The sequence below is a fragment of the Mauremys reevesii genome, linkage group 14 (assembly GCF_016161935.1).
Source record: "Mauremys reevesii isolate NIE-2019 linkage group 14, ASM1616193v1, whole genome shotgun sequence".
Taxonomy (NCBI): Eukaryota; Metazoa; Chordata; order Testudines; family Geoemydidae; genus Mauremys; species Mauremys reevesii.
In genome coordinates this window covers 11,173,215-11,316,357 of record NC_052636.1, presented here as the reverse complement: position 1 = coordinate 11,316,357, position 143,143 = coordinate 11,173,215, and the positions used below count along the sequence as shown (strand labels likewise).

At 51.7% G+C, this 143,143-nt stretch overlaps 2 non-coding genes and 2 pseudogenes across 2 annotated transcripts; 2 read left to right on the top strand and 2 right to left on the bottom strand.

Annotated features, from left to right (window-relative positions):
- Nucleotides 1-8,375: 8,375 nt before the first annotated feature.
- LOC120381413 lies at nt 8,376-20,089 on the top strand (annotated as a pseudogene).
- Nucleotides 20,090-61,261: 41,172 nt separating this feature from the next.
- On the top strand, nt 61,262-128,293 carry LOC120381836 (annotated as a pseudogene).
- On the bottom strand, nt 71,294-71,366 carry TRNAV-AAC. Its single transcript has one exon. It is a non-coding gene; the product is annotated as a tRNA-Val (tRNA).
- A 14,269-nt stretch (nt 128,294-142,562) lies between the features above and the next one.
- Nucleotides 142,563-142,650, bottom strand: TRNAS-GCU. Its single transcript has one exon. It is a non-coding gene; the product is annotated as a tRNA-Ser (tRNA).
- Nucleotides 142,651-143,143: the final 493 nt, after the last annotated feature.

The following is a 143,143-nucleotide window of genomic DNA, read 5'->3' as shown; positions in this document are numbered from 1 at the left end:
TATTCTCGTCTCCTAAAGCAGGAATGCAGGTTAGGAGGGAGAAATACCCCGAAGGCAAACAAACAAGGTTGTCTAACAAGGTATTGTTAGGAGTTGTTTTTCAGCTGGGCTAAGCTGAAAAGAGCTATTCTCTTCTTCTAGAGCAGGAAAGCAACCTGAGAGAGGAGGGGGGGTTAGAAGTATTCGGTTTCTAACAAGGTTTTGTTAGGAGATTTTCAGTGAGGCTGGCTGAAGGGAATAAGGGTTTTCTAGCAAGGCTTTTGTTAGAAGAGACCCCTACTGAGAGATACTTAGAATTTGCAAGAGGCACTTGCTAGACCGGTTTGTTTAGTGCTGTGAAGAGGAGGGGGACATTTTTCCCCCCTCTTTCTCAGTCTAAAGCACAGTTGGTAGCTGTGAACCAGCTACATCAGCATAACACCAAATGCAAATACAGAGTTTTTGTTTCTTTTCTATTCAGTCTATCCGGGAATAGAAAGGGGTAGGAACTGGGGGAAACGCAGTTCACTGACTGCAGAGGGGTGTGGCCAGCACCAGAAGGCAGAAACATGAGTGGCAGTGACACAGTTGACAAACTGGAACTTGCTAGGTTGCAAATAGACCTAGTTAGAGCAGAATTGGCCAAGGAAGAAGCTGCCCACAAGAGGGAGATGGAGAAACAACTAGCCAAAGAGGCTAACCACAAAAGGGAGATGGAAGCCAAAGAGGCTGAGCACAGGAGACAAATGGAGTTAAACCAGACAGAACTGGAATTAGAAAAGGCTAAGCAGAATGATCCAACCAACCCAAACCCTCTTTCACCTACTGATCATCCTTCTCGGAAAAGATTTCCCGCCTACAGGACAGGTGAGGACGTTGAGGCCTTCTTAGAAAACTTTGGAAGGGCCTGCATTGGGTACAGCATCCCTGAAAACCAGTACATGGTAGAGCTGAGGTCACAGCTCTGCGGAGACTTATCCGAGGCGGCAGCTGAAATGCCTAAGGACAAAATGAACGACTATAAACTGTTCCTAACCAAGGCCAGATACAGAATGGGCATAACCCCTGATCACGCCCGTCAGCGTTTCAGAGCCCAGAAATGGAAACCAGAGGTGTCATTTCCAAAACACGCCCACCACCTTGAAAAGCAGTATTTTTCCTGGTTATCAGGAGCCAATGTTAAATCCATGGATGAACTAAACCTACTGATACTGATGGAGCAGTTCTTGGATGGGGTTCCTGAGGACATTACACGCTACATACAAGATGGAAAACCAAAAAAATCTCACTGAGGCAGGGGAGATTGGAGCCAAATGGATGGCTGTGGCAGAAAAGAAAAAAGCTACCACCCAGGGGAGCGAATCTAACAAGGGACAAACGGACAATAAGTCCTGCCACAGGGGGCCAATCAAGACCCCATCTGCAACCCAAGTAAAACCTCAAACCACCTACAGTCCCACCTCACCAGTCTCCAGCAACCCACCTCGGCCCAGTGACCCGTCAGATGGGCGATGTTGTAAATGTAATGAACTGGTACAAAGGCCAAATGCCCCAAGAACCCCCATCGAGTACAGTCCATTACACTATCACTACACAAAGGATCCCCAGGCCCGGATGTCTCTCAAATACCCCCGAAGTGCAGGGAAACCTTGAGAGTGGACGGGAAGAAGATTACGGCGTGGAGAGACACCGCAGCGAGCGTGTCAGTTATCCACCAGTCCTTAGTGGACCCGAAATTCATCAACCCAGAGGTCAAAATCACAATTTCTCCATTCATGTCAAAATCTGTAAGCTTACCCACAGCTGAATTGCCTGTCCAGTACAAGCGCTGGTCAGGACTGTGTACTTTTGCTGTCTATGACAATTATTCCATCCCCATGCTACTGGGTGAAGACTTGGCCAACCATGTGCAGCTGGCCAAGGGGGGGGGGTGGTCACCCGCAGCCAGGCCAAACGAGCAGGCACTCGCATCCCTGTTCCAGAGCCGTCCACCAGGACACCGTCTGTGTTACCAGAGACCCAGATAGAGGTGGTGGAACCAGATCCCATGCCAACAACTACAGCAGCCATAGTACATCCAGTCCCAGGATCGGAACTGGAAGAGCAACCAGCGGCAGAACCAGCGCCAGGGGGCGCCAACGGGCCTGAACTGGCAGAAGCAGCAGACAACCCTACCCAAGAGGCTCAGCCGGAGCCTGAAATAACACCCAGTGCACCAGCGGAGAGCGGTCCACAGTCAATGGAAACAACCTCATCACCTACATCGCTTCCAGAGGGATCAAGCCCAAGTCCACAGTCTACGGAGGAACTGGTGTCTCCAGCCTCAAGGGAACAGTTCCAGACTGAGCAGGAAGCCGATGACAGCCTTAAAAAAGCATGGGCGGCGACACGGAGCGACCCACCGCCTCTCAGCTCTACTAACCCATCCCGGTTCATTGTCGAACAAGGACTTTTATATAAAGAGCTTCTTTTTGGTGGACACCAGGAAGGCTGGCATCCTCAAAAACGGTTGGTGGTTCCAACTAAGTACCGGGAAAAGCTCTTACGCTTAGCCCATGATCATCCCAGTGGCCATTCTGGGGTGAACAGAAGCAAGGACAGGTTGGGAAGGTCCTTCGACTGGGAGGGGATGGGCAAGGCTGTTGCCAATTATGTCCGGTCTTGTGAGGTATGCCAAAAGGTAGGAAAACCCCAAGACCAGGTCAAGGCCCCTCTCCAGCCACTTCCCATAATTGAGGTCCCATTTCAGCGAGTAGCTGTGGATATTATGGGTCCTTTCCCAAGGACGACCCCCAGAGGAAAGCACTACATACTGACTTTTGTGGACTTTGCTACCAGATGGCCGGAAAGCAGTAGCTCTAGGCAACACCAGGGCTAAAACTGTGTGCCAGGCCTTAACTGACATTTTTGCCAGGGTAGGTTGGCCCTCCGACATTCTTAGAGATTCGGGAACAAATTTCCCGTCAGGGACCACGAAAGACGTGTGGGAAGCTCATGGGTTGCATCACTTGGTTGCCACCCCGTACCACCACCAAACTAATGGCCTGGTGGAGAGGTTTAATGGAACTTTGGGAGCCATGATCCGTAAATTTGGGATCTGGTGTTGCAGCAGTTGCTATATGCCTATAGGGCTGTACCACATCCCAGTTTAGGATTCTCACCATTCGAGCTTGTGTATGGTGATGAGGTTAAGGGGCCATTACAGTTGGTGAAGCAACAATGGGAGGGGTTTACGCCTTCTCCAGGAACTAACATTCTGGACTTTGTAAGCAACCTGAGCTGATACCCAAAACAAAACCAAGGAGAAAATACTGTAGGAAGAAGCGCTCCTTAAGGACGAGAACAACGAGGGGGAAGCTGGTGTTCATTAGCACATGCCTGCAGCACCGTTCCTCTGGGATGTCACAGCCACCCGCACTTACCCCCAGCTACTCCCCACAGGGGGAGCAACGAGACATTGTCTCAGCCCACACTGGAGACACAGGGCACCCCACCCTGCCAGGCCCTGGGGCTGGGCTACGCCCAGGCTCTCAGGGCTCCCCAGCCCTGGCCTGGGGGGCAGGATCCAGCAGCTCCAGCTCCCTGCTCAGAAAAAAAAAGGACCCAGGCATCCTGCACCCCCCACCGCCTCAGTCACTGGGGGGCGCACACAGAGCCCCAGCAGCACAGCGCGCGCACAGGCCGGGGAATGGCGCACCTCTCCCCCCCACCCAGTACTAACCATCCCCCAGCCCGGGCAGCATTCCCCGCAGGGACCTCCAGACCACAGAGAGGGCAGCTAGAGCGGCAAGCACCACCCGAGCCTCCGGACGCGTCAAGCGAGCCGCTCACTCTCCGGCACGCGCCCCGCCCATCGAGGTCACCCGCGATCGCACCAATCGCCGTCGCGTGGCCAAGCTCTGCCTCGTTGACCTGGCTGGCTCTGAGGACAACCGGCGCAGTGGCAACCGCGGCCTGCGGCTCAAGGAGAGCAGAGCCATCAATGCCTCCCTGCACGTGCTCAGGAAGGTCGTGGAGGCCCTCAACCAGGGGCTGCCCTACGTGCCGTACCGCGACAGCAAGCTCACCCGCCTGCTGCAGGTGTGCTGGGGTCCTCCCGAGGGCAGGGGAGGAACGGATGCTGGGGTCCAATCCTTGGGGGGGGGGGGGTGCAAACACCAGGACACTGCCCTGGCTCTGCTCCCACCTGCTGTTCTCTTGCAATGGAGCCGGGAGCTCTTGGGCATCAGAGGCTCAGCATCAAGCTCCCAGATGTGGGGCCTGGAGCAGAGAGAGCCAAGGGGACAAAAATCAGATACGGGGAAGGGGCAGCGCCAAATGCACAGTCCAATGCCCTGCCCAGCTCTGCCAGCGTGGGGGGACTGGTGCAGGACTCCTGGGTTCTCTCTCCACTCTGGAAGGGGAGTGGGGGCTGGTGGGTTAGAGCGGGGGCAGCAGGCAGGTGCTAATGAACATCTGCTGCCCCCACCCCGTGTTTCAGCTAGAGCCATGGCAGAAGGTCCCGCTCACCTGCTGGAGGTTTGCCATCAGAAACTCTCCAACTTCTTGAAGGAAGTCGAGGACGAGCACTTCGCCTGGCTGCGGGAAATTAAGGAGGAGGCCAGGAAGATGTTCGACAGGTAGGGCCATCTGGGTGGCAGAAGGGCTCGTTCACAGGCTGTTCTGTCTCTCTCAGCCGTCAGTACTATGGGTCCTTCTGACGTGTGCCACAGGCACCTCCTGAGTCTGGAGCCTATCTGTGCAAATGCGCCCCTGTGAAAAGCAGCCTTTGCTTGGTGTTTTCCTCCTACTGTTTTATAGGACTAGCCAGTGGGAACTTTTAACCATCGCAATGGAGAGTTCTTAGGGATTGGTTAATAAGGCCAGTCTCAGTGAGATTTAAAAGTAAAGGCTACTGGGGAGCCTGGCTTTTCCAGATGCTACTATAGTAAGCGGAGGCAAAAAGAAATGTTAGTGATTTATCTCTATGCTGGGCAGTTTGTTTTAGCCTCTAGTGTTCAGTGTCTGTGGTCTTGCTAGAATGTCCCCAAGCTGCTGATCAGAAAGATCTCATAGAATCATGGAAGATTAGGGTTGGAAGGGACCTCAGGAGGTCATCTAGTCCACCCCCCTGCTCAAAGCAGGACCAAACCCAACTAAATCATCCCAGCCAGGGCTTTGTCAAGCCTGACTTTAAAGATCTAAGGATGGAGATTCCACCACCTCCCTAGGTCTCTTGGCCTTATGGCATCACTTGGCCTTGTCCCCACTGTAATGAACAACATGCTGCTGCTGCTGCTAAGGGTTGAACTGCATCATGTTCAGGCAAGGAAATAAAGTCCTTCTCTTGTGTTCTGTTTTTTGAACGGCAACTGAAGTGCTGAACCTGAGCTGATGTCGAAAACACCGTCACATAAGAAATACCACAGGAAGAAGAAGGATGAGAACAATGAATTTACTGGAAAAAAGTGGGTGGTTGCCTTGGATCTCCTGTGCCAACAGACTACAGAACCAAACAAGCCAGAGGCAAAAGTAAACTACCCATTTCAAAACAAAACAAAACACCTGTGTCAATAAGTAAATACATGTGCTAACTTAAAAATTATTAATATGCTTACTGTGACACTACCAGGTCAGAGTTAGTAAAAAATCTCGGTTTTGTATAAACTTGCGGTTTACAGTAACGTAAGACAAATAGAAATATTCCTAGGTCTTTTTATCCTAATGAATTCTTTTTTAAAATACATTATTTCAACCGTTTGCAATCTGATCATTTGTGCTAATGCATGATAACTTGAAAGTGAAATTTTTAGAAACTATACATTAAAAATTAAACTGACTTTTCTATTTTAATTTCCCAACGTGAGAGAAATGCAAGAAATATTCAAAGGGCATGGATTTAAATTTAAAGTAGATTTTTAGGATCCACTTTTATAAGCTAAGTGTCTAACATAGCTGATCATGTTTGGCTTTTTAAATATCATTTTTAATTAGGGTGTGATTCCAAAAAAAATACGAAGAAGGTTTTTATGGGCCTATCCTTCAAGATGAAAAGTAGTTCCTAAGAAGAAAACTGTGGAGAAAGCTAACATCTCTTCGCTCCTAAATATTGTTCAATCTAGGGTACACTACCAACTTAACTGTCAATTTCTATTAGTCTTTACCCCAAGGCTCTCTCAGTTTGTTTACTTTGTGTATTTGACAGCCTTTGTGTATAGTGGGTTTCACTATTATCCTTGTATAATTTATCAGTTTCTGCTGTTGATTGCTCTGTGGACGGGAAAATAACCCACCCACAACAGAGGGAAGAAACTCTGTTTTCAAGAGTCAGAAGTCTTAGTATCTCAAATATTTGTCAAACCCTCTCTTTCTCTCTTTATGGCCCAGCAACCATTTTCAACTTGCTTTCTGATGCAAAAACTGAATTTGAGAGTTGTAAGTAGGATGTTTGCTGTCTCCTTGCTGTGCCCTCTAAATTCTCTTATTGACTCCTTTCTCTATCACTCCTTAGGCCTGGAACCTCTCCTATACCTTGTCTGCAAAGTACCCATCATTTCCGTTCAGCTCTATCCTTCCAATCCACTTCTATAAAGCTCAAAGTTGAATTCATCTAGGATAGGTGTGCTGTCTGATACCTGATGTTTGAGGGGTACGTGTTTTTAAAGATCTGTATATAATAGGAAAAAACTGCCTACTCCTCACAAGCTGTCTGCACTGTATGCAGCTGAACTGCTGCAAGCATAGGATACCTTGTGCTCAGTATTGTTTCAGTAACCACAGTTAAACCCATGGGGGAAGGAAGGGAGGGAGGAGAGATTTGAACTAAAAATGAGGCTGAAACTAGGTGGTTAAGGATGGACATGTTTTCCTCCCTCCCTAGAGCGGGGAGGAATTGTAAATGTCCAGATAGAAACTAGCTGCTTAATTACATTGTTAGCCCCCTCCCACCCTCCAAAAAAGAGTGGCGTCTTACAGAAATTCACACCTCCCTATGCTTAGTCACCTAGGCCAAGATTTTCAAAACTGACGTGATTTTTTTTGGTGCACATCTTGAGATCCCTTAAAGGGGGGAGAGAGAGCTCAGTGGTTTGAGCATTGGCCTGCTAAACCCAGAGTTGTGAGTTCAATCCTTGAGGGGGCCATTTGGGGATTGGTCCTGTTTTGAGCAGGGGGTTGGACTAGATGATCTCCTGAGGTCCCTTCCAACCCTAATAATCTATGATTCTCAGATAATAGATTCGGACAATGGAGGAGCATTTGTAGGGGAAATGTTTACTAGATTACAAGCCTTAGGTATTAAACAAAAATTTCACATCCCCTATCGCCCTCAATCATCAGGGCAAGTAGAGCACATGAACTGCACTATTAAAGAAGCCCTAAGGAAGGTGGTAAGTAATACTGGGAAGAATTGGCCAGAGAAGCTGCCTCTAATTCTGGCTGCCATCCGCAGTAGCAACCGGCTAAAAACAAAAATCCAGCCATTTCAAATTTTATTTGGACAGCCGTTGAAACTGATGATTGATCCCACACAGATGGGTTTAGGATCAGGGGAAATAGATGTGGTAACACCACAACATGATTATTTTCAGTGGCTCAAACAATTACAGGAGGACAAATTAACCTTGCAATACCGGATCAATGAGGCCATTGATAAAATGAACAACAGACTCCATAAGCAAAAAGCTGGTAACTCCCAGCTCTGGGAGCCCGGAGATCTGGTTATGTATTTAAAATTGGGTAGAAGGAAGCACAATTTGGAATCTAAATGGATAGGTCCATATTCTATTGTGGACCGGCTCAGCCCTTTGGTGTACCGGATAGATAAAGAGGGCAAGCTAAAATGGGCTCATATCTCCCAACTAAAATTGTTTTCTTAAGCTACAGATACCAACATCACTAACGAACCCAAACCAGCAGATGGCGCTCAAGGCATGGGGCATTTGGATTCCAGTAACTTTGATGATAATTCACGCATTGGAAACAGAACAACCACCGGACCCACAATGGAGAATTCAATGGTATAACTGGACCAGTTGGGACACGCCACAGGAAATACCAGTGACCAACACCACGCTGCAGGGGATCTTCGCACTCATATCGGTCCAAGTCTGGGTAAACATGACTCCTGGTGATTATGGATGCACCTATGCTGTGTCAGCCCCAGGGGACTCTAGGTGGGGCTCCAACCCCTCCTGTAAACCTGGCCTCCCTGGAACTCAAACCATCCCCCCCTTTTAAACCAGAGCCAACAGAAACAACAATAATGATCTGGGTAAATGAGACTATTCCTGTTGGAAATGTAACCTCTCTTATTATAAATGGTCCAGATCCAGAAACTGAACTTCCCCCACTTACTCCGAAGACAACCCTGTATTCGGGTGCAAGTGGCCCCCATGATTTATACCCTACAGGTCACCATGAACTGGAATAAGAACAACTTGGCTGAGGTGAAGCCCGAGTGTGCCCCATACAGTTCCACCATATTTGATGCATGGTACCAGGCATTATTACGAGAACATATTCCTGGAAGAAGGACTAGAAGTGTAGCTGATACCATACTGGTGGGAATAGTTACAGGAACTAGTGCCCTGAATTCCATAGACCTTGAAGCACTACGAAATAAAGTTAGTGCCATGGAAACCCTGCACTGCTCAATAACTAAGGGGCAGGAACACCAAATTCCTCAGCTAGTGCAAACAGATATAGATACTGTAGTTCTACAGTGGTATACATGGCAGCATATAAATCACACTTTCTGGGCAGAATATGCTACCATGAGAGAGACTGCAGATGAAACTGCCATTGCTCTGTGGTGCTCAGAACAACAAATCCTTTCCATAATGTTGATGGAGAGGGAAATGGACTGGGTAAGGGCCAAGGATATGATGGTCCTAGTCCCTTTATTGACACGCCATCAAAGTAATCTATTTACACCATATATTGCTGGATGGTACAAACCATTACATTCTTACCTTAATGTACAACAACTGAGCGGAAGTATTTCAGTCCAAGTGCTAAGAGCCCGAGATGCACAGGTAACTACAGTACTTTGGCCAGTCTCAGCACTGCCAGTAATCCAAGGACAACATATTTGGGTTCCCCGGCTAGCTAGAACTTACATGAACGTTAAAGGGGATATAGTAGACCATAGAGGGTGTGAGGAGTGGTCCCCACAACAATGGGTGTGCCACACACTTCCTGTCCTGGAGGAGCCATGCTCCCTCCAAAACAGAGAATTAGTTGCATGTTTCTGGGATGAAATGGATAATTCCTCCACCAAAGTGTATTTTAATGGAAAGAATTGTGTCTGTGTTGTAGGTCTGGAACCTGTAATATGGCAAAACAAATTTCATTCAGATCCCCCGGTGCAGAAATGTATGTGTAATGTCTCCATACTACATACCCCTAAACTAGTATTCTATTTTCCAACATACAAAGAAAAAAATAGATATGGGGACCTTGGACCTGGAAAACCTTGACCCTGATTTCTCCCTAGGCATTAATTGGACAGGCCTATATGGATGGATGTACAACAACAAACAAATTAGTGAACTAACAAAATCCACTCGAGAGAAAATCCAAACCAGAAGTTTGGCTATCCTCCATGAGGGAGGAGAAATACTGAGGGTGGCTGAACAGACAAAACAATTAAGTATCCACCAGTGGTACGATGTGTTTAAAGGTTGGTCACCAGTCCTAAATATAGTTTTCCATCCCATCATTGTTCTATTAGTAATCCTAACTGTTATGTTAGTTCTAACGCTCTGCATGTGCTGCTGGATAAAACAGATGTATTCCAAATTAAAACCACATTCTGAAATCATGACCCAATACATAGCTTTGAAACAGAGATTTTAAAATGGTGACCACTCAAGAATTGTTCTTGAGAGGTCAAAAGGGGGACAATGTAGAGAAATCTCTGTATTAACTATCTCTATGAATCTTTGGGCTTGGCTACACTTGCAAGTTGCAGCGCTGGTAGAGGCTTTCCAGCGCTGCAATTACACCCCGTCCACACCTGCAGGGCACAACCAGCGCTGCAACTCCCTGGCTGCAGCGCTGGCTGTACACCTGGCCAGGTTGGGGTGTAGCGATTGCAGCGCTGGTGATCCAGCGCTGCTCATCAAGTGTGGACACACACCAGCGCTTTTATTGGCCTCCGGGGAATAAGGAGATATCCCAGAATGCTTTTAACTAAAATTACTCCCTTTGTTTTGTTATGCAGCCTGTCTTTGTTTTGTTGTGAACCTCCGGAGCTCCGTTTGGAGCTCCGTTTCTACCGGAGCTGCTAATCAGCTCCTGTTTGCTGTGATCAATCTGTGAACAATCAAATGAGATCCTCCTCCCTGTTGTGAACAGCTCTGTGGAGCTCCTCCGTTGCCGCTGCTGCTATCTAAAAAACAAACATAGCTCCTGTTTGCTGTGATCATCTGTACCTGGCTGTAAACAATCAAATGAGAGGCAGGCAGGGAAACAGCGGGGAGTCGTGCAGGCTGTTTGCAATTAAGAGTTAAGACTAAGGGGTCAGAAAAATGTTCTGATTTTTCAAGTCAGGAAGCTAAACACACAGTGTTGGCTCCAAAAATCCCCTCTCTCTTTCCCCCCGCTCCCTGTCACACTAGACCCCACTCCACCCCCCTCTTTTGAAAAGCACGTTGTGGCCACTTGAATGCTGGGATAGCTGCCCATAATGCATCACTCCCAACAGCGCTGGAAATGCTGCAAATGTGGCCACACACCAGCGCTGGTAGCTGTGAGTGTGGCCACACACCAGCGCTGCTCCTACACAGCTGGATGACCAGCGCTGCAAACTACCAGCGCTGCAAACCGTAAGTGTAGCCAAGCCCTAAATGACGTTGCATTGTGTTATTTTGTATTAAGTATCTTTCTGTATTAAGTATCTTTATGACATTGCATCTTGCATGATGTTATTTTGTATTTCATATGACTTGGCATTGGGCCTCTCTATTTTCATACAACTTTGTATTAGATCCCTATATAGAAAATTGGTAGGAAACTTTGTATCAAATGTTATAGCCCCTAAGGATAGTATAGTTAAAGTAAAAGAAACATGTGCCTTTTTGCTAGAAGTAGAATAAGATCTCCCCCCACCCCACTCTAATCAATTGCCCTCTTGACTGAATGAGGTGTGAATGAGTGAGGCTTGGAAGACACCCACCTCCAGACAGCGACAACAGTTGCAGAGGGAATGGGAGCCAGAGCAAAGGACAATACAACTTGTCAAGTGGGCCCAACAAAGAAGCGCAGACATATTGACGGCCTCAGGGATTAGAAGCCAGCACCTCCTTTAGAAAACACCCTCTGTGAGCAGCACTGGGACAACACCCAAAGAAAAGCAGCACAAAGACCAACGGACACAGACCCAGATTTTGAATCTGGTCTAGATTTGCATAAGAGGGAAGCTGCTATAAACATGAGGTGTCTTGCAGGAGGACCCCGGGTCTCGTCTTGTCACCATCAGAGCATCGATCCGGATCGGTAGAAGCCTGGCTCCAGCCCTCCCCCATCTAACTCACCTGGCCAGTGCAGTTAAGGGGAGCAACTAGTTGGTAACAACAGCAAGACGGAGTGTGTTTGTGTCTGTGTGTGTGTGTGAATGCATGACTGTGAGATATCTCATATGCATAGCATACAGTATTAACTGATACCTGTATTACTAATAAATGTGGCGTTTTGCCTTAATCCCCCTGAACAGACCCTGTATAGTACTTTAAGTACAACGGCCTTATGGCATCACTTGGCCTTGTCCCCACTGTAATGAATAACATGCTGCTGCTAAGGGTTGAACAGCATCATGTTCAGGCAAGGAAATAAAGTCCTTCTCTTGTGTTGTTTTTTGAACAGCAACTTAAGTGCTGAACCTGAGCTGAAGCCCAAAACACCAAGGAGAAAATACCGTAGGAAGAAGCGCTCCTTATCTCCGGAGGACAAGGACAGTGAGGAGGGAGCAGGTGTTCATTAGCACCTGCCTGCAGCACCCTTCCCCTGGGATGTCACAGCCACCCGCACTTACCCCCAGCTACTCCCCACAGGGGGGGCAACGAGACATTGTCTCAGCCCACACTGGAGGCACAGGGCACCCCCCCCCCCGTGCCAGGCCCAGGCTCTCAGGGCTCCCCAGCCCTGGCCTGGGGGGCAGGATCCAGCAGCTCCAGCTCCCTGCTCAGAAAAAAAAGGACCCAGGCATCCTGCACCCCCCACCGCCTCAGTCACTGGGGGGGGGGGTGCAGAGCCCCAGCAGCACAGCGTGTGCACAGGCCGGGGAATGGCACCCCTCCCCCGCAAGTACTAACAGTCCCCCAGCCCGGGCAGCATTCCCCGCAGAGACCCTCCAGCCCACCGAGAGGGCGGCTAGAGCGGCAAGCACCACCCGAGCCTCTGGACGTGTCAAGCGAGCCGTTCACTCTCCGGCACACGCCGCGACCCCCGCCCATCGAGGTCATCCGAGGGAGCAGCTGGAGGGGCACTGGGAGGGGCAGGGCATCGGGAAGGGGAGGGAGAGGGAGCGGTAGAGGGAGGGGAGGAGCCCAAAAGTAGTGTGGGGGGCCATGGGGGGCAGAGAGCAGCAGGTTCACCCCATAGCTCAGCTTGGGGAGTGGAGTGGGGGGAAGCCCATGTAGCAGTCTTCTAACTCCCCTCCCCCCAGCAGCGAGCTCTCCCCCAGCCCCTGGGGTGGGCACCATGCTGTCCCAGCAGAAAGCCAGCCTGGCCGAGCCCCGCTGTGCCAGCGCCTCAGCCCACGTGCGAGTGTGCGTCCGCCTGCGCCCCTGCAGCCAGGGGGACCCCTGCATCCGCGGCCTGGATTCCCACTCCGTGGAGATCATCCATTGGAGGAACAAGATGGAGACTGTACAGTACGAGTAAGTGGGGTGGGGTGTCCCCGGGTGGGGTGTCTCCAGCTGGGGGTGCCCCTGGGCTGAGCTCCTCCCTTGCCATCACAGCATGCCCTACCCTGGTCTCCAGGTTCGACACCGTCTATGGTGATCAAGCCACCCAGAATGACATCTACACCGGCTCCGTGCGGCCTGTCCTGTGCCACCTGCTGGAGGGGCAGAACGCCAGTGTGCTGCCTATGGACGCACCGGTGCTGGTGAGTGAGGGGGAGGCTGAGCCCAGAGGCGGGGCAGGGGGCTGTGGAAGTTGAGGAAGTCATTTCTTGCCTCCCACCCCAGGTAAGACGCACACCATGCTGGGCAGCACAGAACAGCCAGGTGTGATCCCACGGGCGCTGCGGGATGTCCTGCTAATGACACGGGAGGCGAGCCGCTCACCCGGGGCTGAGGAGTTGGACTTCTCCGTCTCCATGTCCTACCTGGAGATCTACCAGGAGAAGGCAAGTATGGGAGTGGGGAGGACAGGACTAGGGGTGGGGGAAGAATTGTCCAGCCAGCTGCTGGACCCACTGTTGCAGATCCCCAGGATGGGTACTAAGACCCCAGCTTTGGAGCAGTCTCTGGGAGGGCCCCCTTCATTGAGCCAGACTCCCAAGGGGTCCAAATCTTCTTCTAGGGGAAGCCACAGGCCCCGCCACCTCCTTAGGCTGGAGGAGCCTGCCGCCCCCTGAGTCCCGCTGAGACCCCAGAGGAGACTTGTACCATCTCCGGCAGCATTTGCAGAGCCATGCAGCCAGCGCTGGTAACAAGGGGTTCGTTAGCCGGCTGGACAGTGGGGCAAATCCTTGGTTAGCCAGAGAGAGAAGTTACAGCCCAGCCCATCCTGGTCAGCCCAGCTCTGCTCTGACCTCCTGTAATCGGTTGAGCCGGGGCTCAACCCTCCTCTCAGCCGGAGGGGAGCCACACCAACTCACTCCTCGTCTCCTGTTGAACCAGCTGAACGACAGTCAACAGGGTTAGAAAGCTCAGGCCCTCTGGTGCAGGGGCTGAGCAACGATCAGTACAATAAGGTCAGGCCCTCGGTGGCAGGGGCTGAGCAGCAGTCAGTTCAATGAGCTCAGGCCCTCGGTGGCAGGGCTGGGCAGTAAACAGTACAATAGGCTCAGGCACTTGGTTGCAGGGGCTGGGCAGTAAACAGTACAAGGAGCTCAGGCCCGTTGGAGCAGGGGTGAGCAGCCAAGAGTCACTAAGCTCAGGCCCTTCTGGTGCAGGGGCTGAGCAGTGAACTAACAGTAGGCGTATAGACCCAGGTCCCTACAGCTGGGTGAGGGGGAAAACTGCCACCCGCGAGTAGGGGGGACACAGGCCCACCCACTCCATTGTGTCCCAGCCCAGGGCCCTAGCAGCGGCTATCACTGCCGCTGGTCAGTGGGGTCCTGACCGCAACACACTGACATCAGGACCTCTGCCTCTGTAGCCTGACAGGGGTCGGCTACCCCTAGGCTACTTTCCATTTCCCCCTCAGGGCCTACCTCATCGGTTGCACCGGATCCAGGCCAGTCAAGCTGCATAGGCTCCTCGGGACCAGGGCTTGGTGGCAGGTCCGGTAGTTCCTCCGGGAAGTCCAGCCAGGTGTGCTCAGGCGGCTCCTCTGGGTAGCAGCAGGGACAGGGACGCTCCAGCAGCCCCTCTTTGTAGTGGGCGCCAGGGAGTTCCAGCGGCTCCTCCGGGTACCGGTAACGGGGAGGCTCCGGTGGCTCCTTGTCAAAAACAGGCGCGAGGAAGCTCCAGCCAGTCAGGGCAGCTGCCTCAGGCCCTGGAGGGTTCCCAGTCAGGAACTCCCACCAGCACATCTGTTCCCAGCAGTGGCTGGGCTCCAAGTGAGCTCTGGCGGCCGGCTTTTATACTTCCTGTCCCGCCCCTTGACTTCCAGGGGGCGGGGACAGGTGGTGGTGGCTCCGCCCACTTGGGTGTCTGCGAGGGCACTCCCTCTGCTGGGCAGGAGGGGAGCCACACCCACTCACTACACCTCCCCTTGGCCCGGTTCAGGTGTGTCCTCAAAGCCCTCAGCAGCTGACCTTTAACCAGCTGCACCTCCCTGGCCCTGCTTCTCCAGCTAGGTAAACGCTGCCGAGAGGTGGGCCGGCCATGGTCTGCCCAGGTGACTGGAGTTGCCGTTGTCTTCCCAGAAACACCACTGATGGGGCCTAAGGCTCCATACAGCTTGGAGCCATTCATACCTGTGGGCCGACAGACCTTCTCCCCACTGCGTTGATGGTGCAGCATAGAGGGGAAACCGAGGCACACAGGCTTCATCAAAATATGACCCAATTCCCACCCACCAGTCCGGGTGGGGCTGGCAGGTGTATGTGGGGGGTGAACCAGGAGGGAGATGCACTGGTAGGTGTCCCCGTTTGGGGGAGACAAGGCCCTGCACCCATTTCCTGCGATTGACCATGACTCTCAGCCAGCCAGTAACAGAACGTTTATGAGATGAGAGGATCACAGTTCAAAACAGAGCTTGTAGGTACAGACAACAGGAGCTGCCTCAGTTAGGTCCATCTTGGGGGGGGGCAAGGAGGCCAAGAGCCCTATCTGGGCTCCCCTCCATTTTCCCAGCTAGCTCCAAACAGACTCTCAGCCCCTCCTCTCTGGCCTTTGGGGTGTGGGGGTGCTGGGAGCCCTGACGGTCCAAGATAGGGGTGGGGGGGTTGGGAGCCCTGGTGGCCTGGGTGTAGGGGGGTGGGGTGGGGGGAGCCTGGGTGGGGGGCAGTGGGAGTCTTCCCCTGATGTTCCCCCAACTCAGGTGCTGGATCCGTCCCAGCAGGACCTGTCGATCCGGGAGGACCGGGACCAGAACATCCTGATCCCGGGGCTGACTGAGCGGGAGCTGAGAAGCTTCATGGACTTTGAGCGGCACTTCCTGCCGGCCAGCCGCAACTGCACGGGAGCCTCCACTCAGCTCAAGGACCGCTTGAACCGCAGCCACGCCGTGCTGCTGGTGCGGGTGGCACAGAGCCAGCGGGCATCCCCCCACTGCCGCCACGTGGCTAAGCTCTGCCTCGTTGACTTGGCTGGCTCCGAGGACAACTGGTGCACTGGCAACCGCGGCCTGCGGCTCAAGGAGAGCGGAGCCATCAATGCCTCCCTGCACGTGCTCAGCAAGGTTGTGGAGACCCTCAACCAGGGGCTGCCCTAGGTGCCTGTACTATTGGGTGGACCCTGCTCCTGCCCTGAGGGGTTTAAAAGCAGCCTGGCAGGGCTTGAGAGCTGCTGCTCTTGGCTGGGCTGATTGAGGGAGTGGCTGCAGGTGAGGCCATGCCCCAAACTGAGCAACAGCTGGCCCCTATAAAAGGCCAGGGAAGCTAGAAGCCAAGACAGTCTCTCTCTGCATTCAGAGGTACAAGGGCCTGACTGCAGGGAGCTCAGATAAGGTACCTAGGGTGAAGCAGGGCTGGGGAGCTCCAGCCTAGAAAGCCCCAGGCTGCGGCCTAGCGAAGGACCAACTGGTACTAGGGGTTGCAGAGGACAGCCCAGGGGTAGGCTAAGGGAGTAGGTCCAAACCCCTTTGCCTGTGAGGAGTAGGCTGATACTGCAGTCTGCCCCAGAGCGTGGGGCTAGACAATGACTGGCAGTAGCTGCTACTGAGGCAAGGTGGGGCTAGAGGGTGGGGGTTCCCCAAGGAGGGGAGACCCTGAAAGAAAGGGGTTACTGCCAGGGGCAGCACCCCATGTGAAAGGGCACCAGGTCCAGGGAGGGACATGGGGGCCAGAAGACAGGCAGATCACCGGCCTGCAGAGGGCGCTCCAGCACTGGACAGAGCTAATTCCCAGAGTCACCAGCAGGAGGCGCCGCAGGGGTGAGTCCAACCCATCTACAGTGCCGTACCGTGAGAGCAAGCTCACCCGCCTGCTGCAGGTGTGCCGGGGTCCTCCCAAGGGTGGGGGAGGAGTGGATGCTGGGGTCCAATCCTGGAGGGGGGTGGTGCAAACAGCAGGATGCTGTCCTGGCTCTGCTCCCACCTGCTGTTCTCCTGCAATGGAGCCGGGAGCTCTTGGGCGTCAGAGGCTCAGCATCAAACTCTCAGATGTGGGGCCTGGAGCAGAGAGAGCCAAGGGGACAAAAACCAGATACGGGGAAGGGGCAGCACCAGATGCACAGTCCAATGCCCTGCTCAGCTCTGCTAGCATGGGGGGACTGGTGCAGAACTCCTGGGTTCTCTCTCCACACCGGAAGGGGAGTGGGGGCTGGTGGGCAGAGCAGGGTGGGCTGGGAGCCAGGACTCCTGGGTTCTCTCCCGGCTCTGGAAGGGGAGTGGGGGCTGGTGGGTTAGAGCGGGGGCAGCAGGCAGGTGCTAATGAACATCTGCTCCCCCCCTGTGTTTCAGCCAGAGCCATGGCAGAAGGTCCCACTCACCTGCTGGAGGTTTGCCATCAGAAACTATCCAACTTCTTGAATGAAGTGGAGCATGAGCACTTGGCCTGGCTGCGGGAAATTGAGTTGGAGGCCAGGAAGATGTTCGATAGGTAGGACCATCTGGGTGGCAGAAGGGCTCGTTCGCAGGCTGTTCTGTCTATCTCAGTGGTCAGTACTATGGATCCTTCTGACTTGTGCCACAGGCATCTCCTGAGTCTTGAGCCTATCTGTGCAAATGCGCCCCTGTGAAAAGCAGCCTTTGCTTGGTGTTTTCCTCCTACTGTTTTATAGGACTAGCCAGTGGGAACTTTTAACCATCGCAAGGGAGAGTTCTTAGGGATTGGTTTATAAGGCCAGTCTCAGTGAGATTTAAAACTACTGGGGAGCCTGGCTTTTCCAGATGCTAGTATAGTAAGCGGAGACAAAAAGAAATGTTAGTGATTTACCTTATCTCTATGCTGGGCAGTTTGTTTTAGCCTCTAGTGTTCAGTGTCTGTGGTCTTGCTAGAATGTCCCCTAGCTGCTGATCACAAAGACTTAATAGAATCATAGAATCTCAGGGTTGGAAGAGACCTCTGGAGGTATCTAGTCCACCCCCCTGCTCAAAGCAGGACCAAACCCAACTAAATCATCCCAGCCAGGGCTTTGTCAAGCCTGACCTTAAAGACCTCTAAAGATGGAGATTCCACCACCTCCCTAGGTATCTTGGCCTTATGACATCACTTGGCCTTGTCCCCACTGTAATGAATAACACGCTGCTGCTGCTAAGGGTTGAACAGCATCATGTTCAGGCAAGGAAATAAAGTCCTTCTCTTGTGTTCTGTTTTTTGAACGGCAACTGAAGTGCTGAACCTGAGCTGAAGCCCAAAACAACACCAAGGAGAAAATACCTTAGGAAGAAGCGCTCCTTATCTCCGAAGGACAAGAACAATGAGGGGGGAGCAGGTGTTCATTAGCACCTGCCTGCAGCACCGTTCACCTGGGATGTTACAGCCACCCGCACTTGCCCCCCTGTGGGGAGTAGCTGGGGGTAATGAGACATTGTCTCAGCCCACACTGGAGGCACAGGGCACCCCCCCCCCGCTGCCAGGCCCTGGGGCTGGGCTAGGCCCAGGCTCTCAGGGCTCCCCAGCCCTGGCCTGTGAGGCAGGATCCAGCAGCTCCTGCTCAGAAAAAAAAAAAAGGACCCAGGCATCCTGCCCCCACCCACCGCCTCAGTCACTGGGGGTGGGGTGCAGAGCCCCAGCAGCACAGCGCGCGCACAGGCTGGGGAATGGCGCCCCTCCCCCGCAAGTACTAACCGTCCCCCAGCCCGGGCAGCATTCCCCGCACAGACCCTCCAGACCACAGAGAGGGCGGCTAGAGCGGCAAGCACCACCCGAGCCTCCGGACACGTCAAGCGAGCTGCTCACTCTCCGGCACGTGCCGCGCCCCCCCAGCCCATCGAGGTCATCCGAGGGAGCAGCTGGGGGGTGTGAGGTGGGGAGAAGATGGGGCACCAGGAGGGGACACAGGGAGGGGCGGGGAAGGGCACCGGGAGGGAGGAGGAGGGGAACGGATGGGGGCACTGGGGTGGGGCACTGGGAGGGGCAGGGCATTGGGAAAGGGAGGGGGAGGGAGCAGTAGAGGGAGGGGAGGCGCCTGAAAGCTATGTGGGGGGGCCATGGGGGGCAGAGAGCAGCAGGTTCACCCCATAGCTCAACTTGGGGAGTGGGGGAAGCCCATCTAGCAGTCTAACTCCCCTCCCCCCAGCAGCGAGCTCGCCCCCCCCCCACCACCCCCCCAGCCCCTGTGGTGGGCACCATGCTGTCCCAGCAGAAAGCCAGCCTGGCCGAGCCCCGCTGTGCCAGCGCCTCAGCCCACGTGCGAGTGTGCGTCCGCCTGCACCCCTGCAGCCAGGGGGACCCCTGCATCCGCGGCCTGGATTCCCACTCCGTGGAGATCATCCATTGGAGGAACAAGATGGAGACTATACAGTACGAGTAAGTGGGGTGGGGTGTCCCCGGGTGGGGTGTCTCCAGCTGGGGGTGCCCCTGGGCTGAGCTCCTCCCTTGCCATCACAGCATGCCCTACCCTGGTCTCCAGGTTCGACACCTTCTATGGTGATCGAGGCACCCAGAATGACATCTACACCGGCTCCGTGCGGCCTGTCCTGTGCCATCCGTTGGAGGGGCAGAACGCCAGTGTGCTGCCTATGGACGCACCGGTGCTGGTGAGTGAGGGGGAGGCTGAGCCCAGAGGCGGGGCAGGGGTCTGTGGAAGTTGAGGAAGTCATTTCTTGCCCCCCACCCCTGCTCTGGAAGGGGAGTGGGTTAGAGTGGGGGCAGGTGCAGGACTCCTGGGTTCTCTCTCTCTCCAGGACTCCCTGGGGGGCTTGGCTCACAGCGTGATCATAGCAAATGTCGCCCCGGAGCTACACTTTTACTTTGACACGCTGAGCACGCTGAACTTTGCTGCCAAGACCAAGCAGGGGGTGAACCGGCCCTTCACCCAGGAGACGCTGCAGGCCCCAGGTAAGGCATGGCCAGGCTGGGCTCCATGGGGCTGAGGGATCAATGAGGGGAGACCCCAGCCTGGCCTCACCCTTCTCTTCCCACAGCTGCACCTCCCGAGGACCCTGGAGCTGGCAGTGAGGGTGCTGGCCCCGGAGCCAACAGCCCTCCCGAGGAGGAGCCCCCCGAGGCCGAGACCCTCAGATGAGGGGTGGGAGCCCTGGGGAGGGGCTGTGGGGGGGAGCATGGGGGGAGTTGCTGGGCTAATGGTCTCTTGTCTCCCCAGCTCCCTGCTGCCCCTGGAGCAGCTGGATCCAAGCCTGGTGCAGCGGCTGCTGGCGCTGGAGCAGCTAGAGAAGCAGCGGGGGGGAGGGGGGGAGAGATGGAGGCTGCCACTGCTCAGCATCCCCAGGCAGGAGCGGGTGGCCCTGCAGCCCCAGCTGGAGGAGATGCGCCGTGAGGTGCAGGTGGGTGAGCCCCACATCCCTGAGGACTCTAGAGCCCCACCCCATAGCCTGTTCCCATAGACAGCCCCACAATGCTTCCCTGGTTCCCTCCAGCCTCCAACCCCCTTGTGCCTCCCCACTGACATGGCCTCCCCTGCAGAAGCTGGAGGAGAGGCAGAAGGAGCGGGAGGCCGTGGCTCTGCTGGACAAGGCCTGTCAGCCCCAGCCTCTGCACCACAGTGAGGCCCCTGCCAGGGCCCAGAAACAGGATGTGGTCCTCCCGCTGCAGCAAGGTAAGGGGGCTCAGGGCCCCAATCCTGGCCTGCTCTAACCACTAGACAGCACTCCCTGTAGAGAGAACCCAGTAGTCCTGGCTCCCAGCCCTACCTCTAACCACCAGATCCCACTCCTCACAGAGCTGGGATAGAAACCACTGTGACAAACTGGGAATGTTCTTAATCTTATCTCTGAATATGATGGTGTCTCAGTGTCCCCTATGTAGTTCTTACTACCTAGGTGGTGGGATAAGGGTGTGGGATTGCTGCAGAGCAAGGGGCCAGTGCACCTAAATGCCTGGTACTCTGTCTCCTAGCAACTGATGGCCTGTGCCCCTCCTCTGCAAAGGTGCCAACTGAAGGTGTGGGAGACAGAGGTCAGGTGACCTGGCCCGGGCTAAGGAGCTGAGCAGAGGAGGGAGGGACTGGAGGGGGTTGTTAGTCTGGAGCTGGCTGGGGACGAGGAGTGAGGGCAGACGTGGGGGTCTGGCTCACAGCCCCCCAGAATGGACCCGGCCGAGGGGTCCGAGTCGCTGTATCTACAAGCTCTGTTTTAGACCCCGTTCCTGTCACCACATAAGCCTCTGTTTTACTGGCTGGCTGAGAGTCTGACTGCAAAGTGGGGGGGGCAGGACCCTGTGGCCCGCCCAGGACCCCGCCGGGGCGGGCTCGCTGTGGGAAGCTCACGGAGGGGCAGAGGATGCTGAATGCTCCAAGGTCAGAGCCAGGAGGTGAAGCCGTGTGAGTTTCCTGCCCTGCAGACAGTCTGCTCCATGGGGGAGGAGGCTCCCCAAAGTTCTGACTGGCTTGGTGGGGAGCAGTTCCAGAGCATCGCCCGGTGACTCCGTGACAACCAGGCATCCTGGTTCCCAGCCCCCCGCCCTCCCCACTCTAACTACTAGACCCCACTCCCCTCCCAGAGCCAGGACGGAACCCAGGAGTCCTAGCTCCTACCCAGCTAACCCTGCCCCCTGCTCCGCAGGGCAGACCCCCGTTGGGCAGCAGGCCATGCCCAGTGGAGCCGAAGAGATCCTGGCCATACAGAGGAAGCAGGTGAGAGGGGCTGGGCACAGGGTGCTGGGGGGGCAGTAGGGGTGGAAATGCATCAGGGGGCAGAGTTGGGGGGTTGATCGGCGGGGGGGGCAGCAGGGGTGGAAATGTGCCGGGGGAAAAAATTGGTCCTGCTAGTGAAGGCAGGGGGCTGGACTTGATGACCTTTCAAGGTCCCTTCCAGTTCTAGGAGATTGGTATATCTCCAATTATTACCTATTACCTTTATTACCGTGGCCTTATGGCATCACTTGGCCTTGTCCCCACTGTAATGAATAACATGCTGCTGCTAAGGGTTGAACAGCATCATGTTCAGGCAAGGTAATAAAGTCCTTCTCTTGTGTTCTGTTTTTTGAACAGCAACTTCAGTGCTGAACCTGAGCTGAAGCCCAAAACAGCACCAAGGAGAAAATCCCCTAGGAAGAAGCGCTCCGTAAGAGAGAAGGACGAGAACAACAAGGGGGAAGCTGGTGTTCATTAGCGCCTGCCTGCAGCACCGTTCACCTGGGATGTCACAGCCACCTGCACTTCCCCCCCAGCTACTCCCCACAGGGGGGCAACGAGACATTGCCTCAGCCCACACTGGAGGCACAGGGCACCCCCCCCCCACCAGGCCCTGGGGCTGGGCTAGGCCCAGGCTCTCAGGGCTCCCCAGCCCTGGCCTGTGAGGCAGGATCCAGCAGCTCCAGCTCCCTGCTCAGGAAAAAAAGGACCCAGGCATCCTGCCCCCCCACCGCCTCAGTCACTGGGGGTGGGCGCAGAGCCCCAGCAGCACAGCGCGCGCACAGGCCAGGGAATGGCGCCCCTCCCCCGCAAGTACTAACCGTCCCCCAGCCCGGGCAGCATTCCCCGCAGAGACCCTCCAGCCCACAGAGAGGGCGGCTAGAGCGGCAAGCACCACCCGAGCCTCCGGAGGCGTCAAGCGAGCCGCTCACTCTCCGGCACGCGCTGCGCGCCGCGCCCCCCCCCCCGCCCATCGAGGTCATCCGAGATGGCACCAATCACAAAGCGCCCTGCCCGAGCGCCATGTTCATTGGCTTCCACCTCTGTCCGTCACGGCTGGGAGGGGGCGATTACCCTAGGATCCCGCCCCCCGCTACTGACCAGCGGGCTCCGCACCATAGACTCTAGTGGCTAGAGAGGCCTGTGCTGGTCTCTCGGAGGCGGGCTGCGTACCTCGTGGGACGCTCTGTGATTGGGCAGGGGGGGTGTGACGACACACGTTTCGGCTGACCGTTCGATTTGAACATGGAGGCGGGGAGCGGCGCGCGCCGCGCCCCAGGACAAGGAGGGTTCCTGCCACGGGCCTGGCCTGGGAGTGTACCGGCGGCGCGCCGGCGGGCGGACAGAGCCGTGGAGGCGGTGTCAGGCCCCGCGCACCTGCCCACGGCCTGTAACCGCCAACTGGCCGAGTGCCTGCGGCAGGCGGACGCCATCGACCTGCTCTGGCTGCGCGAGACCCGTGAGGTAGGAGCCAGCTGGGGGAGGGGGGAGCCGGCCCGGCGCTAGGCGGGTTGATCTAGAACCGGGGGTAGGTCGGAGTGTGCTGGGGTGGGGGGGTGAGGAGACAGGCGAACGGGGGCAGACAGCAGGGGCCGAGCAGGTGGGCGGGTGCGCAGCCGGGAGAGCAGTGTCAGGGGGGCGGGAGAGGGAGGAGGGGGCAGGCGAGCGAAGGGCGAGGATGAGCGGGGGGAGGGGTGTCGGACGGATGGTGAGGAGACTGAGCAGGGAGGTGAGCAACGGGGATGAATATGGGGGGGGGGTGAGGAGGCTGATTTGTCCTGGGCCCTGCACCCCCCCCCAGGGACAGCCTGGCCAGTGGCCTCTAGTTCCCTCATCCTGGCAGCACGTTCCGCCTGGGTCGCGTGGGATGTGTGCTAGGGGAACTGAGTGCTCTGCGTTGATTTATTCATGTGCTGTAGGGGGCTCACTGCTGTAATTGGGAGCCCGTTCTAGTCTGCCTCAACAAGAAGCAGGGAGGCCACAATTCAAACTTTTGGGAGAACCTTTGGGTGGAAAGTAGGGGCCATGGGGGATCTTGGGGTGTGATGTGGGCAGAGGATTACCTAGGACGTCACCTGTTCCCTTATCTCATGCTGAAGTCTAGCACTGCTGCTGGCTAGTGACAGTCGAACTTCTGTGGTGAATGCAGCATAGAAATCACAGACAGTGTTGCTTGCCCAAATGCACCCTATGCAATAACATACTCATCTTGGGGTAATGCTTCTGACACACAAGAAGTGCCCCACAGTTCCTCTCCTGCTCCTAGAAAATGGGGTGGCTGAATCAGCACTGCTGCTTTGTCTCTCCCATTGCAGCGGGGCTGACCACCTTGCTGAGCCACTGTTTTACTGGGGCCCTTTGTGCCCTCTTCCAGGGAGGTTTGTATTGGCTCTGGTTGCAAGTGCCCTGGTGTGTTGTTTCTGGCTGCCTATGGCCACCCAGACTGCACCAGAAAGGAGCCCCAGCAGATGGGTATAATCTGAGCTTCCCATCCATTGCAGGAGAAGGAGCGGCAGCGGCTGGAGAGCCTGAGGAGGAAACAGGAGGCCAAGCAACAGCGAAAACAAAAGCAATTTTTACACCTATAAGATTACGTATTGGGGTACAGCTTGCCCTTGTACCTGGCTACTCAAAGTTAATTGAGAAGATGAAATTTGGTGAAACACACAAACTTGATTAAATACAGACAGTTATAACTGAAATCATAGGCAAGGATCAAGCCACATAACAGTTAGACTAAGAAGTATAGTAAAGAGGGGCTTGCACGGTGCGGACTTACAAGTTATGACACCAATGGAAACAAAGATTGAGGCGCAAGGGAGCCCGTCAGAAGGGAGGCCCTGCTTCAGTTTACACTGTCTCGGGGACCTGACAAAATGAAAAAATGGTCACTAGGAGAGGTAATTTATCCACTTCCTTATGGTAATAGGATGGCGATATACCACATCTGCTGCTTTGCTCTGATTACAATGTCAATAGCTGCCCCAACCCATATGTGACCTGAAGTAGGAGTGTTGAAGCCAGAGGCTCAGTCTCAGGTGTTGAAGCTACATGGCCTGTCCTTGTGGAAGAGTGGGACCCCTTGGGGGTCTAGTGCACTCAAGGGGCACCTCCCAAGGACAGTTTAAAAGCCAGGGCATTGCACAGATCCTATGGATCCATGACAGTGCCAGAGGTTCAGCCTTATGGGGAAAAGATACAAAACAAGAAAAGGATCTAAATGCATATTTACCATTGCTCCCTGTCAGTCCTCATGGGAATCCCTGATCCATTCCAGTGTGTATTAAAACCGTCCTCTAAGGCTCACCTCTTGGGTATCAGGTCATGTCAGTTTTGTTAGAGGTTTTGCCTTCACCCTCCCACTTCCCTGGTTCTTGTCACGCAGACAGGAAGCAGCAACAGACCAGAAGTCCAAAGCGCAGACAATGCCATGTTTATTGGGGTTAATTTCCAAGCAACCATATTCTGAAGCCCTTCACACCAGTTGGGCTTATCTCGATCTACTGATACAGTCTGTTCTCCAGTGTTCCCTTCCCAGCTCTGATGCCGTAGAGCGTTTATCCCATGTCCCCCTTCCCAGCTCTGATGCAGCTGAGCCTGGCCTGTGTTCCTGTTTCCCCCCACACACCTTAACAAACATGATTCCAATTTCCCTTCCCCCTCCTTTTTGACCCCATTTATATAGTAATATTCTCAGCTAGACCTTAACCAGTCATTTTACTGAAATGTAACTAACCAATTCTAACATATTGTAACATACTTCTCTAACCAATTATATCCCACCACCCTAATTAACTTACATCTAGCAAAATTAATTATACAGCAGAGAGAAACAATTAGAGAACCAGACAGATTTACAATAGAAAAGTGTGGGACATAAATATAAAGCAATACAGAAATGAGAGTTTCACAACCATTGATAAGTGATTTCTTGCCAAACAGGCTGCTAGAAAACTTAGTTTGACCTAACCATCTTAAGATCTGTTTCTTTATCTGGTGGTGATGGGCACTATCAGGACAGGATTTACTTCCTAACAGCCCAATAGCACCTTATTTCAGTGTGACTGGTTTGGGATGTGAGGATGTGACCCTTCACTTCCCAGCTTATGGCTGCCCCTGCTGCTTAGCCAAAGGCCTTAGCCTAAGAACAAGGCCTCAGACGATCCCAGTGAGAGAAGGCCCAGCCACAGGCAGACTGAGATTTTGATTCTTTGTTTTATGCCCCTGTAAGTAGCTAAGTGATAAAAATACCCCTAAGTTCTTAAACTATAGGCTTTACAGGCAGGCCTGGATATCTCTATTCTAACAGTGGGGTCTACCCCTTCCCCCATTCTGTGTCTGGCTTGTCTATTTAGATTGTAAATTCTTCAGGGCATGGCCCAGCTACTATTCTGGGTTTGTATTGTGCCTAGCACAATGGAGACCCACTGTTAGTTGGTCCTTAGGCACTAACGTAATGAATATGATTTATAATAACTCTCCTCCCACTTGGAGCCAAGGAAGCTGGTCTTGGGATGTTACTGCTTAAAAATGAGCTGGGGAGTAAAATCATACAATATACCTTGTGACAAGTATCCCACAAATTCCACTGACCTCCCTTGTTTTCTTTGCCTTGAGTAGGGTTTCCAGTTTCCAAACCTGGTGTGATTTCGCAGCTGGAACGAGGGGAAGAGCCCTGGGTGCCAGACCTCCAGGGCTCTGAGAAAAAAGTGCTCCTGAGAGCTGCCTGCACAGGTAGGGAATTGGTTAAACCAACTCAAAAATTGTCAGTGAATGCAAGACACATTTGGGATGCCCTACAAAGACCCTGTGAGCTCTCCAAGTTCAGGATTGTTCCCTGCAGATGTGGAATCATTATGGCAGATGTCACTCATGGCTTCCCTCCTATTCTGACTGACAACTGGCAGCAGGTCCCTCCCTGATCTCGCTTTCCCCTGGGTGTTCTGGTGAGATGCAGACCAAAACTGATCCCTTCCTCTCTCCTCTGGGGAAGGGTTTGGGGAAAATCAGCCCCTGATAGGATTGATCTCTCCTGCACATATTTTGGTTTGTTCCCCCGTTTTTCCATTCCTCTCACTGATATTTCCTTTCTCTCAGGTGCGGGGAGTGACCTGTGTCTGGATTCTCTCTGTCTCCCATCAGGTGATGGGCTGGTGAGTGAGACTGGAGAGGAGAAATCCCATCAGGAAGATGCTGAGCAAGTAGAACCACATTGGATGTTATCAGGAAGAACCAAAGGGAATGATTCCAGGAGTTGTGCACTCCCAGAAAAAGCAAAAGCCTGTGAGACTGTGCACAGGCCAGAGGAGAACTTCAGTAGCCAATCAGACTTTATTACCCGTGAGAGAATCAACTTGGAAGACACACGCTACACCTGCCATGAGTGTGGGAAAAGCTTCAATCGAAGCTCAAGTCTTATCACACATCAGAGAATCCACACACAGGAGAGACGCCCTACACGTGCTCTGAGTGCAGGAAAAGCTTCAGTTACAGCTCAGTCCTTATTAGACATCAGAAAATCCACAAACGCCTTGACTAGGGCTGGCCAAAGATTATTTTTTTTAATCACATTGGTTAATTCCGTCATAGTGATCTTTGCACCATCTTCACCGTGGTGTCTCAGTTCCCCCAGATGAGTTGCCTGCTTCTCCCTTGTGCAGCTCACCCTTCTTTGGGGTCAGTCCTGTGATCTTCTCTATCAACTCCTGTCCCTTTGAATTGAAGGAGTGTGTGTCCCTCCAGCCAGGAATATTCATCAGCTCCAGGTGACGTTATTGATATAATCTGGGACCATATAGAACATGGTCGTAACCAAGGTCCTGTAGTGGCACCAAATCTTATGTAAAGGGGGTCATATAAGGTGTCTAAGACCAGGTTATGGGTTGCTTACAGACAGCATAATTATAACCAGCATGTGTCATTTTTTAGTTGAAATTATGAATATTGGCTCTATCCTGTCTGTATTTCAAACTTGTGCTATGCTTGTGGGTTACATCCCAGACACGTTGGTGTTAGCTCTGCCTAGCCTGCTTGATGTCCCATTAAGGACCATCAGCTACACAATTGACCCATGGAGAGAAGGCAGATACGCCTTGTGACTCAGCAAAGTATGCAGGGACTTGCCCGTGTGACTCCAGACTCCATTTTGCTGTAGTTTTCCACAGTAAGCACAAAGAGGTTCTTACACCTGGAAAAGAGACTATAAAAGACTGATGCCTCATCTCCATCTTGTCTTCAATCCTGTTTCTTACCTCTGGAGGGACTTTGCTACAAACTGAAGCTCTGCACAAAGGACTAACTGACCCATCCCAGCGGGGGATGTTCTCCAGAGACTTGATTTGAACCTGCAGTTTACTCCATCACTGCTACAAGCCTGAACTAAGAACTTTGCCATTACTGCATGTAAGTGATTCCATTTAACCAATTCTAGCTCTCATCTCTATCTTTTTCCTTTTATGAATAAACCTTTAGATTTTAGATTCTAAAGGATTGGCAACACCCACAAATCATGCTAAGATCTGATTTGTTTTTGACCTGGGTCTGGGGCTTGATTCTTTGGGATCGAGAGAACCTTTTTCTTTTATTGGGGTGTTGGTTTTCATAACCATTCATCCCCAGGACGAGTGGCACTGGTGGGGATACCGGGAGGCTGGAGTGTCTAAGGGAATTGCTTGTGTGACTCGTGGTTAGCCAGTGGGGTGAAACCAAAGTCCTCTTTGGCTGGCTGGTTTTCTTTGCCTTACAGGTGGAAAACCCCCAGCCTAGGGCTGTAACTGCCCTGTTTAAGCAATTGGTCCTGAACTGGCACTCTCAGTTGGGTCCCGCCAGGACCGCATCCTCACACCCAACAAGCTACACTGAGGCAAAAACTACCTGAGCCTTCCATCCACTAGAGCTATACATGGGGTTGGCTGCTCAGGTTAGTGATCTTGGTGTAAAAAGACAATTAGAGTTGTAGAGCAGATGCAGCCCGGGTGCAGGGGTTGGCATTAGCTTCCCCCGTGACCTGACCTAAACTCCATCACTTTCCCTGGTCTAAACAAACCCTGAGCATCACAGTTATACTGTTCCCCCATTTCACAGCAATTGTTAGTCAGCGAGTTCCCCCTTTAGGAACCAATTGTTTCATTCCCAGTTGCTCTGATGTTGGTTCAGGTTATGCTGGGGAGCAGATATTTTTACTACCATTTTTCTCACTAAAAATATATTGAACTATAACAAAGTGCAGGAACAACGCAGGGATAGGGGAAAACATCATTTCTCCTCTATAATAGCAGAAGAAGATAGGGAATCCCTCTGATTTACCCTGATTCCTCATCACCATCCCAATCTCCCTTTTGTTCAGCTTCTTAGGCCTATATTTTTTCTAAAGGGCTGGGAAGAGGATTCACTCGTAAATAACTTATAACTAAGCAAAGTGCCCATGCATTTGGCTACCAAAGCCATTGTGGCCCAGGCCCTGCAGGAGGTCGCTCCTGAAGAGATCTCCTTCCTAATCAGCTGCATGTTGCCTATTATTTGGGAAATGCAATCCCTATCTAGGTAGAGATGGGAAAAATGGAAGTGACATTTCTCTTCAGCTCACCCCTGGGAGATGCTGCAAATGCGTAGAAAATGAAATCCGTGTTGAATGTGATATAGCTGCAGAAAGATACCTATTTTTAATAGAGACCTGACATTTGTTGTCTTACAGGGATTCTAAGCCGCACCTGAATTTAGTCCCTAATTTAATTCTGTGCCAGTAGATTAAAGAAATAAAAAGGCATAGTAGGGGGAGTTAAACCTCACTATCGCTACTGATCTGTTGTGCGGTTGGTGAAGAATTCTATGCCAGAGAAGTATAAAATTATTCCAAGGAAGGTTAAAGATTTCACAAGAGCTCAGGTAGAAATTGCAGGTACTAGTGGTTGATTGTCACCCCCCGAGATGGAAGCTGTGGCCCAGGTAAACTATTTTTAGAACGCTGCTCCCTAGTTAAGTGGCATTGGTCACACTCCTGAAGGACTCCATGATTAAATTGGGCACAACTGTCTTTTACCATTTGGATCCAAAGTTAGATGAAGCGCACAGAGAAACAGCTGATTCCTTCAGAGCCATTCCGCACCTACGGGTCCCAATCTGGCTGCCTTGTTGGACAAGGATCACTTCCTTGCTGGCCAAACAATGGTAGCCAATGAGGGAATGTATCAGATGCGAAGCTCAGACTGCAGGATACTTGAATGCTGAGTCCCGAGGCTGTGGTTTAGTCTAGGCCTGCACAACTCGTAAAGCGGCAAGGGCAATATTACTCCAAAGAAAACACCTGAGGGCTGAAAATCCCACCGAACCCCCCCCCCAGCACCGCCCAGCCCCTCCAAAACAATTCCCCCCCCCCCCCAAAGTGCCGCCCGCTCTGTGGAAACAAACCCTCCTTCCCCAGCACCGCCCTGACAAAACAGCGGTAATGAACCTTGCTAATATGTTATAGGGGGCCCCTAAGGTAGTATAATTAAGGTAAAAGGAAAATGTCTTTTTGTTAGAAGTAGAATAAGATCTTCCCACCCCTTGGTAATCAGTTGCCCTGTGGAGTGAATGAGGTGGGACTGAGGAGGGCGTGGAAGGCAGCACCTCCAGACAGCTGCAACCCGTGGAGAGGGGCTGGGAGCCAGACCAGATCAGTAGAACAGGTCAGCCACTGACACACCATTCACCTCCTCAGCCCCCTACCCCCCCACTCACCTCCTCAACCCCCCTCCCCTGCTGCCTGCTCACCCGCCCACTCGCCTCAGCCCCCCATGGCTCACCTGCCTGCCTGCCCACTCGCCTCCTCACCTCACCTCACCTCACCTCTCCTCCCCACCGCCAGCTCACCTGCCCCCCTGCCAATGCCCACCCGCTTGCCTCCTCAGACCCCCACCCCCCAGCTCACCTGCCCTCCCCACTCACCTCCATTTCCCCCCTCCCCGGCTCGCATACTCACCCCCCACCACTGCCCGCCCGCTTGCCTCCTCAGCCTCCCACCCCTGGCCAGTGATGAGCTGCCAAAATCTTAACAACTTTCCCTCCTCACCCCACATGGGGTTGTGGCCCACCCCTGCCCCTGGGACTCCTGCTCCATCCAACCCCACGTCCCTCGACCCCCACCCCCGGCACCCCATCCCTCTACCCTCCTTCCCTGTCCCCTGACTGCCCCCTGCCACCCCCTCCTCTCATTCCTGATGGCCCCCCTGGGACCCTTGCCCCATCGAACCACCCCTTCTTCCTGTCCCCTGATGGCCCCTGGAACCCCTGCCCCTGACGGTGCCCGCCCCTTCGCGTCCGCAGCCCCCCCACCCTCACCTGCTATTGTGTCATACAGGAGGCCTGTGATATGCAGGGGGTCAGATTAGATGCTCTAATGGTCTCTTCTGGCCATAAAGTCGACTCATTTCTGAAAAACTGAGTGTAGCATTCGGAGCAGCGTCTGATGTTTCCCTGTCTAGCCGGCTTGCTGCCTAGAACGAACGCTCCTTGAGTGGGGTGATCCCCAGGGAGTAGCTCAAACCTGCAAAGTGCCTGGCCAGGGGCAGGACATTAGCACAGCAAGGGAGGGGTGTGGCAGTGACATCACAAAGGCCTTTGGCAGGACCTCAGACTATTGGTCCAAGGTGGTGGGGAGGTGGTGACCTCACAGAGAGATGCTGACATCAGCCAGGCAGGACAGGGGCGAGGGGCCAGGGAAACCTCAGACACCCCTGTGGCTTTGCTTCAGCAAGTCTCCTTCTCCAGGTCTCTCTCTGAGGACCGAGAGAGTATTCGGGTTCACGGACGTGAGCGCCAGGAGGAACCTCTTTCGAGTTTTCTCCTTCCCTTTTTGTGATTTTACTAGAAAACAGCCGTCCCTGTTTAGAAGGTAAGAGCCTCCTGGAGGTTTGAAACCTGTTCAGTCTGATCCATCTGGTGACAGTTGAATTCTAGGCATGGAAGACACGAGCTTAAGGAGGCAGAACTTTATTCTGCACCTGGGATTTTTTCCCTTAGAATCACTGGGGACATTGGGGTTTGTTCTTTTTGCTTCCCCTCTTCCTCCCTCCTCTTTTTCTCTTGCTTCCTTTGTCCTTTTATCTGTTCCCCTCCCAACACCAGGAAGGTGTGTGTGTGGGGCGGGGGAGTGCTCTGCAGCTCCCACTGTGGGAGCTCCACTCAAAAATGTGGGGCTGAAATAGTGCTTGGGCCGTGATCCCATCAGTGACCTGGGCCACCCTGGTGAGAACCCTCAGCCTCCCATCCTCAGTCTCTATCCCTGATTGGCTGAGGAGGGGAGTTATTGACAGGGACGAGACTCAGGTCCTTGTTGTTTTAAGACCAAGGAAATAAGTCAGAACCAGTTCTATGTTTGATAAATTTTGCTGCTTCTCTGCATTAATGGTCTCTGAGCAGTTCATGATTCCCTCTAACATTGCAGTTCTCCTCAAATACTTGCTGAATAATTCCTGTGCACTGTTGTTGGGCTGGAGCTCATCAGAGCACTTTATTCAGGTCATTCAATGTCTGAAATTCAAGATCTGATGGTTAGTTTGAAAAACAGGGCTCTTGGGCCCTATTCCCAACTCTGCCACTGACTGGCTGTGTCACGTAAGACAAGTCAATTCTCCTTTCTCAGCCTTAGCTTCTCCCTCTTTCAAGTAGGGATAATAATGATCCGCTCCTACCTACCTCACAGTGCGTGGAGGCAGGGTCGGCTCTAGGATTTTTGCTGCCCCAAGGAAAAAAAATTTTGGCTGCCCCCACCTCAGCCCTGGGGTCCCCAGCCACATGCTCCTGCTGACCAAGCCCTGGGCTTTCCCCCACCCACAGCCCCCTGCCACCCCAGCCCTGGGCTCTCCCCCCCACCCCGTGCCAACAACATAAATTTGTTCTCCCCAGTCCGCCCAGGCTGAGCTGCTCCCATTTATACTCCGTCTCCAGTCGGAGCATGCCCAGAGAGGGTGAGGGGGTGTGGCCTCTTCAGCCCACATGGCGCAGTTAAACCTATCAGTGCCAGTGCAGGGTGGATGCACCTCATCACAGACAGCATTTCCCAAATTTTGGGATTAGGTGGGAGATCTCTTCAAGAGTAACTTCCTGTAGGGACTGGGTCACAAACACCTTGGGAACCAAATACTTGGGCGTTTTCCTAGTTCCAAATCACTTGCTGTGGAATTCTATCCCTGGATTACCTGAGACAATATTGACTTAAACAACTGAACTACTCTGTGACCATGTGCACTAACTTCGGTCAGTTGCACCCATTTGGGGGTCTGCTGCTGTTCACCTTTCCAGAGTGGAGATTTAAACATACGACTGTTTCTTTGATAATATATCCAACAGCTTGGAGTATTCTCTCCTGCTGACTGAACTGTATTTGAATTTTCTCTATGTCATCATGCAGGGATAGGGGGAAAAACAAACCTGAAGTAAAAAAAATGGTAATTTGTCTGAAATTTCCCAAAAAATCTGAGCTACATTCTGTCAAACAAAACTAACATGCAGTTATATGACCAAGGAGCCTTCATGAAAGATAGAAAACCCATCTCACAGAGAGGTAGAAGACACTTTCATTTTAATTTAAAGTGAAATTCCAGACTAGGTTACATCTGATGTCTCAGAATCAGGATGAGAGATTCTCCCATGATCCAGTGAAACCTGCTTCACCCAGCGCTTTCTCATACATCCGACGAAGTGGGTATTCACCCACGAAAGCTCATGCTCCAAAAGTCTGATAGTCTATAAGGTGCCACAGGATTCTTTGCTGCTTTTACAGATCCAGACTAACACGGCTCCCCCTCTGATACCTTTCTCATTAGTGTTATTTACAGGAGTTTTAGCACCTTCATAATGGGAGAAAAAACAGCCGACCTTCCCAGAAGCGGCTTTGCCACTGAGGGAAAAGGGGATTTGAACGGTGCTTGGGATCCATTTGAAATCCCCTTCCAAGTCTGACACTTTCATCACCTGCCAGACTGACTCTGATTTAGGATCAAAGACGTGTACAAGCACCATTCCCAAGCATGGACAGCCAAGAACATGACCCCACCAGACACGTTGGGAAGCGAAGGAATACGAAGGGGTGAACTGTGCATGGCTCAGGCACAAGGTAACAGTTCTGGGGTGATGGGGAAGGATGGAATGTCTGAGTCGCCCCATCTCCTTCCAGTGTCACAGAGCCTAAAATGACCCTTATTTCCCTGACACTGCTCCAGCTCTTCTTCATATTTAAATATATTTTAAATGAGGGGAAAAAAAGTCAACAAAATAACTGCTGTTCTGCACAATCCAGGGTAATGTGAGAACAACTGGGAATGAGGAAATCTCTCCTCAAAGAGGAACTTGACGTCTCTAACAGTAACTTTGCACTGGGAGGAGGAGTACAAATGTCAATCTCCAGGTTTGTTTAGACAAGGAAATGTGATGATGGTTAGCTCAGACAGGAGGAAATGTGCAAGATAACTCCACCAACTATCCATGGCCCATGTCTTTAGTGCAAGAGTAGTTCTCTTTTTACATCAGGAAAGTGAACTCAAGCTAGCTAACTCCATGACAACCACAGTGATGAGACCCAGGTAGATTTTATCTCAACGTAGCTGGTTGAAGACACCCCCCATCTCCCCCACCTGGGGTGATGACATTCCTGGTAGAAAGGACACACACTCCAATGACTCACAGGACAATGGAGTTGATACAAAGGACCACAGGATCCACCCCAAAGACGGGCGAGCTTCAAAAGTGGGCAACTCATGTGTGGGAGCTGAGGAACTACAGTGTGCAAAAGATGCAAACAGCCTTAACACTCACTACCTGGGAACTGTCAAAAGAATAAAGAAAAAATCTTCTGACAGCTCTAAAGAAGGTTTTTATGAAGTTTATCTCCTTTATGGATTCTCTGAGGTTTAGAAAGGCTTGAGCTATGAGTGAAGCTTTTCCCACACTCGCAACATTCATATGGTCTCTCTCCGGTGTGGACTCTGTAATGTGTAACAAGGGTTGAGCTCCGAGAGAAGCTTTTCCCGCACTCACTGTATTCATAGGGTTTCTCTCCTGTGTGGACTCTCTGGTGAGAGAGAAGAGGTGAGTGAAGCTTTTCCCGCACTCACTGCATTCATAGGGTCTCTCTCCTGTGTGGATCCTCTGATGCATAGTAAGGTTTGAGCTCCGAGAGAAGCTTTTTCCACACTCACAACATTCGTAGGGTCTCTCTCCCGTGTGGACTCTCTGGTGAGAGATAAGGGAGGAGAAGTGACTGAAACTTTTCCCACACTCACGGCATTCATAAGGTCTCTCTCCTGTGTGGACCCTCTGATGCCTAGTAAGGTTTGAGCTTCGGGTGAAGTTTTTCCCGCACTCACAGCATTCGTAGGGTCGCTCTCCTGTGTGCGTTGTCTGATGAGAGTTAAGGGTATATCTCTGAGTGAAGCTTTTCCCGCACTCACAGCATTCATAAGGTTTGTCTCCTCTGTGTATTCGCTGATGCCTACTAAGGGCTGAGGTACGATTGAAGCTTTTCCCACACTCACAGCATTTGTAGGGTGTCTCTTTCGTGTGGATTATCTCATGTCGAATACGGGCTGAGCGGTAATGGAAGTTTTTCCCACACTCACTACACGTAGTCTCTCGCTTTTCCGTGAGGATTTTCTCCTGGGACGTAGTTTCCTTGAGGTCCCTGTGAGTTCCTTGACAATTAATGGGTTCATCCACTCTCTCCTCTGAGTGGTTTCCCTGCTCTCTCTCTGGTCTGGGGTAATTTTCACCAGCTTTTCCCTGCTCATGGGGGCTGGACACACTCCCTTTGGCTCTTCGCAGTAATTCCCCATGCGCTTCGGCGAGCTCAGCATCTTCCTGGTAGGGTTCTGCTCCTCACTCTCCCTCACCACCCCATCACCTGCTAGAAGAGAGGAGAAATCTCAGAATTGGGGATGGAAAGGCAGAGAACAAACCCAAGTAAGTGCTGGAGAGACAGAAAATAAAAATCAGGGACTCAACTCCCCCTAACTCTTCCCCACAGGGGACAGTGGAGGGGATCAATTCTGCTCCCCACCCAGGACCGGCCTTTAGGGGGGGCCGTATGGGTGCCCCACCCAAGGGGGTGCTGGGCGCAGGGGTTGGATTCCCACCTGACCTGCTGCCGAGAGGCTCGCTGGGCTGATGAAAGTGGCACAGGGGGCAGATAAGCAGCTGCATGGGGGAGTGGGAGAGACCTGAGCTGCAGGGGGAAATTGGACGACCAGCCGTCAGAGTCAGGTGACTGCTCCGGAGCAGGGGGGCCCCTCTCCGCCCTGCTCCACGTGTGCAGCTGCTGCTGTTCCTGTCCCCCCAACCCCCCGTTCACCCCGGGAGTCGCCCCGTCCACCCCCGACTGGGAGCATCCTCCTGACTGCTCTGCAGGGGGGAGGTGCTGATTGATGGCGGGGTGATCCCCTCCCCCACACCCGGGTACCCGATTTCCACTGAGCTGGGGTGACGGGACGGGGGAATCTGCATGTGCTGCTGCCTCTCTGGGGCCGGAGCTGCCGGCAGCTGCTTGTGTCTGAACAAGCCTAGTTCAGGCTCCTGACCCTGAGAGCTTTCTTAAAGAGACAGCGCGCTCACTCACTCAGGCACACACACACACACACACACAGTCCTTTACACACTCCCTTCAACATTCACACACTCTTTAATATCCTCCCCTCAACACACACACACCAGGGCTCCCCGCATCCAGGTCACTTCCCCACCTGGGCTGTGCTGACACATCAGTGAGGACTGCATTCCTGTACCAAACAGTCACTGGAAGGGGGCAGACAAAGGCCTTTAGGACCAGGCGTCCGTCACTGTCAAAAGATCATCTCCCTCCTGCAGGTCACTGGCAGCCTGAATTTGTTCCTTATCCTCCCAGAGTCTGGGGGCTGGAATCAGCACTACCCAGCCCCTCCGTATGTAGCAGGAACAAACACAAACCTGGTCTTTAAAACAAGCTGTCCCCTTCCTTCTCAGGGAAGATTTTTCTGTGATTGAAGTTGAGCTTCAGTTCCCCTCTCCTAGGGGTGGGGCAGGTGTGGGGCCAGCTCCCAGTGAGATCTGTTTTCACCTTTGCCCCCTTTCAGTCACTCTGGGATGGTAACTCTGCTCCCAGCTGTCAGGCAGCTTCCAGCCCATCCACTCTGTTCATTAACTCTGTGGTCATATGTCACTCCCTCTGCCAGCACTCACAGCTTGCAGGAAAGCTACTCCTGCCAGATGCATTGGTGGTATAGTGGTGTGCGTAGGTGCCTTCTAAGCAATTCATCTGGGTTTGATTCCCAGCCAATGCAATAATGGCTTTTCTCTTCTGTTGTTTCCTCATCTGGAAGTGGTTTAATTTCAGTCACATTGTGTTACAATCACATTATCTATAGAACGAGACAATAAATGTGTCGAAGTCCAGCAGGTCATACAGGATGGAGGCACACAAGGGGCTGGAATGTGTCATCTGAGAAAGACAGAACACTTGGAAACCTGCATCTCCCCTCCCCTGGCCTTGCGTGTTATGATTCCAGCTCCGTGAGCTGTTTGTAGGATGTTCCGGCATGATGGGGAAATAAAGTTTTGAGTCAGTTTTTGCTCCTGCAGTTTCCTTTGCTGTTACAGTTATAATGACATGAACAAAAGGGAGGCAAAATAAACATAAACCCCAAATTGCAATACAGGTGGGGAAAGGGAATGTCACGGTTAAGCCAAACACGTCAAAATAAAAATTAATACTAAAAAAGGGAGTGGGGAAGAGCTCAGGTATGTGGAGATCCCCTTGATATTTCAACGCACATTGTTAGAATCAAAGTTCAGACTTGACACTGGAAAACCTGCAACTACCTGTCTCTCTGAACACCTGTGATGAGCAAGATGGAGTTGGGACACCTGTTCTGCTTCAATCATTTATTGTCTCTCTGTTCTCTCCTTCTTCTCCCCTCAATTCCTCGTCTCCAATGTCTCTGCCTTTCTCCTCTTGCTCCCTCTCCCCTGCCCTTTCCAGGAACTCACAGTCTACAGCATTTAGGACAAGCCAGAGCTCCCATGTTCTGCACATGAGCCTGTGTCAGAGGACGTGGGACCCAGGTCAGAACCAGTCACCAGAACAATATGACCCTTTATGGGCGACTTCTCTGCCTACTCTGCAATTTACACCCCCCCCCACTGAAGGGGGTGGGGTACAGCTCTGACTGAGAGGCCCCACAGGAGAAACTTCAGCCCAAAGACAAATTTGTGTGAAATGCTGAGAAGTGAAGAGCCCCCTTCCCCTCCCCCCAAATCCCCAGAACTCTAGTGTCACCCCCATGGCACCAGCACAGGGAACCCAGTGAAATGGGGTTACAGAATACAAGGGGGAGGGAGCAGGGGAGAGAGGTGACAGGGACTCTCTCTCTTTCCTTTTCTCTTCACTTTCTGTTCTTCTCTTTCCTTCCAGGAACTGCAGTCACAGCAGGGAGGGGTTTGTCTCTTTATTAGGGATCCCTCTGTGTCACGGAGGCTGCACAAGTCATAGATTCTGTGGCTTCTGCAGTGGCCACTGCGGCTGACTCCGTGGCTGCCCCAGCAGCTGGCCTGGGGGCAGCTTGAGCAGTGGTTCCAAGGGTGGCAGGAGCAGCCACAGCTCAGTGGCTCCTGGCACCTGTCCTGAGGTGGCCGGAGCAGGGCTGGCCCTGGGGCTCCCCTCACCTGGCAGCATCTGGAGTGGCAGTGGGTCCCCGGGGCTTCTCCCCCAGTACATGGTGCCATGGGCCCCCTGGACTCCCTGCGCCCACAGCTGGTGCTACGGACCCCCTGGGCCTCCCTCCCCAAGATTCAATGAGGGGTATTTATGGTATAAGTCATGGCTGGGTCATGGGCAATGAGCGTTTGGTTTTTGCCCGTGATCTGTCCATGATATTTACTAAAAATACCTGGGATTAAATCTTCGCCTTCCTCATTATCGATCAAATAAATCGCAACGCCTCCACCTGCAAGTGGATTTAGCCCAGGACCCTCAGAGTCAGCAGCTGTTACGTCCCCACGGAGCTCTCTGGTCAGGCGTCCTAGCGCTGGAAGCCTCCTGTTTAGATCCTAAAATAGCATTTTTGCACCAGGAGGCTGAAATTTTGGACCGGACATTGTAGCTCCACCGTTATTTTACTGAATTGCTTCAAAACAGCAAGTCAAGAAAGTCTCCTAAGTGCCAGGCTCTCTGCCAAGGAAACAGCTGCCCCTGCTCTGCAGGAGTCTGTACGCTCCACACAGCAACGTACACACCTGCTCCGCCCTGAAGGGGGGTCAGACAGCGACAGGATTGGTAACACAAATACTTCAGACTATTAACTCCAGGTCCCTTCCTTTCTTTAACCCAGGATGTGCCTGTCAACTGGTAACCATGGTGTTATCTTCACCTTAAAATACCTCTCCGTACATTTTCAGTGAGCCCTCCACCCCCTGCCCTCCCTGCAGCCAGCCCCTGTCTCCAGCCAGCCCCGCACACCCCGGCTCCAGCCAACCCCTACTGCACCCCCTGCCCTGCCTCCAGCCAGTCCCGCACCCCATGCCCTGCCTGCAGCCAGCCCCTCATGCCCCGGCTCCAGCCAACCCCTGCTGCACCCCACTGCCCTGCCTCCAGCCAGTCCCGCACCCCATGCCCTGCCTGCAGCCAGCCTCTGTCTCCAGCCAGCCCCGCACGCCCTGGCTTCAGCCAACCCCTGCTAGACCCCCCTGCCCTGCCTCCAGCCAGCCCCGCACCCCCTGCCCTGTCTGCAGCCAGCCCCTGTCTGCAGCCAGCCCCGCACCCCCTGCCCTGCCTGCAGCCAGCACCTGTCTGCAGCCAGCCCTGCACCCTCTGCCCTGCCCCCACCAGCTGCGTCCTCCCTGCCCTGCCTGCAGCCAGCCCCTGCCACACCCCCTGCCCTGTCTCCAGCTAACTCCTGCTGCAACCCCCTGTGGCCCCACCCAAAGCCAGCCAGCCCCCACACCCCCCCAGCTGTGCACACCCTGCCCTGTCTCCAGCCAACTGCTGCCGCACCCCACTGCCTGAAGCCAGCCAGTCCCGCACTCCTCTGTCTCCAGCCCTGCCAACCCCTGATGCACCCCGCTGCATCCCTGCCTGCAGCCAGCCTGCCCCACACACCCCTGTCTCCAGCCAGCCCCGCACCCCTTGCCCAGCCTGCAGCCAGACCTTACCTCCAGCCAGCCCCTGCCCTGCCTCCAGCCAGCCCCATGCCCACTGGTGCCCTGCAGTTCCCAGGGCAGTAACCCTGCACACCTGCTTCAATGAGAGGGGCAGGGAGCAGCTGGGACCCCACATGCGCACACCTGAGGGTGACCAGACAGCAAGTGTGAAAAATCGGGACAGGGAGTGGGGGGGTAATAGGATCCTAGATAAGAAAAAGACCCCAAAATTGGGACTGTCCCTATAAAATTGGGACATCTGGTCACCCTAGCCCACCCCCAGGACTCCTGGGTTCCATTGCTGGGTTTCCTATTGGTTCCACTGCTGGTTGTTTTCCTTTTCCTGGGGGACTCTGGGCAAGTTGCTCCCCCCTCTAGGGCTCCATCCCCAGCAGGCAAATGGGGATTTCGTACCTTCCCACTATTGGAAAGTGCTGGGAGAATCCCCCAGCCAAAGCTGCTCTGACAGCGGTAAGCAGCATCTGACCATTCAGGGTCAGAGCGCACTGCCCAGGAGGAGGAGTGTTTGGCTCTGGGGTTTCACTTCAGCCCAGTATAGAGAGAGGGGCCCAGCCATGGGGTTTGGCTCAAGAGGACCAAGTCTCCAATTTGTTAAAGGCGTTTTGAATTCCAGTCCTGTGCTGCAAAGTGCTTGGTGTCAGTTGCAAATTTTAGAACGATACTCTCCACTCCATTTTCCAAATCATCATTCATACTGTTTACCCACCTCCACTAGGCCCAGAACCCTGCCAAAGAAGGAAAGAGGCTGGGTTTGGGATGATTTGTTCTTGACAAATCCATGCTCACTCATCCTAAGAATCAAATTATCCTGTAGGAGCTGCTGACAAACTGATTGTTTAAGAATATATTCCAGTATCTCTCCAGCTATGGAAGTGAGGCTGGCTAGTCTGTAAGGCCCAGGGGTCTCTTTGTTCCCCTTTTAAAAATGGGTCCTGTCTTGTTCATGGATGGGAAGATGTTCTTTTTCAGGGATCTCAGACGAGAACTGGGGCACAACACCTGGTTTGTTAAGGCCACAAAAATGGAGGCAGGAACCTCTTCTCTCCTGCTGGCAAAGAACCCCAGGTACCTAAAAGACAGAGACACAAATCCCTGAACGGGATTTAGAAAAGGCAATGGTTAAAAAGTTTGGACCGGAGCATTTCTTGTTTCCACAGACTAGACATATTAGCAAACTTTAGAATTCCTTGGTGCTAAACACCCTGAAACTCCCCTTTCTCCTTCACACAGGGCTTTAACGCCCCTTATCTCACTCAGGCTCACGACTGCCCAGAGTTCGAGAACTGTCCCTGTTCCCATTGGGCAGATGGGGAGGAGCCTGAGGTACAGAGAACGGAAGTGACCTATCACCAGATGGATCAGACTGAACAGGTTTCAAACCTCCAGGAGGCTCTTACCTTCTAAACAGGGACGGCTGTTTTCTAGTAAAATCACTACAAGGGAAGGAGAAAACTTGAAAGAGGTTCCTCCTGGCGCTCACGTCCGTGAACCCGAATACTCTCTCAGTCCTCAAAGAGAGACCTGGAGAAGGAGACTTGCTGAAGCAAAGCCACAGGGGTCTCTGAGGTTTCCCTGGCCCCTCGCCCCTGTCCTGCCTGGCTGATGTCAGCATCTCTCTGTGAGGTCACCACCTCCCCACCACCTTGGACCAATAGGCTGAGGTCCTGCAAAAGGCCTTTGTGATGTCACTGCCACACCCCTCCCTTGCTGTACAATGTCCTGCCCCTGGCCAGGCACTTTGCAGGTTTGAGCTACTCCCTGTGGATCACCCCACTCAAGCAGCATTCGTTCTAGGCAGCAAGCCAGCTAGACAGGGAAACATCAGATGCTGCTCCCAATGCTACACTCAGTTTTTCAGAAATTAGTCGACTTTATGGCCAGAAGAGACCATTAGAGCATCTAATCTGACCCCCTACGTATCACAGGCCTCCTGAATGACACAATAGCTACTTTTGAGGCAAACACATTCCAGAAAGGCATCTAGTCTTCATTAAATGACATCAGGAGATGGAGAATCCATCACTTTCCTTGGTAGCTTGTTCCTGTGGTGAATCATCCTCGCTGTTGAATATTTGTGCCTTAGTTGTAATGTGAATTTGTCTCTTTTCACCTTCCAGCCATTGGGTCTTCTTATGCCTTTCTCTGCTAGATTAAAGAGCCCTTTAATACCCAATCTTTTCTCTCCATTAAGGCACTTCAACACTTCAGTGAAGTCACCTTTCAATCTTCTTTTGATCAGCTAAACAGGTTGAGCTCTTTCAATAGCTCACTAGAAGGTATTTTTCTCCAGCCCTCAGGACATTTGGTGGCTCTTTGCTGCCCCAGCTCCAATTTCACAACATCTTTTTCAAACGAGGACACCAAAACTGGAGGCTATTCCAGTATCAGTCTCTCTGATGCTGTGTCACCTCCTTTGACATTATTGACATAATCTGTAACTGTATAGATCCCCATTGCGACCACTGTTCTATATTTGCAGCCAATATTACAGAGAAGTGGTCGTGTAAGGGGTCTATGGAGAGGTTCTGATTAGCTGATTATAATGATGCTATCTCTAGATGTGTATCATTTTTTTGTAGTTGACATTATGAATATTGGCTCTGTGCTGCTTGTATTTCAAACTTGTGCTCTGCTTCAGGGAATGATACCTTTGTTTAATTGATGAAAACATAAACTAGACACTTAGAGGATTGGAACTGATTTCAGCTGATGGACAGATTTGCTAGGTTTTTATGCATTTGGACAGTGAAATGTTGAGTGTTCACATTCATTTCAAGCATCCTCAGATGGTGGAGCTCCTGAACATAATGGAGAACGAAAATGAAAATGTTTTTCTTTTCTTTAAGAGGGCACCTGGGTTTGAACAAAGGACCACTTGATCTGCAATCAAACACTCTACCACTGAGCTGTACTCCCATTACAACAGGAGTATGGAATCATGATCTCCAGGGCCTGGTCTACACTGGGGTGGGGGGGTCGAAATAAGGTACGCAACTTCAGCTACGCGAATAGCGTAGCTGAAGTCAAACTACCTTAGTTCGAACTACTTACCCGTCTTCACGGCGCAGGATCGAAGTCGGCGGCTCCCCCATCGACTCTGCCACCGCCATTCATGGTGGTGGAGTTCCAGAGTCGACAGGAGCGCATTCGGAGTTCGAACTATCGCGTCTAGATGAGATGCGATATATCGAACTCTGAGAAGTGGATTGCTACCCGCTGATCCGCCGGGTAGTATGGACGTACCGCAGGACTTTGAAGGACAGACCCTGCATCATCGAGCTCCTTTGCCATTCCCAGACCACAGGTGGCTTTAAAAATGGGGTTTGATTAAACTTCTTAAATGTGGTAAACACCACAGCTTGCACACCCACTGATATAGCTTCTCCCCATGACAGAGCTGCCACCTCCTGGGGAAGTGGATTGACTACACCAACAGGAAAACTCTCCCCCCTCAGCATGGAGCAGTGGTTCTCAAGCTGTGGGTCAGGACCGCAAAGTGGGTCGTGACCCTGTTTTAATGAGGTCACCAGGGCTGGTATTAGACTTGTTGGGTCCTGGGGCTGAAGCCAAAAGTCTGAGCCCGCCCACCCAGGGCTGAATCCCTCAGGCTTTGGTTTTGCCCTCCCCCCACTGGGGCTCAGTCTTTGGCACTCCCCCGCAATAGGGGGGCTTGGTGCTTGGTCCCTCTTTCCAGGGCTACATATTAAGTTATTTTGGCAGAAGGAGGTTGCAGTGAAAGGACATTTGAGAAACCCTGGCATAGAGCATCTCCATTACTGAGCTGCAGCAGCATAGACTCACTGTTTGAAATATTGACCTGGCCTTAGCCTCTGAATATGTCTAGGCTTGGCTCCCTCTGGCACTGTTGTGACCAGACACTGACAGTGCAGCCATGGAGACACCACACACCAGCCTTGCCTAGCTGGCAAGGGTCAGACCTTCACAGAAAGACACCCATGGTTTTCTAGCCCAGCTACCTAAGGCCTCAGCCACAACCACTTAACACAGGGGCCTTTCTACACTCTGGTTCTGTTCTCACTAAAGGGTCATTTCAATTGTTTGCTCAGACCAGCTTCCCCAGCACACTCAGGGCCGGCTCCAGACCCCAGCGCGCCAAGCGCGTGCTTGGGGTGGCGTCCTGTGGGAGGGCGGCAGGTGGCTCCGGTGGACCTCCCGCAGATGTGCCTGTGGAGGGTCCGCTGGTCCCGCAGCTTCGGTGGAGCATCCGCAGGCGTGTCTTTGGGAGGTCCACCGGAGCCACGGGACCAGCAGACCCTCCACAAGCACGTCTGTGGGAGGTCCACCGGAGACGCGGGACCGGCGACCCCCAGAGCGCCCCCCGCAGCGCGCCGCCCTGCTTGGGGCGCCATAAATCCTTGAGCTGCCCCTGAGCACACTCACTGCTGTGCAGCTCTGTACGTGTGGCCATGGCTGAACAGCAAGAATTCCTGCCCATTTCCCTACTGGCTGGAGCATGATTAGAGTGTGTTTGTGGTTAATGATGTTGCTGTAGATTGTTCATTCCCTGCCTTGGCAATTCAGACAGTCCCTTTTCCCGTTGTATCGCCAGCACCTCTGTGATTCCAATAACAGGGGCAGGTTTTCTCTGGGCACTGAGATTTTTGAGGGCATTGGTGGCTCCTTTCTTTCCTCACCCTGGAGAAACTCAGCTTTTTATTCCATCCTTGATGGCTCATGGAATAACAAAAGCAGCATGAAGAGGAGAGTGAATATCTCACTGCCAGGGGGAAGGTGGATGCATCCCCTCTGTCTGACCATTGCCATTGCAGGAGAGAAGGTTTCAGTGGAATCGAATGCCATGGCTCAGACAATAGACACAGGGAGGTTTTGCTGTTCATGGATCTGTGCAAAGGAAATTGTGTGTCTGTGTGAAAATGAGGAGGGATATGAAATGCCCACATGGTGGTGCCTAAGGCAAAAGGGAACCCTAGAGGATTGGAATAGGATAAGTTCTCAAGCAACATGTTTCTTACTTTGCCCATCTGTTGTTTTTGATTATCATCGATGGAAAGATTTTGCCATTGGGTCGTGTGTTTACACAGAAATTGACATTTACCAACAAATACGTAATTCTTCCAAGCCTGCCTAGTCTGCTGGTGGTGAGTTTAGAGGGACACACTCACTCTTCCCAGCCCCCATGCCAGGCCTGTGCTCTCCAGAATGTCAACTTCCCACAGAGCTGGGATCCTTCCCTCATCTCCCCCCAGACCACTGCCCCACCCCCACTTCTGGGGTCCCCTTCCAACACTGTCCAACTCCCCTGCTGGCAGGATCCCTTCCCATTCCTTTCATTTCCTGCCTCCCCTCTGAGCAAAAGCTCTGCATTGTTCCCACACTGGGAATTGAACCCAGGCCACCTGGGTGAAAAACTAGGAATCCAGCTCACTAGACCATATGGGACTTGCATAGTCAATAGCACATTTACACATTCACACCCAATAATTCAAAGTAGCCATTCAAAAAAACTTCAAAAACAGACTTCAAAGAGAAATTGCAGAGTTACAATTGATTTGCAAACTTAACACCATTAATTTGAGCTTGAATAAGGACTGGGAGTAGCTGGCTCACAACAAAAGCTATTTTCCCTCTCTTGGTATTGACACCTCCCCATCAATTATGGGGAGAGGATCACATCCACCCTGACTGAATTAGCCTTCAACACTGGTTCTCCCTTTGTACCGTCACTTCATGTTCCAATCTATATTTATGCCTCTATCTGCAATTTTCACTCCATGCATCTGAAGAAGTGGGCTTTTTACCCACGAACGCTTATGCCCAAATAAATCTGTTAGTCCTTAAGGTGCCACCGGGCTCCTCATTGCTTTTAATTCTAAGCTGACCTTAACCCTTTCAGTACCCTTACAAACTCAGATGCTTCTCACCACAGGCTGGCTGGTGGCTTTTCAGCCAGGCTCTCCCCTTTCATCAGCGCTTCAGTTGCTTGGTGTGGGGGTGTCTGTAGATGTAGGTGACAGAGAGAGATAAAGCCTGGCAAATGTCTCTCCTTTTATCATGTCCTTTCTTCCCTCATGGCTTTGCCCCCCCCCCCTTCAGAGTCAGGTGAGCATCACTGCATCTCTCCAAGCAAGTCTGAGCAATTCCCCTGGGGTGTCCTCATGCAGGTGAGTCATTGCATTGTAGCTCCCTTGCTGGACAATGGCTGTCGATGGGTTGTTTGACACCCTGTTCGGGTGTTGGTTACTTTCCTTGCTGTTGCCACTGGGGAGCTAATATTTGGCTGACTCCCCCCCCCCCCAGCACAGTGACAACCACACTGCACAATTCTCATGACTTCATATGCATGAATGGTCTACATCTATGGGTAGAGAAGTGACTTTCAGCAGATCATATCCTTTCCCTGATACCTTACAAGTCATGCTCTATATGTAAGATCACGATGATATGAAAATGAGGATTATGGGTGTTACAGCCGCTCCCCCAAAGGTATAGAATGTCACACTGAGATTCTATGTTCATTTGTTCTGTAACAGCATTACAGGGATCCAATGACTGACCAATGGCATTTCAAAGTGCTAAAATAGCAAGCGATGTCGGTCTCTCATTGGCTATCAGCGACTGAAGATGTGGTTTAATGAGCTGGAGCTTCAAGGCGAGGGTGGCTCTGTCCACTGCCTTCCGTTGCGCTGCTGGGCCCCAAGTCCCTGGTGGCCAATATGTGATGCTGGGAGAAGAGAGTGGGGTGGCAAGTGGCGGCAGGACTTTTGCCACCAGGGTCTAGCTGCCCAACTTCCTCCTGGTACTGCTGGCCCCCCGTCGCCCTCAGGTAACGCAGGAACTAAGGCAGGAATAGGGTGAGGAAGCAAGTAAAGCCGAGCAAGGAAGGCAAAAGTGAATCTTGTCTTCATGGGCCGCTCGCAATGACGTCCTTTCTCTGTGCCACAGCTGACAACAACATCCCAGACAGAAAAGCAGGAGGCCAAAAAGAAACCGAGCAGCTGCTGAAGTAGTTCAGTTGGGAGCGTGCTAGACTAACAGGCTCTTCTGTCCCCCTTTGTGCACGGGTGGGATGTTTTCTGAAAGTGCAGCAGTGCCTTTAACTGCCACGAGTCCCTCATTTCAGGCCATGCAGCAGGAAAAGGCAGCATGGGCTTCTGCACCGAGTTGGCCCACCTGCCCTTTCATTCTTCTCTTGCTCTTTGTCAGCAAGGGGAAGAAAAAGCAGCTCTCCCTCAAGCTGGAGTCACAAGGGCGACGTAAGGACGACTTCCTGAGTCCCAGCTCCAGCCCTCTGCTCTGCCAGCTGACCTATTGAAGGGCTGCCACCACTTTCTCCAGGTTTGTCCATCGGTCTGTGCCAGGGTGAGCAACAGCTAAGCAGATGGAGTTTCTGTAGTGTGGTGGTGATCACGTTTGTTTAACACATGAAAGGTCCCTGGTTCAGAAACATGCTGGCTTCCTTTTCCCAGATCCCCTTGCTGTTCAGGAAGGCCTCCTCCTTCTCCTATTGGCCTGTCCCTGGGATAACTCCAACCCCCGCATGACAGAGGGTGCTGACAGCAGTGAAGAAAGCACCTTGGCGTCAGGCTGGAGAACCTAGAGGAGTGCGGTGTGTCACCTTTTGGAGGCTTGTGGCTTGGCCTCCTCTGCTGTTGGAGGTTGGCCGGTGGAGGCCGGCTCTTCCTCCTGGCCTCCTCTGCGTGACTTGCCAAAGGAGGAAGTGAGGCAGGAATGGGGGAAAAGAGGAAAGTCGAGCTGAGGAAGGCAGGGCAGAAAGTAAGCACCTCAGTATGGCTAAGTGGGGTTAGTAGAGCGTCACCATTCGTTCTGCAAAGCCGGGGGAGGTGCGGTTGGCTGCTGGGAGGCAGAATCCTGTGCCTGCCTCTTGGCTTCCCAGGGATGGCTCCTTGCAGCCCAGGAGAAGCGGGGTTCTAGGGGGACGGAAAAGCAGCAATGGCGAGGGGGAGTGGGCTCCTTTCTGGCCGAAATGGTGGGCTGTGGGGGGGTTGGGAGTTGCCTGTAAGCCGTAAGTGGACTTGGTGGAGTGAAAACCGCTGCTCCATTCTGGCTGACCTGGGGGCGCCATTGATGACTTGGGAGTGGGGGCAGGGCACTGGCTGTGAGCAAATGGGATCCAGGAAGCCCCAGCCTGCCCCTCCAGGGGCCAAGTCTTCTTCTTCTCTCCTGCCATGGGGAGCCCGGCCTTAAGCCTGCCCAGCATGTGCTGCAGCTCGAGCATTAAGCCTTCCTGTGTGCATAACCGAACTACGGCCTAGTGTAATAAGGTGTAAAGTTTAGATTGTGAATTTATCTTTAATTTCCATGGTAACTTACTTTGATCTTTTCTGCTTACCACTTATAATCCTTAAAACTCCATCTTTCTGTAGTTAATAAATCTGTTTTATGAAACTGGTGTATTTTGCTTGAAGTTCTTGGGAAATCTCAGCTCCATTACAAGGCTGGTTCATGTACTATTCACAGTGAGGGAGGGGTGGACCCTGCGTAATAAACTCACTATTGTGTCATACAGGAGGCCTGTGATACGCAGGGGGTCAGATTAGATGCTGTAATGGTCTCTTCTGGCCATAAAGTCGAGTAATTTCTGAAAAACTGAGTGTATCATTGGGAGCAGCGTCTGATGTTTCCCTGTCTAGCCGGCTTGCTGCCTAGAACGAACGCTCCTTGAGTGGGGTGATCCACAGGGAGCAGCTCAAACCTGCAAAGTGCCTGGCCAGGGGCAGGACATTGGCCCAGCAAGGGAGGGGTGTGGCAGTGACATCACAAAGGCCTTTTGCAGGACCTCAGACTATTGGTCCAAGGTGGTGGGGAGGTGGTGACCTCACAGAGAGATGCTGACATCAGGGAGGCAGGACAGGGGCCAGGGAAACCTCCCCCTCACACCGTCCTGCTGCCCAAGCTCTGGGCCTCCCCACACCTGCACCCCCCTGCCACCTCACCCCTGGGCTCTTCCCCCCCCAACCCACACCCCCCTGCCATTCCAGCCCTGGGCTCCCCCCCCCCCACATCCTGTGCTGCCCTAGATCTGGGCTCTCCTTCCCCCACCAATGCTCCCCAACCCACACACTCCCTGCCGCCCCAGGCCTGGGTGCTCCCCCCACCACCTGCACCCTCCTTCCACCCCAGCCCTGGGTCACTGGTATCTCGCTCCCAGGATGGGTCATTCAGCAGGAATTTTGGATGTGCACAGAACATTTATTATTATTTTATTATTTATTTTATTTAACACAGACAGGACTGGTTCCCATATGGTTACAGAACTGCAGTAAAATGGAACAATTTTCAGCTTGTGTGATTGGAGGATACCTGGATGCATATTATACGATTGTCCTCCATAAATCAGGAAAAGTTGAGGTGCCTTTATTATTCTTTGTTTCTATGGGGAATTTGCCACTGCAATATCACTGTCTTCCTTTCAAACAAACAAAACTAGAAAAAAATGGCAATGGCTGTTGAAAATAGCAATTCCAGTCCTAATAACCCCTGGGAAGCATTTCTTGCTCAATTTTATCCTACTTTTTGTACAGCAAATGACAGTGGATCAGTATATTTCATTTGGGAGAAATGAAGTAACAGCTGCCCAAATTGAGCTCGAGCACTCCTGAATTTTGAGGTGTTCAGATCTGGAAGGCAGGTGCTAGATTCTCTTTCTGAACATTAGCTAAATTTGGAAAGGAAAAGTCAATTTCTGCTTCCATGACTCAGAAGGAAATCCTCCTATGTGCCTGGTACTGTATCTAGATGTAAGTGGGGAATGGTCCTGCTATTGTGGGGAACTTTCCTGGCTTCTGCACTACCCGGTGAAGTGGGCTGGCAAAGGATCTGAGTCCTCGCTCCCACGTCCTTTACCCAGAGGCCTCCCTGCCCTTGAGGACTCCCCTGCCACTCTCCTGTCTGGCAGAGTCCTCGTAACCCCAACAAGGCTGGGCCCAGGATTCCTGGGAGGGCTCAACCCCCAACCCTGCTGTGGTCACCCAGGACAGGGGCTAGGGTGTCCCTCTCTTTGCACTGCGCACGTCCCTGACCCACTGATCACATCATACAATTTAAAGCAAATACAAGTTATTTAATTAACAATAAAATTTAAAAAATAAGAAAAAATGGGAAAGGTTAAAGGAAAACACATCACCTCGCTCTGTGGCAGGGACCATCACAAAAAGTGACTCTGGACATCAGGGCACTTCACAGTCTGTTCCTTGTAGGTCCCAGGCCACCTCCTCAGGCCCTGGCTGTGCTGCAGGGACGCTGCAGGTTGGACACTTGCTCTGGCGGTGGCCACACACTCTCAGGCTCTGGGTGGCAGGACCCTTCTCCCCAGCATCACCCCCGCCCTGTCAGGGTTACGATCCCCCTCCAAGTCTGGCCTTCAGGGCCTCTTGGCTGAGGCGTCTCCCTGTGCTGGGCCCACTGCCCAGGGTCCCCCTCGCTCTCCCCAGCTGCTCACCGCACCCAGCTCCGGACTGCTCCAGCTCCACTCTGCCTCAGCACGGCTGCTGCTGCTGCTCTGCCTTCAGCTCCCTGGGCTGCTTGTCTGGCCTCTCTGGCTCCAGTTGTTACAGCTCTGCTCCCAGGGCAGGGCTGCTCTCTCTGGGCTGTGCTCTGGCTTTGGGGCTGCAGCTCTGCTACCATCAGCTCAGCTTGGGTCCCCTGCTCTCTCCTTAGCTCGGCCCCACTCCATGTGACTCAGACAATTCCAGCTCACAGGGAGGACGGGACCCCCCTGGCCTCCTGACTCCTTGAATAGCCTGCCCGCCCTGTCAATCAGGCTGACCTGGAGCATTGGCCTCTCCACATTGTTCCTGGGGACTGTCAGTCTCAGGCTCCTGATTTCCCATCGACCCCTCCCTTTTTAGTGCTGGGAGCTAGCAACCAAACACCCCACTGAATGTTAGTAAGGGGGCAACAGTCCCCTTACATAAAGCATCTAAATCCCCTGGGCACAGCTCGCCAGGGCACAGCTTGGGAGCTGCACTGGGAATCCATCCTGCAGGAAATCCCTCCCCCCCCCTCTGCTAGCTTGTGTTTTGTTACAGCCCTGGAGATAATCCCGCTGCCTGCACGTGTTCCGCAGAGAACAGAGGAGCAAATTCTCTCCCTGTTCCCCCTTCCACAGCCATTAAAGGAAGGAATAAACCCCCAGCAGCGCCCTGCCCCACGGAGTCCCCCCTGTAAGGAGAGAGATGTGCAGTGACTAGGGCTCCAGCTCAGCATCACCAGGTTTATATAACTTTTGGACCCAGAACTGGTCCAAGTCCTGCCCGTCCTTCCTCGCCCAACCTCAAAGCGCTGGGGGGGAGTTTGGGTACATGAGGTGCAGGCTCTGGGATGGGCAGGGGGTTGGGGTGCAGGGGAGGCGGGGGGTGGACCCTGGGAGGGAGTTTGGATGTGGGCTCTGGGCTGGGGCAGGGAGTTGGGGGGCAGTGGTGGGCTCTGGGAGGGAGTTTGGGTGTGGGCGGGGTGTGGGATCTGGGCTGTGGCAGAGGGTAGGGGTGTGGCACCTATCTTGGGCAGCTCCCAAAAGTGACCCACACCCCCATCTGGCAGCAACTCCTACATGGAGGAGGCCCGGGGGGCATGGGTCTCCTGGCACCACTGCCCGCTGGCACCATCCCTGCAGCTCCCATTGCCGCAGTTCCAATGGCAGAGTTGGCACTTGGGGTGGGGGCAGCATGCGAGAGACACACCCCACGGGGGCTGCAGGGATGTGCCAGATGCTTCTGGGAGTGGTGCGCCGTGCGGAGAGAGGGTGGGCAGGAATCCACTTTAGTCCCGCTGTGCTGCCGGTAGTGGTGGCAGGAGCCCCCGGGCCCTTTCAAATCACCCGGGGCCAGCTGCTCAGGCTTTCTGACTTCCTGATGGGGAAGCAAAGGGAAGGCACATGTGCCCCTCATGAGCAGTTCTGGGGAGTCTTTCTGGGGCTCCTGAAGTAGGCAGCAGAGAGGTGCAGCCCCACCACCAAGTCTGTTTCACTGGAGGAGAGTGGGGGCTGCAGGGTGATCTCCCACCTCCGTGCATCCAGCAGCCTGTGCTCCCCACTGCAATGCTGGAGCCTCCACATTTATTTATTGACTAATAAAATTTGCAGAATTTTAAAATATTGTGCACAGAATTTTTTTGGTGCAGAATCTCCTCAGGAGTGAGACTGACTCAGGGAACCTCCTTGGGTTGTCACTGCTTGGTGAACCACTCAGCCACCACACCAATGCACAGAGAGTGCCAAGCCCCACTGCTATGTGGGGCTGGGGGCTGGGGTCGGGTCATCCACATTCAGTCTGTGCGCTTCCCCCCGCTACAAACCGCTGCTGATTTCCCAGTTAGGACATTAGCCGTTACCGATAAGGTTTGTCTGTGTTGTTGTTTTTTTATCTCATTGTTAGGTGTAAGAAGTATAAACTGTTCAATAGGTTCAATTAGTTGGTTAATAAGATGTTGCTGAAGTAAATCACTGGCTTTAAGATAAGATCCAATCTGGAGCATATGAACTATTGACCCCGGGACTCCATCTCTGAGAGGGGACTTGTTTACCATCAGGGGACAGGCTCAAACCAGTCCAAACCGGTTTCTCCCGCCAAAACCAGCCCTCAGCGTTCCATCTCCTCAGCACTTTTCCCGCCACAGAAGTGATATAAGGACGTGCTCAGCGCCTGCGCGGGGCCGCCCCCCCCAGCGACGGCCCCTCCACGGTCGGGTCTACCCAGTGCTCCCGAGCCGGAGAGTGACGAGCCCCCTGGGTCCCGCCGTGAGACTGAGGAACAGGAGGCCTGTCACCCCCATTCCTGCCGTCCTGCATCCCTGGTGTCCAGCCTCCCACGGAGCCCCGGGAGTGAGAGACCCCGGGGGCACTGGGGCTGGGCAGGAAAGTGACTCTGCCCCGGGAACCTGGGAGAAGCCTCAGAGCTGCCTCAGCCCCAGTGGGATTTGGGGGCAGAGACTGGGGCCTGGCGGGGATCCTGTGGTGTGGGGAGATGGGGGTGTCAGGCAGGGAGGAGAAGCTGGAGTTGTAGGGAGGAAGGTCAGTGGGACGCGGAGGGGGTTGAACTGTCTCTGGGCAGCCAGGAAATTCCCGGGAGTGGTGGGCTGGCGAAGGGGGGAGGGGGGTTAATTGGATCCTTCCCCTGTTTGTGCCACTTGCCTCTCACCCCCGATACAAATTCTCTCTAGTTCTGCCCCTTTTCTCGCTCAGTGTCTCACACGGGGCTATAAAATCTGGGGCGATTCCCCCCCATCCCCTCCAATGATCAGCTCTCCCGTCTCCCCCGATTTCCCCCGTTCTCCCCATGAGTCTCAAACGTCAGTTTAAAATCTTCTCTAGTGAGTGGCATTTTCCCACCCATTTGATCTGCAGCGATTTGTCCTTGTGTAGGTGGGAAATTGTTGCCCTGAGTCATTCCCCAGCACATGGCTGCCCCTGGAGTGGGGGTGGGATGGCTCAGTGGTTGGAGCACTGGCCTGCTAAACCCAGGGCTGGGAGCTGACTCCTTGCGGGGGCCATTTGGGGATTTAGTTGGGGATTGGCCCTGCTTTGAGCAGGGGGTTGGACTAGACACCTCCTGAGGTCCCTTCCAGCCCTGATCTTCTATGAGATGCTGGGTCTCTGCCAGGGCAGGGAAGGGAGGCGCACGTGTCCCCCATGGGGACTGCCCAGACCCCCGTTTCCCAATCCCAGTTGCTGCCCCTAACTACCAACACAGTTGCCCCCAACCATCAGTTGCCAGTCACCTGTCCGTCCCCCACTGCTGCCCCTTTACCTCATCCAGGGACCTTCCAGCTCCCCCTCCCTTGCCCTTTTAATCAGCACCTCAAAGGGCTCCCTGCTGCCCATGGGAATTGTGGGGGTGGGGGATCCATTACTTTGTGTTTATGTATTGGACAGTCGTATAAAATCCAGTCCAACAGTCCCCCTTTTCCACTAGTTCGTTAACAGCAATATAAAATCCCCTCAGATTTTGGTGTTTTTCTCTCATGTTATCAAATACGCAGTTTGTGACACATTTTCCTTGCAAATCTCAAAGGTTCATATAAAATAACCTAAATGTTTGCCCCACTGCTCTCTAGTTGTCTATTTCTAATTGAATATGCCCTGAGATTTCCCCATCTCTCTAATTATAAAATACCAAGAAAATCTCAGATTTACACCTTTTCTCAGATTCTTGAACCTGGATATAAAATGTTTGCAAATGTTGCCCATTTCCTCTTTATTCATTTATCAAATATTGATGTGAAACACTCACATTTTACCTCCTATCAACAACTGATATAAAATCCCTCTGATTTTCCACTTTCCTCTCTATAATTTCCAAAATGGATCCAAAATCTCTCAGATTTCCACCCTTTCTCTTTCATTTCTGAACATTGCTCTCAAAGCTCAGGTTTTGCCTTTTTCTATGTCATTATCAAATGTCAGTTAAAAATCCTCTCGGGTTTGGGGCTGTTCCCCGTGTTTCTAAATCCCAGCAACTTCTTCCTTCGAGGGAACCTGTTACCCTGAGTTCTTCTCCATCCTGGATGTTGTAGGGAGTTAAATTGCTCAGAGATCATCTTTCCCGACTCCTTTGTGAATCATTTGGTCCCTCCTTTACCTCTGTTAAAATGTTTGCTGAAGAAAGAGACCAGCCAGATATTTAATACACATCAAAGCCAGAGGCCTCCCCCTGTTCGGGGATCAGTGGTTCCCAGCTATTAATGGGAGAGTTGGCTGGACCCTTTTATTTTCTCCAGCTGGCATGGGATGAAGAGGTCACTCTGAGTGCAGTGTGAGTTGAGAAGTATCCCAAACTCCATGACAAATGGCCTCTGTGAGGGGCTGCTTCCCGCAGTGCTAAGATGCAGCCACCTCTGGGGTGGATCCATGGTGGCCATTATTTGCTAGTGACAGGGCATGGAAATTTCTTATCTATTTTGTCCCTCCAGGCCTTCCATTCTCCTGTTAAAGAAGTATCCCCCAGGGCTCCCTCTGCCTGTGTGACTGGCCAGCAGGGGGCGGTGGTCACTCTATCCACTTCTCAGGCACTGTGAGGTAACAGTGTTGCTGGGTGGGGGTGGGGCTGTGTGGGGAGATAGCAGCTGAAGGGGGATTGTGGTGGGGGGAGGCCTCTGGGTGGCTGGGCAGGGGGTACCCTAGTGAGGTTGGTGGGTTCTGGAGATTTGGAGTTTCAGGGGGTGGTTGTGATGTGCCCAGCCCTGAGTCTGTGGGTCCTGGAGGTGGGTATCGCTGGGGGCCTGTTGGCTGCAGAACAGCCGGGGTGGGCGTCTCTTGGGAGGCGGGACAGGGGGTTAGAGGGAGCCTGGTGCTGTGCCAGGTGCTCTGTCTGGGCTTCCCCCACAGACTCCTGGGATCGCTGCCATGCCCAGTGCTCAGAGTGTGTGTGGGAGAATCCCCGGCGCTAGGCCAGGGGGTGCCCCTGTAAAGCATCAGGGGATCCTGCAGCGGGAAGGAGGGGGTGCCAGGCAAAGGGCAGGGCAGATCCTGGTGGAGGGCAGGGGGGGATCCTAGGCAGGCAGTGAGGGACTGAGTTCCCAGTGGGGGTCCCTTTTGGGGGGTCTCTGGCTTCTGGGGTCTCTTGGGGTGAGGGGGAAAACCCTTTGGGATTCCCAACCTGGCAGTGACGGTCTGGTGGGGGTTCTCTGGCCGGTGAGTCTCTGGCTATGGACTCTGGGGGCTGGGTTCCAGGGAATATCTGGGGGGCGGGGGCTGACTGGGGCTCTGGGGGATGCTCCCGACCTCGCTTCTTCTCCCTAATTAGCTTATGCCAGAATCCTAGCTCCAAGCACTGCCTGACATTCCCCGGCCAGGCCCAGTCACTGTGAGGTGAAATCACAGATTTTTGCTCTGCTCCCCTCTTGAAAACTGCAGGAACTTCCAGTTCCATTGTCCTAGATTGTCCAGTCCTTGTCCTGGATCTGGGGGATGAGGGAGGTGGGAAGGGGGTCAGCGCTGCCGCACAATGGTCTCTTCCACAGCGTTCTGGACTCATTCTTTCTGAACTCTGGTTTCATTGAGACCATTGTTAATCCAGAGTCACTGTATGGAAAGACAAGGAGTGACTCCGGATGGACAGTGGGGCAAATGAGATCAGCAATTCTCCCTGTGAGGAGGGGCTCTCATTAGCTGCTCTCCCCAGAGAGCTAAAGGAGGGAAGCTGCTCAAACGCTCTGTCCCTCTCTGCTCAGGATACTGGGGTTCAGCTTCCTGGGTCAGACGCTGCAGCCTCCATTGTGATCTGGGAGACCAGGCTTAGTAGCTGCTGCTCCCCCAGTGGGGTTCTGTGCTGGGAAGTGACCTGAATTAAAGTTGCTTCTCTGCCTGGCCCAGGGGATGACTTTCTCCAGCTGGTCCTAGCCTCCTAGGGCAGCCCTGGGCCCTGTTAATACTAAATTCTGAGCCAAGTCTCCAGGTAACTGAAAGACCTCAGGGAAAGTCTTCGGGTCTGGCAAGAAAGTGACTCTGCACAAACAGCCTCTCCCTATTTCTCCTCCCATTAGCAATTGCCAGGAGAAAATCCAGCCCTGGGAGAGCAAAGCCCCCAGGAATGGGACTTTCCCAGCCAGAGGGGCAGGGAGAGAGGACAGGGGAAGGAGAGACTGAAAGGGGCAGTGGGAGAAATGAGGGGGGAGAGATTTCCACCCAGACACATGTATTGCTGCATCCCTGGGCAGAACCACTTTCCAGTGAACAAAACAAGGATCAGACAGAGGAAAAGCCATTTCCTGACTCCATATTCCCCCTGCTGGCGTGTGGCTGCCGTGGGGTCAGTGTCTGAGGGAATCCCCCACAGTGACTCCTTTGGTTCTGCTCTTTTCTAGCCTTGTGTTCACAGACTTTGTTAGGGGGTGAGGAGAGGGAGAAGGGAGGTTAAAAATGTGTCTGGGCTTAGCCTGGCAGGAGGGGCCAGGTCTACATTGTAATAAACAGATTGAGCATTTCCCAGCATGGCAGGATCTAGGGTGTCTGTCTGCAGGGAAAGGGCCTGGGGGAATTCTGATGTGAAATTAACTAAAACCGGTTCTGAAATGCCCACAACTGCCCTTCTCCCCCAGACAGGCTGCAGAATGGCGTCCATGTTTTGCTCCAGGTCATCCCAGCCTGACATGGGACAGGGAAGAGAAATGGCTGCAGTGGAGCCAACTCAGGTAGAGATTATTGGGGGGTTGCTGGTGGGTTCCTGCTGGAGGAGAGGGACAGCAAATACACCGGAGATGGGAAGGTTTGCACAGTCTGGTTTGGAGGTTGGAGCGGGGCAGGAAATTCACAGCGTGGGGAAAGGAGGAGGCCAGGGTGTGGCAAACCTGCTGGGAGTTATTTAATAAGTGGCCTAGATTCTAGGAACAGACCCAGGAGGTTGGGAGGCGGAAATGCCCTAATTTGTGAAGAAAGAAAATAGCCCACCTACATGGAGCTAGTCAAACTGACCAGACTCCCAGTGCTGGAGCCTGAGCTCACTAACCAACGGCTGCTGTGAGATAAGAAGGGGGCACCCATGAGTCAGGCTTATTGGAGCTGCCTCTCCCTTCATATCCCGCTCCTCACAAGGAGGAGGTTATTGGGCTTCCTACCAGGGAGCTCTTCCTGGACCCTGCTAGGGGCTCCATCTCCTGTATCAGTCGGTGGCCAGTAGGTGTGTGATGGATCTGCTGGGAGAGACAAGGGGCTCTCTCTTCGTCCCCTCACCCTGGTATTTGCTGGATACGCTGAGCGGGGTGGGGGTGGGACTTTGTTGACTGCGATCCACCCAGAGCTTCCATTTGATTGGCTCCTCTCTGCCACAAATAGTGGGGCTGTGAGTGCGGAAAGAGATCCTGAGTGTTGGACTCTTGCTCTTTCAGGGGCCGGTGACCTTCGAGGAGGTGGCTGTGCATTTCACCAGGGAAGAGTGGGCTCTGCTGGACCCCGCTCAGAGAGCCCTCTACTGGGATGTCATGAAGGAGAACTATCAGACTGTGACCTCGCTGGGTAAGGGTTCCTGTCCCCTCGGTTCTTGGAAGGGGAAATGAAGAGATAAAGTTCACACCAGCCCCACAATGCCACCTCTACTCTGTCCTGTTTCAGCATCACCCCAATATGCCAGTGACACACACTCACTGCCACAGACCCTCCCCTGCTGCAGAACACTTTGGGAACAGAGCACAGGAGCCGTATCGCACAGTGTCAAATAGCTCCTGTTTGCTCAAGTGAAACTGGGGGTTAGGTCTGGCATAACTGTTCCATACCCCTAATCATTTTTGTTGCCCTTTTCTGAACTTTTTCCAATTCCAATATATCTTTTTTTGAAATGGGGCGACAACATCTGCATGCAGTATTCAAGATGTGGGTGTATCATGGATTCATTTGCTGTTTTTACAAATATGATATATGATATTTTCTGTCGTATCTATCCCTTTCTTAATTATTTCCAACATTGTTCGCTTTTTTTCACTGCTGCTGCACATTGAGTGGATGTTTTCAGAGAACTATCCACAGTGACTCCAAGATCCATCTCTTGAGTGGAAACAGCTAATTTAGACCCCATCATTCTGTATGTATAGTTGGGATTATGTTTTCCAATGGGCTGCACTATGTGCTATCCTGACATCTAGCACTGCTGAGATCCTGCATTCAGTGATATCCCTGCCCTTCCTGTTCCCTTTCTCCACTGAACCCCACCGGCCCATGCTTCCTGTTCCCAGCTTCCCCAGGACACTCTCTCTGTCTCTGAACCTCTCGGTGCATCCTTGAATGCTGGCTGGGAGTATCCAGACAGGGGAGCTCCAGCAGCAGAACACTGAATCTCACCCAGGATTACAGATGACACAACTCCTCACTGCTCTGGATTGCACCCCAGCATGTGAAAATGGCCTAGGTTGGTAGTGACATTTCTTGAGACATGCAGAGTCTTGCTCCCATATCACCAGGTGTAATAACAATAACAGGAAAGGCTGAATATGGGAAACTGATTGTTCAGCTTGCTTTTGACCTGCATCATATTTTGCAATATATTCCAAATAAGGAAATTAACGTGCAACGTATGTGTCATTGGGGTTTTAAGCTTTAAAAGGCTTGTGTGATTTTTAGCTCAGGGGGACAGTATTCCAATAGCTGTTGCCCCCTGCGCACTTTCAACCAAGAAAAGAGCCTCAGGCTGAGCTGATTAAAAATCAATTGTGTGGTTGTTTTCCACAACAGCTTCAAGAGGTCCCTGTGATGGAATGTAAATGTCTTCTTCGCACCTTCCCCCTGCAGGAGAATGGCTGTTTGACCAGCTGTTTGCCTGGCTGTCTCTGAGGAACTGCTCTGTGGGTGTTCCCCAGAATTGTAACTTTTTCAGTAATATCATACAGTAAAATCTCATAACTTTACATACAGTGTTACTACACATTTTAACAGGAGGATAATATTCAGTAGATTATGCATTTTCAAATGATACCTCACAAGCCATACTGTGTACAAAATTGATCATAATTTTCTAGAAGAGTGAACATAGGGGTGTAGACTGACACAGTGTCTGAGTGTGTGTTCCCAGCAGATATGTGGGTATTTCAATCCCTCATAAGCACAGTGTTCGGCATCTTCAAGGACCTGGGGAACTAGTCCTGGAAATTCACTGGTTTACCAAGTGTGACACTGGATGGAATTGTGAGACACTTTAGTATTAATAATAAAATAATATTATAATCTGATAAAATTGCAATGAATCATGCTAGATATGCCATGCCAGGTGTCAGTGAAAATGTTATGATTTTCCACGTATGATAATTTTGTTTCTATGTTTGTATCACCTTTGTATTGTGAGTTATAGATATGCAGGGTATATCTGTATTTCCAGACTTGTGCAGTGTTTCTGGGTGACACCCCCAGACATATTAGCATCAACACTGCCTAGCCTGTTTGATGGCCCATTGAGGGTCATCAGCTGTACAATGAGCCCATGGAAAGGACCAAGGGGATACACCTATTGAGTCAGCAAGACATGCCGGGGTATGCCTGTGTAATGAGAACTTCAAGGCTTTTCCATGCCACGTGCTGTGAATCTTGTGTTTGGGACTCAGGAAGTACAGGCCACATGGCAAAAGGAATATAAAGGGCAGCTGCATCATCTCCATTTTGTCTTCAATCCACCTTCCTACCTCTGGAGCACCTTCTCTACAAACTGAACCCTGGAACAAAGGACTGAATGACCCATCCAATCTGTGGATGTGTTCCAGACAGACTTTCAAGCCAGCAACTCACCAATACTGCTCAGAACCTGATATATCCATTTTGTAATGTATCTGACTGCTTTCCCATTTAACTTCTTTCTGTCTTTCTTTCCTTTAAACATTTAGTTTAGATGCTAAAGGATTGTCTGGAAGGATGGAATTTTGGGTAATATCCAAACCTATAGTGACCTGGTGATGTGGCTGACCCTTTGGGGTCAGAAGAACACTTCGTTTATGTGAGCAGAGTTTTTAAATAACCTCTCACTGTACTGGACCTAGCTGCTGATTAGGAGCCAGAGAACTGGGATGCAATAAAGGGGGCTGCGTGATTTCTTTTTTCAGCTTCTCGATAACCCGTGTTTGTGACTGGTTGGTGAGTTTAACTTCAGTGTTAACCACCATTTTTGGGAGCATCTGCTCTCCCTTTTTCAGCCTGCCCTAACTTTGGCATTTTCAGTGAGAACTGCCCCTGGCCCACCAGGTCACACTAAGCACTGAAGTTAAATGAATAGAATGTTTGTTTTTTTATGACCAAGTCTTATGAAATCAACTGAACTCCTTTGTTTTCTTTCATCTGAGCAGGGTTTCTAGTTTTCCAACTTGATGTGATCTCCCAGCTGGAACAAGGGGAAGACCTATGGGTCCCAGACCTCCAGGGTTCAGAGGAAAGAGAGATCCTGAGATCTTCCTGCACAGGTGAGGAAACATTAAACCACCTCAGAATCTGTAAGTGCCTGAAGGAAACATCTGGGATGCCCTACAAAGCTCTTGGGGAGGTCTCTCAGTTCATTATTGTCCCTAGCAGGGGTCGTATCCTCAGGGTAAATATAGTTCATGGCTTCCTATAGATCCTAGCAGACACCAGGCAGTAGCTTCCTCCCTTCCCCCTGTGTATTTGGATGGGATGTGAAGGCTGAATTCATCCCCCTCCTCTCTCCTACTTGGGGGAAGAGTTTGGGGGAGTTCAGCTCCTGATTTTTATTTGACCTGTCTTCAGCACTTGTTTTTGTTTGGTCTTCCCCTTTCCATCCCTGTTTGAGGTTTCTGTCTCTATCACAGCAGGTGATGCAAAGGCATGTGAGAAAGAGGAGCAGAATTCTCAGCCTGAAAATGTCGAGCCAGTGGGTAAAAACAGAGCATTATTGCAAAGATCGAAAAGGAATGTGTCCAGGAGTCATGAGCAGGGAAACTCCTGGGAGATTCAGCACAGACCAAAAACAGATCAAGGAAACCAGCCAGGGAAGAAAGTGGATAAATTTATTTCTTCCTGGGGAACTCAGAAGATCCTCATGGAAACCACAACACAGCAAGATATCCTCAGGCGAAAGAGAAAAAATACATGCAGTGAGTGTGGAAAAACCTTCTCTCACAGCTCAGCCCTTTCTAGACATCAGAGGATCCACACAGGGGACAGGCCCTATGAATGCACTGAGTGCGGGAAAACCTTCAATCGCAGTTCGCACCTTATTAGGCATCAAACAATCCACAGAGGAGAGAGGCCCTTTGAATGCCGTGAGTGTGGGAAATGCTTCACTAGCAGCTCAAACCTTTCTCAACATCAGAGAATCCACACAGGGGAGAGGCCCTTTGAATGCCGTGAGTGTGGGAAATGCTTCACTAGCAGCTCAAACCTTTCTAAACATCAGAGAATCCACGCAGGGGAAAGGCCCTATGAATGCCGTGAGTGTGGGAAAAGCTTCACTCAAAGATCAGACCTTTCTAGACATCAGAGAATCCACACAGGGGAAAGGCCCTTTGAATGCCGTGAGTGTGGGAAAAGCTTCACTCAAAGATCAGTCCTTTCTAGACATCAGAGAATCCACATAGGGGACAGGCCCTATGAATGCACTGAGTGCGGGAAAACCTTCAATCGCAGTTCGCACCTTATTAGGCATCAAACAATCCATGGAGGAGAGAGCCCCTAGGAATGCCGTGAGTGTGGAAAATGCTCCACTAGCAGCTCAAACCTTAGATTTAATTTACCCTGGTTCCTCAACTGTTGCTACAGCTCTACTACCCATCAGTCCAAAGACTGAGAGAAATGGAGAGTTCCAACCATTGTCCTTTTAGTATCTTATTGTTCCTCTCTCTGTTTTTTGTGCTGGCCTTTCTATTCTATCACTTTCTGCCTTTGTTTAGTTGGTAACAGTTGGTTTCCATCACTCACGTTTGTTTGTTTAAATCTCTATCCGTTGTGAAATAAATTTTTTGCTTTTTCGATAACTGTACTCAGGTGCTGTGTGAGATAGAGTAGCAATGGTCCACAGTAAAACTAGTAACCTGGGATACTTGGGCAAGAGAGGATCTGGGATTTCACCAGGTATCTGGTGATCCGGGCTGGACCCCAGAGGGGGACACATTGAAGGAACTCAAGGGTTAAGGTGGCTGCTGTAGCTCAGAGGAGGGTCCTTGAGTTCCAGCAGGCTGGTGAGTTTGGTCACTAACATCCAGCTGCCAAATGCAAAATTCCCTCTTCCTTGTGGCAGGTGGCAACAAGGAGACTCACAGTCCTCAGCACCCTGAGAAGGGTCACAGTGTGTCTCTGTGTTGATCCACCTGTCAAATCCACACAGGGAAAGCTCCCGATAGCACAAAACTCTGCCCTATGAAATCATGGAACATGTGCTCTTTGCTCTGTGAAAGCATGTAAAGAATCCAAGCGCTGGAGGACAGGGTTTGGGTCCAGAGTGACCTAGACAAATTGGAGGATTGGGCCAAAAGAAATCTGAGGAGGTTCAACAAGGAGAAGTGCAGAGTCCTGCACTTAGGACGGAAGAATCCTATGCACTGCTACAGACTGGGGACTGACGGAGTGAGTGGGGTTTGATAGCAGCCTTCAACTACGTGAAAGAGCAGCAGTGTGGGCTTTCTCTTGGCCACTTTTGCTGGGCTGGGCAGGCGTCCTGGAGGCCTTTCTAGAAGAGAATTTGGAACTGAGTTAGAAAATCCAATGTGAAAACCAGAACCTCAGGTTTAGACTCATTCATTTATAATATTAAATCTTCAATTCTAGTGTCACAGTCAATACAATTGCTTCAGCCTGATAGTTGCCCAAAGGGAAACTTAACGTCTCTCCAAGGGGAGTGGGGAGAAAGCACTTTTCAGAGTCCAAGAGAGACAAGGCGGGTGAGGGTAAGAGCTTCCAGAGGACCAACCTCTGTTGGTGAAAGAGACAAGCTGTGGAGCTAACCCCACACACTTCTTCAGTTCTGTGTAGCCTGGAAGGTCGTCTCTTCCATAACCAGCAGTTAGAACATAAGAACAGCCACACTGAGTCAGACCAGTTCATCTAGCCCACTCTCCCGAAAGTGGCTAATGCCCGGCGCCCCAGAGGACCCCTGGGCCCAACATGGATACAGCACCACCACAAACAAGGTGAAAAGTCAATGCACATGGGAGAAGCATCTTGTGTTTCCATGGGCGGTAGGTTTGTAGAAATTTTGGTGGTGCCCAGAACCTGCCCAAACTCCGCCCCCCACCTGCCCAAGGTTCTGGGAGGGAGTTTGGGGTGTGGCTGGGGATGAGAGGTTTGGGGTGTGGGAGGGGGCTCAGGGCTATAGCAGAGGATTGGGGTGTGGGGTGATGGCTGTGTGGTGGGGCTGGGGATGAGGGGTTCATGATGCAGGAGGGGGCTCAGGGTTGGGGCAGACGGTTAGGGTGCAGGGGGATGAGGGCCCTGGCTGGGGCTGGGAATGATGGGTTTGGGGTGTGGGAGAGGCTCAGTGCTAGAGCAGAGGGTAGGGGTGTGGGGGGTGAGGGCTCTCCCTGAGGCTGGGGGTTTGGGGTGTTGGAGGCTCAGGGCTGGGGCAGAGGTTAGGGTGCAGGGGATGAGGGCTGTGTGTGGGATGGGGTTAAGGTGTTTGGGGTGTGGGAGGGCTCAGGACTAGGGCAGAGGGTTGGGGTGCAGGGGTGTGTGAGGGCTCTATCTGGAACTGGGGATGGGAGGTTTGGGGTGTGGGAGGGGCTCAGGGCTGGGACAGAGGGTTGGGGTGTGTGGGGGGGGAATGAAGGCTCTGGCTGGGACTGGGGATGGGAGGTTTGGGGTGTGGGAGGGCCTCAGGGATCGGGCAGAGGGTTGAGGATGTGGTGGGGGGGTGAAAGCTCTGACTGGGGGTGTGGGCTCTGGGGTGGGGCAGGGCTGGGGATGAGTTTGGGGTGCAGGCAGGCTGCTCCGGGACAAGGGCCAGAAAGGAGGACTCCCCCCAGCCCTTTCCCTGCTGGCAGCAGCAAGCTCTGGGGGAGGAACCCCTCATTCCCCCCCCCCAGCAGCACACTCACTCCCACCACTGTCACTGCAGGTGCTCCTAGGGCCCTTCTCAGGTCCAGGAATCTCCCTCGCCTCCCCCATTATGGGTGCTGCATGCACCTCCTCCCCTGCTGTTGCCCCTGACTATAGCCTCACTGGGGTTGGGGGATGGGGCTGTCTCCTTGCCCAGCATGGGGCAGGAGTGGTGACTGCAGGTGGGGGGGCTGTGATGGTGGAGGGTCCCGCTGGAAAAGGGAAGGGTCTGAGGTGGAAGGGCAGGCTCAGAGTCAGTCTGCCCTGGCAGTGAGTTGGGAAGGGGGGGCACTAGGACCCTGTGGCAGCAGTTGCTGCAGGGAGGCAACATGGAGCTGCATGGAAGAGGCAGGGACGCTCTGCTCCCTCCGGGGCCCAGGGACATGCATGGGGCCAGCAAGGAGGTCCGGGGGACACTCGGGAGAAGCACAGGGGGTGGCAGGTGGGGCCAGAGGGGAGACCCAGCCCCAAACTTTGGTGGAGCTGGGCCCCAGGGCTCTGAATATTGCTGGTGCCCGGGCACCACGTGGGTATATAACTCGCCGCCCATGTGTGTTTCATTCCTTATGTCCTAGTCCCATCATGTGGCCATTTCCTTTTCTTCCTTTCTGTTAAAAACTTTGGTGTTTTGCACAGAAACATTATTTCCCCAGGAGAGACCCAGGAGTGGGGGCTGTATTCCAGTACCAAACAGTCACTGGAAGGGGGCAGACAAAGACCTTTAGGATGATGCATCCGTCACTGTCAAAAGATCATCTCCCTCCTGCAGGTCACTGGCAGCCTGAATTTGTTCCTTATCCTCCCAGAGTCTGGGGGCTGGAATCAGCACTACCCAGCCCCTCCGTATGTAGCAGGAACAAACACAAACCTGGTTTTTAAAACAAGCTGTCCCCTTCCTCCTCAGGGAAGATTTTTCTGTGATTGAAGTTGAGCTTCAGTTCCCCTCTCCTAGGGGCAGGGCAGGCGTGGGGCCAGCTCCCAGTGAGCTCTGTTTTCACCTTTGCCCCCTTTCAGTCAATCTGGGATGGTAACTCTGCTCCCAGCTGTCAGGCAGCTTCCAGCCCAACCACCCTGCTCACTACTTCCATGGTCATGTGTCACTCCCTCTGCCAGCACACAGAGCCTGCAGGAAAGCTACTCCTGCCAGATGCATTGGTGGTTTAGTGGTGTGCATGGGTGTCTTCCAAGCAATTCATCTGGGTTTGATTCCCAGCCAATGCAATAATGGCTTTTCTCTTTTGCTGTTTCCTCATCTGGAAGTGGTTTAATTTCAGTCACATTGTGTTACAATCACATTATCTATAGAATGAGACAATAAATGTGTCGAAGTCCAGCAGGTCATACAGGATGGAGGCACAGAAGGGGCTGGAATGTGTCATCTGAGAAAGACAGAACCCTTGGAAACCTGCATCTCCCATCCCCTGGCCTTGCGTGTTATGATTCCAGCTGCATGAGCTGTTTGTAGGATGTTCCGGCATGATGGGGACATGAAGTTTTGAGTCAGTTTTTGCTCCTGCAGATTCCTTTGCTGTTACAATTATAATGACATGAACAAAAGGGAGGCACAATAAACCCCCAAATTGCAATACAGGTGGGGAAAGGGAAGATCACGGTTAAGCCAAACACGTCAAAATAAAAATTAATACAAAAAAGGGGAGGGGGGAAGAGATCAGGTATGTGGAGATCCCCTTGATATTTCAATGCACATTGTTAGAATCAAAGTTCAGATTTGACACTGGAAAACCTGCAGCTACCCAGCTCTGTGAACACCTGTGATGAGCCTGATGGAGTTGGGACACCTGTTCTGCTTCAATCATTTATTTTCTCTCTTTCTTCTCCCCCCCAATTCCTCATCTCCAATGTCTCTGCCTTTCTCCTCTTGCTCCCTCTCCCCTGCCCTTTCCCAGGAACTCACAGTCTACAGCATTTAGGACAAGCCAGAGCTCCCATGTTCTGCACATGAGCCTGTGTCAGAGGACGTGTGACCGCGGTCAGAACCAGTCACCAGAACAATATGACCCTTTATGGGCGACTTCTCTGCCTGCTCTGCAATTTACACCCCCCCCCCACTGAAGGGGGTGGGGTACAGCTCTGACTGAGAGGCCCCACAGGAGAAACTTCAGCCCCAAAGACAAATTTGTGTGAAATGCTGAGAAGTGAAGAGCCCCCCAAATCCCCAGAACTCTAGTGCCACCCCCATGGCACCAGCACAGGGAACCCAGTGAAATGGGGTTACAGAATACAAGGGGGAGGGAGCAGGGGAGAGAGGTGACAGAGACTCTCTCTCTTTCCTTTTCTCTTCACTTTCTGTTCTTCTCTTTCCTTCCAGGAACTGCAGTCACAGCAGGGAGGGGTTTGTCTCTTTATTAGGGATCCCTCTGTGTCACGGAGGCTGCACAAGTCATAGATTCTGTGGCTTCTGCAGTGGCCTCTGTGGCTGACTCCGTGGCTGCCCCAGCAGCTGGCCTGGGGGCAGCTTGGACAGTGGTTCCAAGGGTGGCAGCAGCAGCCACAGCTCAGTGGCTCCTGGCACCTGTCCTGAGGTGGCCGGAGCAGGGCTGGCCTCTGGGGCTCCCCTCACCTGGCAGCATCTGGAGTGGCAGTGGGTCCCCGTGGCTTCTCCCCCCGTACATGGTGCCACGGGCCCCCCTGGACTCCCTGCGCCCACAGCTGGTGCCACGGATCCCCCTGGGCCTCCCTCCCCACGATTCAATGAGGGGTATTTATGGTATAAGTCATGGCCGGGTCATGGGCAATGAGCTTTTGGTTTTTGCCCGTGATCTGTCCATGACATTTACTAAAAATACCTGCGATTAAATCTTCACCTTCCTCATTATCGATCAAATAAATCGCAACGCCTCCACCTGCAAGTGGATTTAGCCCAGGACCCTCAGAGTCAGTAGCTGTTACGCCCCCCACTGAGCTCTCTGGTCAGGTGTCCTAGCGCTGGAAGCCTCCTGTTTAGATCCTAAAATAGCATTTTTGCACCAGGGGGGCTGAAATTTTGGACCGGACATTGTAGCTCCACCGTTATTTTACTGAATTGCTTCAAAACAGCAAGTCAAGAAAGTCTCCTAAGTGCCAGGCTCTCTGCCAAGGAAACAGCTGCCCCTGCTCTGCAGGAGTCTGTGCGTTCCACACAGCAACGCACACACCTGCTCCACACTGAAGGGGGGTCAGACAGTGACAGGGTTGGTAACACAAATACTTCAGACTATTAACTCCAGGTCCCTTCCTTTCTTTAACCCAGGATGTGCCTGTCAACTGGTAACCATGGTGTTATCTTCACCTTAAAATACCTCTCCGTACATTTTCAGTGAGCCCTCCACCCCCTGCCCTCCCTGCAGCCAGACCCTGTCTCCAGCCAGCCCCGCACACCCCGGCTCCAGCCAACCCCTGCTGCACCCCCCCTGCCCTGCCTCCAGCCAGTCCCGCACCCCATGCCCTGCCTGCAGCCAGCCCCTGTCTGCAGCTAGCCCCTCATGCCCCGGCTCCAGCCAACCCCTGCTGCACCCCCCTGCCCTGTCTGGAGCCAGCCCTGCACCCCCTGCCCTGTCTGCAGCCAGCCCCTGTCTCCAGCCAGCCCCGCACGCCCTGGCTCCAGCCAACCCCTGCTACACCCCCCTGCCCTGCCTCCAGCCAGCCCTGCACCCCCTGCCCTGCCCGCAGCCAGCCCGTCTGCAGCCAGCTCTGCACCCCCTGCCCTGCCTGCAGCCAGCCCGTCTGCAGCCAGCTCTGCACCCCCTGCCATGCCCCCAGCCCACCCCTCTGCAGCCAGCCCGCACCCCTGCCCTGTCTGCAGCCAGCCCCTGTCTGCAGCCAGCCCTGCACCCCTGCCCTGCCTGCAGCCAGCACCTCTCTGCAGCCAGCCCTGCACCTCTGCCCTGCCCCACCAGCTGCGTCCTCCCTGCCCTGCCTGCAGCCAGCCCCTGCCACACCCCCTGCCCTGTCTCCAGCTAACTCCTGCTGCAACCCCCTGTGGCCCCGCCCAAAGCCAGCCAGCACCCACACACCCCCAGCCGTGCACACCCTGCCCTGTCTCCAGCCAACTCCTGCCGCACCCCACTGCCTGAAGCCAGCCAGTCCCGCACTCCTCTGTCTCCAGCCCTGCCGACCCCTGATGCACCCCGCTGCGTCCCTGCCTGCAGCCAGCCTGCCCCACACACCTGTCTCCAGCCAGCCCCGCACCCTTGCCCAGCCTGCAGCCAGACCCTACCTCCAATCAGCCTCTGTCCTGCCTGCAGCCAGCCCCATGTCCACTGGTGCCCTGCAGTTCCCAGGGCAGTAACCCTGCACACCTGCTTCAATGAGGGGGGCAGGGAGCAGCTGGGACCCACACATGCGCACACCTGAGGGTGACCAGACAGCAAGTGTGAAAAATCGGGACAGGTAGTGGGGGGTAATAGGATCCTAGATAAGAAAAAGACCCCAAAATTGGGACTGTCCCTATAAAATTGGGACATCTGGTCACCCTAGCCCACCCCCAGGACTCCTGGGTTCCATTGCTGGGTTTCCTATTGGTTCCACTGCTGGTTGTTTTCCTTTTCCTGGGGGACTCTGGGCAAGTTGCTCCCCCCTCTAGGGCTCTGTCCCCAGCAGGCAAATGGGGATTTCGTACCTTCCCGCTATTGGAAAGTGCTGGGAGAATCCCCCAGCCAAAGCTGCTCTGACAGCGCTAAGCAGCATCTGACCATTCAAGGTCAGAGCGCGCTGCCCAGGAGGAGGAGTGTTTGGCTCTGGGGTTTCACTTCAGCCCAGTCTAGAGAGAGGGGCCCAGCCATGGGGTTTGGCTCAAGAGGACCAAGTCTCCAATTTGTTAAAGGCGTTTTGAATTCCAGTCCTGTGCTGCAAAGTGCTTGGTGTCAGTTGCAAATTTTAGAATGATACTCTCCACTCCATTTTCCAAATCATCATTCATACTGTTTACCCACCTCCACTAGGCCCAGAACCCTGCCAAAGAAGGAAAGAGGCTGGGTTTGGGATGATTTGTTCTTGACAAATCCATGCTCACTCGTCCTAAGAACCAAATTATCCTGTAGGTGCTGCTGACAAACTGAGTGTTTAAGAATGTATTGCAGTATCTCTCCAGCTATGGAAGTGAGGCTGGCTAGTCTGTAAGGCCCAGGGGTCTCTTTGTTCCCCTTTGAAAGATAGGTCCTGTCTTGTTCATGGATGGGAAGATGTTCTTTTTCAGGGATCTCAGATGAGAACTGGGGCACAACACCTGGTTTGTTAAGGCCACAAAAATGGAGGCAGGAACCTCTTCTCTCCTGCTGGCAAAGAACCCCGGGTACCTAAAAGACAGAGACTCACATCCCTGAATGGGCTTTAGAAAAGGCAGTGGTTAAAAAGTTTGGCCCCGACCATTTCTTGTTTCCACAGACTAGACATTTTAGCAAACTTTAGAATTCCTTGGTGCTAAACACCGTGAAACTCTCCTTTCTCCTTCACACAGGGCTTTAACGCCCCTTATCTCACTCAGGCTCACGACTGCCCAGAGTTCGAGAACTGTCCCTGTTCCCATTGGGCAGATGGGGAGGAGCCTGAGGTACAGAGAAGGGAAGTGACCTGTCACCAGATGGATCAGACTGAACAGGTTTCAGACCTCGAGGAGGCTCTTACCTTCTAAACAGGGACGGCTGTTTTCTAGTAAAATCACTGAAAGGGAAGGAGAAAACTCGAAAGAGGTTCCTCCTGGCGCTCACGTCCGTGAACCCGAATACTCTCTCAGTCCTCAAAGAGAGACCTGGAGAAGGAGACTTGCTGGAGCAAAGCCACAGGGGTCTCTGAGGTTTCCCTGGTCCCTCGCCCCTGTCCTGCCTGGCTGATGTCAGCATCTCTCTATGAGGTCACCACCTCCCCACCACCTTGGACCAATAGGCTGAGGTCCTGCCAAAGGCCTTTGTGATGTCACTGCCACACCCCTCCCTTGCTGTGCCAATGTCCTGCCCCTGGCCAGGCACTTTGGAGGTTTGAGCTACTCCCTGTGGATCACCCCACTCAAGGAGCGTTCGTTCTAGGCAGCAAGCCGGCTAGACAGGGAAACATCACACGCTGCTCCCAATGCTACACTCAGTTTTTCAGAAATTAGTCGACTTCATGGCCAGAAGAGACCATTAGAGCATCTAATCTGACCCACTGCATATCACAGGCCTCCTGTATGACACAATAGTGAGTTTATTACGCAGGGTCCACCCCTCCCTCACTGTGAATAGTACATGAACCAGCCTTGTAATGGAGCTGAGATTTCCCAAGAACTTCAAGCAAAATACACCAGTTTCATAAAACAGATTTATTAACTACAGAAAGATGTAGTTTTAAGGATTATAAGTGGTAGGCATAAAAGAGCAAAGTAAGTTACCATGGAAATTAAAGATAAATTCACAATCGAAACTTTACACCTGATTACACTAGGCCGTAGTTCGGTTATGCCACAGGAAGGCTTAATGCTCGAGCTGCAGTGCATGCTGGGCAGGCTTAAGGCCGGGCTCCCCATGGCAGGAGAGAAGAAGAAGACGACTTTGCTCACAGCCAGCGCCCTGCCCCCACTCCCAAGTCATTAATGGCTCCCCCAGGTCAGCCAGAATGGAGCAGCAGTTTTAACTCCACGAAGTCCACTTATGGCTTACAGGCAACTCCCAGACCCACCATGTCGGCCAGAAAGGAGCCCACTCAGCCTCGCCATTGCTGCTTTTCCTTCCCCCCAGAACCTCGCTTCTCCTGGGCTGCAAGGAGCCACCCCTGGGAAGCCAAGAGGCAGGCACAGGATTCTGCCTCCCAGCAGCCAACCGCACCTCCCCTGGCTTTGCAGAACGAATGGTGATGCTCTACTAACCCCGTTTAGTTGCAATGAGGTGCTTACTTTCTGCCCTGCCTTTCTCAGCTCGACTTTCCTCTTTTCCCCCATTCCTGCCTCATTTCCTCCTTTGGCAAGTCACGCAGAGGAGGCCAGCAGGAAGAGCCGGCCTCCACCGGCCAACCTCCAACAGCAGAGGAGGCCAAGCCACAAGCCTCCAAAAGGTGACACGCCGCACTCCTCTAGGTTCTCCAGCCTGACGCCAAGGTGCTTTCTTCACTGCTGTCAGCACCCTCTGTCATGCAGGGGTTGGAGTTATCCCAGGGACAGGCCAATAGGAGAAGGAGGAGGCCTTCCTGAACAGCAAGGGGATCTGGGAAAAGGAAGCCAGCATGTTTCTGCCTGGTTTTGAACCAGGAACCTTTTGCGTGTTAGGCAAACGTGATAACCACTATACTACAGAAACTCCATCTGCTTGGCTGTTGCTCACCCTGGCACAGACCGATGGACAAACCTGGAGAAAGTGGTGGCAGCCCTTCAATAGGCCAGCTGGCAGAGCAGAGGACTGGAGCGGGCACTCAGGAAGTCGTCCTTACGTCGCCCTTGTGACTCCAGCTTGAGGGAGAGCTTCTTTTTCTTCCCCTTGCTGACAAAGAGCAAGAGAAGAATGAAAGGTCAGGTGGGCCAACTCGGTGCAGAAGCCCATGCTGTCTTTTCCTGCTGCATAGCCTGAAATGAGGGACTCGTGGCAGTTAAAGGCACTGCTGCACTTTCAGAAAACATCCCACCCGTGCACAAAGGGGGATAGACGAGCGTGTTAGTCTAGCACGCTCCCAACTGAGCTACTTCAGCAGCTGCTCAGTTTCTTTTTGGCCTCCTGCTTTTCTGTCTGGGATGTTGTTGTCAGCTGTGGCACAGAAAAAGGACGTCATTGCGAGCGGCCCATGCAGACAAGATTCACTTTTGCCTTCCTTGCTCGGCTTTACTTGCTTCCTCGCCCTATTCCTGCCTTAGTTCCTGGGTTACCTGAAGGCAACGGGGAGCCAGCAATACCAGGAGGAAGTTGGGCAGCTAGACCCTGGTGGCAAAAGTCCTGCCGCCACTTGCCACCCCACTCTCTTCTCCCAGCGTCACATATTGGCCACCAGGGACTTGGGGCCCAGCAGCGCAATGGAAGGCAGTGGACAGAGCCACCCTCGCCTTGAAGCTCCAGCTCATTAAACCACATCTTCAGTCACTGATGGCCAATGAGAGACCGACACCGCTTGCTATTTTAGCACTTAGAAATGCCATTGGTCAGTCATTGGATCTCTGTAATGCTGTTACAGAACAAATGAACATAGAATCTCAGTGTGACATTCTATACCTTTCGGGGAGCGGCTGTAACCCCCATAATCATCGTGATCTTACATATAGAGCATGACTTGTAAGGTATCAGGGAAAGGATATGATCGGCTGAAAGTCACTTCTCTACCCATAGATGTAGACCACTCATGCATATGAAGTCATGAGAATTGTGCAGTGTGATTGTCACTGTGCTGCAAGGTGGGGGAGTCAGCCAAATATTAGCTCCCTAGTGGCAACAGCAAGGAAAATAACCAACACCCGGACAGGGTGTCAAACAACCCATCGACAGCCATTGTCCAGCAAGGGCGCTCCATTGCAATGACTCACCGGCAGGAGGACTCCCCAGGGGCATTGCTCAGACTTGCTTGGAGAGACGCAGTGATGCTCACCTGACTCTGAAGGGGGGGGGGGCAAAGCCATGAGGGAAGAAAGGACATGATAAAAGGAGACACATTCGCCAGGCTTTATCTCTCTCTGTCACCTACATCTATAGACACCCCCACACCAAGCAACTGAAGTGCTGATGAAAGGGGAGAGCCTGGCTGAAAAGCCACCAGCCAGCCTGTGGTGAGAAGCATCTGAGTTTGCAAGGGTACTGAAAGGGTTAAGATCAGCTTAGTATTACAAGCAATGAGGAGTCCGGTGGCACCTTAAGGACTAACAGATTTATTTGGGCATAAGCGTTCATGGGTAAAAAGCCCACTTCTTCAGATGCATGGAGTGAAAATTGCAGATAGAGGCATAAATATAGATTGGAACATGAAGTGATGGGAGTTACCGTACAAGGGGAGAACCAGTGTTGAAGGCTAATTCAGTCAGGGTGGATGTGGTCCTCTCCCCATAATTGATGGGGAGGTGTCAATACCAAGAGAGGGAAAATTGCTTTTGTCGTGAGCCAGCTACTCCCAGTCCTTATTCAAGCTCAAATTAATGGTGTTAAGTTTGCAAATCAATTGTAACTCTGCAATTTCTCTTTGAAGTCTGTTTTTGAAGGTTTTTTGAATGGCTACTTTGAATTATTAGGTGTAAATGTGTAAATGTGCTATTGATTATACAAGTCCCGTATGATCTCATGATTTGGATTCCTGGTTTTTCACCCAGGCGGCCTGGGTTCAATTCCCAGTGTGGGAACAATGCAGAGCTTTTGCTCAGAGGGGAGGCAGGAAATGAAAGGAATGGGAAGGGATCCTGCCAGCAGGGGAGTTGGACAGTGTTGGAAGGGGATCCCAGAAGTGGGGGTGGGGCAGTGGTCCTGGGGGGAGATGAGGGAAGGAGCCCAGCTCTGGGGGCAGTTGACAGCCGGGAGAGCACCGGCCGGGCCGGGGGGGTGGGAGGAGTGAGTGTGTCCCTCTAAACTCACCACCAGGAGACTTGGAAGAATTACCTATTTGTTGGTAAATGTCAATTTCTGTGTAAACACACGACCCAATGGCAAAATCTTTCCATCGATAATCATCAAAACTAACAGATGGGCAAAGTAAGAAACATGTTGCTTGAGAACTTATCCTATTCTAATCCTCTAGGGTTCCTTTTGCCTTAGGCACCACCACGTGGGCATTTCATATCCCTCCTCATTTTCACACAGACACACAATTTCCTTTGCACAGATCCATGAACAGCAAAACCTCCCTGTGTCTATTGTCTGAGCCAGGGCATTCGATTCCACTGAAACCTTCTCTCCTGCAATGGCAATGGTCAGACAGAGGGAATGCGTCCACCTTCCCCCTGGCAGTGAGATATTCACTCTCCTCTTCATGCTACTGCTGTTATTCCATGAGTCATCAAGGATGGAATAAAAAGCTGAGTTTACTCCAGGGTGAGGAAAGAAAGGAGCCACCAATGCTCTCAAAAATCTCAGTGCCCAGAGAAAACCTGCCTCTGTTATTGGACTCACAGAGGTGCTGGCAATACAACGGGAAAAGGGACTGTCTGAATTTCCAGGGCAGGGAATGAACAATCTACAGCAACATCATTACCCACAAACACACCCTCATCATGCTCCAGCCAGTAGGGAAATGGGCAGGAATTCTTGCGGTTCAGCCATGGCCACACGTACAGAGCTGCACAGCAGTGAGTGTGCTGGGGAAGCTGGTCTGAGCAAACAATTTGTAATGACCCTTCAGTGAGAACAGAACCAGAGTGTAGAAAGGCCCCTGTGTTAAGTGGTTGTGGCTGAGGCCTTAGGGAGCTGAACTAGAAAACCATGGGTGTCTTTCTGTAAAGGTTTGATCCTTGCCAGCTAGGCAAGGCTGGTGTGTGGTGTCTCCATGGCTGTACTTCCAGGGTCTGATCACCCACGGTGCCATAGGGAGCTAAGCCTAGACATATTCAGAGGCTAAGGTAAGGTCAATATTTCAAACAGTGAGTCTATGCTGCTGCAGCTCAGTAATGGAGATGCTCTGTGCCAGGGTTTCTCAAACGTCCTTTCACTGCAACCTCCTTCTGCCAAAATAACTTAATACGTAGCCCTGGAAAGAGGGACCAAGCACCAAGCCCCCCCACTCGGGATGGGGGGAGTGCTAAAGACTGAGCCCCAGTGGGGGGAGGGCAAAACCAAAGCCTGAGGGATTCAGCCCTGGGTTGGGGGGCTCAGACTTTTGGCTTCAGCCCCAGGACCCAACAAGTCTAATGCCAGCCCTGGTGACCCCATTAAAACAGGGTCACGACCCACTTTGCGGTTCTGACCCACAGCTTGAGAACCACTGCTCCATGCTGCGGGGGGAGAGTTTTCCTGTTGGTGTAGTCAATCCACTTCCCCAGGAGGTGGCAGCTCTGTCATGGGGAGAAGCTATATCAGTGAGGGTGCAAGCTGTGGTGTTGACCACATTTAAGAAGTTTAATCAAACCCCATTTTTAAAACCACCTGTGGTCTGCGAATGACAAAGGAGCTCGATGATGCAGGGTCTGTCCTTCAAAGTCCTGGAGATCACGGATCCATGCTCCTGTTGTAATGGGGGTATAGCTCAGGGGTAGAGTGTTTGATTGCAGATCAAGTGGTCCTTTGTTCAAACCCAGGTGCCCTCTTTAAAGAAAGAAAGAAAAAAAATTTCTTCTCCATTATGTTCAGGAGCTCCACCATACAAGGATGCTTGAAATGAATGTGAACACTCAATATTTCACTGTCCAAATGCATAAAAACCTAGCAAACCTGTCCATCAGCTGAAATCAGTTCCAATCCTCTAAGTGTTTAGTTTATGTTTTCATCAATTAAACAAAGGTATCATTCCCTGAAGCAGAGCACAAGTTTGAAATACAGGCAGCACAGAGCCAATATTCATAATGTCAACTACAAAAAAAGATACACATCTAGAGATAGCATCATTATAATCAGCCAATCAGAACCTCTCCATAGACCCCTTACATTACCATTTCTCTGTAATATTGGCTGCAAATATAGAACAGTGGTCACAATGGTGATCTATACAGTTACAGATTATGTCAATAACGTCACAGGAGGTGACACGGCATCAGTGAGACTGATACTGGAATACTGCCTCCAGTTTTGGTGTCCTCATTTGAAAAAGATGTTGTGAAATTGGAGCTGGGGCAGCAAAGAGCCACCTAATGTTCTGAGGACTGGAAAAAATGCCTTCTAGTGAGCTATTGAAAGAGCTCAACCTGATTAGCTTATTAAAAGAAGATTGAAAGGTGACTTAATTGAAATGCCTTAATGGAGAAAAAAGATTGGGTATTTAAGGGCTCTTTAATCTAGCAAAGAAAGGCATAAGAAGACCCAATGGCTGGAAGGTGAAGAAAGACAAATTCATATTACAACTAAGGCACAAAAATTCAAACAGCGAGGATGATTCACCACAAGAACAAGCTACCAAGGAAAGTGGTGGATTCTCCATCTCCTGATGTCATTTAATGAAGACTAGATGCCTTTCTGGAATGTGTTTGCCTCAAAAGTAGCTATTGTGTCCTACAGGAGGCCTGTGATATGCAGAGGGTCAGATTAGATGCTCTAATGGTCTCTTCTGGCCATAAAGCCGACTAATTTCAGAAAAAACTGAGTGTAGCATTGGGAGCAGCGTCTGATGTTTCCCTGTCTAGCCGGCTTACTGCCTAGAACGAACGCTCCTTGAGTGGGGTGATCCACAGGGAGTAGCTCAAACCTGCAAAGTGCCTGGCCAGGGGCAGGACATTGGCACAGCAAGGGAGGGGTGTGGCAGTGACATCACAAAGGCCTTTTGCAGGACCTCAGCCTATTGGTCAGAGGTGGTGGGGAGGTGGTGACCTCACAGAGAGATGCTGACATCAGCCAGGCAGGACAGGGGCGAGGGGCCAGGGAAACCTCAGAGACCCCTGTGGCTTTGCTTCAGCAAGTCTCCTTCTCCAGGTCTCTCTTTGAGGACTGAGAGAATATTCGGGTTCACGGACGTGAGAGCCAGGAGGAACCTCTTTCGAGTTTTCTCCTTCCCTTTTAGTGATTTTACTAGAAAACAGCCGTCCCTGTTTAGAAGGTAAGAGTCTCCTGGAGGTTTGAAAGCTGTTCAGTCTGATCCATCTGGTGACAGTTGAATTCTAGGCATGGAAAACACGAGCTTAAGGAGGCAGAACTTTATTCTGCACCTGGGATTTTGTCCCTTAGAATCACTGGGGACATTAGGGTTTGTTCTTTTTGCTTCCCCTCTTCCTCCCTCCTCTTTTTCTCTTGCTTCCTTTGTCCTTTTACTTGTTCCCCTCCCAACACCAGGAGGGTGTGTGTGTGGGTGTATGTTTGTGTGTGTTGCGGGAGGTTCACCCAAAAATATGGGGCTGAAATAGTGCTTGGGCAGTGATCCCCATCAATGACCTGGGCCATCCTTTGGGCTCGCTGGTGAGAACCCTCAGCCTCCCATCCTCAGTCTCTATCCCTGATTGGCTGAGCAGGGGGTTATTGACAGGGATGAGACTCAGGTCCTTGGTGTTCTCTTTTAAGAGCAAGGAAATAAGTCAGAACCAGTTCTATGTTTGGTGAATTTTGCTGCTTCTCTGCATTAATGGTCTCTGAGGAGAACTGCAACGTTAGTGAGAATCGTGAACTGCTCACATACTTGCTGAATAATTACTATCACTGTTGGTCTGGAGCTCATCAGAGCACTTTATTCAGGTCATTCACTGTCTGAAATTCAAGATCCGATGGTAAGTTTGAAAATCAGGGCTCTTGGGTTCTATTCCCAACTCCGCCACTGGCTGGGTGTGTGACCTAAGACAAGTCATTTCTCCTTTCTCAGCCTTAGCTTCTCCCTCTTTCAAGTAGGGATAATAATGATCCGCTCATACCTACCTCACGGTGCGTAGAGGCAGGGTCGGCTCTAGGTTTTTTGCTGTTCCAAGCAAAAAAATTTTTGGCTGTCCCCACCCTCAGCCCTGGGGTCCCCCGCCAGAGGAGCCTGCTAACTGAGCCCTGGGCTTCCCCCCATCCCCACAGCCCCCTGCCACCCCAGCCCTGGGCTCTCCCCCCGCCCCCCAACACCCTGTGCCAACAACATAGGTTTGTTCCCAGTCCGCCAAGGCTGAGCTGCTCCCGTTTATACTCCGTCTCCAGTCGGCGCATACCCAGAGAGGGTGAGGCCTCTTCAGCCCACATGGCGCAGTTAACCCTAGCAGTGCCAGGTCAGGGTGGATGCACCTCATCACAGACAGCATTTCCCAAATGTTGGGATTAGCTAGGAGATCTCTTCAGGAGTAACCTCCTGTAGGGACTGGGTCACAAATACCTTGGGAACCAAATACCTGGGCGTTTTCCTAGTTCCAAATCACTTGCTGTGGAATTCTATCCCTGGATCATCTGAGACAATATTGACTTAAAGAACTGAACTACCCTGTGCACTTACTTCGGTCAGTTGCACCCATTTGGGGTCTGCTGCTGTTCACCTTTTCAGAGTGGAGATTTAAACATACGACTGTTTCTTTGATAATATGTTCAACAGCTTGGAGTATTCTCTCCTGTTGACTGACCTGCATTTGAATTTTCTCCATGTCATCATGCAGGAATAGGGGGAAAAACAAACCTGAAGTAAAAAAATGGTAATTTGTCTGAAATTTCCCAAAAAAAATCTGAGCTACATTCTGTCAAACAAAACTAACATGCAGTTATATGACCAAGGAGCCTTCATGAAAGATAGAAAACCCATCTCACAGAGAGGTAGAAGACACTTTCATTTTAATTTAAAAGTGAAATTCCAGACTAGGTTACATCTGATGTCTCAGAATCAGGATGAGAGATTCTCCCATGATCCAGTGAAACCTGCTTCACCCAGCGCTTTCTCATGCATCCGACGAATTGGATATTCACCCACAAAAGCTCATGCTCCAAAAGTCTGATAGTCTATAAGGTGCCACAGGATTCTTTGCTGCTTTTACAGATCCAGACTAACACGGCTACCCCTCTGATACCTTTCTCATTAGTGTTATTTACAGGAGTTTTAGCAGCTTCATAACGGGAGAAAAAACAGCCGACCTTCCCAGAAGCAGCTTTGCCATTGAGGGAAAAGGGGATTTGAACAGTGCTTGGGATCCATTTGAAATCCCCTTCCAAGTCTGACACTTTCATCGCCTACCAGACTGACTCTGATTTAGGATCAAAGACGTGTACAAGCACCATTCCCAAGCATGGACAGCCAAGAACATGACCCCACCAGACACGTTGGGAAGCGAAGGAATACGAAGGGGTGAACTGTGCATGGCTCAGGCACAAGGTAACAGTTCTGGGGTGATGGGGAAGGATGGAATGTCTGAGTCGCCCTACCTCCTTCCAGTGTCACAGAGCCTAAAATGACCCTTATTTCCCTGACACTGCTCCAGCTCTTCATCATATTTAAATACATTTTAAATGAGAAAAAAAGTCAACAAAATAACTGCTGTTCTGCACAATCCAGGGTAATGTGAGAACAACTGGGAATGAGACAATGTCTCCTCAAAGAGGAACTTGACGTCTCTAACAGTAACTTTGCACTGGCATGAGGAGTATAAATGTGAATCTCCAGGTTTGTTTAGAAAAGGAAATGTGATGATGGTTAGCTCAGACAGGAGGAAATGTGCAAGATAACTCCACTGACTATCCATAGCCCATGTCTTTAGTGCAAGAATAGTTCTCTTTTTACATCAGGAAAGTGAACTCAAGCTAGCTAACTCCATGACAACCACAGTGATGAGACCCAGGTAGATTTTATCTCAACGTAGCTGGCTGAAGACACCCATCTCCCCCACCTGGGGTGATGACATTCCTGGTAGAAAGGTCACACACTCCAATGACTCGCAGGACAATGGAGTTGATACAAAGGACCACAGAATCCACCCCAAAGATGGGCGAGCTTCAAAAGCTCATGTGTGGGAGCTGAGGAACTACAGTGTGCAAAAGATGCAAACAGCCTTAACACTCACTACTTGGGAACTGTCAAAAGAATTAAAGAAAAAATCTCCTGACAGCTCTAGAGAAGGTTTTTATGAAGTTTATCTCCTTTACGAATTCTCTGATGTTTAGAAAGGCCTGAACTATGAGTGAAGCTTTTCCCACACTCGCAGCATTCATATGGTCTCTCTCCGGTGTGGACTCTGTAATGTGTAACAAGGGTTGAGCTCCGAGAGAAGCTTTTCCCACACTCACTGCATTCATAGGGTTTCTCTCCTGTGTGGACTCTCTGGTGAGAGATAAGAGAGAAGAGGTGAGTGAAACTTTTCCCGCACTCACTGCATTCATAGGGTCTCTCTCCTGTGTGGATCCTCTGATGCATAGTAAGGTTTGAGCTCCGAGAGAAGCTTTTTCCACACTCGCAACATTCGTAGGGTTTCTCTCCCGTGTGGACTCTCTGGTGAGAGATAAGGGAGGAGAAGTGACTGAAACTTTTCCCGCACTCACTGCATGCATAGGGTCTCTCTCCTGTGTGGATCCTCTGATGCACAGTAAGGTTTGAGCTCCGAGAGAAGCTTTTTCCACACTCGGAACATTCATAGGGTCTCTCTCCTGTGTGTGTTGTCTGATGAGAGATAAGGGCTGATCTCTGAGTAAAGCTTTTCCCGCACTTGCAGCATTTGTAGGGTCGCTCTTCTGTGTGGATTCTCTGATGAGAGTTAAGGGTATATCTCTGAGTGAAGCTTTTCCCGCACTCACAGCATTCATAGGGTTTGTCTCCTCTGTGTATTTGCTGATGCCTACTAAGGGCTGAGGTACGATTGAAGCTTTTCCCACACTCACAGCATTTGTAGGGTCTCTCTTTCCTGTGGATTATCTCATGTCGAATAAGGGCTGAGCGGTAATGGAAGTTTTTCCCACACTCACTACATGTATTTTCTCGCTTTTCAGTGAGGATTTTCTCCTGGGACGTAGTTTCCTTGAGGTCCCTGTGAGTTCCCTGACAATTAATGGGTTCATCCACTCTCTCCTCTGAGTGGTTTCCCTGCTCTCTCTCTGGTCTGGGGTAATTTTCACCAGCTTTTCCCTGCTCATGGGGGCTGGACACACTCCCTTTGGCTCTTCGCAGTAATTCCCCATGCGCTTCGGCGAGCTCAGCATCTTCCTGGTGAGGATTCTGCTCCTCGCTCTCCCTCACCACCCCATCACCTGCTAGAAGAGAGGAGAAATCTCAGAATTGGGGATGGAAAGGCAGAGAACAAACCCAAGTGCTGGAGAGAGAGAAAATAAAAATCAGGGACTGAACTCCCCCAAACTCACCCCACAGGGGACAGTGGAGGGGATCAATTCTGCTCCCCACCCAGGACCGGCCTTTAGGGGGGGGCGTACGGATGCCCCACCCAAGGGGGGGCCGGGCGCAGGGTTTGGATTCCCACCTGACCTGCTGCCGAGAGTCTCGCTGGGCTGATGGAAGTGGCACAGGGAGGCAGATAAGCAGCTGCGTGGGGGAGTGGGATAGACCTGAGCTGCAGGGGGAAATTGGACGACCAGCCGTCAGAGCCAGGTGACTGCTCCGGAGCAGAGGGGCCCCTCTCCGCCCTGCTCCACGTGTGCAGCTGCTGCTGTTCCTGTCCCCCACCCCTCATTCACCCCCGGAGTCGCCCCGTCCACCCCCGACTGGCAGCATCCTCCTGACTGCTCTGCAGGGGGGAGGTGCTGATCGATGGCGGGGTGATCCCCTCCCCCCCACCCGGGTACCCGATTTCCACTGAGCTGGGGTGCCGGGACAGGGGGAATCCGCGTGTGCTGCTGCCTCTCTGGGGCCGGAGCTGCCGGCAGCTGCTTGTGTCTGAACAAGCCTAGTTCAGGCTCCTGACCCTGGGAACTTTCTTAAAGAGACAGCGCGCTCACTCACTCAGGCACAGACTACCTTCACACACACACACAGTCCTTTACACACTCCCTTCAACATACACACACTCTTTAATATCCTCCCCTCAACACACACACACACTCAGTCCCCCCAACACACACCCCAGGGCTCCCTGCATCCAGGTCACTTCCCCACCTGGGCTGTGCTGAGACATCAGGAGCAGCTGCTCTCCTGCCCTCCCCTTACACAGCCTGCAGGGAAAGTGACCTGGGTGCAGGAAGCCCTGACATCGCTCCTTGCTCCCCTCTCCCAGCCCCCCAGGGCTGTATGGAGCGGGGGAGCAGCAGTCCAGTGGGGGACCGAGCAGCAATGCCAGCTGCTTTGTGCATCCAGGTCAGGTTCCCCACTTGGGTGCAGAAGGGGGATGCCGGGGTTAGAGGCAAAGGGGGCACAGTGCAGGGGTTGGGGGCACAGGAGAGTGGTGCAGGGGGTAGCAGTGAAGGGGTGCATAGAACCATAAAATATCAGGGTTGGAAGGGACCTCAGGATGTATCTAGTCCACCCTCCTGCTCAAAGTAGGACCAATTCCCAACTAAACCATCCCAGCCAGGGCTTTGTCAAGCCGGGCCTTAAAAACCTCTAAGGAAGGAGACTCCACCTCCCTAGGGAACCCATTCCAGTGCTTCACCACCCTCCTAGTGAAATAGTTTTTCCTAGTATCCAACCTAGTCCTCCCCCACTGCAACTTGAGGTCATTAGTCCTTGTTCTGTCATCTGCTACCACTGAGAACAGTCTAGATCTATCCTCTTTGGAACCCCCCTTCAGCAGTTGAAAGCAACGATCAAATCCCCCCTCAGTCTTCTCTTCTGCAGACTAAACAATCCCAGTTCCCTCAGCCTCTCCTCATAAGTCATGTGCTCCAGCCCACTAATCATTTTTCGTTGCCTTCTGCTGGACTCTTTCCAATTTTTCCACATCCTTCTTGTAGTGTGGGGCCCAAAACTGGACACAGTACTCCAGATGAGGCCTCACCAATGTCGAATAGAGGGGAACGATCACATCCCTCGATCTGCTGGCAATGCCCGTATTTGTACAGCCCAAAATGCCGTTAGCCTTCTTGGCAACAAGGGCACACTGTTGACTCATAGCCAGCTTCTCATCCACTGTAACCCCAGGTCCTTTTCTGCAGAACTGCTTCCTAGCCATTCGGTCCCTAGTCTGTAACAGTGAATGGGATTCTTCTGCCCTAAGTGCTGGACTCTGCACTTGTCCTTGTTGAACCTCATCAGGTTTCTTTTGGCCCAATCCTCTAATTTGTCTAGGTCCCTCTGTATCCTATCCCTACCCTCTAGCATATCAACCACTCCTCCCAGTTTAGTGTCATCTGCAAACTTGCTGACAGTGCAGTCCACGCCATCCTCCAGATCATTCATGATTGCGGCACAGGAGTGGAGTGCAAGGGCTGGGGTGAAGGGGGCACAGTGCAGGGGTTAGGGGCTCAGGAGGGGGCAGGTGTTGGGGTGCACGAGGGGGGCAGAGGTTAGGAATGAAGGGGTGTAGGGATTAGGGGGTGCAGGAGGGGGAGCAGGCATTTGGGGGTGCAGGAGGGGGAGCAGGCATTTGGGGCAAAGGGACACAGTGCAGAGGTTGGGGGGAGGGGAACGTGGGTTGCCTAGGGAGCCCATGGGAGCCAGGGGCACCAAAATGCAAGTTCGCCCCAGGTGCCATTTCCCCAAGGCCGGCCCTGCCCACATCCCATCCAAACACTCAGTAGGAAGGGAGGGAGCTCCAGCCAAGGTGTCAATCATCATCTCATCGAATCATAGAATTCAAGATCAGAAGGGACCATTATGATCATCTAGTCTGACCTCCTGCAAGATGCAGGCCACATAAGCCGATCCACCCACTCCTTAGCAAGCGACCCCTGCCCCATGCTTCGGAGGAAGGCGAAAAACCTCCAGGGCCATTGCCAATCTTCCCTGGAGGAAAATTCCTTCCCGACCCCAAATATGGCGGTCAGCTGAACCCCGAGCATGCGGGCAAGACTCTCCAGCCAAACCCTCTGGAAAAGGTTATATCATACCATTGACCCATTGTACTATTTACTATTGACTATTGACTAAACCCGTTATCCTATCATACCATCTCCTCCATAAACTTATCTAGCTTAATCTTAAAGTCATGGAGGTCCTTCGCCCCCACTGTTTCCCTCGGTAGGCTGTTCCAGTATTGCACTCCCCTGATGGTTAGAAACCTTCGTCTAATTTCGAGCCTGAATTTCCTGACTGACAATTTATATCCGTTTGTCCTCGTGTCCACATTAGCACTGAGCTGAAATAATTCCTCTCCTTCCCTGGTATTTATCCCTCTGATATATTTAAAGAGTGCAATCATATCTCCTCTTATCCTTCTTTTGGTTAAGGAAAACAAACTGAGCTCCTCAAGTCTCCTTTCATACGAAAGGCCTTCCATTCCTCGGATCATTCTAGTGGCCCTTCTTTGTACCTGTTCTAGTTTGAATTCATCCTTCTTAAACATGGGAGACCAAAACTGCACACAATACTCCAAATGAGGTCTCACCAACGCCTTATATAACGGGACTAGCACCTCCTTATCCCTACTAGAAATACCTCGCCTAATGCAACCCAAGACCGCATTAGCTTTTTTAACGGCCACATCACATTGCCTACTCATAGTCATCCTACGATCAACCAGGACTCCGAGGTCCTTCTCCTCCTCCGTTACTTCCAACTGGTGCGTCCCCAGCTTATAACTAAAGTTCTTGTTAGTCATCCCTAAATGCATAACCTTACACTTCTCACTATTGAATCTCATCCTGTTACTAATACTCCAGTTTAGGAAGGCCAGGAGTGAGAGCTGCTGGGGACTGTCCTGAGCTCACAGAGTCTGTGTGGGGAATCCCAGCGGGTTCTCTCAGGCACTTACAGTTTCTGGGTTGGTTTAATGTTTCCTCACCTGTGCAGGGACTTCCCAGGATCTCGCTTTCCATTGAACCAGGGAGATCCAGGACCCACGGCTCTTCCCCTCGTTCCAGCTGGAAGATCACAGAGGGTTGGGAAACTGGAAACCCTGCTCAAGGGAAAGAAAACAAAGGAGATCAGGGGAATTCATAGGCCATCTATCATCATAAAAAACATTCTATTAGTTTAACCCCAGTCCATTTTAAACAATAAAATCGCAGGGCCAGCTCCCCAGGTGCTCAAAGGTGCAGAACACTCTGCTTAGGAGGGATTTAACTATCCCCTTCTTCGCGGGAAACACACACAGCCAGACACTCATTATCAAAGTGGCTCCTAAAAAACAGAGACTGGAACTGCATTTCCCAGAAAGTGAAGACTCCAGACAGAGGGTAAGTGTCCCTGGCACTGCTTCTTGCTGACAGACAGGTCCAGAGCCAAAGAGAGAGTCCAGGGGAAGCTGGGAACAGGAAGCATGGGCTGGGGGGGTTCAGTGGAGTAAGGACCAGGAAGGGCAGGGATATCACTGAAGGCAGGATCTCAGCAGCATTAGATGTCAGGAAAGCACATCCTGCGGCATTAGGGAACCTAGCGAGTCAGGTATAACGGGAGGGGGCATAAAAAACACTGTGTGTGGAGAAAGCTGGCAAATTAGATGGTGTAGTTCAAGAGCCACAGACCAATTCTTCTGCCAAAGGAGAATGTGAGAAATAAGAATCAGGCCATGTGACTTCAGGAGGGACAAATTCAAAGATCCAAAGAACATGCAGAGAAGAGAGACGGCGGCTCTTGCAGGTGGGGATGGAAAAGGAAGAGTCTCTGTGGTTCATGGAGCCAATTAGTTCGTTTTATCATTCATTGATCATTGTTATGGTGATCTCATATGTTATTTCAGATGTAGTCACTGTGTACGCAATAGATTTAAGTTGTAGGTATAGACAGAAGACAGACAGGTAGAGCCCTGCATGGATACAAAATTTATATCCGCATCAGATCTGCGATCCGCAAAAATGGCCCATGGATATCTGCAGATTTTCAGGGTTCTAGGAACAAAATTTGTACCTGCAGCCGATCCACAAAAGAGGTCCGAATTCTCCACCAGGAGACATGATCAAAGCAAAGGGCTAAGGCAATGAATCCTAAAATCTTCTAATATAGGCTGGAAGGGACCTCAGGAAGTCATCTACTCCATTCCCATCGCCCTGCGGCAGGATCAGGTGTAAATATGCCAGAAGTTTGTCTGACCTGTTCTTAAAACCCTCCTGGGACAAGAATTCCACAACCTCTCTTTGTAATCCATTCCAGCACTTCCCTATACTTATCGCTGGAAAGGTTTTTGTATTACCCACCCTCAACCTCCCTTGCAGCAGATCAAGCCAATTACTTCTCCTCCTACCTTCAGTGGACGTGACGAACAATTAATCACTGCTCTCTTGTAACAACCCTTGACATATTTGAAGACTGTTCTCAGTTCCCCACTCACTCTTTTCTCAAAATTAAACATGCCCAGTTCTTTCAACCTTCCCTCATAAGTCATGTTCGAGGACCAGGAGGGCGCTTTTTCCTTCTGAATGGAGATGCGCAAGGTGAGGTCAGAGAAAAGGATGTTGGAGTAACCGAGACAGGAGAGGATGACTAAGAGCTCTAGCTGCGCGGATAGATAGGAAAGGCCAATTGTTAAGGATGTTACGCAAAAAGAAAATGCAAGGTGTAGGCACAGCCTGGATAGGAGGCCCCAGAGGGAGCTCCGTGACAAAGGTATTGCACAGTTATGGGCCTGAGTGACAGGCAGCACAATGGTGCTGTCTGCGGCGGTAGAGAAAGAAGGTGGGGGGAGGGCTTGGGGGAAATATTAAGAGCTTTGCTTCAGCTGTTGATCGTTAGCTGATGGCTGGACATCAGTGAGGAGATGAGAGAGGGGCCGAGATTTCAGTTGCGACAGAAGGAGGCAGGCCAGGAGCAGAGAGGCAGAACTGGGAGTTAGGAGCACAGAGATGGTAGTTGAATGTGTGTGTGCGGCTGAGATTCCCCAGAAATAAGGTGCAGAGGAAGAAAAGAAGAGGACCAAGGACAGAGCCCCGTGGAACCCAAACAGAAGGCTGGAACGGGGGTCAGCCAGCTCATTTTAAAGACACTCTAATGCAGCGACTGGAGGAGAAGGATGTGACTCATCATGGACCTCTTCATGCCACCTGGCAGAGGGCACAGGGTGCCTAATGTTTTACTGGGACCCCACAGACCAGGTACACGCATATTCGTTCACCCAAAGGTGGCGTGTCAGGTGTCTGTCGAAGAACTAGTTAGGTAGGTCTTAGGTAGCTCTTAAAAGCTTTGCCAGTCCAGCTCTATTGTTTAAGGCTGTGAAAAAGTGCACACACACATGCGCACACACGCACACCATCCAACATGGCTCTGCTGGCCAAAGCTCAATTACAGACACAGCTATAGTGGCAAAAGCATCCATTTTTTAAAACAGGAAACTAAATGCTCATAAGCTACATTAACGCAGAATTAAGGTTGCCCAGTGCTGTCTCCTGCCTTGCACCATATGGACGGTGAGTAAACTTAAACCTCTGCAGACCAGGAAATGAAAAGTTAATGTAAACTTTTCCCCAACCCTTAACCCTGTAGCTGGCCAGAACCAGTGAGAATGGTTCTGCGTGGGCCGTGCAAAGGTTAACCAACTGCCACAGGGACTCAGGTATTCAGCTCAATGCAGCAGTAACGGGATGAATTCTATGGTTTGTGGTATAAAGGACGTCAGAGTAGATGACCTAATAGTCACATCTGGCCTTAAAAGCTATGAACCTATATCGATCCGAGGAAAGACTAAGACATTGTCTGTGCTGTGCTCACAGGTGGGAATCCCAGCATTTATCCGCATGCCCTCCAGCTGTGTGCACTGGGCCAGCTGTAGCTGTGACTGGCTGATGGAGGGATGGGTTGCAGCAGCTGGGCAGAGCTGTGCCTGTGCTATGCAGAGAGGTGCATGTGAAACGTGGGGGGCAATTCTGCCTCATTTCCGTGCTGAGTGTTGTAGGCTTGGTCAGCAAAGATGCCCAAGGGTATGTTCTTGCCATGGGGGTTGTCAGCACCCTGGTGGCGTATGTTCGAGTGATCTGTGGGGCTTAGTGAGGGGTAAGTGAAGGCAGCGACTCAAAAGGAAAACTCAGGTTGAGGGCAAGGGGGTAGTAACACTGTGCAAGTCTCAGCTGGCCTGTGTGCAGGAGGTTCAGTACTGGAGAGCAGGCCAGGGGGAGGAAGCTTCTGTTTGCCATGATGGAGTTGAACCCGAATATTATCTTAGCAAAGAGAAGAACATGTTAGACATTGTGCTGTACTGCTCTGTTCCCAGAGCGCTGTGTAACAGGGGAGGGGAGAGGGCTAGTGTGGGTGTCTCTGGCATGTTGGGGTGATGCTGAAACAGGGCAGAGCAGAGGTGGCATTGGGGGAGTGGCAAGAACCTTAACTCTGCATTTCTCCTAAAAACCGAGGGGACAGGAACCCTTACCCAGCGAGGTCACATTCTCACAGTTCTCCTGCATGACCTCCCACTAGAGGGCTCTCTGAGTGGGGTCCAGCAGAGCCCGCTCTTCCCTGGTGAAATGCACAGCCACCTCCTCAAAGGTCACCGGCCCCTGAAAGAGCAAGAGCCCAACACTTAGAATCTGCTGCCCCAATCAGAACCCTACTATTCAGGGAGGAAAGGAGCCAATCAAATGGAAGCTCTGAGAGAGTCAGCAGAGTCCTATCCCCATACTGCTAAGAGCAGCCAGGAGACATCTGGGTGAAGGGACCAAGTGAGAGCCCCTTGTCTCTCCCAGCAGATCCACCACAGACCTACTAGCCAGAGGCTGATACAGGAGATGGAGCCCCCAGTAGGGTCCAGGCACTGCCCCATGGTACAGAACCCAACACCCTCCCCACTGCCAGCAGCTGGATGTGAGGGGCCGGGACATCTTCCCTACACCTCCCTGCTGGGTGCCCCCTTTCCATGTCACACCAGCCCCTGGCTAGCAGGCTGAGGATTCAGCACTGGAAGTCTGGTCAGTTTTCCCAGCCCTGCCCAGAGGGTTGCTGTGTCTGTTTCCTGTTTCACAAATTAGGGAATTTTCTCCCCCAACACCCAAGTGTTTCTTCTGAGAATCTAGGCCCATGTTAACATAAGAACGGCCGTACTGGGTCAGACCAAAGGTCCATCTAGCCCAGAATCTGTCTACCGACAGTGGCCAATGCCAAGTGCCCCAGAGGGAGTGAACCTAACAGGCAATGATCAAATGATCTCTCTCCTGCCATCCATCTCCATCCTCTGATGAACAGACAGGGGCGGCTCTAATATTTGGCCGCCTCAAGCAGGGCAGCATGCCGCAGGGGGCACGCTACGGGGCGCCGATCCCGCGGCTCCTGGTGTCCTCTTGCAGCCGTGCCTGCGGAGGGTCCGTTGGTCCCGCGGCTCCGGTGGAGCTTCCGCAGTCATGCCTGCTGCAGGTCCAGCCGAGCCGCGGGACCAACGGACCCTCCGCAGTCATGCCTGCGGCAGGTCCGCTGTCCCGCGGCTCCAGTGGACCTCTCGCAGGCATGACTGCGGAAGGTCCACTGGAGCCGCCTGCCGCCCTGCCGGCAAAATGCCGCCCCACACGCGCGCGCTTGGCGCGCTGGGGTCTAGAGCCGGCCCTGCGAACGGAGGCGGGACACCATTCTTACCCATCCTAGCTAATAGCCATTTATGGACTTAGCCACCATGAATTTATCCAGTCCCCTTTTAAACATTGTTATAGTCCTAGCCTTCACAACCCCCTCAGGTAAGGAGTTCCACAAGTTGACTGTGCGCTGCGTGAAGAACTTCCTTTTATTTGTTTTAAACCTGCTGCCTATTAATTTCATTTGGTGACCCCTAGTTCTTGTATTATGGGAATAAGTAAATAACTTTTCCTTATCCACTTTCTCAACATCACTCATGATTTTATAGACCTCTATCATATCCCCCCTTAGTCTCCTCTTTTCCAAGCTGAAGAGTCCTAGCCTCTTTAATCTTTCCTCATATGGGACGCTCTCCAAACCCCTAATCATTTTAGTTGCCCTTTTCTGAACCTTTTCTAGTGCTAGAATATCTTTTCTGAGGTGAGACCACATCTGTACACAGTATTCGAGATGTGGACATACCACGGATTTATATAAGGGCAATAATATATTCTCAGTCTTATTCTCTATCCCCTTTTTAATGATTCCTAACATCCTGTTTGCTTTTTTGACCTCCTCTGCACACTGCATGGACGTCTTCAGAGAACTGTCCACGATGACTCCAAGATCTTTTTCCTGACTCATTGTAGCTAAATTAGCCCCCATCATATTGTATGTATAGTTGGGGTTATTTTTTCCAATGTGCATTACTTTACATTTATCCACATTAAATTTCATTTGCCATTTTGTTGCCCAGTCACTTAGTTTTGTGAGATCTTTTTGAAGTTCTTCACAATCTGCTTTGGTCTTAACTATCTTGAGCAGTTTAGTATCATCTGCAAACTTTGCCACCTCACTGTTTACCCCATTCTCAAGATCATTTATGAATAAATTGAATAGGATTGGTCCTAGGAGAAGTCCCAGCAGGTTTGTCACACTCTGTCCCCACTCCCTATCCTCACCCAGACCTAACTCCCCAGAAGTTGCCACCTCTTCAGTATTTCCTGCCCCTCTCCCTCCAGAAGGAACCCACCAGCAACCCCCCAATAACCCCTACCTGAGCTGGCTCCACTACAGCCATTTCTCCTGTCCCATGGGAGGCTGGGACGAGCTGGAGTGAGAGGTGGGCGTCATTCTGCAGCCTGGCAGGGCGAGAAGGGCAGTTATGGAGGTTTCAGAACAGGCTTCAGTTCATTTCACATCACGATTCCCCCAGGCCCTTTCCCTGGGGACAGAGATTGTAGATTCTGCCAGGCTAGGAACATGCTCAGTCCCCACAGTGCAGCACAGACCTGGCCCCTGGCCCCTCCTTTCCCCCTTGTGCTCCCCCAAGCAGCAGTAACCAACCAAGACATTTTGAAGCCCTCCCAGCAACAGGGTGTGAATCAAACCCTGGACCAGACCAGACCCAAAGGAGCCCCCTTGGGGGGGGTCCCCCTGCCCCTGCCCCCAGGGCAGCGCACTCCTGCCGCAGGGGGAGCAGGGAGAGTCCGGGGCTGGTTCTTCCTCTCTCTGCTCCTCACCTCGGTCACAGGGAAGTGACCCTGGGCAGGGAGGCTGCAGTGAGTGTGTGTGTGTGTGGGGGGGGGGGGCAGAGATCTGGGAACCTGCCCCCCCCCATTTCCCCTCACACCCTCTCCCGTCCCCTCCCCTAGCGCCCTGCCCCGGGCTGGGAGCCGGGGTCACCGCCCCGTTCCCGGGGGCTCCCTCCGCGGCTGCCCCGCTCCGCCCGTGCGGGGAAGGGGGCACCAGGCGGGGGACCCGCTTCACCCCCCCGTTACCGGGCACAGCAGAGCCGGGGGGGGGCGGCTCAGACTCGCTGCGGGAAGGATCCTCCCGGCCTCAGCGCGGCAGCAGCTCCGGGCCCCGGGGGCAGCGATGGGGCACCGCGCAGAGCCGGGACCTGCCCCGCCTCCCGGGCTCCGTCACCGGGAGCCTCAGCAGAGCCCGGGCGGGGCCCAGCTGGAGAAAGCTCCGCCCCCGCCGGGCCCCGCCCCATCCCAGCCGGGGCGGATCCTGCTGCGGCTCCGCTGGGGCCGAGGCGGCCTGAGGCTTCTCCCGGGTTCCCGGGGCAGAGTCACGTGCCCGCCCCCAGCGCCCCCGGGGTCTCTCACCCCCGGGGCTCCGGGCGGGCTGGGGCGGGGAGCCTGGGCTGCCCGGGGGGCGGGGCCCAGCTGGAGAAACCGCCCCGGGCCGGGCCCCCACAGACCCGCCCCCCCCGGGGAGCAGCAGCGGCTCAGCCCGGGCCCGGCTCACGCGGAGGCGGCAGCAGCAGCTTTGTTCTCCTAGCCCCAGCGGGGCTCGCACGGAGCATGCGCGATTTTACCTGCTGAAACCCTCCCTTACCTGGGCTGGAGAGAGCGGAAGCGGCCCCGGGGCAGGCTGGGAGATGTAGTTCCTGACTCTCCCTGGATCGGAAGTGACGTTGGGGGGCGAGACCCCCCCCGCCGAGTTGCAAACGCGCGCGGGCCCCTGAGGCTCTGCCTGGCTCGCGCGGGGCCGTTGGAGCCTCTCAGCCCGCCCCTGCCCCGGTGAGTGAGCGACCCCGGGGGGGCGGGCACGTGACTCTGCCCCGGGGAACCCGGGAGAAGCCTCGGCCCCCGCGGAGCCGCAGCAGGATCCGCCCCGCTGGGATGGGGGCCCGGCGGGGTCCCTGGGGAGGGGGTGTCGGGGGAGAAGCTGGAGCTTGGGGAGGTCAGTGGGACGCGGGCGAAGGGGGAGGGGGTTAATTGGATCCTGTCCCTGTTGGTGCCACTTGCCTCTCGCCCTGATACAAATTCTCTCTAGTTCTGCTCCGTTTCTCGCTCAGTGTCTCACACGGGCTGTAAAATCCGGGGAGATTCGCCCCTTTCCCCGCCAATGAGCCGCTCTCCCGTCTCCCCCATTTCCCCCTGGTCTCTCCAGGAGTCTGATTCTCCACCTCCAGTTGCAGGTCGTGACACGTTTTCTCTGCAAATCTCAAAGGTTGATATAAAATACCCTAAACATTTGCTCCACTTCTCTCTAGTTGTTTGTTTCTAATTGAATATGCCCTGAGATTCCCCCCCCTCTATCTCTAATTATAAAATACCAAGAAAATCTCAGATTTGCCCCTTTTCTCAGCTTCTTGAACATAGATATAAAATGTTTGCAAATGTTGCCTATTTCCTCTCTATTCATTTAACAAATACTAATGTGAAACACTGACATTTTACTGCACATCAGATATAAACTGATATAAAATCCCTTTGATTTTCCACTTTCCTCTCTATTATTTGCAAAAACAGAGCCAAAATCTCTCAGATTTCCCCCCTTTCTCTTTCAGTTCTACGTTATTATCAAATATCAATTAAAAATCCTTTCATGTTTGGGGCTGTTCCCCGTGTCTCTCAATCCCAGCAATTTCTCCTTTCTTGGAGGAAACCTGTTGCCCTGAATCACTGTCCATCCTGGAGGTTGCAGGGGGTTAAATTTCCCAGTGTTGATCTTTCCCCTCTCCTTTGAGAGCCATTTCTTCCCCCCTTTATCTGTGTTAAAATGTTTGCTGAAGAAAGAGACCAGCCACATCTTTAATACCCATCAAAGCCAGAGGCCTCCCCCTGTTTGGGGCTCAGTGGTTCCCAGCTGGTAACGGGAGAGTTCGCTGGACCCTTTTCTTTTCTCCAGCTGGCACGGGATGAGGAGGTCTCTCTGAGTGCAGTGTGGGTCCAGAAGTATCCCAAACCCCATGACAAATGGTCTCTGTGAGGGGTTGCTTCCCACAGTGCTAAAATGCAGCCACCTCTGGGGTGGATCCATGGTGACCATTATTTGCTAGTAACAGACCATGGACATTTCTTACCTTTCTTGCCCTCCAGAGCTTCCATTCTCCTGTTCAAGAGACATCCCCCAGGGCTCCCTCTGCCTGTGTGACTGGCCAGCAGGGGGCAGTGATAACTCTCTATCCACTTAGCAGACACTCTGAGGTAACAGTGTTGTGCGGGGTGGGGGGAGGTGTCTGTGGGGGGAGATTGCAGGGGGTACCCTAGTGAGGTTGCTGGGTTCTGGAGGTTTGGGGTTTCAGGGGGTGGTTGTGATGTGCCCAGCCCTGAGGATGTGGATCCTGGAGGTGGGTATCGCTGGGGGCCTGGTGGCTGCAGAACAGCCGGGGTGGGCGTCTCTTGGGGAGGCGGGACAGGGGGTTAGAGGGAGCCTGGTGCTGTGCCAGGAGCTCCGTCTGGGCTTCCCCGGCTGGCTCCTGGCATCGCTGCCATGCCCAGTGCGCAGAGCTGGGGGAGGGGATCCCTAGCACTAGGTCAGGGGATGCCAGGGAAGCAGAGTGAGGGGTCCCCCTGAAAAGCATCAGGGGGTCCCGCTGGGTGGAGGAGCGGGTCCCAGACAAATGGCAGGGCAGATCCTGCTGGTGGTGGTGTGTGGGGCGGGTCCTAGGCAGGCAGTGAGGAACTGAGTTCCCAGTAGGCAAGTCTCTGGCTGCTAGGGGCTCTTGGTGGGGGGAACCCTTTGGGATTCCCAACCTGACAGTCATGGTCTGGTGGGGCTTCCCTGGCCGGTGGAGCTTTGAGGGGTATCTGGGGTCCCTGGCTGGGGACTCTGGGGGCTGCGTCCCAGGGAATAGCTGTTGGGCCCCTGGCTGTGGGACCTTCTACTAACCATGATCCTTCTCTCTGATCAGCTCGTGTCAGAGTCCTGGCTCCAAGCACTGCCGGGCATTCCCCAGTCACCGGCCCTGTCACTGTGATAACTTTCTGTCCACTTATCAGTCACTGTGAGTGTGAAATCACAGATTTTGCTTTTCTCCTCTTTTGAAAACTGCAGGAAGTTTTGGTTCCGTTTAGAAAATTTGTGCCCCCAGTCCTGAGAGCAGCTAGGGGGCATCACGGTGAGAGAACAAAGAGGGACCCCTTGTCTCTCCCAGCAGATCCATCACACACCTACTAGCCAGAGGCTGATACAACCCCATGGTGGGGAACCCAACACCCTCCCCACTGCCAGCAGCTGGATGTGAGGGGCTGGGACATCTTCCCTACACCTCCCTGCTGGGTGCCCCTTTTCCATGTTATACCAGACTCTGACTAGCAGGCTGAGGATTCAGCACTGGAAGTCTGGTCAGTTTTCCCAGCCCTGCCCAGGGGGTTGGTTTCTCTATTTCCTGTTTCACAAATTAGGGAATTTTCTCCCCCAACACCCAAATGTTTGTTCTGAGGATCTAGGCCCCAATTAAACAAGTCCCAGCAGGTTTGTCACACTCTGTCCCACTCCCTTTCCTCACCCAGGCTATTCCCTGCCCCCCTCCAGCCCTAACTCCCCAGAAGTTGCCACCTCTTCAGTATTTTCTGCCCCTCCCCCTCCAGCAGGAACCCACCAGCAACCCCTCCAATAACCCTTACCTGAGCTGGCGCCACTGCAGCCGGAGACGCCCCCCCCCGCCCGGCACAGAGGGGTTAATGCCTTCCTGTGCCCTGCAATCCTCCCCCCACCCCCGCTCCCAGCCGCTCCAGACCCTCACTGTGCCACGCAACCCCCACCCCCCCGGGCTGCAGTGCTCGCCAGGGCGGGCTACAGCAGCTGGGACCCAGCTGACACCGAATGCAGGGGCTGGGGTGGAGGGTGGGAGCTGCTACACTAGCCCCTGCCCCCACTTTTCTCCTGGGGAGCCCCGGCCCCTCTCCTGCCCCCTCCGGGCTGAGGCGGGTCCCCACGTGTCCCACCCCCTGTGTGGGGCCTGGGGGCGGGGCCAGGCCTGGGGAGGAGCCGCCACTTCCCGCCCCTGCCCCCGCCCCCGCCCCTTGTGTGGCAGCGGGGCCATGGCTGGGGCCGGAAGCGCAGCACGGGGGCTCCTGCAGCCCACGGGGCAGCGCGGTGGGGCCAGGGGCAGCGTGGGGCGGGCAGGGCCGGGGACACACGTGGGGCGGACACGCTCCTGCCGGGGGCGGGGTCAGGCCTGGGGGTTGGGCAGGGTGCGGTTATTACCGGGGGGTCACAAGCCCCGCCCCCAGCTCTGCCACTCCCCGGGAAAAGGCGGGGGGGGGTCTGAGAGGCACCGGCGGGGAGAGGGGGCGGGGCCGGGGGACAGGATGAGCAGTGGGGGGAGGGTCAGGCTGGCCCCGGGGACCTCCCTTCCCTGGGCTGGAGAGAGCGGAAGCGCCCCGGGGCAGGCTGGGAGATGTAGTTCCTGACTCGCCCTGGACCGGAAGGGACGTTGGGGGGAGAGACCAAGCCAAGCTGCAAACGCGCGCGGGCCCCTGCGACTCTGCCTGGCTCGCGCGGGGCCGTTGGAGCTTCTCCCAGGCCGGAGAAGGGTTGGTGCCGTTGGAGCTCTGGGCATGCGCAGATCACGGCGGGAGAGCCCTTCATTAACCCCCCCGTGCACGGCCCGGGCCCTGCCCGCTGGAGCCGCCCTGGGGCCGCCCGGCTCCGCCCGCCCGCTGCGGAGCTGCAGCCTCCAGGTCCCGGAGCGAGCCCGGGGCGGGGCCGGGCGGTGACTCTGCCCCAGTGCCCGGGGACCCGGCATCTCGCAGCGCCGGGATCTGCTCCCGGGGGCAGCGCCTGCAGGGGCTCAGAGCTGCTGCCCCCGCAGGAGCCCAACGCCCCCCGGGCCCGGCCAGGCTTTGCCCTGGGGCCCCGCGGGGGGTGCTGGGGAGAGGGGCCCGGCCCCACGGGTCCCTGCGAGGGGCTGGGGGGGGAGGGGTGGGCAGGAAATGTCAGTGCAGCCCGGACATGGCCGGGGCAGGTGACCCCGAGGAGCGGGAGAGAAAGGGGGCTGAGATCCCCTCGGATTTACCGCTGCCCCCTCCCGTGGGGACCCCCCTCCTCTCCCGTCCTGCCCCCTTTCTCCCTAGAGAGCCACGAGCAGCCCCCAGGGTGACCCCCCTCCCCCAACCCCTGAGAAGTTCCCTGTCCCCGCCGATTGTGCCCCATTTTCTCTCCCTTCGCCAATGGCCAGTTCAGGTCTCAGGTTTGGGGGTTTCCCCCATTTCCACCTGCAGGGATTTGTGCTTGTGCGGGTGGGAAATGGTTCCCCCGAGTGATTCCTGAGCTGGGCAGAGGGTGAATGGGCAGAGGCTGGGGGGCCCTGAGACAGAGACACCTCTGGGCTGGGCTGGGGGGCCCACTCTCTGCTGACAACGGGGCCTGGGAAGGGCCAGGAAGAGGAGGGAGGAGCAAGTGTCCCCCATGGAGACGGCCCAGCCCCAGGTTTCCCAGTCCAGCTACTCCCCAGCACCTGCTGGCCCTGTGAGTGTGAGGCAAGAAGAATCCATCTCATTCTGTTGATTGAATATCCCTGTATAATCCCCTCCAATTTCCCCTCCTTTCTCTTGAACTGTTAAATGCTGACGTAAAATCTCCCAGATGTTGGTGCTTCTGTCTCACATTAGCAAATATTCAGTTTGTGCCTGTAAGGGTCCGGTGCGGGTCCCCTTCTTCGGTGAGGGGTCGCTCCTCGCCTTCAGGTGCCTGGGATCCAGGCCGCCTCACTACAGGAGGCTTGAGTAGAAGTTCCGTCTATAAAGCCCAAGCCCTAGCTCAGGGCAGGGCAGCAACCAACACAGGGCTCAGACCTTCAAGCAGGGCTGAGCAGCAGTTCAGTCTGTAAAGCCCAAGCCCTAGCTTAGGGCGGGGCAACAGGCAGTAGTCCTGGGCTCAGACCCTCAGGCAGGGGCTGAGCAGACAAAACAGGAGCAAACAAACAGTAGTTCAGTTTATAAAGCCCAAGCCCTAGCTCAGGGCGTGGCAGCAACAGGTACAGGGCTCAGACCCTCAGGCAGGGCTGAGCAGCAGTTCAGTGTCTCAAGCCCAGGCCCTAGCTCAGGGCGGGGCAGCAACAGGTATAGGGCTCAGACCCTCAGGCAGGGCTGAGTAGCAGTTCAGTGTCTCAAGCCCAGGCCCTAGCTCAGGGCAGGGCAGCAACAGGTATAGGGCTCAGACCCTCAGGCAGGGCTGAGCGGTAGTTCAGTTTATAAAGCCCAAGCCCTAGCTCAGGGCAGGGCAGCAACAGGTATAGGGCTCAGACCCTCAGGCAGGGCTGAGCAGCAGTTCAGTTAAGTCCAGGCTCCTAAGCCTGAGCGGTGGGGTTGAGGGGGAGACTGCCACCCGTGAGTGGGGTGGCAGGGGGGACACAGGCCCACCCACTCCACTGTGTCCCAGCCCGGGGCCCTAACAGCGGCGTGGATCCGCTGGAGTCAGTGGGGATCCTGGCCGCAACACACTGACATGGGCTCAGGGTCAGCGGCAGCCAGACTGGGGTCGGCTATCCCCGGGCCACTTCCACTCTCCCCCTCCACAGGTACCTGGATCGTCGCGGCTTCAGCGGGGGGGGTCGACCAGCATGGGCTCCTCAGGAGATGGATGTACTGGTGCACTCGACTACTCCTCGGGGTACCGAGCTTGGGGCGGGCTCGGCCAGGCCTCCTCTGGGTACCGGGCTAGGGGCAGGTTCGACCAGGCGTCCTCTGGGTACCGGCCTCGGGGCAGGCTTGGTTCGGCAGGAGCTCGGGCACCAGCGTCTGTCTACTCCCACGGTCGGGCTCCAACTGAGCGCTGGGCCCGGGCTTTTGTACTTCCTGTCCCGCCCCTTGACTTCGGGGGGGCGGGGACAGGCGGCGGTGGCTCCGCCCACTGAGGCAGCTGGTCTGGTTTATCCCTCTCAGGTGCGCCTGGGATCCAGGCCGCCTCACTACAGTGCCCCATTTTCTCCTCAGTTCTGAAATACTGATATCGAATTCTCAAAAATCTTCCCACTTTTCTCCCCAGGTGTGTGACTGAGATCAGGGCTCTTATCGTACTGAGCGTGGCCCTGTTCTGCCAGGTGCTGCAGAGACCCCAGGTGAGATCAGACCCCACTGTTGTGCCAGGTAAAACTGAGACCTGGACCGAGATCACGGCCCCCCTTGTGCTAGGCAGCGCATGACTGTGACCCAAACTGCTGCCTCCATTGTGCTGGGCACTTCAGAGACCTCGACTGAGATCTGTGTCCCCGTTGGGCCTGGCCCTGCACTGACCCCGACCCAGATCACGCCCCACCACTGTACTGGGAACTGCACAGACCCTGACAGAGATCCTGGCCCCACATTTTGCCAGATGCTGCAGGGGCCCTAAACAAAATCAGAGATCCTGCAATGCTGGGAGTTGCAGAGTCCCCGACTGAGGTCAGGCCCCTGTTGCGCAGGGCTCTGCACAGACACTGACCAAGATCGGGGTCCCCATTGTGACAGGTGCTGAACAGACACCAAGGGTATCTCTACCCTGCCGTTAAAACCCCCCAGCTGGCCCATGCCAGGTGACTCAGGCTCACGGGCTCAGGCAAAGGGGCTGTTTAATTGCAGTGTAGGTGTCTGGGCTCGGGCTGGGGCCAGGCTGTAGGACCCTGCGAGGTGGGAGGGGGCCAGACCTTGGGCTGCAGCCCCAGCCGGAACATGGACACCACAATTAAACAGCCCCACAGCCTGAGCCGTGTGAGCCCAAGTCAGCGGGCACGGGCCAGCCGCCGGTCTCTGACTGCAGTGTGGACATGCCCACAGGGACAGAGAGGCCTTGCCACAAAAAGCTCAACGGCTAAATAGGCAATTATTCACAGCAATAAGATTTACAGATCCATTTGTGCACCAAAGTCCAGATAGCAGCATGTGTATGTGTGTAGTTTGGTTGGGGCTGGTGTAATTGTGCCCCCAGAAATATGTACATTTCCAGCAAAACCCCTCCTACACAGTACACCCAATTGTCCACCCCTTGCCATAGGGCATTGATCCTGCTCCTGCATAGTCATAGGAGAGGGGCACGGCCAAACATTTCCTTTGATGTGCACCATTTTTCATCACCCCTCCATTGATTCCCAGTGAGCTCCTCCCCTTCTCATTATTCCCATAGGGCTTGTGGGGCCCACCTTAGTTGCCGTTCTATTTCCAGGCACCATAGTAGCCATTACACAGGTGCTGGCCTCCCAGTTGAGCATTTTGCATTCCCACACACATCTTCCTCTCCCCCCAGGTTCTTTGTGCTGCAAATGGCAGTTTCCTCCTTCCCCCCATCAGCTGGGTAATTTGCATCCACACAGAGTCTTTCTTGGCTTGCCTCTGGATTCAAAGCTATCAGCAGCTCAGAGAGTGTTTCAAAAGGGACACATTTCACTTCCACCAGGGTTCTTATTACTGTTCACTTTCATCTTGTGCTCCAAAACACTGCTCCAAAGATCTGAAAAAGCAGCACAATCTACTATGGCGCCTTTTGGAGCCCTAACAGGATTTTAATTAAGTACCATGTTTTGTTTGCATTTCTTTTACTCCTTTTCCAATATACACTGCACCCCCCACCCACCACTTGCTAGTCACATTCCCAGACCCCACTGCCAGGCCCTTCCCACTGATAGTGACTTTCTGACTCCAGCCCCACTCCTTTCCCCTGTGAAAAGACATCACCCAGGGCTCCCTGCCGGCCATGTGAGTGTGAGGCAAGAAGAATCCCTCCCATTCTGTTGTTGATTCAATATCCCGGTATAATCCCCTCCAATTTCCCATCTTTTCTCTTCAACTGTTAAATGGTGACACAAAATCTCCCAGATGTTGGTGCTTCTCTCTTATATTGGCAAATATTTAGTTTGTGCCCCATTTTCTCCTCAGTTCTGAAATACTGATATCTAATGCTCAAAAATCTTCCCGCTTTTCTCCCCAGGTGTGTGACTGAGATCAGGGCTCTTATCGTACTGAGCATGGCCCTGTTCTGCCAGGTGCTGCAGAGACCCCAACTGAGATCTGGGCCCTGTTCTGCCAGGCGCTGAAGAGACCTGAGGTGAGATCAGACCCCACTGTTGTGCCAGGTAAAACTGAGACCTGGACCGAGATCACGGCCCCCCTTGTGCCAGGCAGCGAACGACTGCGACCCAAACCGCTGCGTCCATTGTGCTGGGCACTTCAGAGACCTCGACTGAGATCTGTGTCCCCGTTGGGTCTGGCACTGCACTGACCCCGACCCAGATCACGTCGCACCCCTGTACTGGCTGAAGGCCTTAGCTGTCACAGTACGAGAAGGCCATTCCACAGACAGTGATCTTTGATTCCTTCTTTTATACCTCTATAACTAGCTAAGTGATAAGAATACACCTACATTCTTAAAGTACAGGCCTTTGCAGACAGGCCTGAATATCTATATCCTAACACTTGGTTCTGCCTCAGCACAGGGGGCTGGAGTAGATGACCTCTCAAGATCCCCTCCAGACATACATTGAAATAATTCTCTTTTGTGCTGTGTCCTGTTCTATGCTGAGCTGTTTTGCATGGTGCCATTTGGAACTGTGAATGCCCCATGTTGTGTTGCATAGTTTTATGGTGCATTGTTTTGCCTCAGCTTGTTTGGTGTCTGTATTGTGTTGATTTGAGTTGACCTATTTTGCATTGTGTACTTTTGTCCTAAGGTGTGTTAGTTTGCATTGTGTTGCTTTCTTCTCCTTAGTATTGTCATTTTATGCTGTGCAATGTAGGTTTTTGTTTTATTGTTGTTGTTTTTTGAATGGCCTGACACCATGTTGTCATGCGGTTTTTCTCTGTATGTTGTTTTATATGTATATATCGCATAGCATCCTAGACATGTAGGGCTAGATAGGACCTCAAGATGTCATCAAGTCCAGCTCTCTCTGCCGAGGCAGGACCAAGTATCTGTAGATTATCTCTGACAGAGCTTTGTCCTGCCTGTTCTTAAAAACTTCCAGGGAAAGAGACTCCCCAGCCCCCCTTGTAAGACTATTCCCGAGCTGACCTGCCTCAGCTCTGGGGACACCCACACAGACTGTAGTGGTGAGCAGCTCTGGAGAGAGAGGAGACCCCAGTGAGTGGCAGCTGGGTAAAGAGACTGAAGTTGGGAGGAGAAACATTGACGTGGCCAAGGTCACCCAGGCTGTCCGTGATGGAGCTAGAACTAGATCCCAGTTCTAGTGCCACCGTACTGCTGTTTTGGGCACTGAAGGTCTCTGCCACCCTGGTGTTTTAGGCACTGGTGCAAACCCTTAGTACAGACAGAATTTACACTAGTGCACTCTGATTGGTACTGGTGCACCATGTCCCTGTTTGAAGGCTTGCAGGGGATAGGGGACGGGGGGAAGTGACCTCCCAGAGGCCTGGGGCTGGCTGAACAGTGCAGCTGGGAAGGGAGGGGCAGCAGTGAGTGCTGGAGGTATGAGCCAGGAGCACAGCCCCACAGGGCTGGACACTGACTTCTCATGACCCATGACCCACACACCCAACTGTGTGCAGGGACTGCCGCTGAGCTGCCCTGCCCAGACAGCCTGTGCATCCATGGAGAAACCACCTCTTCCTGCAGCCTAATACAGTTGGGTCTGGGGACCTTTCCAAGCTGCGGGTGACGGGGCTCTGGCGTTACCGGGGTCTGTTCCTGGCTCTGTCCCTGACCTGCTTGGTGACCTGGGGGAAGTCACAGCCCCTCTCTGTTTTCCTCCTCCCCATTGTCTACTTGGATTGTGATCTCTTTGGGGCAAGGTCTGTCCCTCTCTGTCTGTGCCGTGCCCAGCAGAATGGGGCTGCTGATCTCAGTCAGGTTCTCTGCCATGTGCTGCACGATGGGGCCCTGATCTCCATCAGTGTCTGTGCAACACAAAGCACAGCTTATAGACTCACAGACTTTAAGGGCAGAAGGTAGAGGTGTATTTCAGATGAGGTCTCGTCGGTGCCTTTTATAACAGTACTAACCCTTTCATGTGTCTGCTGGAAATACCTCACCTGATGTATCCTAGGACTGCATTAACCTATTTCACGGCTGCATTGTATTGGCAGCTCATAATTATCCTGTGATCAACCAATACACCCAGGTCTTTCTCCTCCTCTGTCACTTCCAGTTGATAAATCCCCAGCTTATTGCAAAATTATGCACTTGGGGACTAACAACTAGAATTTGTGCACTATTAATTTTCATCCCATTTCTATTACTCCGGCTTTCAAGGACATGCAGATTTTCTTCTATGATTTTCCTGTCCTCCTCCATATTGGCAATCCCTCCCGGCTCTGTGTCCCACTCCCACTTCTTGTGCCAAGATCACTAATAAAAGTGTTGAGTAAGACTGGTCCCAAGACTGATCTGAGGAACTCCACTAGTAACCTCCCTCCAGCCTGACAACTCACCGTTCAATATGACCCCCTTGTAGACTCCCCTTTAACCAATTTATTGACCTTTCGGTTCTCATATTAATCCCCATCATCTCCAATTTAACGAATAGTTTCCCATGTGGAACTGTATCAAAAGCCTTACTGACGTCCAGATCAGGTTTCTCTGGCACAATCTACCTTTTGTAACACCATGTTTTATTTATTTATAGCGCTGAAGGCTGGGAGGAAGTGTTAGCAGTAGGCTGAGAATGGCCATGTGGAGGTGGGGGAGGGGATGGCAGACAGTGGGGAGGTGCGGGGGATGCGGCGTTGGAGGTGTATGTGGGATTGTGTTTTGTAGGAGTCCATGTCTCTGCTCCCTGTGGCCGTGGCTCGTTCCGTACCAAAGCAGCACGTCAGCAGAGCAGACGCCCACACCGTAGCTCTGCCTAGAACATGCAGCGTTCACTGCCAGACGGGCTGGGTGATTTTTCAGGGACCCAGCTTGATATGCCTGGCTGGGGTGGGTTCAGTTGGGCGGGGGTCTGGGCTCTGATAGTTTGCGATGTTCCTTTTTGCATAGTCAGTTCTTTCCATTTATCGTTTTACCCCCACCTTTGCCCTAGGCCGCTCCCTTCTTAACTTGCTTTGGTTATTTCACTTCCAGTTTTTAAATGGGATCTAAGAATTGCAAAGCTGAATGAAAGATAAACAAACAGAACCATTTGAATGTTGGCCCAGAGCTGGTAGAACGGTACCTAGTGACGGTCGGCTGTAATGACCGGGTTCCCTGTAGCGTTTTCTGGTGGGGCGGATAAAGCAACGTCAAAGAGCCAAATGCGCGTTTGAGGACGAAAGGGCTCGTCAGGTGTTTGCTCTCTAAGGAACATGTCACCGGCCAGGGCCTGCAGTCTGTCAGGAGAGGTGCGCTGGGATGTATTTAGGAATCTGAAAATAAAAGGTGAAGACGGCTGGGTCACAATATCCAATGAAATCTTGCAAACAATTATACAAATGGACCCTACTGCTGTTAAAACAACATGGTATTAATACTGATTCAAAACTGACATTAAAATTAGGAGAGAAACGCATGAGAAATGAACTGACACCTACTTACCATTTCTTAATGCCTACAATTTTGACACTCCCTCACAGCACCTTTTTTTCAAAGCGATGCACAGCACACAGTCAAGTTAATGAATGAAAGCACACCCATTATTGACTGCTTTGTGCTGCATGAGCATCTGATTAAGCACCTAATTACAACTGTACCACTGTAAGTGGAAATGTATCAACCCAGCTTAGCTCCAAGGTGTTTAGATGGGAATGAAAAGTTTCTAAATTAAATACATGGCAGAATGGTTAATGGGGAAAATACACTGAAATGCCTCTACCCCGTCCTGTTGACTTCTTCTCCCAACCCCCCCATGAGTTCTGGCCTCTTGGTCAACTCATCTCCCAGTCCCCCATCAGCTGTGCCCTCTCCCAGCCTAACCCATTTCTATTGCAATTCTTCACCCTCCTCATCCAGGCAGGGGGTTGGCACTGCAGCCCCTAAAGTACCTGCGTTAATCACTGTCTCTCATTCTAGGGCTATTTAGATTTCAGGGAACGATTCAGAATTACTGACTCTGGGAGGTGGGAGAGAGGAGAGGCTGAGAGAGCGTTTGCTCTTACGGCCACGTTCAACTCTGGTAGCCTCCATGTTACCTCATCCTCCACCCTCCCCCGTGTGTCTCTGCTCATGTCAGTGTGTCACCTGATCATAATGCCACTGGCTTCAGCAGAGCTCCTAGACAGGAGCTACATCACGAGGGGGTTACAGTACTGAGAGTGAAATACATCACAGGGAGGGTGTAATTATCCTGAAGTGAAACATTCCAGTCTAGGAAGTGAAAGACTTCAAGTACTTCATTACTTAAAATTATGCTTGAAAGGATTGGATTTTTATGAATAAATTGCAGCAAATGTTAATTTCACTGTACACACACACAGATGAAAAAATATTTATATAGGTAATATACAGAAATGCTTCTGGAAAAAGTGGAGTTTGATTTAAGGATATTTACACTGTATATTTTGGGTGTGACATTCACAATTTCTCTTTGAACAGTTATATGATTTGGCTTTTGGAATCTGAACAGTTACTGTTATTAAATAATTGTCTGATGACCCCCATAACTTCCCACAGCTCTGAACATTGAAATTGTAAACATTGAAAAAAGGGCTTAAAAATAAATATCGCTATCTATTGAAATTAAAAGAAAGAAATAGACACAATGAATTTTGTCAAACCCACTTAGCAGCAATTGCAATATGCTAGGGGATGGAAATTCACAACTAAGGCACCAACCTTAATTCTGCCCTGTAGTGACACCAGGCAATTGCCGTAGGGCTACGAATTAGGCATTTTAGTGTATATTGTTCCAGATTACAAATTAGTATGATCTAAAGACACATGAGATCTTTTCCTCAGGATATCAACGTCACTGGGTTGTTTCTCTTAGTGGTAATTCCCAGAAGTGAACAGATTAATAAGATTATCAGTTATGAAGTGGCCATTTCAGATTTCTGGGGAGTGTCTTATTTTGCACTAGGGGCCAGGTCCTTGGAGAGACGGAACATTGGTTGCATTTTAACTTCTCCATGCTCAGCAGCTTCTGGAATTTGGTTCAAAGTATTTACATGATTCCCTGCCCTGTTCTTAAAAGTGCTGCTTTAGAAAGTGGGGAAGGGCAGGAACTGACTGCAGGATCAGTAGCTGAGTCCCTTAGATATTTATAGCTCATCGGAAGGAGGACGGGGTTTGATGGGTGTCTGGGGATTTAATAATAAACACACAAATATCATTGTTCTTAGTGAATTTTCATCTTCTAATTCCCATAACCCACTAATTATCCCTGGCTGCCCCCGGCAGTCTGGGGAGGGAGAACTAGTAAACTCCTGTGGCCAGTGTGGAACCGAAGGCACAAGGATCTTTCAGTGGCTGACTCAAAGTCACCCAGAGGGAATTTCACTTCACTGGATAAAGCCCTAGTTGCTGAGATCTGCAGAGGGGTGGGGAGGTGAATTCCATCCCCCATTCTTGGGCATAGACCCCCCTCCAATTCTCACCCTGATCTCAGACACTACCCCAACCTTCCCCTGCAGTGATGGACCCACTTGATGCTGCCAGAGCCATCTGCCATGGGACCTGGAGAGGACAGAGGCCCAGCTCCAGAACTGCTCCCCCTGCCCACAGCCCCCAAGCTGTGCTAGAGTTGCCCTGACTTTCCAATCTGCAGATCAGTCCAGGTGTACCCAGCCCGTGCACCCACCACACACAATCTTTGTGACAACAAACATCCCAGGATTGGGAAAGACCATCTGGGGCTGGCTGCAGTCTCCGTTGCTGCTGTGAGGGGAATGGGGTGGTCCCTCATAGAGGATACAAACATACCTGGGGCAGAAGGGAAATGTAGTTTCTTCCAGGGGTTTGAAATGTTTGGTTTAGAGTCCTGAGCTCTGTCTTCCTGTTTGTCTCCTCCTGCCACTTTCAGATCTCTTGGAGAGACAAGGTGGGGAACGTAATTTTTTTAGAACCAATTAAAAATACCTCTTTGCTATCCTGGGACTAACATGGGTACAACAACTTTCCCCTTTGTACCCCTCTCCCATCACACCTCCCCTTAGCTGAGACTGTCCCATGTGATAGGAAAATAAGGGTTCAGTCCTGTCGCTGGATTGGGTCTTGCCAGCACTAACGGGAGTGAAAGCCTGTGTGCATTAATGACAGCAGCAGCTCTGGGACTCGACACATAGGGAGAAGAGATGGGAGTGAGCAGGTTGTGTTTGTGCCAGGTGTGAGTTACTCATGTGGGAATTCTGCACCGCTAAACGCACAGATTTCACGTCCAGCGCAGAATTCCTTTTTTTTGGCTTGAAGAAGATACGTTCTGCCTGAGAAGTGCTACAGTTCTGCGTTTCACCCACCAGAGGCCCCTGTGGCACCAGAACAGGCAGCAGCCAGCTGGGTTCATCTTGGTGGTAATTTGTTCCCTGAGCTATACCCCAAATGGGAGGAGAGTTAGTGGGCGCAACTGGGGAGAGTCCTGAGAAACGGCTGCCGCTGGGGGTGGGGACAGGGTGGTCATTCTCGCCTCGCAAGAGGGTGTGGAAAGGGCACAGGAGGAGCAAGTGTCCCCTATGGAGACTGCCCAGCCCCAGGTTATCCAGTCCCAGACGCTTCTTCCCCCGCCGTACCCCAAACCTCTTCACCCCTCCAACCATCTGTTGCCAGGCTTCCCTCGCTGCGAGCCCTTCCTGACTGCAGAGACCCTCTGAGCCAGTCGTGTGTCAGGGCTCAGCCCTCTGGCTGTGTCCTCAGGGCACTTTCTTCCTCTCTCGGGGCACCATGCCACAGGGGCCCCACAAATCTACATTGCTCAGGCTTTGGCTTCAGCCCCGGGTGGTGGGGCTCAGGGCCCTGGACTTCAGCCCCATGCGCTGGGACTGGAGCTTTCTGCCCTGGGCCTCAGTGAGTCTAATGCTGCCCTTGCTTGGCCCCTGCCCTGAAACCTGCTAGCGGGCCCAGGACCCCTAGTTGAGAACCACTGCCTTACCCCACGAATCACAGCAATGTTCAGGTTACTGCCAATCATAGAATCATAGAATCTCAGGGTTGGAAGGAACCTCAGGAGGTATCTAGTCCAACCCCCTGCTCAAAGCAGGACTGTTGCCGGCCCAGACGGCCCGAGGGAGGCAACAGCGGGGTTCGTTGCCCGGTGCAAAGGTCGCACTAATTAACACACCAGGATGGAGAAGCAAACCAAGTTTATTCGAGCCCAAATAAGGTGCAAGGGAGAAATAGCAATCTCAAATCCGACACACCCACACGCAGGCGGGGTCCCAGCATTTATACCCCCTTGTTTTTCTTTATCTGTACTTTTCCACTGTGTGGGGGCTACTTTCTCCTGCATATAACTTTAATTACAGCATCTGCTTTCCGCCTATCTTATCTAGTATTGGCTGCATTTAGTACCAACTGGCCTTGCAGCTGCTAGCAGTCACCACATAGCACAAGAGGTTACAAAAGTTTAGTAAAGCTAACAGCAGCACTTCACATAGAGCCCAGAGCCATTCTCCTGAGTTATCTATCCTAGTGACACCAACAGGACCAATCCTCAACTAAATCATCCCAGCCAGGGCTTTGTCAAGCCTGACCTCATGCCAAAGGACCAGTCACTTACTGAGGTCAATTGAATCTTAGATCTCACAACAAAGACAACACTTGTAGCCAGTCCTGTCATAACCTGTATTAAGACTTATTTAAAAGAAAAGGAGAGTTGTTTACAAAGTTAAAGCAGGTAATCCTATAGATGCAGACGAGTTGCAGTCTTAGATTTCAAAGGTTATAGAAGCTTCTATAATAAGCAAGCTCTGCATATTCTTTAGGACTAACCCCGGCTAAGCAGCTGGGGATCTCGTGCTTATGCCTAGAAACTTTGCCCCCCCAGAGTCCAAGCAACATACAGATCATCAGTTCCTTCTGTGTGGGGGTTTTCATCCCCTTCCTGCCATGTGCTCTGAGCTGGAAATTCAGCTACTGGGAAGTCAAGAGCACAACAACAGTCTTTTGTCGTCTTTAACGTCCCATAATAGTCTATCTGGTGTGGATGGACCTTTCCTGCCAGGCAGGGTGTAATGCATTCGGTTGCCAATCAGCACTTCACTTAGGTAAAGTCTCTCTCCTGTCTGGTGATTTACAGAGCCACAGAGGCTCCCAATGCAACTAGTCAGATGTTAACCCAGGCAGCAACTCACAAGCATTCAATAAAGTGTAAACGCATTCTTATAATCCTAATACCTAATACTAACACAGGTGAGTCAGACTGATTCCAGCGATGCGTTTGTCCCTGTTCAGTGAAGACATGGGGGCTTTTGCAAGAGCTAACACCTCATCTGGCAGTGTCACAGGCAGGCTGGGTAGGGATGGTGTCTTTAGCCTCTGTTTGCCAGAAGCTGGGAATGGGTGACGGGGTGGATCACTTGATGATTCCCTGTTTTGGTCATTCCCTCTGAAGCACCTGGCATTGGCCACTGAGCTAGATGGACCATTGGTCTGACGCAGTGGGCAGCTCTTATGTTCACAGTCTGTATGAGGAGTATCTACTCATTGGGACTCGCTGGGGAGCCACAGAAAGGAGCAAGATGTGCTGAGGCAAGAAGGCCCAGTCTCAGCGCCCCCGGGGTCACGCTTCCCAAAGGCTAAAACTAGGCCCAGCCCATGAAGGGGGCACTGCCAGGAGAGACTGGATAAAGGCTGGAGCATCGAACAACTTAGTTACCCTGAGAGAGCTGCCTTGGGGACAGTGACAGGGAGAATCCCCCAAAGTGACTCCTTTGATTGTGCTCTTCTCTGGCCTTTGGTTCTTAGAATTATAGAACTGGAAGGGACCTCGAGAGGTCATCTAGGCCAGTCCCCTGCACTCAAGGCAGGACTCAGTATTATCTAGACAATCCCTGACAGGTGTTTGTCCAGCCTGCTCTTAAATATCCCCAGTGATGGAGATTCCACAACCTCCCGAGACAATTTATTCCAGTGCTTAACCACTCTGACAGTTTGGAAGTTTTTTTCCTAATCTCCATCCTAAACCGCCCTTGCTGTAATTTAAGTCCATTGCTTCTTGTCCTATTCTCAGAGGTTAAGAAGAACAATTTTTCTCTGGCATGTTTGTAACAACCTTTTATGTACTTGAAAACTGTGATCATCCCCTCTGAGTCTTCCCCAGTTTTTTTCAATCTTCCCTCATAGGTCTTGTTCTCTAGACCTTTAATCATTTTTGTTGCTCTTCTCTGGACTGTCTCCAATTTGTCCACCTCTTTCCTGAAATGTGACACCCAGAACTGGACACACTACTCCAGTTGAGGCCTAATCAGTGCGGAGTAGAGCAGAAGAATTTCTTCTCGTGTCTTGTTTACAATACTCCTGCTAATACATCCCAAAATGATACTTGCTTTTTTTGCAACACTGTTGACTCATATTTAACTTGTGATCCACTATGACCCCCAGATCCCTTTCCACAGCGCTCCTTCCTAGGCAGTTATTTCCCATTTTGTATGTGTGCCACTGACTGTTCCTACCTAAATGAAGCACTTTGGATTTGTCCTTATTGAATTTCATCGTATTTACTTCAGACCATTTCTCCAGTTTGTCCAGATGATTTTGAATTTCAGTTCTATCCTCCAAAGTACTTGCAACCCCTCCCAGTTTGGTATCACCCGTAAACTTGATAAGTGTAAGACAGCGATTCTACTGCTGGGAGGGTTTCACCATGTCTCAGAGGGTTACACCCTGGTGGGAGGGTGCTAGGCCTGTACTGGGATACGGTCACTCTGTGTTTCACAGTGTGGCAGAACCTAGAATGTCCATTAGCAGGGAACAATGCTGGGGGGAATCAGCTTGTGGAATGGACAAAAGCCCCGTCTGAATTCTCACACCCTGCCCTTTTCACCCCAGCAGGCTACAGAATAACGTCCATGGTTTGCTCCAGATCATCCCATCCTCTCTGGGGGAAGGAAATGGCTGCAATGGAGCTGGCTCAGGTAAGGGATTCTCAGGGAGCTGGTGGTGGGTTCTGCTTGGAGGGAGAAAGGGAGGGGACAGAATGTGACAAACCTGCTGAGTCTTGTGTACTCTAGGGTGTGATGGGTTGTCACCCCGGGGTGCAGTCTGGGGGGCTTCTGGGAACTGCTGTGCCCTCTAACCCTCAAGCTGGGCTGGCCCTTCTCACACGGCTTTGCTGGAGATTCAGCCTTGTTATCACCCAGTAGGACAGCAGGTGGCACAATGCATCCAACTAAGCTACTTGAGTGCTTTACCTGAGCCACTCAAGGACAGATAGAAGAGAACAGCCAATTTCCCAGCGATATGTGTTAGCAAACAGATCAAAGCAGATTACTTAGCAAGTAACCAAAAACTCAAACCAAGCTTAACATATTGGATGGATAGAATTTGAATTAGCAGTTTCTCACCCTGACTGATGATACAAGCAGTCCCCCAAGTTTCCATACACAAGCTAGAAATCCCTTTGCCCTGGGACCAGCACATCCCCCAGTTCAGTCTTTGTTCCTCAGGTGCTTCCAGGAGTTCTCTTGTGTGGAGAATGAGGCCAAGAGATGATGACACCCCCCCCCACCTTATGTAGCTTTTCCATATGGCAGGAACCATTTGTTCCAAACTCAGTTCCCAGTCCAGTTTGTGGAAAAATACAGGTACCAAAATGAAGTTAATTGTCATGTGGTCTGGTCACATGCCCTAGAGTGCCCTGCTGAGTCATAGTAGCCATGACTCATAGGCTGGCTGAAACAATCACAGGAAGGCTAAGCGATTCCACAGTCCATTGTCTTTGTTGATGAGCCATCAGCACTGTCTGGCTTCTTCATTGTTCTACCTGAAAGGCTTGTTGTGGGTGTTACCCAGAGTAAGCACATTTGAAAGACAGATACAGAGTCAGTATCCATAACTTCAGATACAAACATGATCCATGCACAAAAGTAGGATAATCATATTCAGCAAATCATAAACTTTTCCAGTGACACCGCACAACTCATCTTGTACAAAATGCCTCATAATTATGTCCTAATCATATTATAATTCTGCCACTATGTTGAATATGGGGGTGTAGTGTGAGATAGGGCCTAATTTTAAGGCACAGGAGTTGGGAATGGAACTTCCCGTCTTTGTGGAACAGGAAATAACCCTCCAGTCAGGGCTGGGAAACTTTCCCAGACTCCTGGTGCTGAAACCTGAACCTACTGACACTGCATTAGTTCCCCCACCCCCAATCTTTCTGGCAACTACAAACTTTATCAGTGATGATTTTATATTTTCTTCTAGGTCATTGATAAGAATGTTAAATAGCACAGGGCTAAGATCCAATCCTTCCGGGAACCTGCTAGAAAGAAATCCATTCCACCATGGTTCCCTATTTACAATCCCAGTTTTTAATCTATTTAATGTATGTTGTGTGTATTTTGTACCTTTCTAGTCAAAATATTGTGCTGAACCAACTGATATGCCTACGTATATTACATCAGTACTATTAGCTGCAACCAAACGTTTGATCTCATCCAATAAGGATATCCAGTTAGTTTGATAGGATCTATTGTGTCTACACCTTTTTAATTGGTACTAATCATATTACCCTCCTTAAATTCTTTATTAATGAAATCCAGTATCGGCTGCTCCATTCTCTTGCCCAGTATCGATTTCAGACTAACACTCTTGTAATTAGCTGCATCATCTCTTTTATAGTTTTTAAATATTGGCACAGCATTAGCTTTATTCCAGTCTTCTGGAATTTCCCAAGTGTTCCAAGTCCTAATTAAAATCAACATTAACAGTCCACCACGCTCCTCCAGCAGGTCTTTCAGAACTCTAGTTATCTGGACTCACTGATTTAAACACATCTAACCTTTAATAGCTGCTGTTTAATGTCCTCATGAGTTATTGTTGGAATGGAAAGACTGTCAGCGTCAACATCTTATGATATGAGTTACATCATCTGTTTTTCTCCAAATCCAGGAGAGAAATATTTATTGAATAGTTTTACCTCTTCTGCATGATTGTTGATAATTCTGCCATTTCCATCTAGTAATGTACCACTACCACTGTTAGGATTAATTTTGTACTTCTTAAAACTTCCTTCTTATTTTCATTGGTTGATCATTGATTTCTGATAACTTCCCTTAACAATTTTCTACAATTCTGACCGTCTAACTTATAGTCTTTACTATTGACTTCCCCTTTCTTCCATATATTTTATTTAAAGAGTGTTGGGATTCCTACCAGGGAGCTACCAGCAGGGTCCAGAGACAGCTCCATCTCCTATATTAAGCTCTGGCTAGTAGCTATATGATAAATGTGAAGACTCTGCCTCCGTCTGTCAACTGGGAGACACAAAGGTTCTCTCTTTCTACCCTCTGATGCCACCTGGCTGCTCTAAGCAAGGTGGGGTGGGACTCTGTTAACATGTGCCTCCCGGAGCTTCCATTTACCTGGTGCTGCTGTTCCGTGAATAGTGGGGTTGTGAGTGGGGCAGCAGGTACTGAGTGTTGGACTCTTTCTCTTTCAGGGGCCGGTGACCTTCGAGGAGGTGGCTGTGCATTTCACCAGGGAGGAATGGGCTCTGCTGGACCCTGTTCAGAGAGCCCTCTACTGGGATGTCATGCAGGAGAACTATGAGATGGTGACCTCGCTGGGTAAGAAGTCCTGTCCCCTGGGTTATTAGAAGCTGTGGGGTCTCTGAAGAACCTGAGTAGTAATAACTTTATACCTTTATTCTTCATACAAGTTTTGACAAGTTTCCTTGCCCCCCCTTTTTTTTGCCTTATCTCCCACCCACTAGTATCATTTTTGGACATGTGCCTTTTTGGTGCCGTCAGTCATTTTAAAATTGCATTGAATGTATCCTTTTGGCTACATTAGCAACTACATTAGTAACTGCAGCTTTCATGCCTTTTCCTCATTTTAATAGGAAAATATGCCTCCTGTAGAATTCTAAATTAAATAAATAGGTGTGTGATTCATTCATGGCTTGTGTGGCAGTCAGATGAGCTCCTCTTTTGATAGGAGAGCACATAATGTTGCCATTCAGGTGAAGGGAGAACAGAGATGTGGTAGAGGAGCAGAAGGGGGGGAGTACATAATTCTGGGGTGCCAGGACATGGGGTGTGTGTGTGCAGGGTTAGAGCTAAGTATCAGCAGAGAGGGAGGAGGTTGTGAGAGACGAGGAGGGAACACAAGAAGCTCCCAAGGTGCTGGGAGGTGGTGACAGCTGAGAGTAATGGGAAGAAGGGGAGGGGAGTGTGGGGGAAGGGCACCCAGGAAGTGGGCTGGGTGGGTCAGTGGGCGGGAGGAGAGGTTTGGGGATCTAGAGCTGTGGGGGATCCCAGACCTTTAACCCTGAATCCCTACCCAAACCTCAGGTAAATCCCAGGCTTCAGCATAACCACTCTCACAAAGCCTCAGCTTAATATAAGGCCCTGAACTGTAGCAAGCTTAGGCTATGTTTACACTACCGCGGTCTGTCGACCTGCGCTGCGCAACTCCAGCTACATGAATGACATAGCTGGAGTGGACGTAGCTTAGGTCGAGTTACAGCAGTGTGTGCACTGAGGGGGGTACACGGGAGACCTTCACGGGTAGAGTCTGGAGCAGAGAACTGGAGCGACTTGCAGTCGATCTGCAGTTGATTTGGCAGGTCTTTACTAGACCCGATAAATCAACCACGGCTAGATCGATCTCAGAGTGTCAATCCCGGCTGTAGTGTCGACCTGCCCTTAATAACCCATTTATCTGTGTTCACCTTCTTGCCCCTCCACGCATGGTCCAAGCTAATAAGCAATTCTCTGATCATGACATGTTACCTCTAGCGAGTATGAAATTGCCCACAAGACGTGAGACTGGGTCATAGATCGTAAAATCAGGTCGGGGTCAAGAAGAGTGAGAGTTTGGAGAGAGTCTTGTCCCCCCTCTCCCCATCTGCAGCAGCCACGAGCTGTCTCCCTCCAGGCTCCTTGGATCTCTGAGCCTGTCCCTCCTGAGGCTGCGTGGCCCAGTTCTTGTTTCTGACCTTCTCCTTTTCGGGAAGAATTAGAGGCTGTTGCTCCTTAATGTTAGTGTGTAATTCCCCAGCCTTCTCCTCCCACTGGGGGAGTTTAATTCTCCCTCCCATTACCCCTGAGTCACTAGATTTCCTGATTCCCCAAAATGTGCTTTTGCGATGTCACAGTTCTGGGGTAGCGAAGCCTTTGACCTGCCTCCATGGTCTGCTCAAGGAATGGCCCCTCAGGTATCAGGCCTCCAGCCAGCCCCTCTCTATGGGCAGGGACCCACCTGCCTCTCCTTTTTGACCAGAGTGTGAGGATTGCAGTTTGTCCTCCACTGTGTTCGCCGGACTAACGTCCAGTTCCTGTGTGTTGCTTTCTCTCCAGGGGCTGTGAGCAGTGTGTCTGAGATAGAGGTGGGACTTTTGGTGATACTTGTATGATGCCAATGCACACCTCAGTTTCCTGCTGTGATTGGTATTGCTATGAGTCTAAAGAGCAGGAGACGTGAGGTGTTTTGTCACGTAGCTGTCATGGGGTGATATGAATGGGTCATTAAGGACTGGCTGGGAGTAACCTACATCAATGGAATACCCGACAGAGACAAGGGAATGATTGTCACCCAGGGGGCCTGGGGTCTTCGGCGGCGTATCCCCCTTACCCACTCTGACACCGCAGAGCCTTGCCTGTGTCCCCGTTCCCTGTTCCTGTTCCCCCTCCTGTTTGACTCAGTTTATATAGTAATATGCTCAGCTGTACTTTTGCTTAACCAATCATTGTACTGAAATTTAACTAACCAATCCTAACACATTGAAACATAATTCTCTAACCAATTGTATCCCACCACCCTCATTAACTTACACCTAGCAAAATTAATTATACAGCAGATAGAAACAATTAGAGAACCAGACTGATTAACATTGTAAAAGTGGTGGCCATAAAGATAAAACAATACAGAAATGAGGGTTTCACAACCACAACCATTGAGAAGTGATTTCTTGCCAGACAGGCTGCTGTCAAACTAAGTTTTCATTAACCATCTTAAGATCTGTTTCTTTATCTGGTGGTGATGGGCACTATCAGGACAGGATCATCTTCCTAACAGCCCAGTAGCACCTTATTTCAGTGTGACTGGTTTGGGATGTGAGGATGTGACCCTTCGCTTCCCAGCTGATGGCTGCCCCTGCTGCTTAGCCAAAGGCCTTAGCCTAAGAACAAGGCCTCAGACGATCCTAGTGCGAGAAGGCCCAGACACAGGCAGACTGTGATTTTGATTCTTTGTTTTTATACCCCTGTGTAGCAGGCTGGTCCCTTTCTCCTGCCCTGAAGGATTAAAAACAGCCCTGGGAGGGGGCTGTGGCTGGAGAAAGCAGCCTTTAGGCTGAGCTGATTGGGGGAAGTGGCTGCAGCTGGGGCCATGCCCCAGACAGACTCAGCTGGCCCTAGAAAGACACACAAGCCGGGGCAGACAAGAGTCTCCCTCTGCCTGTAGAGGAAGAAGGGCCTGGCTGCAGGGAGCTGGACACAGGGTACCTGAGTGGAGCAGGGCTGGGGAAAGGCAGAGAAGCTGGGGAGCTCCTGCCTGAAAGCCCCAGGCTGCGGCCTAGCACAAAGCCAACAGGTACTGGGGGTTGCAGAGGCAGCCTAGGGGTAGGCAAAGGCAGCAGGTCCAAACCCCTTTGCCTATGGTGAGTGGCTGACACTGCAGCCTGCCCCAGTGAACGGGGGCTAGATGGAGACTAGGCAGTAACTGAGGCAAAGTGGGGATAGTGGCTTGGGGGTTCCCCTGGGAGGGGAGACCCAGATTGGTCGGGTTCTGCCAGTGGATAGCACCCCAAATAAAGGGACACCGGGTCCAGGGAGGGGCAGGGGGGCCAGAGGACAGGTGGATCACCGGCCTGCAGAAGGCGCTCCAGAGCTGGAATGAGCTAATTCCCAGGAGTCACTAGCAGAAGGCACCGCAGGGGTGAGTCTGCTCATCTACACCCTGTAACTAGCTAAGTGATAAAAATACACCTAACAGTGGGTTCTACCCCTTCCCCCATTCTGTGTCTGTCTTGCGTATTTAGATTGTAAATTCTTCAGGGCATGGCCCAGCTACTATTCTGGGTTTGTACTTGTCCTAGCACAATGGGGACCCACTGTTAGTTGGTCCTTAGGCACTAAGGTAATGAATATGATTTATTATAATAACTCTCCTGCCTCTTGGAGCCAAGGAAGCTGGCCTTGGGATGTTACTGCTTAAAAATGAGCTGGGGGTTAAAACCATAGAATATTCTTTGTGACAAGTATCCCACAAATTCCACTGACCTCCCTTGTTTTCTTTGCCTGCAGTAAGGTTTCCAAATTCCAAACCTGATGTGATCTTGCAGCTGGAACGAGGGGAAGAGCCGTGGGTCCCAGACCTCCAGGGCTCTGAGAAAGAAGTGCTTCCAAGAGCTGCCTGCACAGGTGAAGAATTGGTTAAACCAACTCAACAACTGTGTGGGAATGCAGGAAACATTTGGGATGCCCTACAAAGACCCTATGAGCTCTCCAAGTTCAGGATTGTTCCTGCAGATGTGGAATCATTATGGCAGATGTGACTCATGGCTTTTCTCCTATTCTGACTGACAACTGGCAGCAGGTCCCTCCTGATCTCTCTTTCCCCTGAGTTGTTTACGAAGTTAAAGCAGGTAATCCTATAGATGCAGACGAGTTGCAGTCTTAGATTTCAAAGGCAATAGAAGCTTCTGTAATAAGCAAGCTCTATATCTTCCTTAGGACTAACCCCGGCTAATCAGCTGGGGATCTCTTCCTGATGCGTAAAAACTTTGCCCCCCAGAGTCCAAGCAGCATACAGATAATCAGTTCCTTCTGTGTGGGGTTTTTCATCCCCTTCCTGCCATGTGCTCTGAGCTGCCAGCTCAGCTAATGGGAAATCAAGAGCACAACAACAGCCTTGTGTCTTCTTTAACGTCCCATAATAGTCTCTCTGGTGTGGATGGACCTTTCCTGCCAGGCAGGGTGTAATGCATTCTGTTGCCAATCAGCACTTCACCTAGGTAAAGTCTCTCTCCTGTCTGGTGATTTACAGAGCCACAGAGACTCACAATGGAGCTAGTCAGATGTTAACTCAGGCAGCAACTCACAAGCATTTAACGAAGTCTAAACATGTTCTTATAATCCTAATACCTGTTTTAACAATACTAACACAGGTGAGTCAGACTGATTCCACTGTGCGTTTGTCCATGTTCAGTTAAGACATAGAGGCTTGTGTAAGAGCTAACACCTCATCTGCCAGTGTCACAGGCAGGCTGGGCAGGGATGGTGTCTCTAGCCTCTGTTTGCCAGAAGCTGGGAATGGTTGACGGGATGGATCACTTGATGGTTACCTGTTCTGTTCTTTCCCTCTGAAGCACCTGGCATTAGCCACTGAGCCAGATGGACCATTGCTCTGACGCAGTGGGCCCTTCTTATGTTCACAGTCTCTATCAGGAGTATCTACTCATTTGGACTCACTGGGGAGCCACAGAAAGAAACAAGATGTGCTGAGGCAAGAAGGCCCGTCTCAGAGCCCCTGGGGTCACGCTTCCCAAAGGCTAAAACTAGGCCCAGCCCATGAAAGGGGCACTCCCAGGAGAGACTCTACAAAGGCTAAAGCTTCAAACAACTTAGTTAACCTGAGAGAGCTGCCTTGGGGACAGTGACAGGAGAATCTCCCAGAGTGACTCCTTTGATTCTGCTCTTCACTGGCCTTTGGTTCATAGAATCATAGAACTGGAAGGGACTTTGGAAGGTCACCTAGGCCAGTCCCCTGCACTCAAGGCAGGACTCAGTATTATCTAGACCATCCCTGAGGTGTTTGTCCAGCCTCCTCTTAAAAATCCCCAATGATGGAGATTCCACAACTTCCCTACACTATTTGTTCTGGAGTTTAACCACTCTGACAGGAAGTTTCTTCCTAATCTCCATCCTAAATTGCCCTTGCTGCAATTTAAGGCCATTACTACTTCTCCTATCCTCATAGGTTAAGAACAATTTTTCTTCCACATCCCTGTAACAACCTTTTATGTACTTGAAAACTATTATAATGTCCTCTCTACTCCAGACTAAACAAACCCAATTTTTTCAATCTATCCTCATAGGTAATGTTTTCTAGACCTTTAATCATTTTTGTTGTTCTTCTCTGGACTTTCTCCAATTTGTCCACATCTTTCCTCATATGTGGCACCCACAAATGGACACAGTTCTCCAGTTGTGGCCTAATCCGCACAAAGTGGAGTGGAAGAATTACTGCTTGTGTCTTGCTTACAGTACTCCCTCAAATACATTCCAGAATGATGTTTGCCCGTTTGCACTGTTGACTTATACTTAGCTTGTGATCCACTATGGCCCCCAGCTCCCTTTCCGCAGTGCTCCTTCCTGGGCAGGAATTTCCCATTTTGTACGTGTGCACCTGATTGTTCCTTCCTAAATGAAGCACTTTGCATTTGTCCTAATTGAATTTCATCCTATTTACTTCAGGCCTTTTCTCCAGATCATTTTGAATTTTAATCATAGAATATCAGGGTTGGAAGGGACCATAGGAGGTATCTAGTCCAATCCCCTGCTCAAAGCAGGACAAATCCCCAGGCAGATTTTTTCCCCAAATCCCTAAATGGCCCCCTCAAGGATTGAACTCTCAGCCTTGGGTTTAGCAGGCCGATGCTCAAACCACTGAGCTCTCCCTCCCTGGTCTATCCTCTAAAGCACTTGAAACCCCTCCCAGCTTGGTATTGTCTGCAAACTTGGTAAGTATAACAGAGGATGTTACTGGGAGGGTTTCACCGTGTCTCAGAGGGTTACACCATGGTGGGAGGGGGCTAGGCCTGTACTGGAATAAGGTCACTCTGTGCTTCACAGTGTGGCAGAACCTAGAGTGTCCATTAACAGGGAAAAATCCGGGGGGAATCAGCATGTGGAATGGACAAAAGCCCCCTCTGCATTCTCTCACATTGCCCTTCTCGTCCTGGCAGGCTACAGATTAACGTCCACGTTTTGCTCCAGATCATTTCATCCTCCCAAAGGGAAGGAAATGGCTGCAATGGAGCTGGCTCAGGTAAGGGATTATCAGGGAGCTGGTGGTGGGTTCTGCTGGGATGGAGAGGAGCAGTAAATGCATAGGAGGATAGGAGCTGAGGGATTGGGTGGGAGGCAGGAAATATCTCGGGTGGAGAAAGGGAGGGGACAGGATGTGACAAATCTGCTGAAACTTATGTAATTTAGGGTGTGATGGATTGTCACCCCGGGGTGCAGTCTGGGATGGTTCTGGGAACCGCTGCGCCCTCTAACCCTCAAGCTGGGCTGGGCCTTCTCTCGCTGCTTTGCTGGAGATTCAGCCAGCCTCTCCAGGGCCTGTTATCACCCAACACGACAGCAGGTGGCGCCATGCATCCAACTAAGCTACCTGAGTGCTTTACCTAAGCCGCTCAAGGACAGATAGACAACAACAGCCAATTTCCCAGCTCCCCAACCTTGCACACCTGCTGTAGTATAAATTTAGAATTATACCATCTTATAGTGCACAGGGATCTGGATAATGTAAGCTCATTAATATAGTTCGCCTTCCCCTCGATATGGGAAAGATGTGCACAACAAGCCTCTGCTAACCAAGCTCAGCTTTTTCCCAAACACTTCATTCAAAATGCACTGATTAAGATAAAGCATAAAACAAGTTTATTAATGGCAGAAAGGTAGATTTTAAGTAATTATTGTTAGAACAAAAAAGGAGCCGGTTGATCCAGAGGCGGATATGAATACAGGCTTCTTTATTGTGTTACTTGTGTTCCCCTTGACCCAACTATCGAGTAAGAACTGGATTAGTTACATCACATGCCTTTTATCTAAGTTTGTATGTAAACACCTACATCCGTTACAACACCTCAAAACCCCTCATTAAGTAGTAAACACTCATACAATTAGTATACCCACCCCTGTCCACTGTCACAGTATTACACATATCATAGAGGCATTTTTACCTTGAAAATACCGTTCTTTGCAATAACGTGTTGCCACAAATTTCCCTAAACAGCAGTTCTCGGGGTATGGAGGAAGGGTCAATGAGCAGTTCTCGGGGAGGGAGGAAGGGGCCATAAGCCAGGGCTTGTTTATGTAGCTGGGAAAGGAAGGGAGGGGGAGATAACATTTCTTTTATTTTCTTTCACACAAAGGACATTTATTCCAGCAACTACATTTCTTATGCAGCTGCATCAATGTCAATTATTACAAGCAACAGAGAGAGGAAAAATATGGCAACTTATTTGTTAAGCAAAGAATTCCTGCCTGCTTATGCCTTTGTCCCCAATGCATGTCAGCACATTAGCAGCTTCCCAGCTGTTTTACTGAACCCTAACGTATCCCAACAATTCTAAGTGATAGCAAACAGATCAAAGCAGATTACTTAGCAGATAACCAAAAACTCAAACTAAGCCTAACATACTATCTGGATAGAATTTGAATTAGCAATTTCTCACCCTGACTGATGCTACAAGCAGTCCCCCAAGTTTCCATACACAAGCTAGAAATCCCTTTACCCTGGGAGCAGTTCCCAGTTCAGTCTTTGTTCCTCAGGTGTTTCCAGGAGTTCTCTTGTGCGGGGAATGAGGCCAAGAGATGATGTCACACGCCACCTTATGTAGCTTTTCCATATGGCGGGAACCATTTGTTCCAAACTCAGTTCCCAGTCCAGTTTGTGGAAAAATACAGGTACCAAAATGGAGTTCATTGTCATGTGGTCTAGTCACATGTCCTAGCGTGTCCTGCTGAGTCATAGTAGCCATGACTCATAGGCTGGCTGAAACAATCACAGGAAGGCTAAGCTCTTCCATGGTCCATTGTCTTTGTTGATAAGCCATCAGCACTGTCTGGCCTCTTCATTGTTGTACCTGAAAGGCTCGTTGTGGGTGTTACCCAGAGTAAGCACATTTGAAATACAGCTACAGAGTCAATATCCATAATTTCAAATACAAACATGATCCATGCACACAAATAGGATAATAATATTCAGCACATGACGCATCTTGCACAAAATGCATCATAATTATGTCCTAATCATATTATAACCATACCACTATGCTGAATATGGGGTGTAGTGTCAGATAGGGCCTAATTTCAAGGCATGGAATTTGGGAATGGAACTTCTCCTTTTTGTGGAACAGGAAATAACCCTCCCAGACTCCCAGTGCTGTAGCCTGAATCTACTGCCACTTCATTAGTTACCACCACCCGCAATCTTTGTGATACTGCAAACTTTATCCGTGATGATTTTATATTCTGTTCTAGGTCATTGATAAGAATGTTAAATAGCACACGGGCAAAAAGCAATCCTTGTGGGAACCCGCTAGAAATAAATCCACTTGACCATGGTTCCCCATTTACAATCCCAGTTTTTAATCTATTTAATGTATGCCGTGTTTATTTTGTATCATTCTAGTTTTTTTAGTCAAAATATTGTGCTGAATCAAGTCATATGCCTTACAGAAGTCTAGATATATTACATCAATACTATTAGCTGCAACCAAACTTTTGATCTCATCTAATAAGGATATCCAGTTAGTTTGATAGGATCTATTTTCTCTAAACCTTTGTTAATAGGTGCTAATTATATTGCCTTCCTTTAATTCTTTATTAACGAAATCCAGTATCGACTGCTCCATTATTTTGCTCAGTATTGATATCAGACTGACTCTCTTGTAATTAGCTGGGTCATCTCTTTTACACTTTTTAGTATTGGCACAGCATTAGCTTAATTCCAGTCTTCTGGAATTTCCCAGTGTTCCAAGTCCTAATTACAATCAACATTAATAGTCCACCACGCTCCTCCACCAGGTCTTTAAAAACTCTTGGATACAAGTTATCTGGACCTGCTTATTTAAACATGTCTAACTGTAATAGCTGCTGTTTAATGTCCTTGTGAGTTCTTGTTGGAATGGAAGGAGTGTCGTCGTCAACATCTTATGATACGAGTACAGCATCTGTTTTTCTCCAAATCCAGGAGAGAAAACTTATTGAACACTTTTACCTCTTCTGCATTATTTTTGATAATTCTGCCATTTCCGTCTAGTAATTTATCACTACCATTGTTAGGATTAATATACTTTTCAAAACTTCCTTCTTATTTTCATTGATTGGTCATTGATTTCTGATAGCTTCCTGTGACGTGGCAGTTCTGGCAGGACCCAACTGAGAGTGCCAATTCAGGACCACTTGCTCAAACAGGGCAGTCACAGCCCTAGGCTGGGGTTTTTCCACCTCTAAGGCAAACCATACCAGCCAGACAAAAAGGACTTCGGTTTCACCCCACTGGCTAACCACAAGTCACACGAGCAATTTCCTTAGACATTCCAGTCTCCCAGTATCACCACCAGTGCCACACGTCCCGGGAGGAATGGTTATGAAAACCAACACCCCAATAAAAGAAAAAGTTCTTTCGATTAAAAGAATCAAGCCCCAGACCCAGGTCAATATACACATCAGATCTTACCCACAAATCACGCTGTTGCCAATCCTTTAGAATCTAAAATCTAAAGATTTATTCATAAAAGGAAAAAGGTAGAGGTGAGAGCTAGAATTGGTTAAATTGAATCAATTACATACAGTAATGGCAAAGTTCTTAGTTCAGGCTTGTAGCAGTGATGGCATAAACTGCAGGTTCAAATCAAGTCTCTGGAGAACATCCCCCGCTGGGATGGGTCATCAGTCCCTTGTGTAGAGCTTCAGCATGTAGCAAAGTCCTCCAGAGGTAGAAGCAGGATTGAAGAAAAGATGGAGATGAGGCATCAGCCTTATATAGGCTTTTCCAGGTGTAAGAACCTCTTTGTCCTTACTGTGGAAAATTACAGCAAAATGGAGTCTGGGGTCACATGGGCCAGTCCTGCATACTTTGCTGAGTCACAAGGCGTGTCTGCCTTCTCTCCATGGGTCAATTGTGTAGCTGATGGTCCTTAATGGGCCATCAAGCAGGCTAGGCAGAGCTAACACCAGCTTGTCTGTGATGTCTCCCAGAAGCACAGCACCAGCTTTAAATACAGACAGGATAGAGCCAATACTCATAACTTCAACTACAAAATGATACATACATACAGACAGCATAATCATAACCAGCAACCCATAACCTGGTCTTAGACACCTCATATGATCCCCTTTACATCAGATTTGTTGCCACTACAGGACCTTGGTTGCAACCCATGTTCTATATGGTCCCAATTTATATCAATAATGTCATACTTCCCTTACCAATTTTCTACAATTCTGACCTTCTAACTCAGGGGTGAGCAACCTTTCAGAAGTCTTCATTTATTCACTCTAATTTAAGGTTTTGAGTGCCAGTAATACATTTTAAGATTTTTAGAAGATCTTTCTCTGTCTATAATATATAACTAAACTATTGTTGTATGTAAAGTAAATAAGGCTTTTAAAATGTTTAAGAAACTTCATTTAAAATTAAATTAAAATGCAGAGCCCCCTGGACTGGTGGCCAGGACCCGGGCATTGTGAGTGCCACTGAAAATCAGCTTGCGTGCTGTCTTCAGCACCCATGCCATAGGTTGCCTACCCCTGTTCTAACTAATATTCTTTACTACTGACTTCCCTTTCCAAATAAAATATAAGAAAGAAGTGTTTCCTACCAGGGAGCCATTAGTAGGGTCCAGAGCCAGCCCCATCTCCTATATCAAGCTCTGGCTAGTAGGTATGTGATAAATGTGAAGACCCTGCCTCCGTCTGTCAGCTGGGAGACACAAAGGTTCTCTCTTTCCACCCTCTGATGCCGCCTGTCTGTTCTAGGCAAGGTTGGGTGGGACTCTGTTAACATGTGCCTCCCGGGGCTTCCATTTACCTGGTGCTGCTGTTCCGTGAATAGTGGGGTTATGAGTGGGGCAGCAGGTACTGAGTGTTGGACACTTGCTCTTTCAGGGGCCGGTGACCTTCGAGGATGTGGCTCTGTATTTCACCAAGGGGGAATGGGCTCTGCTGGACCCTGTTCAGAGAGCCCTCTACAGGGATGTCATGCAGGAGAACTATGAGACGGTGACCTCGCTGAGTAAGGAGTCCTGTCCCCTGGGTTATTAGAAGCTGTGGGGTCTCTGAAGAACCTGAGTAGTAATAACTTTATACCTTTATTCGTCATACAAGTTTTGACAAGTTTCCTTGCCCCCCCTTTTTTTGCCTTATCTCCCACCCACTAGTACCATTTTTGGACATGTGCCTTTTTGGTGCTGTCAGTCATTTTAAAATTGCATTGAATGTATCCTTATTGAATACATTCATAACTACATTAATCACTGTCGCTTTCATGCCTTTTCCTCATTTTAAGAGGAAAATATGCTGCCTGTAGAATTCTAAATTGAGTAAATAGGTGTGTGACTCATGCATGGCTTGTGTGACAGTCAGATGAGCTCTTTTAGGAGAGCGTGTAATGTTGCCGTTCAGGATCCCATGGCTGAAGGGATAAGCGAGCCGTGGGAGGGACGGAGACGGGGGGTAGTAGATATGCCAGGACATGGGGCGGGTGTGTGCAGGGTTAGAGCTAAGAAGCAGCAGGGAGGTAGGAGGTTGTGAGAGACGAGGAGAAAATACAAGAAGCTCCCAAGGCGCCGGGAGGTGGTGCCGGCTGAGAGTAATGGGAAGAAGCGGAGGGGAATGTGGGGGAAGGGCACCCAGGAAGTGGGGTGGGTGGGTCAGTGGGAGGGAGGAGAGGTTTGGGGGTCTGGAGCTGTTGGGGATCCCAGACCTTTAACCCCAAATCCCTACCAAAGCCTTGTTGCTTTAGAGCCTCCACTCCAGTTTTGTTTCTGTTCAGTTTCACTTTATTATACATTTTTTTCCCCAAATATTATTATTTTAACACTTGACCTCCCTCTCCCACTCATTACCCCCCTCCTCACATAACCTCCCCATCTCCTATGCACAGCGACCCCGGCCACCGATCCTGAGTCCTTGCTGCATCCTCCCTCCCAGAGCAGGGCCCCTACCCAGGCACAAATGGGCACTTCGTTGATGATGTCACAGGGTGGTATAGTCTGTACAATTTTTACACCTATAAGATTACATATTCCGAAGCCCTTCACACCAGTCGGGCTTATCTCTATACGCCGATACAGTCTGTTCCCTTCCCAGCTCTGATGCCGCAGAGCCTGGCCTGTGTCCCTGTTCCCGTTCGCCCCCTAACCAACATTCAACATTCATGGGGCCTCATCTGGAGCACTGTGTCCAGTTTTGGGCCCAACACTATAAGAAGGATGTGGAAATATTGGAAAGCATCCAGCGGGGGGCAACAAAAATGGTTAGGGGACTGGAACACATGACTTCTGAGGAGAGGCTGAGGGAACTGGGATTGTTTAGTCTGCAGAAGAGAAGAATGAGGGGGGATTTGACAGCTGCTTTCAACTACCTGAAAGGGGGCTTCAAAGAGGATGGATCTAGGGGTAGGTCTTCACTACCCGCCGGATCGGCGGGTAGCAATCGATTTCTCGGAGTTCGATATATCGCGTCTCATATTGAACTCCGAACGCGCTCCTGTCGACTCCGGAACTCCACCACCGCGAACGGCGGTGGCGGAGTCGACGGGGAGCTGCGGACATCGATCCGCGGGGTGTGGACGGGTAAGTAATTCGAACTAAGGTATTCGACTTCAGCTACGGTATTCACGTAGCTGAAGTTGCGTACCTTAGATCGAACTCCCCCCCCCGTTTTGACCAGGCCTAGACTGTTCTCAGTGGTAGCAGATGACAGAACAAAGAGTAATGATTTCAAGTTGCAATGGGGGAGGTTTAGGTTGGATATTAGGAAACACTATTTCACTAGGAGGGTGGTGAAGCCCTGGGATAAGTTCCCCACAGAGGTGGTGGAATCTCCTTCCTTAGAGGTTTTTAAGGTCAGGCTTGACAAAGCCTTGGCTGGGATGATTTAGTTGGGGATTGATCCTGCTTTGAGCAGGGGTGGGACTAGATACCTCCTGAGGTCCCTTCCAACCCTGATATTCTATTATTCCAATTTCCTTCCTCCCTCCTGTTTGACCCCATTTATAGAGTAATATTCTCAGCTATACCTTAACCAATAATTGTGCTGAAATTTAACTAACCAATTCTAACATATTGTGACATAATTCTCTAACCCAGGCGTCGGCCACCTTTCAGAAGTGGTGTGCGGAGTCTTCATTTATTCACTCTAATTTAAGATTTCATGTGCCAATAATACATTTTAACGTTTTTAGAAAGTCTCTTTCTATAAGTCTATAATACATAATTGAACTATTGTATGTAAAGTCAGTAAGGTTTTTAAAATGTTTAAGAAGCTTCATTTAAAATTAATTAAAAATGCAGAGCCTTCTGGACCGGTGGCCAGGACCTGGGCAGTGTGAGTGCCACTGAAAATCAGCTCGTGTGCCGCCATAGGTTGCCTACTCCTGCTCTAACCAATTATAAACCACTACCTAATTAAGTTACACCTGGCAACATTAATTATACAGGCGAGAGAAACAATTAGAGAACCAGACTGATTAACAATGTAAAAGTGGTGGCCATAAAGATAAAGCAATACAGAAATGAGGGTTTCACAACCACAACCATTGATAAGTGATTTCTTGCCAGACAGAATGCTATCAAATTAAGGTTTCTTTAACCATCTTAAGATCCAGACAGGATTGTCTTCCTAACAGCCCAGTAGCACCTTATTTCAGTGTGACTGGTTTGGGATGTGAGGATGTGACCCTTCGCTTCCCAGCTTATGGCTGCCCCTGCTGCTTAGCCAAAGGCCTTAGCCTAAGAACAAGGCCTCAGCCTATCCTAGTGAGAGAAGGCCCAGACAGAGGCAGACTGTGATTTTGATTCTTTGTTTTCATACTCCTGTAACTAGCTAAGTGATAAAAATACCCCTAAGTTCTTAAAATATAGGCTTTGCAGGCAGGCCTGAATATCGCCGTTCTAACAGGGGTCTACCCCTTCCCCCATGCTGTGTCTGTCTTGTGTATTTAGACTGTAAATTCTTCAGAGCATGGGCCATCTACTATTCTGCATTTGTACTGTGCCTAGCACAACAGAGACACACTGTTAGTTGGTCCTTAGACACTCAGGTAATGCATATGATTAATAATAATAATAATTCTCCTGCCACTTGGAGCCAAGGAAGCTGGTCTTGGGATGTTACTGCTTAAAAATGATCTGAGCTTAAAACCATGGACTATTCTTTGTGACAAGTATCCCACAAATTCCACTGACCTTCCTGGTTTTCTTTGCCTGGCATAGGGTTTCTAAATTCCAAACCTGATGTGGTCTCACAGCTGGAACGAGGGGAAGAGCCGAGGGTCCCGGACCTCCAGGGTTCTGAGAAAGAAGTGCTCCCGAGAGCTGCCTGCAGAGGTGAGGGCTTGGTTAAAGCAAGTCAAAAACTGTCCGTGAATACAAGAAACATTTGGGATGCCCTGCAAAGACCCTGTGAGCTCTCCAAGTTCAGGATTGTTCCCTGCAGATGTGGAATAATTAGGCAGATGTCACTCATGGCTTCCCACGTATCCTGACTAACAACTGTCAGCAGATCCCTACCTGATCCCACTTTCCCTGCATGTTCTGGTGAAATGTAGACCAAAACTGATCCCTTCCTCTCTCCTCTGGGGAAAATCAGCTCCTGATAGGTTTGATCTCTCCTGCACATATTTTGGTTTGTTCATCCCTTTTAAAATTCCTGTCTCTGAGATTTCCTTTCTCTCAGGCACACGGAGTGACCTATGCCTGGATTCTCTCTGTCTCCCATCAGGTGATAGAATGGTGCATGAGAATGAGGAGCAGAAACCCCAGCAGGAAGATGCTGAGCAAGGAGAACCATATGAGACATTATCAGGAAGACCCAAAGGGAATGTTTCCAGGAGTTGTGCACTCCGAGAAAAAGTAAAAGCCTCTGAGACTCAGCAGAGGCCAGAGGAGAACTTCAGTAGCCTCTCAGACCTTATTACACATGAGAGAATCAACTTTGAAGAGACGCCCTACACATGCTCTGAGTGCGGGAAAAGCTTCAGTCACCGCTCTGGCCTCATCAGACATCAGAGAATCCACACAGGGAAGCTGCCCTACACGTGCACTGAGTGCGGGAAAAGCTTCAATTGGTGCTCAAACCTTATCATACATCAGAGAATCCACACAGGAGAGAAGCCCTACACATGCTCTGAGTGCGGGAAAAGCTTCAGGCACGGCTCTGCCCTTATCACACATCAGAGAATCCACACAGGAGAGAAGCCCTACACATGCTTTGAGTGCGGGAAAAGCTTCAGTCACCGCTCTGCCCTTATCACACATCAGAGAATCCACACAGGAGAGACGCCCTACACATGCGCTGAGTGCGGGAAAAGCTTCAGTCAGCTCTCACACCTTATCAGACATCAGAGAACCCACACAGGAGAGACGCCCTACATGTGCTCTGAGTGCGGGAAAAGCTTCGGTCGGCGCTCAAACCTTATCAGACATCAGAGAATCCACACATGAGAGATCCCCTACACATGCTCTGAGTGCGGGTAAAGTTTCATTGAGCACTCAGACTTTGTCAGACATCGTAGAATCCACAGTGGAGAGAGACCCTATACATGCTCTGCATTTGGGAAAAGCTTCAATCAGATATCATTCCCTATTAGAGATCAGAAAATCCAAATGGGAGAGAACTGTAAGAAATGCCTTTATTAGGGCTTCTCAAAGATTTGTTTTAAAAAAAATCACATTTGCTAATTCCAATATAGTGATCTTTGCACCATCTTCACTGTGGTCTCTCAGCTCTGCCGGATGAGTTGCCTGCTTCTGCCTTTTGCAGTTCACCCTTCTTTGGGGTCAGTCCTGTGATCTTTTCTATCAGCTCCTTTCCTTTTGACTTGTAGGAGCGTGTGTCCCTCCAGCCAGGAATTTCATCAGCTCCAGGTGCGGGAGAGAGGGTTGATGCCAATAAGCTACCCTGAGGCAAAAGTTACCTGTGCCTTACATCCACTAGGACTGTACATGGAATTGGGTGCTCAAGTTAGTGATTTTGGTGTAAAAAGACAATTATAGTTGTAGAGCAGAAGCAGCCCAGGGAGTGAACCTAACAGACAATGATCAAGTGATCTCTCTCCTGCCATCCATCTCCACTCTCTGACAAACAGAGGCTAGGGACACCATTCCTTACCCATCCTGGCTAATAGCCATTAATGGACTTAACCTCCATGAATTTATCCAGTTTTCTTTTAAACCCTGTTATAGTCCTAGCCTTCACAACCTCTTCAGGCAAGGAGTTCCACAAGTTGACTGTGCGCTGTGTGAAGAAGAACTTCCTTTTATTTGTTTTAAACCTGCTGCCTATTAATTTCATTTGGTGGCCCCTAGTTCTTGTATTATGGGAGTAAGTAAATAACTTTTCCTTATCTACTTTCTCCACATCACTCGTAATTTTATATACCTCTATCACAGGCCTGCACAACATGCGGCCCGCGGAGCCTCACTGTGCGGCCCGCCGGGAGATTCTAAATTCCCCCGGCGCTCTGCGGGCAGTCCAGAGCCCTTTGAATCCCAGACACGGCAGGGAATCAAAGGACTCTGGGCTGCCTGCAGGAACAAGGAGCCCAGAGCCCTTTAAATCTCAGCGGGGTCCGGGATTCAAAGGGCTCTGCACTGCCCGCTGTGGCTGGGAGCCCAGAGCCTTTTAAATCCCAGCCGCAGCCGGGAATCAGAGGGCTCTGGGCTCCCCGCGGCTGCCAGCAGCCGGCTGCCAGCAGCCCAGAGCCCTTTGAATTCCAGCCCCTGGCCGCTGATTGCCCCCTCCCCAGACCCCTGCCCCAAGTGCCCCCCAGGAACCACACCCCCTATCTAAGCACCACTGGTCCTTGTCCCCTGATTACCTCCTCCCGAGACCCCTGCCCCATCTAAGCCTCCCTTCTCCTTGTCCCCAACTGCCCCCTCCGAAGACCCCACCCCACTTCCCCCCAGGACCCCACCCCCTACCTGGCCCCGGATAAACCTCCTGGACTCCCATGCCTATCCAATTGCTGCCTGTCCCCTGACTGCCCCTCTGAACCTCTGCCCCATCCAACCCCCCCTGCTCCTTGTCCCTTGACTGCCCCCCCAGAACCCCCTACCCCTTCTCCAAACCCCAAACTGCTTACTGTGCCACTCAGACCAGCGTGTCTGGCTCTGTGCAGCGCCCGACAGTTGCTGCCATGCTCCCCATGGAGCCCCCACCCCAGCACCTGCTTTCCAGATTTGAACACCTCAAAATTCAGGAGTGCTCAAGCTCGGTTTGGGCAGCTGTTACTTCATTTCTCCCAAATCAAATATACTGATCCACTGTAACTTGCTGTAGAAAAAGTAGGATAAAATTGAGCAAGAAATGCTTCCCAGGGCTGGAATTGCTATTTTCAACAGCCATTGCCTTTTTGTTTGTTTGAAAGGAAGACAGTGATATTGCATTGGCAAATTCCCCATAGAAAGAAAGAGTGGAACAAAAGAATAATAAAGGCACCTCAACTTTTCCTCATTTATGGAGGACAGTCTTATAATATGCACCCAGATCTCCTCCAATCACACAAGCTGAAAATTGTTCCACTTTACTGCAGCTCTGTAACCATATGGGAACCAATCCTGTCTGTTTTGTGCACATCCAAAATTCCGGCTGAATGACCCGCCCTGGGAGCGAGTTACCAGTGACCCAGGGCTGGGGCAGCAGGAGGTGTCGGGGGGGACTGGTGAGGGGGAGCCCAGGGCTGGGGCAGCAGCAGGGTGCAGGGAGGGCACTCGTGGGGAAGAAGGGGAAGCCCAGCGCTGGGGTGGCAGGGTGTGTGGGTGGGTGGGTGGGTGGGTGGGGGGGGGGAGAGCCCAGGACTGGGGCAGCAGGAGGGTACGGGGGGAGCCCAGGGCTGGGAAGGGGGACAGCCACAATTTTTTTTGCTTGGGGCAGCAAAAAACCTAGAGCTGGCCCTGCTGGGTTCCCCCAGCCGCCGGAGCCCCGGGCCCTTTAATTTGACCCTGAGGGCTCCCAGCCACCTCTTTAGCTGGGAGCCCCTGGTTGATTTAAAATAAAGCATCACCTCCCCACCCCAACCTTCCTTTTTGGCCCACAGCTGTTTTGGTGGGGCGGTGCTGGGGAAGGAGGGTTTGTTTCCGCAGGGCTGGGTGGCCCTGGGGTGGGGTGTTTCCTCGGGCTGGGAGATTTCAGCCCTCGGCTGTTTTCTTTGGAGGAATGTGGCCTTCGCCGCTTTACGAGTTGTGCAGGCCTGATTTATTGTCTCTCTGTTCTCTCCTTCTTCTCCCCCCAGTTCCTCATCTCCAATGTCTCTGCCTTTCTCCTCTTGCTCCCTCTCCCCTGCCCTTTCCAGGAACTCACACTCTACAGCATTTAGGACAAGCCAGAGCTCCCATGTTCTGCACATGAGCCTGTGTCAGAGGACGTGTGACCCCAGGTCAGAGCCAGTCACCAGATCAATATGACCCTTTATGGGCGACTTCTCTGCCTGCTCTGCAATTTACATCTCCCCTCCCCCTTCCTCCCCCCCCCCCACAAACAGGGTGGGTACAGCTCTGACTGAGAGGGCTAACAGGAGAAATTTCAGCCCAAAGACAAATTTGTGTGAAATGTTGAGAAGTGAAGAGCCCCCTTCCCCTCCCCCCAAATCCCCAGAACTCTAGAGTCACCCCCATGGCATCAGCACAGGGAACCCAGTGAGATGGGGTTACAGAATACAAGGGGGAGGGAGCAGGGGAGAGAGGTGACAGGGAGTCTCTCGCTCTCCTTCTCTCTTCTCTTTCCTTCCAGGAGCTGCAGTCACAGCAGGGAGGGGTTTGTCTCTTTATTAGGGATCCCTCTGTGTCATGGAGGCTGCACAAGTCATAGATTCTGTGACTTCTGCAGTGGCCACTGTGGCTGACTCCGTGGCTGCCCCAGCAGCTGGCCTGGGGGCAGCCTGAGCAGTGGTTCCAAGGGTGGCAGGAGCAGCCACAGCTCAGTGGCTCCTGGCACCTGTCCTGAGGTGGCCGGAGCAGGGCTGGCCTCTGGGGCTCCCCTCACCTGGCAGCATCTGGAGTGGCCGTGGGTCCCCGGGGCTTCTCCCCCAGTACATGGTGCCACGGGCCCCATGGACTCCCTGCGCCCACAGCTGGTGCCACGGACCCCCTGGGCCTCCCTCCCCAAGACTCAATGCGGGGTATTTATGGTATAAGTCATGGCCGGGTCATGGGCAATGAGCTTTTGGGTTTTGCCCGTGATCTGACCATGACATTTACTAAAAATACCCGTGATTAAATCTTCGCCTTCCTCATTATCGATCAAATAAATTGAAACGCCTCCACCTGCAAGTGGATTTTGCCCAGGACCCTCAGAGTCAGCAGCTGTTACGCCCCCACTGAGCTCTCTGGTCAGGTGTCCTAGCGCTGGAAGCCTCCTGTTTAGATCCTAAAATAGCGTTTTTGCACCGGGGGGCTGAAATTTTGGACCGGACATTGTAGCTCCACCGTTATTTTACTGAATTGCTTCAAAACAGCAAGTCAAGAAAGTCTCCTAAGTGCCAGGCTCTCTGCCATGGAAACAGCTGCCCCTGCTCTGCAGGAGTCTGTGCGTTCCACACAGCAACGTACACACCTGCTCTGCACTGAAGGGAGGTCAGACAGTGACAGGGTTGGTAACACAAATACTTCAGACTATTAACTCCAGGTCCCTTCCTTTCTTTAACCCAGGATGTGCCAGTCACCTGGTAACCATGGTGTTATCTTCACCTTAAAATACCTCTCGGTACATTTTCAGCAGCCCTCCACCCCCTGCCCTCCCTGCAGCCAGCCTCTGTCTCCAGCCAGCCCCGCACGCCCCGGCTCCAGCCAACCCCTGCTGCACCCCCCTGCCCTGCCTCCAGCCAGCCCCGCACCCCCTGCCCTGCCTGCAGCCAGCTCTGCAACCCTGCCCTGCCCGCAGCCAGCCCCGCACCCCATGCGCTGCCTGCAGCCAGCCCCTGTCTGCGGCCAGCCCTGCACCCCCTGCCCTGCCTGCAGCCAGCCCCGCACCCCCTGCCCTGCCCGCAGCCAGCCCCTGTCTGCCGCCAGCTCCGCACCCCCTGCCCTGCCCGCAGCCAGCCCCGCACCCCCTGTCCTGCCCGCAGCCAGCCCCATCTGCTGCCAGCCCCACACCCCCTGCCCGGCCCGCAGCCAGCCCCTGTCCGCCGCCAGCACCGCACCCCCCGCCCTGCCCGCAGCCAGCCCCGCACCCCCTGTCCTGCCCGCAGCCAGCCCCATCTGCTGCCAGCCCCACACCCCTGCCCTGCCCGCAGCCAGCCCCTGTCTGCGGCCAGCCCCACACCCCTGCCCTGCCTGCAGCCAGCCCCTGTCTGCTGCCAGCCCCGCCCCCCCAGCCCTGTCTGCAGCTAGCCCCGCACCCCCTGCCCTGTCCACAGCCAGCCCTGTACCCCCTGCCCTGCCCGCACCAGCCCCTGTCTCCAGCCAGCCGTGCATGCCCCGGCTCCAGCCAACCCCTGCTGCACCCCCCTGCCCTGCCCGCAGCCAGCCCCTGTCTGTGGCCAGCCCCGCACCCCCTACCCTGCCCGCAGCCAGCCCCTGTCTGCGGCCAGCCCACACCCCTGCCCTGCCCGCAGCCAGCCCCTGTCTGCGGCCAGCCCTGCACCCCCTGCCCTGCCCGCAGCCAGCCCGTCTGCAGCCAGCCCCGCACCCCCTGCCCTGACCGCAGCCAGCCCCAGCCTCCGGCCAGCCCCGCACCCCACGCCCTGCCTGCAGCCCTGCACCCTCTGCCCTGCCCACACCAGCCACATCCTCCCTGCCTTGCCTGCAGCCAGCTCTACACCCCCTGCCCACAGCCAGCCCCTTCCACACCCCCTGCCCTGTCTCCAGCCAACTCCTGCCACACACCCTGCCACTCACCCCTGCCTGAAGCCAGCCAGCCCCACACACCCCTGTCTCCAGCCAGCCCCGCACCCCTTGCCCTGCCTGCAGCCAGACCCTACCTCCAGCCAGCTCCTGCCCTGCCTGCAGCCAGCCCCATGGCCACTGGTGCTCTGCACTTCCCAGGGCAGTAACCCTGCACACCTGCTTCAATGAGGGGGGCACGGAGCAGCTGGGACCCCACATGGTTACACCCTAAGGTGACCAGACAGCGAGTGTGAAAAATCAGGACAGGGAGTGGGGGGTAATAGGATCCTAGATAAGAAAAAGACCCCAAAATTGGGACATCTGGTCACCCTAGCACACCCCCAGGACTCCTGAGTTCCATTGCTGGGTTTCCTATTGGTTCCACTGCTGGTTGTTTTCCTTTTCCTGGGGGACTCTGGGCAAGTTGCTCCCCCCTCTAGGGCTCTGTCCCCAGCAGGCAAATGGGGATTTCGTACCTTCCCACTATTGGAAAGTGCTGGGAGAATCCCCCAGCCAAAGCTGCTCTGACAGCGCTAAGCAGCATCTGACCATTCAAGGTCGGAGCGCACGGCCCAGGAGGAGGAGAGTCTGGCTCTGGGATTTCACTTCAGCCCAGTCTAGAGAGAGGGGCCCAGCCATGGGGTTTGGCTCAAGAAGACCAAGTCTCCAATTTGTTACGGGTGTTTTGAATTCCAGTCCTGAGCTCCAAAGTGCTTGGTGTCAGTTGCACGTTTTGGAAGCAGGCTCTCCACTCCATTTTCCAAATCATTCATGAAACTATTGAATAGTACCGGACCCCAGACTGATCCCTGCAGGACCCACTAGGTGCCCCCTCTCCGTTGGGCAGCCAAACCTGGAGAAGGGCCCTTGGAGTCTGGGCTTTCAACCAGCTCTGCACCCACATGACACTGATTGCATCTAGACTGCATTTCCCTCATTTGCTTGTGAGAATGTCCTGCGGGACTGTGTCAAAAGCCTTAGTAACCCCGAGATAGATCCTATCTACTGTTTACCCACCTCCACGAGGCCCGGAACCCTGCCAAAGAAGGAAAGAGGCTGGGTTTGGAATGATTTGTTCTTGACAAATCCATGCTCCCTCGTCCTAAGAACCAAATTATCCTGTAGGTGCTGCTGGAAAACTGATTGTTTAAGAATGTATTCCAGTATCTCTCCAGCTATGGAAGTGAGGCTGGCTAGTCTGTAAGTCCCAGGGGTCTCTTTGTTCCCCTTTGAAAGATAGGTCCTGTCTTGTTCATGGATGGGAAGATGTTCTTTTTCAGGGATCTCAGACAAGAACTGGGGCACAACACATGGTTTGTTAAGGCCACAAAAATGGAGGCAGGAACCTCTTCTCTCCTGCTGGCAAAGAACCCCAGGTACCTAAAAGACAGGGACTCACATCCCTGAATGGACTTTAAAAAAAAAGCAGTGGTTAAAAAGTTTGGCCCCAACCATTTCTTGTTTCCATAGACTAGACATTTTAGCAAACTTTAGAATTCCTTGGTGCAAACACCAAGAAACTCCCCTTTCTCCTTCACAGAGGGCTTTATCGCCCCTTATCTCACTCAGGCTCACGACTGCCCAGAGCTTGAGAATTGTCCCTGTTCGCATTGGACAGATGGGGAGGAGCCTGAGGCACAGAGAAGGAAAGTGACCTACCCAAGGGCCAGCAAGGCAGTGGCAGAGCCAGAAAGAGAAGCCACCAGTCCTTACTCCTGTTCTAACAAACAGCAAACCCCCAGAGGCAGGGATGGAGCCCAGGAATCGAGATGGTGGGGAAATTTCATTGAAACCGTTTGTCAGAAAATCCCATTCAGACTAAACCAGTTTGTTTCTCGAAATCATAACAAGTGGGATGAAAGTTCTTTGCAAAAATATTTTGTTGCAAAACAAAAGCATCTCCTGTTTGTCACAGTGCGTTAAATTCTCGTCACACACAAAGAGGAGACACTTCGATCTCAAACATTAGATAAGATGCTTCAGTCTGAGCTAAGTCGTTGCTGCTCTTAACAATTTCAAAATTAAAAAAAACCAAATCAAATAGAGTATTTCAGCTATTCTATTATGTCATAATCTGCTCTGAGTAAATGTGATAGGACACCTCATATTATGCACTACTCCTAGTGACACTCTCCAATGGATCCCCATCCTCCACCTACCGTGAGGTAGGTAGGAGCGGATCATTATTATCCCTCCTTGAAAGAGGGAGAAACTTTATGTGAGAAAGAAGAATTGACTTGTCTGAGGTCACACAGCCAGTCAGTGGCACAGTTGGGAATAGGACCCAAGAGCTCTGATTTTCAAACTAACCATCGGATCTTGAATTTCAGACATTGAATGACCTGAATAAAGTGCTCTCAGATGAGCTCCAGACCAACAAAAGTGCACAGGAATTATTCAGCAAGTATTTGAGGAGAACTGCAATGTTAGAGAGAATCATGAACTGCTCAGAGACCATTAATATAGAGAAGCAGCAAAATTCATCAAACATAGAACTGGTTCTGACTTATTTCCTTGGTCTTAAAAGAGACCAACAAGGACCTGAGTCTCCTCCCAGTCGATAACCCCCTGCTCAGCCAATCAGGGTAGAGACTGAGGAAGGGAGGCGGAGGGTTCTCACCAGAGAGCCCAAAGGATGGCCCAGGTCACTGGTGGGGATCACTGCCCAAGCACTGTTTCAGCCCCACATTTTTGGGTGGAGCTCCCACAGTGGGAGCTGCAGAGCACTCCCCCGCAACACACACACACACACTGGTCCAGCTCACTGGTGGGGATCAAATACAATTCAGAATAAAATTCGGCCTCCTTAAGCTTGTGTTTTCCATGCCTAGAATTCAACTCTCACCAGATGGATCAGACTGAACAGGTTTCAAACCTCCAGGAGGCTCTTACCTTCTAAACAGGGACGGCTGTTTTCTAGTAAAATCACTGAAAGGGAAGGAGAAAACTCGAAAGAGGTTCCTCGTGGCGCTCACGTCCGTGAACCCGAATACTCTCTCAGTCTTCAAAGAGAGACCTGGAGAAGGAGACTTGCTGAAGCAAAGCCACAGGGGTCTCTGAGGTTTCCCCGGCCCCTCGCCCTTGTCCTGCCTGGCTGATGTCAGCATCTCTCTGTGAGGTCACCACCTCCCCACCACCTTGGACCAATAGTCTGAGGTCCTGCAAAAGACCTTTGTGATGTCACTGCCACACCCCTCCCTTGCTGTGCCAATGTCCTGCCCCTGGCCAGGCACTTTGGAGGTTTGAGCTACTCCAGGTGGATCACCTCACTCACGGAGCGTTCGTTCTAGGCAGAACTGACACCAACTTGTCTGGCTGGGGTGTTCCCTGGAAGCAGAGCACAAGTTTGAAATACGGGCAGCATAGAGCCAATATTCATAACGTCAACTACAAAAATGATACACATCTAGAGATAGCATCATTATAATCAGCCAATCAGAACCTCTCCATAGACCCCCTTACACGACAACCTTTCGACAATATTGGCTGCAAATATAGAACCGTGGTCGCAGCAGTGATCTATACAGTTACAGATTATGTCAATAACATTACAAGAAGTGACACGGCATCAGTGAGACTGATACTGGAATACTGCCTCCAGTTTTGGTGTCCTCATGTGAAAAAGATGTTGTGAAATTGGAGCTGGGGCAGCAAAAACCCACCAAATGTTCTGAAGGCTGAAGAAAAATGCCTTCCAGGGAGCTATTGAAAGAGCTCAAGCTGTTTAGCTGATCAAAAGAAGATTGAAAGGTGACTTCACTGAAGTGTTGAAGTGCCTTAATGGAGAGAAAAGATTGGGTATTAAAGGGCTCTTTAATCGAGCAGAGAAAGGCCTAACAAGACCCAATGGCTGGAAGATGAAAAGAGACAAATTCATATTACAACAAAGGCACAAATATTCAACAGCGAGGATGATTCACCACAGGAACAAGCTACCAAGGAAAGTGGTGGATTCTCCATCTCTTGATGTCATTTTATGAAGACTAGATGCCTTTCTGGAATGTGTTTGCCCCAAAAGTAGCTCTTGTGTCATACAGGAGGCCTGTGATATGCGGGGGGTCAGATTAGATGCTCTAATGGTCTCTTCTGGCCATGAAGTCGACTAATTTCTGAAAAACTGAGTGTAGCATTGGGAGCAGCGTCTGATGTTTTCAGTCTAGCTGGCTTGCTGCCTAGAACGAACGCTCCTGGAGTGGGGTGATCCACAGGGAGTAGCTCAAACCTGCAAAGTGCCTGGCCAGGGGCAGGACATTAGCCCAGCAAGGGAGGGGTGCAGCAGTGACATCACAAAGGTCTTTTGCAGGACCTCAGCCTATTGGTCCAAGGCGGTGGGGAGGTGGTGACCTCACAGAGAGATGCTGACATCAGCCAGGCAGGACAGGGGCGAGGGGCCAGGGAAACCTCAGAGACCCCTGAGGCTTTGCTCCAGCAAGTCTCCTTCTCCAGGTCTCTCTTTGAGGACTGAGAGAGTATTCGGGTTCACGGACGTGAGCGTCAGGAGGAACCTCTTTTGAGTTTTCTCCTTCCCTTTCAGTGATTTTACTAGAAAACAGCCGTCCCTGTTTAGAAGGTAAGAGCCTCCTGGAGGTGTGAAACCTGTTCAGTCTGATCCATCTGGTGACAGTTGAATTCTAGGCATGGAAAACACGAGCTTAAGGAGGCAGAATGTTATTCTGCACCTGGGATTTTGTCCCTTAGAATCACTGGGGACATTAGGGTTTGTCCTTTTTGTTTCCCCTTTTCCTCCATCCATCCCTCTCTCCCTCCCTTCTCTTTGTGTCTTGCTTCTTTTGTCCTTTTTCCTTTTCTCCTCCCAACACCAGGAGGTAGGAGTGTGTGTGTGTGTGTGTGTGTGTTGCGGGGGAGTGCTCTGCAGCTCCCACTGTGGGAGGTCCACCCAAAAATGTGGGGCTGAAATAGTGCTCGGGCAGTGATCCCCACCAGTGACCTGGGCCATCCTTTGGGTTCTCTGGTGAGAACCCTTAGCCTCCCGTCCTCAGTCTCTACCCTGATTGGCTGAGCAGGGGGTTATTGACAGGGAGGAGACTCAGGTCCTTGTTGGTCTCTTTTAAGACCAAGGAAATAAGTCAGAACCAGTTCTGTGTTTGATGAATTTTGCTGCTTCTCTGCATTAATGGTCTCTGAGCAGTTCATGATTCTCTCTAACATTGCAGTTCTCCTCAAATACTTGCTGAATAATTCCTGTGCACTGTTGTTGGTCTGGAGCTCATCTGAGAGCACTTTTTTCAGGTTATTCAGTGTCTGAAATTCAAGATCCGATGGTTAGTTTGAAAATCAGGGCTCTTGGGTCCTATTCCCAACTCTGCCACTGATTGGCTGTGTGACCTCAGACAACTCAATTCTCCTTTCTCAGCCTCAGCTTCTCCCTCTTTTAAGTAGGGATAATAATGATCTGCTCCTACCTAGCTCAACACACTCACTCTTCCCCAAGACACACACACTGTCTCTCCCCACATACAAACAGTCTCTATCCTGCCACGCACACTGCAGTTGAAAAGCAGCTGGTAATCTAGTAAGATGCCCATGGAATGGTGGGATAGAGAAACCTGCATCATGTGATGCTGTACCAGCCCGTGAGGCATTGCAAACCCTTCCCAAAACACCCTGCAGCCAGTTGCACAGTGGGATAGTTACCCACAGTGCACTGCTCTCTGTTGCCATCTGCTAGCATGGATGTGCTCTGGGGACACAAGGGGCATAGGGAGGACGTTCAATAGCTGTTTAGTTAAAACACTTTAACTAAAGCAGCAATGCCGGGGGGTTGGTGGCTCCTTTCTTTCCTCACCCTGGAGTAAACTCAGCTTTTTATTGCCTTCTTGATGCTTCATGGAATAACAACAGACGACCGAAGAAAGACGTGGACACGGTGGGTCTCAGGGGTGGGGCAGAGAGGTTCGAGCGGTGGGCAGAGCAGGTCTCGGAGGTGGGGGCAGTGGGCAGGGCAGGTCTCAAGGGAGAGGCACAGAGGTGTGGGTGGTGGGCAGGGTGGGTTGCAGGGATGGGTCAGAGCGGTGGCGGCTGGTGGGCAGACCGTGTGGTAGGGGGTGGAGAGGCATGAGCAGCAGACAGGAAGGCCTTGGGGGAGGAGAGGAGCGAGCGAAAGGTGGATCAGCCATCCTCAGCCAAAGAGGAAGAGCGGGGGTGGGAAGTGGCCAAACAGGAGCAAGGGGGGAGCACAGGTGGGGCCTCAGAGAGAGGAGAAGGGGGAGGGCAGTGCCATGGTTGGCACCAATGGGCCCCCCACTTCTAGGGAGCTTCCAGCGCTCACACCCAGCCTCCCCAAATGCAAGAGCCATGGGCCACCTATTCTCTTCATCTTCACTAACCAAGCCCCTCCCCAAGCTATGTTGATGGGAGAAGCCCTCCTGTTGGCACAGCGCTATCTGCACCGGGGTTAGGCTGATATAACTGCATTGCTTAGGGAGGTAAATTTTTTACACCCCTGAGTAATGTAGTTACACCGATCTAATTTTGTAGTGTAGACCTGTCCAAAGAACCTTGGGAGTAAAACTTCCCCTGCTCCTCTGCTTTACTGAATTCAAACACCAGCAAAGCTTGTCAGGCCCAGATGGAGGTTGGCAGAGAGTCAGGTGTGTGCAGACATGATCCCTTCAGCAACTCTAGGCACCATGGCTTAGCTGGCTAAAACCACTGTTTTGTATACAGGAGATCCTGGGTTCAAGTTCCAGTGGTACCTTATTGAGTTGCTTTTGGGGCACCTGGTACTGGCTACTGTCAGAAGACAAGATTCAGAGCTAGATGGACCGTCGGTCTAGCCTAGTGTGGTTTTTCTTATGGTTTAAATTACACTCACAGACACTGAGGATAGAGTTACTGAAAGTTTGGGAGTTAGGAGCTGATAGGTCAGTGGTCCAGTCCCCTCTCAGACAACCCCGTCCCTCTGGGACAGGGGCAGGTCTGAGCAATCACACCAAATGCTCATTGTGGCTGTCAGAATCTGTGGGCAGCTCGTTTAGTTTATGCCGAGGGTTGAGTCCTGTTTTGTGCACCGTGTCTGAGAATGAAAATCCTAAACCGCCCTTTGAAATAACAAAAGCAGCAGGACGTGTTTCTGTCCCTGCCCCAGAGCAGACAGACCAATGGAGAAATGCCATGAGTCCAGGGTAATACTCCCCTGCGGTTTTACCATTTCCACTTGCTAAACTCCCTCCCAACCTTCTGGGCTCCTGGAGCAGGGGACGGAGCCTGAGCCGAGACACGGACACTGCAACTTTACAGCCCAAGCCGCATGACCAGATTAATGTGACACAGGCCAGTCATGGGTGTTTCATTGCACTGGAGACGTAGCCTAATGTTATGTCTACACTGCGATTAACACACCCAGGGCACCTGTCGCAAAGCCCGGGTCAGCTGACTCAGGGTTATGGGGCTTGGGCTGCAAGAGTATAAAATTACAGTGCAGACAGATGGTCTTGAGCCCAACCTCTGAGACCCCACGAGGGGTGAGGGTTTCCGAACCCAGGCTTCAGTGTGAACACAAATATCTGCACCACAGTTTTTAGCCTCTCAGCTTTAGCTTCATGAGGTCAGCTGGTCCAGGCCAGCCCTGCTGCCCTCTTTATCCCAGGAGAGATGGACTCTCAGGGTACGTCTCATACCTCTCATGTGGCGCCATGGGGTTCGAAGGGGAATGATCCGTAGTAGCCGTCTGTGGGTCCGTGGGCGTTGCCATCCCGGACGAGCCCCCAAATTGTCGGAGAAAAACTCAGTTCTCGCTTTTTGTTTGGGTGCAGCAAAATCAAATACTTTATTATTTCTCCAGTAATTACAATGGAGGAGAGAGTGCCATAGGACACAGGGTCGCCTCAGTCCCAGACAGGTCTCTCAACTGGTAAACAATTACATCAAGCCTTTATACCTTTGTTACAGACAATTTCTAGCAATCATGGAGACAGTAAAAAGCAACAAATACATTTTGTTTATACATAGCAGAAAGGCTTATCTTATTGTCTCACTCCTAAGAAAAACAAGCCTGCATTTTGGTTAGTGATTGCAAGGTCGTAATAACTTTGTACACAGTTCCTGTCCTCTCGCCTCGCACTATCTTTGCTCCTACAAGTCTCACGTCATTAGGGTTACAGTATGGCCTGACTCTTGCTAACTGACTGACACGCATTAAAATCCCCTTCAAATCCTTATTGAAGCTTTTCCTGCTTCCACAGGTGTGACAAGGGAGGAGCCAGACCCGCTGCTGGGCTCCACACTGCCAAGGACTATCCCAGGAACCGTATACAATGCAGACTTCTCCGAGATAGCACAGCGACAGTGGACACTGCTTGGCTCACATCCTAGCAAAGGTACTTCCTAGCCAGTTGGAAGAAACTATGAACGGGGGGTAGAGACATCATGAGTTGGCCTCTCTCCCCCACAACTCAACAGCTGGAAATACACCTGGATGACAAAACTGATTCAGAAATCAGAAGAGAATAATAATAGTACATTCAAACCAAAGTCCCCAAACAGACTAGTAGTGGTTTTTCAGCAGAAAATTTTCAGTTTGGGGAATTTTGTTTTCTCAGTCAGACTTTGCCAAGGGAAGCAGGGAGAAAATGGTTGAGTTGCCTCCTTCAGAACAGCTTGGCCTAGGCACTAGCTCTGGTTCACTGTTGTGGCCTTGCTCAGGTTGGGGGTATTTTAATGATCTGGGGAGGTCCCAGGGTGTTTGGGGGAGATTATGAGGCTGTTCCCTTTTGAGATAAAAACTAAGAAATGCAGGACTAGAGAATTTTTTTAGAAATTCTGGGATTTAGATATTTTATTTGAAGCAAGGGGGGAGGGGCAGCTGAGATTCTGAGGTTTTTGTTTGCAAGAAGCAACATTGTTTGATCTGTCATTGTACCAAGGGGGAGATGGTTGTCTGTAAAGGAGAACAAAGACTAAATGCAGCCCATGAGGATGGGATTTGAACCCATGCGTGCAGAGCACAATGGATTAGCAGTCCAGTACCTTAACCACTCGGTCACCTCATCTCAGCTGCTAAGACAGGGACAGGAGGAGAAATCTAAGGCTGGCAGAGATAGGGACACTAAGGAGTTTTTAAATACTAAGCATAATCAGGGGCTGAATGAGCTCCCCCCTCACATCTAGTGAGGAGCTGGGGGAAGATTTCAGGAACAGGCCGTGTTTGCACAGACACCCCTACTCTGCCTAGCTATGCAGCATGATGGGGCCGCTTCCTCAAAATGACCAGTTTGGGAGGATGGTGGGTTGCAAATCACTTTAGGATTGAGTGGAATGAAATGTTATTCTCCTCCCTGTATGAGTGAAGGGCAGTGGAACGTACCTAGGCCGTCCTGACGGGGGGAGGGGGAAGGAATCGCTTTCATTGGACTGCAGAGAAGTGATTGAGGACGTCACCCTAACCCAGTGGTCCCCAAACATTTCACACTGCACCCTCGTATCCATGGCTGTGGTCGAGAACCGGGGCTGGGAGTGGGGCCGGTGCTTGCTGGGGAGAGGGGT